General features: G+C 46.1%; 4 protein-coding genes and 1 pseudogene across 6 annotated transcripts in view; 2 read left to right on the plus strand and 3 right to left on the minus strand.

Moving 5' to 3' along the window:
- The first annotated feature begins 40,094 nt into the window (after positions 1-40,094).
- Positions 40,095-88,176, plus strand: Ticrr (TOPBP1 interacting checkpoint and replication regulator). Of its 2 annotated transcripts, none has more exons than XM_045145998.1 (22): positions 40,095-40,757; positions 50,391-50,670; positions 51,897-52,135; positions 54,515-54,749; positions 58,264-58,393; positions 58,843-58,982; positions 61,418-61,636; positions 65,001-65,152; positions 66,421-66,521; positions 67,011-67,104; positions 67,190-67,269; positions 67,441-67,680; positions 68,192-68,288; positions 69,257-69,314; positions 73,117-73,275; positions 79,291-79,381; positions 80,524-80,585; positions 81,940-82,074; positions 83,580-83,737; positions 84,675-86,811; positions 86,929-87,054; positions 87,792-88,176. In XM_045145998.1, the coding sequence occupies exons 1-22, from the start codon at positions 40,095-40,097 to the stop codon at positions 87,902-87,904; spliced, it is 5,709 nt and encodes a 1,902-aa protein (XP_045001933.1). In that variant the 3' UTR covers positions 87,905-88,176. The 2 variants fall into 2 exon arrangements, with proteins under 2 accessions (XP_045001933.1, XP_045001934.1); XM_045145999.1 differs by having other exon boundaries at positions 61,439-61,636.
- Positions 51,173-51,263, plus strand: LOC123459930 (annotated as a pseudogene).
- Positions 88,177-88,634: 458 nt separating the features above from the next.
- Kif7 (kinesin family member 7) lies at positions 88,635-109,551 on the minus strand. Its single transcript, XM_045145834.1, has 19 exons — positions 109,491-109,551; positions 107,120-107,471; positions 104,676-104,876; positions 103,938-104,331; positions 103,086-103,620; positions 102,350-102,466; positions 101,598-101,825; positions 100,427-100,560; positions 100,015-100,130; positions 99,733-99,885; positions 96,733-96,935; positions 94,643-94,840; positions 94,102-94,227; positions 93,744-93,920; positions 92,254-92,469; positions 91,366-91,572; positions 90,549-90,747; positions 90,304-90,450; positions 88,635-89,471 (listed from the first exon to the last, which is right to left on the minus strand). The coding sequence occupies exons 2-19, from the start codon at positions 107,445-107,447 to the stop codon at positions 89,101-89,103; spliced, it is 4,050 nt and encodes a 1,349-aa protein (XP_045001769.1). The 5' UTR covers positions 107,448-107,471; positions 109,491-109,551; the 3' UTR covers positions 88,635-89,100.
- Positions 109,552-122,266: 12,715 nt separating this feature from the next.
- Positions 122,267-139,137, minus strand: Plin1 (perilipin 1). Its single transcript, XM_045146197.1, has 9 exons — positions 139,029-139,137; positions 138,328-138,386; positions 135,175-135,379; positions 133,436-133,518; positions 131,170-131,434; positions 130,663-130,835; positions 124,515-124,709; positions 123,143-123,388; positions 122,267-122,928 (listed from the first exon to the last, which is right to left on the minus strand). The coding sequence occupies exons 2-9, from the start codon at positions 138,370-138,372 to the stop codon at positions 122,569-122,571; spliced, it is 1,572 nt and encodes a 523-aa protein (XP_045002132.1). The 5' UTR covers positions 138,373-138,386; positions 139,029-139,137; the 3' UTR covers positions 122,267-122,568.
- Positions 139,138-141,412: 2,275 nt separating this feature from the next.
- Positions 141,413-142,317, minus strand: part of Pex11a (peroxisomal biogenesis factor 11 alpha) — a 10,288-nt gene continuing 9,383 nt past the window's right edge. For both annotated transcript variants that reach the window (XM_045145598.1, XM_045145597.1), the window contains one exon: positions 141,413-142,317. This exon is cut by the window's right edge and continues 1,099 nt beyond it. The gene's annotated coding sequence lies outside the window, so the exon portion shown is untranslated.

Below are 142,317 nucleotides of genomic sequence, written 5' to 3' on the forward strand. Positions count from 1 at the left end.
CTCTATCTGTCTTTCTCTCTGTGTCTGTCGCTCTCAAATAAAAAAAATAAAAATAAATAAATAAATAAATAAATAAATAAATAAATAAATAAATAAATTTATTTATGCAAGCAGAGAGAGAGAGAAAATGGGTGCACCAGGGCCTCCAGCTGCTGTAAATGAACTCCAGCTGCATCTGGGTTTATGTGGGAACTGGGGACTCAAACCTGGGTTGTTAGGCTTTGCATGCAAATGCCTTAACCACTGAGCCATCTCTCCAGTCCCAAGAGGGTAACTTTTGGGTTGATCCTCATATTCCACCTCATTTGAGACAGGGTCTCTCATTGTTCATGGCTCCATTTGCAAAGGTCTAGGAGATTCTCCTGTCTGTCTCCTTCCTCCCTTCTCTCTGTAGGCACACTTTTCTCATGTAGTCTAGGCTGGCCTTGAACTCCACATGCAGCCAAAGATGACTTTGAACTCTGGATCCTCCTGCTTCTACTTCCTGTGAGTTGGGATTACAGGTGGGCACCATCGCACCTGAAGTCATGAGTTCTCTTTCTGAATAAATGAATGAGGGATTTCACTAATCAGGGCATGAGCAGAGCACTCACTACACACACAGATCAGTACTAGACCCGAACACCTGTACAAAGATCCTCCCCCACAAAGAGGAAGCACAGATTTTCCAGAAGTTAACGCAGAACAAGCATATTCCTGGGCAGGTAAGATGGTTAAGTGGTTAAAGGCACTTGCTTGCAAAGCCTGCTGGCCCAGGTTCAATTCCCCAATTCCCATATAAAAGCCAGATGCAAAAAGAGACACATGCATTTGGAGTTCATTTGAAGTGGCAAGAGGCCCTGGTGTATTCACTCCTATGTTGATAGATTGATATAAAAAAAAAAAAAAAGCATTTTCCCTGTAATTTTAGGGTGGGCTTCATGGAAGAGATAAACTTTGCTGTGGGGTTAGGAGGTAGACCTTTTTCTTTCTCTGCCCTCCACCTTTTCTTGTCTGAAGCACGTCCTGACAGATGATTCCAGGCCTCCCTTCCTAACCCCATCTCCAGCCATCATCTGCAGGATGGCACTGTGAGCTCATCCTTTGTGACTAGGATTTAAGAAATTTATTGTTCAAGTCCGTCAGGCTGGTAGTGCTTTCCCAGAGAAACCAGCCTAAGCTGTGGATTACTTGATGTGCAGGGAGGGCTGCTGAGGCCAGGAAGAGTCCTTTCCCTCAGGGAGGTGCAGGGTGGAGCACCATACAGACAAGAGGGAGGCTGCAGTTAGGGGACAAAGGCAGTCTGTCTTTCTTCAAGGTATAGTCATGCTGGGTGAGTGGAGCAGGACCAGTCACCTCGGTGGCTCTTCCCCCTTGGCAGGTCACCATCGTCACTCTTACATCTTTGGCGAAGGTCCCACAAGAAGCCTCAGGTTGTGCAAGAGCACTTAGCCAGGACCAGATGTTACTGAGCTGTCCGACAGCATCGCCACTGGTCATACTGTACAAGAGCCTCCTCTCATTTACTCCACCTGCTAAGGACCACTGTCACGCACAACTCCAAGAAGTCTGTGAGGCAGAGGCCATGGTAGGAGTCCCAGCTCTGCCACACGATGAGTGACCTCGGGCAAGGAGCAGAGCCTCTTGTCCCATCCATGTAAGTGTAGCAGTAGTAGCAGAGATCATTTCTGGTGCACACAAGGTTTTTGAGAACTCAGAGGTTGGCCGTACGTATTTTTTTTTAAATTTTTATTTATTTGAGAGCGACAGACACAGAGAGAAAGACAGATAGAGGAAGAGAGAGAATGGGCACGCCAGGGCCTCCAGCCACTGCAAACGAACTCCAGACGCGTGCGCCCCCTTGTGCATCTGGCTAACGTGGGACCTGGGGAACCGAGCCTCGAACCGGGGTCCTTAGGCTTCACAGGCAAGTGCTTAACCGCTAAGCCATCTCTCCAGCCCGGCCATACGTATTTGAGGAAGCAATAGCTCTGATCATGTACAACTAGAAATGGATGGGGAAGCCACTGCAAATTGAGATGCGTGTTGGTTTGCAAATTGAGACGTGTTTTGGATACAAGTGGAGGTGACTTCTATGATGACGGACAGTGAGCTTCTGGTGCTCTGAAAAGTCTGCAAAGGTGTATGGGCTCTGAAAATCCAACCCTGTGGCCTTGGAACCACAGGGCAGAGACAAGGGCAGGGGCTGGGGAGCAGCTCTGGCCTTGTCCTTGTAGCCTCTTGAGGCCGCAGACAGTATCCTCTACCCACGTGCTTTGTTCCAGCGTAGGTGGCCAGTGGAGAGGAGAGAGTACGGGCCTCCGTGGTGTTCTCTGCTCTGCAGCCATGTGTGGGATCAAAGGTAGGACCAGCAGTGGGAAGCGGAGCGCATGCTCCTGGACGGCTGTTCAGAGAAAGGCGCAGCAACCGCTGGTCGAAGCGCGTGCTCTGGGTCCATCAAGCCCAAGCTGCAAACACTGACTGAGGAATGCTCTACAACGCAAGTGGCCTGGATCGCTAAAAACCTGTAGATGGGGCTGGAAAGATGGCTTAGCAGTTAAGGCACTTGCCAGCAAAGCCAAAGGACTCAGGTTCAACTCCCCAGGACCCACGTAAGCCAGATGCACAAGCAGGAGCATGCATCTGGAGTTCGTCTACAGTGGCTGGAGGTCCTGGCGTGCCCATTCTTTCTCTCTCTCTACCTGCTTATTTCTGTATCTCTCTCTCAAGTAAATAAATAAAAATAAAAGATAAACCTGTAAATGTCATGGACCAAAGACAGAAGGGAATCATCCTTCAAGGTTAAGGAGACAGAGAGGTACTTAAACCGGTTGATTGATCCTTCATGGGCCTAGGGTCAAAGCAGAAGGCTACAGAAGTGCTATTGGAACAACGAGAGAAGACCAAATAACAATATGTTAGATGATGGGATTGATAAATGTGAAATTTCTCAAGTGTCAGTGTACTGTGTAGTCACAAGAGCTAAAGGATCCACCAACATTGGGATAAACAGAAAGAGTGAATGAACACAATGTGATATACCCATGTTAATGGAATATTACTCCTTAAAACTGAATGAAATTCTGACATATGCTACAACACAGATGAACCTTGAAGACGTTATGTACAGTTAAGTAAGCAATCACAGAAGGACAAACAGGGTATCTATGAATCCATTGTATGAGGTACCTAGACTCATCACATGGAGCCAGAAGGCATAATTAGTGTTTGCTAGGGGCTGGGAGAGTAGGTGAAAGGGAGCTATTACTTGGGATGGACAGAGTCTCACTTTCACAAGATGCAAAAGTTCTGGAGCTGGATGGTGGTAATGATTTAGAAAAAGCCAAATGAGGTTGTGTGAGCATCTGTAAATACCGGTGTACCTATAGCAAGCCGGGAGGCGAAATCAGAATTCCCCAGAAGCTTGAGTGCCAACTAGCCTGGCAAACACAGCAGGGAACAAGGAGAAAAGTGAGAACCAACACCTGAGGTTGTGCATTGACTTCCACACGCATGCTGTGGCACACTCATGCCTGAACTCACACCCCTACTTGTTACAATTAAAAAAAAAACCTCAGGGCTGGAGAGATGGCTTAGCGGTTAAGCGCTTGCCTGTGAAGCCTAAGTACCCCGGTTCGAGGCTCGGTTCCCCAGGTCCCACGTTAGCCAGATGCACAAGGGGGCGCACGCGTCTGGAGTTTGTTTGCAGAGGCTGGAAGCCCTGGCGCGCCCATTCTCTCTCTCTCCCTCTATCTGTCTTTCTCTCTGTGTCTGTCGCTCTCAAATAAATAAATAATTAATTAAGAAAAAACAAAAAAAACCCTCAGGCTGGAGAGATGGCTTAGCATTTAAGATGCTTGCCTGCAAGTCCTAAGGACACCCTTCAGGTACCATGTAAGCCAGACACACAAGGTGATGCAAGCATGCAAGGTTGTACATGTGTACAAGGCAGTACACATGTCTGGAGTTCAATTGCAGTGTCTGGAGGCTCTGGCATGCCAATTCTCTCTCTCTCTCTCTGTCTCTCATTCTCATAAAAAAAAAAAAAAGCAGTCTGTTGGGCTTGCCTCAAAATAAATAAAACCTCAAAAGGAAAACACGATGAGAACATGCCCCAGCATTAAGGTTAATAGGAGGAGTGGGAGAGGTGGGGAATTCAGTGATGGGTGAGAAGCTAAGGAACAGAAGTGGGAGGGAATTGCACTGTGCTCCTTATAGTATTTTTTTCAATGACTATATTGCCTAGTCCAACATTGAAAACACAGTTAAGTTTAAAATAGTTCTTCCTGGCATCAAGCCAAATTATCTGCCCTACAACCGTGTAGAACAGGCTGTAAGTGCCTTTAGCACTTTAGTGAAACATTCTCTTCCCACCCAGCTTCCTTCTCAGCTCATTCTTTTTCTCACACGGGTGGCCATAGGTGGGGTGTCTGAGTCAGAGGGACGTCTGGTGACCACTGTGGTTTGAGAACATCCAGCATTTACCTCTCCTTACCCCTGTACACAATATCCAAAAATGAGCCTGCTCTCCATTATCAAGCTCCCACCAAGAGTGGACTACAAGAGGGCCGACACCTATTAAATTCTCTCTAAAATAACAACGGGTATCCATGTATCTTGCACAGACCTCACTCTCCACTGGAGAATTTGCTTCTCTTTTTCAGATGGATGCAGAACCTGGGGAGAGAGAATCAGCCTATCACACCCCGCCTGGGCACCAGCTGAAGCCATAGAGTAAGTGGGGTAATGAGCAAGAGCTGCTTTCTCAGTGAACCTGGTGTCAGCACAAAGGTGAAGGAGACAGACACAGAGACACTCAACTCCTACCAAACCAGGTATCCAGAGACACAGAGACTCCCAAGAACTTCATCACTGAAATGGACCTAAAATGAACCCAACATGGTTCAAGGAAATTCGTGGAAGAGGGGGTGGAAAGATGGTTAGAGCCATAAATTGGGTCATTATGCACAGAGACATTGTCTCTCCCCCATAACTGAAGGCCACTCCACAATGCAACACCCACAATCCACCCACAATCCACAGGGGGGAATGACAAGGAGAAGGCTAACAATGGTACCATCATGGCTATATACACACTATATACATAACTAATAAAAAATTAATAATAAAAAAAAAGAATGACCTTGAGCTAGGTGTGGTAGTGCAAGCCTTTAATGCCAGCACTCCGGAGGCAGAGGTAGGAGGATTGCTGTGAGTTCAAGGCCACCCTGAGACTACGTAGTTAATTCCAGGTCAGCCTGGGCCAGAGTGAGACCCTACCTCAAAACAAACAAACAAACAACAAAAAAAAGAATGACCTTGAAATTGGGCATGATGCCGCACACCTTTAATCTCGGCAGAGATAGGATGACCATGAGTCCAAGGCCAGCATGGAACTGTAGAGTGAGTTCCAGGTCAGCCTGAGCTAGAGTGAGGTCGGGGGGTGAGGGGAAATGACTGTGAATTCCTAATCTTCTTGCTTCTACCTCCTAAGTGCTGGGATTACAAGTATGTGCCACAATGCTTGCTTGCTTATCTTGCCCCACAGAAAATTGTATATTCATAACAATGTACAGAACGGGATAAAAGTCTTACCAAAGGACAGAGCCTTTCCATATGCCACCCAGTGCAGCTAAGATTCTGTAAATCAGAGGCAATTATTCCCATGTCAAAAAAGGATAGCGAGCTGGAGAGATAGCTTAGTGATTAAGGCACCTGCCTGCAAACTGCAAAGCCAAAGGAGCAAGGTTCAATTCCCCAGGACCCAAATAAGCCAGATATACAAGATGGCACATGTCTGGAGTTTGTTTGCGGAGGCTAGAGGCCCTGGCATGACCATTCTCTCCCTCTCCCTCCCCTACTCTCATAAATAAGTAAATATTAAAAAAATTTTTTTTAAGATATCAGGGGCTCAGGAGATGGTTCAAGTGCTTATTTGCAAAAGCCTGCTGGCCCAGTTTGGTCCAGGTTCAAGTCACTAGTACCTATGTAAAGCCAGATGCACATGCATCTGGAGTGTGTTTTCAGCTGAAAAAGGGCCTGACATGTCCTCTCTCTCTCCCTCTCTCTCTCTTCTAGCAAATAAATAAAATATTAAAAAGAAAATAGACCAGGCATAGTGGCTCACACCTTTAATTCCAGCACTTGGGAGGCAGAGGTAGGAGGATCACCATGAGTTCAAGGCCACCCTGAGAATACATAGTGAATTCCAGGTCAGCCTGAGCTAGAGTGAGACCCTACCTCAAAAACGCAATGAATGAATGAATGAATGAATGAACGAATAAATAAATAAATAAATAAATAAATAAATAAATAAATAAATAAATAAAAGATGATGCCAGAGTTCACAAGAAACATTTATTTGAGGGTTACACTGCAGCAGAGCCAATGTTTTCTCTGCTGAACTAAAACACCCAAAAGCAAGACAGAAGGATTGAGAGTGAGGGAGGAGCTCAGCCTTGCTAGGGTTAAGTCAGTGGGAGATCTATATGACCGTTTCAAAGGGGCTGGGGTGTCTATATTGCTTCATGCTGTGTGCTAGTCAAATGAAAGGGGGAACATGGAGCCTGTGAAGCTGAGCAACGAAGAGTTTTCATAGAAGCTTCAGGTGACAAGAGAATGGCAGAGAGGAAGCTTGGAAGCTTCATGTTTGCAAATCACTTCCTTCGATGACACAGTGAGGACCTGAGTTGCCCTTCAGGTAATGTCAAGATGATGAGCTTCAGAAACACTCCACGTACCTTGTCCCTAATCCAGTAAGACTGACGCCATCATCCCTCGTGATAGATGGAGAAAGCCACAGGGGATTAAGTTGTTAGTCCCAAACTGTACTCAAGTAGGAAGTAAAAAGTTGGCTGCAGTAGGGTTGGGGAGGAGAGATGATTAGACAAGTATTGAGTCTCTGATGGCTGGGAGACACAAATGGCATACAGAGGTAGGGGTGGAGGAGAGCTGACATAACGTGGAGAGTCCCTAGAGGATGGTGAGTCAAAGATGCTATGGAAGGGGCTGGAGAGATGGCTTAGCGGTTAACCACTTGCCTGTGAAGCCTAAGGACCCCGGTTCGAGGCTCGGTTCCCCAGGTCCCACATTAGCCAGATGCACAAGGGGGCGCACGTGTCTGGAGTTCATTTGCAGAAGCTGGAAACCCTGGCACGCCCATTCTCTCTCTCTCCCTCTACCTGTCTTTCTCTCTGTGTCTGTCGCTCTCAAATAAATAAATAAATAATTAAAAAAATATATTTAAAAAAAAGATGCTATGGAAGGAGCAATGTCATGCTGGGGAGGTAGCTGAATCAGTCAAGTGCTTGCCATTCAACCACAGGGACCTATGTTCAATCCAGTGCCTATGTAAAATGCCAAGCATGGCTGTGTGTGTGCCTGTAATCACAGCACTGGGGAGACAGAGAAGAAGGGAGAATCCCGGGAGCTTGCTGTCCACCCAGTCTAGTCTCAACAGTGAGCTCCAGGCCAATGAGAGACCTTGTCTCAAAAGAGCTGGATGGCCGGGCATGGTGGTGCACGCCTTTAATCCCAGCACTCGGGAGGCAGAGGTAGGAGGATTGCTGTGAGTTCGAGGCCACCCTGAGACTCCATAGTGAATTCCAGGTCAGCCTGAGCCAGTGTGAGACCCTACCTTGAAAAACCAAGAAAAAAAAAAAAAAGAGCTGGATGGTGGGGCTGGAGAGATGGCTTAGCAGTTAAGGCGCTTGCCTACGAAGCCTAAGGACCCAGGTTCTATTCTCCAGGTCCCACGTAAGCCAGATGTACATGGTGGTGCGTGTGTGTGTGTGTGTGTGTGTGTGTGTGTGTGTGTGTGTGTGAAGTTAGTTTGCAGTGGCTAGAGGCCCTGGCACACCCATTCATTCTCTCTGTCTCCCCCTCTCTCTGTCTCTAATAAATAAATAAAGGTAAATCTTTCTTTCTTCTTTTTTTTTTTAAGCGAGACCCAGATGTGGCGGCACACGCCTTTAATTCCAGCACTCGGGAGGCAGAGGTAGGAGGATCGCCATGAGTTCAAGGCCACCCTGAGACTACATAGCGAATTCCAGGTCAGCCTGGGCTAGAGTGAGACCCTACCTCGAAAAACCAGATAAATAAATCAATAAATAGTAAAATAAATAGATAAATAAATAAAATAAAATAAAAAAGAGAGTGAGAGGTGGTTGGTGTACCTGAGGATCGCACTCAAAAGTCCTCTGGACTCCACATGCATGTTTACAAAACAGGCATGGGCACCCAGTCACACCCGAATGAGTGCAGATACACACATGCACCCACACCACACACACCAACATCCACAAAGGATCAATGTTTTCAACAGCCTATGGGGGTTCTCACTGGCAACACCCACTGAACCAAAACCGTGATCACTGGAATATGGGGCAAGCCTGTAGGGGGGTGGGGGGGTGGAGACAGAACCATCAGGGTTGACATCTCACATCCATTCATTCCCCAACTAGGATGGGCTGTTTGGCCTGACTCTTCAAGTCAGATATAAAGCTACTGTCACCAGAGAGAAATGGCACATGCCCTAGTCCTCTGGCTTGTCAGCAGCAGAATGAGATAAGCCCCTGGCCCAGCTCTTTCAGTCACCTTCTTGTACCCTGGGATGCACGTGGGCTTCAGCAAGGACAGCCCATTCCCTGCATCGCCCAAACTGGATGGAGAAGGAGTACTATTAATAATTACACCACGATAGCAGGTCCACACAGGACTGCCGTGGGCAAATGGGACATAGAGTCAACCTAGCATGACAGCTAGCTGCCATCCACCTACTTTCCAGGAAAGCTGCTTTGTCGCCACATGACTTAAGAGAACTTAGAACTCCTTATCACCCTCCACACCTGGCAAGGAGCCAGAGAATGGGACAGCCCCCAAGGGTCCCACTCCCCCAAACTGGCTGTTCCATAGCTGGCTTCTGTCGACCCCTCGGGGACTGTGTAGACATAAACAGAGGTCCCATTTGTCCTGTCCCCACCTATCTGAGGACAAGTGCCCTGCTAAGCCTAGCACAGCTCCAGTTCTGAGTGCTTCTCACTGGCGACACCCACTGAACCGAAACTGTGGTCACTGGAATATGGGGCAAGTGGAAAAGGGAATTGTATTTCCTGGCCTGAAAGCCAGATTATTGCAGAAGTGTCTGGAATGTGGCCTGGGTCCAGTCCTCCTCCCTAACATCCATGCACTGAGTCCAAGAGTCTTGAGACTCTTGGTTTTCATGTGGGAAGAAGGGACTGTGAGGGATCCTCCAAAGGAGAAGTGGAATGTTTTGAGGGGCATGGGACGTACTGCTGGATACTCTCAACAGATCATCATCCCATGTCCCTGACTGAGCAAGAGCTTCCACATCCATGTCACTCCCCATAAGGACTCTGGGTGGGCTTGCCCCTGTGCTTTGATTGGGCCAGTGACACATTAGCAAAAAAAAACCCTAAAAGCTCCACGTGCATTGGATTGGACTTGACTGCTGGAAAAACTTCAGCCAAGAGAAGCAGCTCAGGCCACACCAACTTCCAGACCTGGGAGTGAGGCCATGATAGATCAACCAGCCCCAGCCATACCACAGGTTGGTGGCAGCCACATAGATGGATCCAAAGGAATCAGACAACTGAGCCCAGCCCAAATCACAAGCCCACCTATGATGAGCAAATAACACAGTCATTGTTCGAAGTCCCTGAATTTTGGGAGGTGTGGTGGTTTGATTCGGGTGTCCCTCATAACTTTTGGTGTTCCGAATGCTGGATTCCCAACTGATGGAAATTTGGAATTAAAGCCTCCCGGAGATGGTGTGTTGTTGGGGGCTGGCTTATGGGTGTTATAGCCACCTTCCTCTTGCCAGTGTTGGGCACACTCTCCTGTTGCTGTTGTCTACCTGATGTTGCCCAGGAGGTGATGTCCACCTTCTGCTCGTGCCATCGTTTACCCCTGCCATCGTGGAGCTTCCCCTAGAGTCTATAAACCAAAATAACTCCCCCCCTTTCTTTTTCCTCATAAGCTGCTCTTGGTCGGGTGATTTCTGCCAGCAATGTGAACCTGACTGCAACAGGAGGTTTGTGACAAGCAATAGATAGGTGACACACTGGCTTAATGTCTCTATTAGGCTGGAAAGAGGTCTCATGGAGGCCTTTGAGCTGTCACTTTGAATCCATGAATGAGTGAGCTAACCTGGCTGTGACTAAAGCCTGTCAGTTTCTGCTCCCCACCCTGCTCTCTGACAAGATACTCCCCCAGTGGGGATTAAGAATAGGACATCTCGCCGGGCGTGGTGGCGCATGCCTTTAATCCCAGCACTTGGGAGGGAGGCAGAGGTAGGAGGATCACAGAGAGTTCGAGGCCACCCTGAGACTACATAGTGAATTCTAGGTCAGCCTGGGCTAGAGTGAGACCCTACCTCAAAAAAAAAAAAAAAAAGAATAGGACTAGGCCAGTCTATGCTGTCCAGTGCACAGTGATGAGTTGATCCAGACAGATGGACACTTAGAGCAACAAATGAGGTCCTGCTCTGGAGCCTCCAGAAAAAGCACCGTCCCACTCAGTGACTTTAGCCCAGCGAGACCCATGAACTTCACCCCTCTGGAGCGCTAGGGTTAGCACAAATCTGTACCGTGCCACAGTTAGTGGTGATGCCTTAAAGCAGCCGCAGGAAGCACCCAGGACCATCCCAGGGCTACTAAGTGGGAAAGTCTGCAGGCAGGGCCCAGCCCTTCAGAGCACTTGGAGACACTACAGACTGGGAATCACTGCTCTCTGTGTGACCCTCAGTGTAGACTCATGTGGGGTGTTTCTCTAGCCCACCAACATCCAGGTACATGCGCAGAAGTCCTGATTTAATTGGTCTAGAGGATGCAGGCACCTCATTTGCAAAGCTTCATCAGATTCCAGTGCAGCCCCCAAATGGAAAATGCGGGGTTTTCCCCTCATCCCGTTCCTTCCTTTCTTACACAGAAGGTGGGTCCTCTTGGTCTCTCTCTCCCTCCTAGCTGAGTAGTCAGTGGTGGGCTCCTTCCTAAAGGATAGCAGTGGATGAGTTTGCTAAGATTTCTTTTTTATTTTTCAGTACAAGGATTGAACCTAGAGCCTCCTGCATGCTGATTTATCATTAACCTACAGCCACAGCCCTTTTTCATGGTGATTGTTATCTGCTATTTGAAGGAGGGTCTCACTCTAGCCTAGGCTGATCTGGACTCACTCTGTAGCCCAGGGTGGCCTTAAACTCACAGTGGTCTTCCTATCTCAGCCTCCAGAGTGCGGGGATTAAGGGAGTGAGCTACCATGCGCAGTTTATTTTTCTATTTTTGAGACAGAGTCCTACTACATTGCCCAGACTGGACTAGACCTTACTCTGCAGCCTAGGTAGACCTTGAACTGAGAACCTCAAGTTTTACTCTCCTGAACAGCTGGGAATACAGGCCTGTGCCACCAGCCGTGGCTAGTATTTCTACTTAAAACAAGAAATGGCATATATAAACCTGGGCATGGTGGCACGTGCCTTTAGTTCCAGCACAGACTGAGGTAGGAGGACCATTGTGAGTTCAAGGTTAACCGAGGGCTACAGAGCAGGCTAGAGTGACACCTTACCTTGAAAACACCCCCCTACAAATTCATATGTAACATATAGTCATATAATTATGCATAATTATATAAAGTATGCTATATAACATATAGCATATAAATACTATGCTTATAATTTATATTTTGTACATCATATCTACAATTGACACATACATGTTCACTGGTCACAGATCTATCACTCTGCTGCTGCAGGACAAAGTCACCCACTGCTAGATAGATCTTGGTGAGTATCTACTTCTGCCACATCCCTTCCAGAGGGGAAAACTGAGGCCCAGGAAGAGGAAGTGACTAGTCCAAAGCTATGGGGTACAGCCCAGAGCCTAGAAGGAAGTCCAGATCTTTTGGGGTCACACCCTTTGTCCTCACCTCCAGGATATGCTCTGGTTCTGCATGCTGTAATGCAAAGTTAAGAGCTCCCAGCAAGAACCTGGCTCTTTAAGCACCTCCCCCCAACCCCACATGCAACTCACCTTCCTTCCTAAGTTACCAGGCAGACAGCAGAGGGCCCGTGTTGTAGGAAAGGAACCCTCTTGAGGTGACCTTGAGCTGGGGCCCTGTTGGCGAGAGAGGTTCTGATGGCTCCAAGATAAGGCGAGATCTGCGGGCCAGAGGCAGCCAGCTGAGACTATCGCATCTAGAAAGCAGCCTGTGAGTCCCACCTGCCCTGGGCAGGCACGGGTCAGAGAGAAGAGGGCAGAAGGTAGGGACTGGGGAGGACGGTGGAGGCGTGACCCGTGGCGGGCAGTCAGGAAATGTCTAGCAGTCTTTGGATTCATAAGGATTCTGCCACTTTGACCACTGTGACCTGGATAGAGCCTTTTGGAGCCAGCTTCCCATCTAGTAAAATATGGATAAGAATACTGAGGGCTGGAGGGATGGCTTAGTGGTTAAAGCGTTTGTTTGCCTGCAAAGCCAAAGGGCCCAGGTTCTATTCCCCAGGACCCACATTAGCCAGATGCACAAGGGGGCGCTCACTTCTGGAGTTCATTTACAGTGGTTGGAAGCCCTGAAACACCATTCTCTCTCTCTCCCTCTTTCTCTGTCAAATAAATAAAAATAAAATATTTTTAGGGGGGGAGGGAGTTAACATGGGATATATTTTTGTAATCATGGAAAATGCTAATAAAAATTTGAAAAAAAATATTTTTAATAAAAGAATACTGAGGGGCTAGAGTGTGGCTTAGTGGTTAAGGTGCTTGCCTGTAAAGCCTAGGAACCTAGGTTCTATTCCCCAGGACCCATGTAAGCCAGATACACAAGGAGGCTCATGTGTCTGGATTTCGTTTGCAGTGACTAGAAGCCCTGGCATGCCCGTTCTCTCTATCTGCCTCTTTCTCTTTCCCTCTTAAATAAATGAATAAATAAAATACTATTTTAATTTTTAAAAAAAGTGGGTGTGGTGGCGCACACCTTTAATCCCAGCACTTGAGAGGAAGAGGTAGGAGGATCACAGTGAGTTCAAGGCCACCCTGAGACTACATCGTGAATTCCAGGTCAGCCTGGGCTACAGTGAGACCCTACCTCAAAAAAAAAAAGACTACTTAGTTCTAGTGAGAAGACTGATTCACAAATGGAACTGGGGATACCTACAGGAAAAGACAGAAACACTAGGAGGGGTACACTGTAGACACTCAGTCCCAACTCTGCTCCCCCAAACCCCTTCTTCTGGAACATAGGTCACAGCCTGGTAAGAGCATGTTACTGGGTGAGAACTCCTTAAAACAGGCCTGGCCAGTGAAAGCTTCCAAATGTCACTTGGTTTCCTATTTTATTTGCTCTTCGTGCCTGTCCTCCCACAAGGGACTCTGTTGTACTCCAAGCTCAGGGTTAGGGCCTAGAAGGTTACCACACTCACAAAGAAACAAGACCCGGAGTGAGGGGATTTCCTCAAAATATGAAGAAAACTGGAAAAGTCAAAATGAATATCTTGTTAAATGTATAACCAAACATGCTTTTATCTCAGCTTTATTAATTGTATTCAGAAACATTTATTAACCTTTGAGAGCAACTTACAGGTTAGATTTTTCTTATTCTTCCAACATTTAAATAATTTAAGTAACTTGCAAACAAATTATGTCAATTGCAAAGTTATAAAAATTTAAGCTGATCTAGAGTGAAACCTTATCTCGAAAAACAAAACAAAAAAAATTTAGAGTTGAAAAAAACCTTAGATCTGTGTGATAGCTATGACATTTAAGGAAATAAATGGGAACAATGTCCTCCTTGGGTTTCACCTCTACAGCAAAGGGACCAGAAAAGGTACATGGCCTGTTTCAACTATCTAGGTTGAAACTGGCTGGCAAATCCCATCATCTTTTTGTTGTTATTATTGTTTTCAAGATAGGATTTCACACTAGCCCAGTCTGACCTGGAATTTAGTATGTAGTCTCAGGGCGGCCTCAAACTCGCTGAGTGAGTGCTGGGATTAAAGGCATGAGCCACCACACCCATCTGTTGTTGTTTTATAAATATTTTAATTTTATTCATTTGCTATCTGAGAGAGGGAAAGAGAGAATGAGATGAGAGAGAGAGAGAGAGAGAGATGGGGCTGGGTACACCAGGACCTCCTGCCGCTGCAAACAAACGCTAGGCAAACACACCACTTTATGCATCTGGCTTTATGTGGGTACTAGGAAATTGAACTCAGGCCATAAGGTTTTCCAAGCAAGTGCATTTAACAGCCAAGCCATATCTCTAGCCCTGGTCTGTTTTTTAAAGGCAGGATCTCACTCTAGCCCAGGCTTATCTGGAACCCACTCTGTAGCCCCAAACTGGCCTCAAACCTTCAGGATTCCTCCTACCTCAGCCTCTAGAGTGTTTGGGACTAATGGCATGCTCTACTATGCCCAGCATCTTCTCTTTTTAATTTTAACATTGCTTTACTCAAGAAATGTAGTTGGGGGCTGGAGAAGTGGCTTAGCGGTTAGGCACTTGCCTGTGAAGCCTAAGGACCCCGGTTAGAGGCTCATTTCCCCGGGACCCACATTAGCCAGATGCACAAGGGGATGCACGCATCTGGAGTTTGTTTGCAGTGGCTGGTGGCCCTGGTGCACCCATATTCTCTCTCTCTCTCTCTCTCTCTCTCTCTCTCTCTGCCTCTTTCTCTCTGCCTGTCGCTCTCAAATAAGTAAATAAAACTAAACAAACAACAAAAAAATTAGGCCGGGCGTGGTGGCACACGCCTTTAATCCCAGCAGTTGGGAGGCAGAGGTAAGAGGATCACTATGAGTTCAAGGCCACCCTGAGACTCCATAGTGAATTCCAGGTCAGCCTGGGCTTGAGTGAGACCCTACCTTGAAAAACCACAAAAATAAAATAAAATAAAATAATAAAAAGAAATGTAGTTGGGAGCTGGTGAGATGTCTTAGCTGTTAAGGCACTTGCCTGCAAAGCCTAAGGACCAAGGTTCAATTTTCCAGGTCCCATGTAAGCCAGATACACATGGTAGCACATACATCTGGAATTCATTTGCACTGGCTAGAGGCCCTGGCACTCCCATTTCTCTGTCTCTCCTCTCTCTGATAAAAAAAAAAAAAAAATTAAGCAGAAGAAAAAAATTTTTTTTTTTAAATTTTTATTAACATTTTCCATGATTATAAAATATATCCCATGGTAATTCCCTCCCTCCCCACCCCCACACTTTCCTGTTTGAAATTCCATTCTCAATCATATTACCTCCCCATTACAATCATTGTAATTACATATATACAATATCAACCTATTAAGTATCCTCCTCCCTTCCTTTCTCCACCCTTTATGTCTCCTTTTCAACTTACTGGCCTCTGCTACTAAGTATTTTCATTCTCACACAGAAGCCCAGTCATCTGTAGCTAGGATCCCCATATGAGGGAGAACATGTGGCGCTTGGCTTTCTGGGCCTGGGTTACCTGACTTAGTATAATACTTTCCAGGTCCATCCATTTTTCTGCAAATTTCATAACTTCATTTTTCTTTACCGCTGAGTAGAACTCCATTGTATAAATGTACCACATCTTCATTATCCACTCATCTGTTGAGGGACATCTAGGCTGGTTCCATTTCCCAGCTATTATAAATTGAGCAGCAATAAACATGGTTGAGCATGTACTTCTAAGGAAATGAGATGAGTCCTTTGGATATATGCCTAGGAGTGCTATAGCTGGGTCATATGGTAGATCAATCTCTAGCTGCTTTAGGAACCTCCACACTGTTTTCCACAATGGCTGGACCAGATTGCATTCCCACCAGCAGTGCAGAAGGGTTCCTTTTTTTCCACATCCCCGCCAACATTTATGATCATTTGTTTTCATGATGGTGGCCAATCTGACAGGAGTGAGATGGAATCTCAATGTAGTTTTAATCTGCATTTCCCTGATGACTAGTGACGTAGAACATTTTTTTAGGTGCTTATATGCCATTCGTATTTCTTCCTTTGAGAACTCTCTATTTAGCTCCTTAGCCCATTTTTTGATTGGCCTGTTTGATTCCTTATTAGTTAACTTTTTGAGTTCTTTGTATATCCTAGATATTAATCCTCTATCAGATATATAGCTAGCGAAGATTTTTTCCCATTCTGTAGGTTGCCTTTTTGCTTTTTTCACTGTGTCCTTTGCGGTGCAAAATCTTTGTAATTTCATTAGGTCCCAGTGGTTAATCTGTGGTTTTATTGCCTGAGCAATTGGGGTTGTATTCAGAAAGTCTTTGCCAAGACCAATATGTTGAAGGGTTTCCCCTACTTTTTCCTCTAGCAGTTTCAAAGTTTCCGGTCTGATGTTAAGGTCTTTAATCCATTTGGACTTAATTCTTGTGCATGGCGAGAGAGAAGAATCTATTTTCATCCTTCTGCAGATATTTATCCAGTTTTCAAAACACCATTTGCTGAAGAGGCTGTCTCTTCTCCAATGAGTATTTTTGGCATTTTTATCGAATATCAGGTGGCTATAGCTACTTGGGCTTACATCTGGGTCCTCTATTCTGTTCCACTGATCTACATGTCTGTTTTTGTGCCAGTACCATGCTGTTTTTGTTACTATGGCTCTGTAGTATAGGTTAAAATCAGGTATGGTGATACCACCAGCCTCTTTTTTGTTGCTCAGTATTATTTTAGATATTCGAGGTTTTTTGTGATTCCAAATGAATTTTTGGATTGTTTTTTCTATTTCCATGAAGAAAGCCTTTGGAATTTTGATAGGGATTGCATTAAATGTGTAGATTGCTTTAGGTAAGATTGCCATTTTCACGATATTGATTCTTCCAAGCCAGGAACAAGGGATGTTTCTCCACTTTCTAGTGTCTTCTGCAATTTCTCGCTTGAGTGTCTTAAAGTTCTCATTGTATAGATTCTTTACTTCCTTAGTTAGGTTTATTCCAAGGTATTTTATTTTTTTTGATGCAATTGTGAATGGGAGTGATTCTCTGATTTCATCCTCTGTGTGTTTGTTGTTAGCATATACGAAGGCTACTGATTTCTGTGTATTTATTTTGTATCCTGCTACATTGCTGTAGGTTTTGATCAGCTCTAACAGCTTGCTAGTAGAGTCTTTAGGGTCCTTTATGTATAGAATCATGTCATCTGCAAATAATGATAACTTGATTTCTTCCTTTCCAATTTGTATCCCTTTTATGTGTGTCTCTTGCCTTATTGCTATGGCTAAGACTTCCAAAACTATATTAAATAGAAGTGGAGACAGTGGACACCCTTGTCTTGTTCCTGATTTTAGTGGAAAAGCTTCCAGTTTTTCCCCATTTAGTAATATGTTGGCTGTAGGCTTGTCATAAATAGCCTTTATTATATTGAGATATGTTCCTTCTATTCCCAGTCTCTGTAGGACTTTTATCATGAAGGGATGTTGGATTTTGTCAAATGCTTTCTCTGCATCTAATGAGATGATCATGTGATTTTTGTCCTTCAACCCATTTATGTAATGTATTACATTTATAGATTTGCGTATGTTGAACCATCCCTGCATCTCTGGGATAAAGCCTACTTGGTCAGGGTGAATGATCTTTTTGATATACTCTTGTATTCTGTTTGCCAATATTTTGTTGAGAATTTTTGCATCTATGTTCATGAGGGAAATTGGTCTGTAATTTTCTTTTTTTGTTCTATTTTTGCCTGGTTTTGGTATCAGGGTGATGCTGGCCTCATAGAAGGAGTTTGGTAGGATTCCTTCTTTTTCTATTTCCTGGAAAAGCTTAAGAAGCAATGGTGTTAGCTCTTCATTAAAAGTCTGGTAAAATTCAGCAGTGAATCCATCCGGGCCTGGGCTTTTTTTAGTTGGGAGATTATTGATAACTGCTCGGATCTCCATGTTTGTTATAGGTCTATTTAAGTGATTAATCTCATTTTGATTTAATTTAGGTAGGTCATATAGATCAAGGAAATCATCCATTTCTTTCAGATTTTCATACTTTGTGGAGTATATGCTTTTATAGTATGTCCCTATAATTTTTTGAATTTCTCTGGAATCTGTTGTGATGTTACCTTGTTCATCTCTGATTTTATTAATTTGTGTCTCTTCTCTCTTTCTTTTGGTCAGATTTGCTAAGGGTTTATCAATCTTGTTTATCCTTTCAAAGAACCAACTCTTTGTTTCATTAATTCTTTGGAATGTTTTTTTTTTGTTTCTATTTCATTAATTTCTGCCCTAATCTTTATTATTTCTTCCCGTCTACTGATTTTTGGTTTGCCTTGTTCTTCTTTTTCCAAGGCTTTAAGGTGAAGCATTAGGTCGTTTACTTGTGACCTTTCTAATTTTTTAATATAGGTCTTTTAATTGGGGCATTGAGGCTGTTGATATTAAGAGATATTATTGAAAGGTGTGTATTTATGTTTGCCATTTTGTGTGTGTGTGTGTGTGGTTCTGGTTCTACCTGTGCTCTCTTGTGTTAACTTGTATTTGAGTATTGCTTGTTTTTTCTAGGTTCCTTATATGTATGCTTTTCCTTTTCTTCAGCATGGAGGATTCTATCAAGTATTTTCTGTAGAGCTGGTTTTGTCTTCAAATACTCCTTTAACCTGATTTTGTCATGGAATGTCCATATTTCTCTGTCTATTTGAATGGATAGCTTTGCAGGATAAAGTAACCTTGGTTGACAGATGATATCTTTCAGAACTTGGAATATATCACTCCAAGCCCTTCTGGCTTTAAGTTTGTGTTGAATAATCTGCTGTAATCCTGATGGGCTTGCTTTTGTAGGTAACTTGATTTTTCTCTCTAACTGCTTTCAATATTTTCTCTTTGGTGTGTGTATTTGGAAGTTTGATTATAATATGGCGAGGAGAGGTTCTTTCCAGGTTTTGTCTGGCTGGGGTTCTAAAGGCTTCCTGTATCTGCATTGGCACCTCTTTCCCAATTTGGGGGAAATTTTCTTCTATGATTTTGTTGAACACGCCTACTATGCCTTTGGAGTGGAATTCTTCTCCTTCTTATGCCCTGAATTCTTATATTGGATCTTTTCATAGTGTCCCAAATATCTTGAAATTCCCACTCATACTTTTCTATAAGTTTGTCTTTCTCTTTGTTGGCCTGTATTAGATCTGCCACCTGGTCTTCTAGCTTAGATATTCTGTCCTCTCCCTCATCCGTCCTACTGGTGAGATTTTCTACAGAGTTTTTTATTTCATTAACTGTGTTCTTCATTGCTAGTAATTCTGACTGGTTTTTATTATTTCTATTTCCCTATTTATGTCTTGTATTGCCTTCTTTATTTCATTAAATTGGTGTCCTGCGTCTTCTTTGATTCCTTTGATTTCCTCTTTGATTTCTTCTTTGATTCTTTTGATTTGTTCTCTGACCTCTTTGAACATATTTATAATCATTCTTTTGAACTCTTTCTCAGGCATTTCCCCTAACTCGTTCTCACTGGAGGACATTTCGGATGCATTAATACTTTTAGGTGGATTTATTTCATCTTGCTTTTTAGTGTTTCTTGTATTATAATGTATATATTTTTGCATCTTGGATTAAGTTAATGCTTGGATTTTCTAGCTAGCTGGGTATTCTTAGCTGTATCAATTGATTTGATGTAATATATTTTCAGGGTAGGAGCTTAAGGTGTTAGGTGTGGCTCTTAAGACTCTCAGAGTATCTACAAAGATGTTCCTAGGGGTTGAGTTTCCCTGCTATGGGAGTATTCAAGCAGGCTGAGTGGAATAAAATACAGGTAGATTCTAAAATTTAACTAAACACTGTACACATTCAATCAAAAACAGCCCCAAATATGTATGCAAGAGTAGTTATTATAATGACCAGATCCTCTATCAACAAAGAGGTTAAGATTTCTGGTCTGTTGAGGGATCCAAGTCAGCTTGCGACCAAGTGAGACTCTTCCCTGGTGTAATCCCAGTTACCTTGGATGATTTTGGTCTCAGTCAAGTTGCTGGCTGGGTCACTGGGCTGCTGTTCTGATTTCTGGAGCTGGGCACTGGCTTTTCCTACTGGGAAAACCGAGCCTGGCAAGTGTGGCCCTGCAGATCCGCACTCCTGCTGCTGGAACTGCTGCTGCTAAAGCTGCCGCTGCTGTGTCTGTTGCCACTGCTGCTGCCTCTGCTGCTGCTGTAGCTGCCACTGCTGGAGCCAGCACTGCTGCCGAAGCTGCTGCTGCTGGGTCCACTGCCGCTGTTGCCACTGAAGCTGCTGCTGCGGGATCTGCCACTGCTGCCACTCCTGGGTCTGCTGCTGCTGCCGCGACTGGAGCTGCTACTGCTGGGGCCACTGTTACCGGTGCCAGAGCCACTGATGTTGCTGCCGAACTCTGCTCCTGCTTGGGTCACGCTGTCGGCTCAAGCTGGCGTGGCCAGGTCCCAGGACGCTGCTCTGTTGGCTGGAGCTGGGCTCAGGCGGTGGGGGAGGGGAGGGAGCCGCAGCGGCTCCGGTTCTCTCGCTGCTCCACGTGTTCTTCTACCTCACGGGGCGCTCTCCCCTCAGTTTCCCGAGTTGCGGAGAGCGCGGTGTGAGGGGAAGCGCCCGCACCTGGCTTTTCCTGCAGCCGGAGCCCAGTCTGGACGCTTTCTGTTGCGCTGAGGTTGGCGGAGCTGCTGGGGCTGCTTTTGCCGGCCTGTGCGGGTTCTTGATGCTCTGGATCTCTCCTACTTCTCCGCTGCCGCTTCAATTTCCTATACACCTCACTTTTTAGTAAAAGTGTGTATTTTGCTGAGTTTTTTTGGTCTTTCCCCCCCCCCAGGCTGCTTTGGCGTGGTACCTACGCCGCCATCTTAACCAGAAGTCTAAATTTTATTTATTAATATGTATATCCCAGGCTCTCTTGCTTCCATTAAAGAATGCACATAATTCACTTTTAGTAGAGAATCTTCTCTTTTCAGATGGCAATGACCTTTGGACGACTCAGAAGGTATCACAGTGCTGGAAAGAAGTGACTGGAGTACTGAGTAATATCTCGATCACAAGGCTCAGGATCTAATGTGGAAGAGGTGGCGGAAAGATTGAAAAAATTTTTTAAAAATGTACTTAGGCAGCACATAGTGGCACATGCTTTTAATCCTAGCACTTGTGAGACTGAGGTAGGAGGATCACTGTGAGTTCAAGGTCAGCCTGAGATTACATAGTAAATTCCAGGTCAGCCTGGGCTAGAGTGAGACCCTACCTCAAAAAACCAAAAGGAAGGCTGGGCATGGTGGCACACACCTTTAATCCCTGCACTTGGGAGGCAGAGGCAGGAAGATCACCAAGAGTTCACGGCCACCCTGAGACCCTGAGACTACTGGAATAGTGAAGTCCAGGTCAGCCTGAGCTGAGCTAGTGTGAGACCCTACCTCAGAAAACAAACAAAAAAAAAAAAAAAAAAAAAAGAAAGAAAGAAAAAGAAAAAGAAAGAAATGTAGCTGGGCTGGAGAGAAGATGGCTTAGCAGTTAAGGCACTTACCTGAGAAGCCTAAGGATCCAGGTTTGATTCCCCAGTACCCACATAAGCCAGATGTACAAGGTGGCACATGCATCTGGAGTTTGTTTGCAGTGGTTAGAGGCCCTGGTGTGCCTGTTCTCACTCTCTCTATCTGACCCCCCTCTCTCAAATAAATAAAAGAATAAATAAATAGGATATGTAGGTGTCATTCGTTGAGACAGGCTTTCTCACTGAACCGAGAACTCAGTGATTCAGTTAGACTAGCTAGCCAGCAATCCCTAGGGACTCTCCTGCCTCTGCCACCCTTACACTGCACACGGCCACGCCCAGCTTTGACAGGGGTGCTGAGAGTCCAAACTTGGTCCTCATGCATGTGCAGCAAGCGCTTTACCCACTGAGTGCCTTCCCAGCCCCGCCCCCCTAAATTTTCATTATGTTATTCTTTGTCTCTTTTCCTATGTGTAAAAAAAGTCTTGACAGGGCTGGAGGAATGGCTTAGTGGCTAAGGTGTTTGCCTGCAAAGCCAAAGGACTCAAGTTTTTTCCCCAGGACCCATGTTAGCCAGATGCACAAGGGGGTGCACATGTCTGGAGTTCATTTGCAGTGACTGGAGGCCCTGGCGTGCCCATTCTCTCTCTCTGTCTCTCCCTGTCAAATAAAAAATAAAAATAAAATACATATTTTAAAAGTTTTGACAAAATTTAAAAGTATGAAAAAAAAATTTTAAAGTATGGGGGCTGTAGAGATGGCTCAGCAGTTAAGGTACATTCTTGCAAATCCTGATAGCCTGGGTTCAATTACCCAGTACCCACATAGAGCCAGATGCCCAAAGTGGCACATGCATCTTGAGTTTGTTTGCAGGGGTAGAAGGCCCTGGTGCACCCATTCTCTCTCTCTGTGTTTCTGTTTCTCTCTTTCTCTCCCTCCCTCCCTCTCTCTGCTTGCAAATAAATATTTTTTAAACAAAATTGTAAAGTATGTTTTTAAGTAAGGAGAGAAAAATGCCCTCAAATAATTTCAAATTACTTTATGTCAAATTTACATTTCATGTGAAATGGGAGTATTATCGTATGTTCCATGTAATGCACAGTAAGGCTTCCAAAAGTAAGAGTCCTCCATACCCCTGCACCCCTCACTTGGCATCTTAATGTGTTCTAGATACTGTAACACATACACCTGACTCTGGGATTAAAGGTATGCACCACCACGCCCGGCTGACTGTGGTGTTTGCTATAGTGGTGGAGCAGGCTAAGATCAGACCCAGCTGCTTAGTGGTCAACCAATGATGATGACCAAATGAATGGATCAATTTTTGTGGATGGCTATTTTGCTCAAACCAATCAGCACTTTAGAAAGCAACCAGAAAGAGACACCATCATTATCATCATGATAATAGTTTTATTATGATTGCTATTCATACCCAAGCCAAGGCTACTGGTAACATTCACAAAATGAAAACATAACAAGATGTTCAGAACAATGGAACCGCCCAAACTTCACTCCCTCTATCAAAACATGTCTCATCAGAAGACAGCAAGTGGAACAACTGGTGTTGTCCACTCACCTGCTGCACGTAGTGGCACGGTGAGGGTGAGTCTACATTCTTGAGAACAGGTGTAATTAATAAATGAATCCTGGCCCCTAAAGTTTAGTCAAGCCCCTTGTATCCAGGAGTCCATGGAAAACATGCATGTGCATGAGCCTACTAATATGAAACTAAATGCTGTATAAAGTGTTAGACAGAGGGCTGGAGAGATGGCTTAGCAGTTAAGCGCTTGCCTGTGAAGCCTGAGGACCCTGGTTCGAGGCTCGATTCCCCAGGACCCACGTTAGCCAGATGCACAAGGGGGCGCACGTGTCTGGAGTTTGCCTGCAGTGGCTGGAGGCCCTGGCACACCCATTCATTCTCTCTCTCTCTCTCTCTCTCTCTGCCTCTTTCTCTCTGTGTCTGTCATTCTCAAATAAATAAATGAAAAACAAAAAAAAAATTTTTTTTAAAGTATTAGACAGAGTGGGTGAGGGAGGTGGCTCCGTAGGTAAAGTTCTTACCACGTAAGCACAAAGACCTGAGTTCGGATTCCTAGCATGAAAGCCATGCGTGGTGACACATCCGTAACCCCAGGGCTGGGAGGCAGAGACAGGAGGATCCCAGAGGCTTGCTGGCTAGCTAGTTTTGCCAAACTGGGAAGCTCCAGGATAACTGAGACCTTGTCTCAATAAATAAGATGGAGGGCAGAGGAGATGGCACTTGCTGCTAGGTATGGTGGGGCATATCTTTAATCCCAGCACTGGAGAGGCTGAGGTAGGAGAATCACTGTGAGTTTCAGGCCAGTTTGGGCTACAGAATGAGTTCCAAGTCAACCTAGGCTAGAGTGAGAACCTACCTAAAAAAAAATCTTAGGGGGCTGGAGAGATGGCTTAGCGGTTAAGCGCTTGCCTGTGAAGCCTAAGGACTCCGGTTCAAGGCTCGGTTCCCCAGGTCCCACGTTAGCCAGATGCACAAGGGGGCGCACGCGTCTGGAGTTCGTTTGCAGAGGCTGGAAGCCCTGGCGCGCCCATTCTCTCTCTCTGCCTCTATCTGTCTTTCTCCCTGTGTCTGTCGCTCTCAAATAAATAAATAAAAAATGAACAAAAAAAAATATTAAAAAAAAATCTTAGGGCTGGAGATATGACTTAGTGGTTAAGCACTTGCCTGTGAAGCCTAAGGACCCCGGTTCAAGGCTCGATTCCCCAGGATCCATGTTAGCCAGATGTGCAAGTGGGCACCCGCATCTGGAGTTCGTTTGCAGTGGCTGGAGGTCCTGGCGCACCCATTCTCTCTGTCTCTCTCTATCTGCCTCTTTCTCTCTCTGTCGTTCTCAAATAAATAAATAAAAATAAAAACAAAAAAATTTTAATCTGAAAAAAATTATTTATTTTACTTATGAGAGAGAGAGAATTGGCGCACCAGGGCCTCAAGCCACTGCAATTGAACTCCACACATGCGTCATCTTGTGCACATGCATGACCTTATGCACATGTGTCACCTTGTGCATCTGGTTTACATGGGTTCTGGGGAGCCAAACCTGGGTCCTTAGACATCATAGGCAAGTGCCTTAACTGCTAAGCCATCTCTCCAGCCCTGGAAAAAAAAAAAATTAAAGGCACTTGCTTAAGCCTACTGGCCCAGGTTTGATTCCCTGGTATCCATGTAAAGTTACAAGCACAAAGTACTGTATGTGTCTGGAGTTTGCTTGCAGTTCCAAAAGGCCCTGACATGCTATTCTCTACCTCTGTTTCAAATAAACAAAAATATTTTTTAAAAAAATTTTAAAAGGTGGAGAATGACTGGAGAAGATACCTGACATCAACCTATGGCCTCACATGCATGTACACACATGTGCACGTGCACCTGTATACACACACACACACATGCCCACATACTTGAACATGCACACTACACCCACATAAACATGCAATGAGGGTTTTTTTTGAGTATGTGTAATGTGTGATGTGGCATGTGATATGTGTGGAGGGACTAATCACATGTGTGTGCAAATACATATACCCCCCCCATACATGAATGGGAAACAAAGAACTTCAGGTGTCCTCCTCTATTGCTCACGTGTGTATTTCTTTAAGAAGGAAAGGAGGGGCCAGGCGTGGTGGTGCACACTTTTAATCCCAGGTAGAGGTAGGAGGATTGCTGTGAGTTCAAAGCCACCCTGAGACTCCATAGGGAATTCCAGGTCAGTCTGGACTAGAGGGAGACCCTACGGGGGAAAAAAAAAAAAAAAAAGGAAAGGAGGGGCTGGAGAGATGGCTTAGTGATTAAGGCGCTTGCCTGCGAAGCCAAAGGACTCAAGTTTTACTCCCTAGGACCCACGTAAGCCAGGTGCACAAGGTGGCACATGCATCTGGAGTTCATTTGCAGCAGCTTAAGGCCCTGGCACATCCATTCTCTCTATATTTTCCCCTTTCTCTCTCTCAAAAAAATAACCTTTTTTTTTTTTTTTTTTTAAGGAAGAAAAAGAACCTCTCCCTTAACTCAGAGCTGTTTTCTCAGTCTCTGCTCTGTTCCCACAAGATAGGGTTACAAGAGTGCATGGTCAAGCTCAACTTTTTTTTTTTTTTTTTTTTTTGAGGTAGGGTCTCACTCTAGGCCAGGCTAACCTGAAATTCACTCTGTAGCCTAGCCTGGCCTTGAACTCCCAGCAATCCTCCTACATCTGCTTCCTTAGTGCTGGAATTAAAGGTGTACCCCACCACAGCCAGCACACTCAACTTTTTAACATGAGTGCTAGGGAATCAAACTTGGGCAGCCTCAGGCCCTGTCAGGTCCTCATACTTAAGGGGCAAGTTCTCTTACCCACTGAGCCATCTTCCCAGCCCCTAAAATGTTTATTCAAAGTATTAAACAAGTATCTTTTTTTTGGTTGTTTAAAATATTTTTATTGTTTTTCTGTTTTCTTGATTTCTGTTCAGATTTTTCTTTTCTTTTTTTAATTTTTTTGTTGCTTATTTATTTGAGAACAACAGATAGAGAAAGAGGCAGAGAGAGAAAGGGGGGGGGGCAGGGGGAGAGAATGGGCGCGCTAGGGCCTCCAGCCACTGCAAACGAACTCCAGATGTGTATCTGGCTAACGTGGGTCCTGGGGAAACGAGCCTCGAACCTGGTTCCTTAGACTTCACAGGTAAGCACTTAACCACTAAGCCATCTCTCCAGCCCTCTTTTCTTTTTTTTTTTTAAAGGTTTACTGATGTTTAATTATTTTTTTAAATTTTATTTATTTATTTATTTGAGAGCAACAGACACAGAGAGAAAGACAGATAGAGGGAGAGAGAAAGAATGGGCGCGCCAGGGCTTCCAGCCTCTGCAAAGAACTCCAGACGCGTGCGCCCCCTTGTGCATCTGGCTAACGTGGGACCTGGGGAACCGAGCCTCGAACCGGGGTCCTTAGGCTTCACAGGCAAGCACGTAACCGCTAAGCCATCTCTCCAGCCCATGATGTTTAATTATTTACTTATGAAAGAGAAAGAGAGAGGAGGGCAGATAGAAAGAGGATGGGCATGCCAGGGCCTCCAGCCACTGCAAACAAACTCCAAACACATGCATCACCTTGTGCATCTGGGGAATCAAACCTGGGTCCTTTGGCTTTGCAGGCAAGCACCTTAACCACTAAGCCATCTCTCTGGCCCTTATTTTCATTTTTTATTGTTTTACTTTTGGTTCTTCAAGGTAGGATCTCACTCTAGCACAGGCTAGAATTCACAATGTAGTCTTGGGGTGACCTCAAACTCATGGCACTCTTCCTACTTCTGCCTCCCAAGTTCTTGTTTAAAGGTGTGAGCCACCCCCATCCCTGCTACATATTTCTTTGTAGATTTATAACTGACCTGACACAAAAGTGAATTATCCTGGGCTGGAGAGATGGCTTAGCAGTTAAGGCATTTGCCTGCAAAGCCAAAGGACCTCAGTTCGATTCTCCAGTACCCATGTAAGCCAGATGCACAAGGTGGCTCATGTGTCTGGAGTTCCTTTGCAGTGGATGGTGGCCCTGGCATGCCCATTCTCTCTCTCTCTCTCTCTCTCTCTCTCTCTGTCTGCCTCTCGCCTTCTCAAATAAATAAATAAAATTGTTTTAAAAAGTGAGTTATCCATGAGCTGGGCATGGTGGCACATGCCTTTAATCCCAGCACTGGGAGGCAGAGGTAGGAGGATCGCTGTGAGTTCGAGGCTACCCTGAGACTCCATAGTGAATTCCAGGTCAGCCTGGGCTAGAGTGAGACCCTACCTCAAAAAACCAAAAAAAAAAAAAAAAAAAAAAAGTGAGTTATCCAGACCTCAAAACCATGGGCAGCCAGACATGGTGGTACATGCCTTTAATCCCAGCACTTAGGAAGATTCATCTAAGTTTGAGGCCAGCCTGAGACTATAGTGAATTCTGGGGTCAGGCTCGAGTGAGAACCTACCTCAAAAAAAAAAAAAAAAAAAAAAAGAAAAAGAGGACTGGAGATATGGCTTAGTGGTTAAGCACTTGCCTGTGAAGCCTAAGGACCCCGGCTCGAGGCTCGATTCCCCAGGTCCCACGTTAGCCAGATGCACAAGGGGGCACACGAGTCTGGAGTTCGTTTGCAGTGGCTGGTGGCCCTGGCGCGCCCATTCTCTCTCTCTCTCTCTGCCTCTTTCTCTCTCTGTTGTTCTCAAATAAATAAATTAAAATTAAAATTAAAAAAAACAAAAGCAAACAAACATACAAAGAAAAAACACACACCCCAAAGATGAAGTAAAGTACACAACTTTAAGTGTAAACCTTTAGTTCTTTTCCATGCAGATTTGTGCACGTGTGAGAAGGTGTCCACTTTGAGTAGTGATTGTACTTCAGAGAGCTGGACCACTATTTTGTGAGTTGTTTATCATTGACTGTAGTCCCCTCCCCCCAAAAAAGCCTTGTGAAAACGTTATACCCAATGTAACAGAAGAGTAACATAAAATAAAATTACATTTTATAAAATTAAAAAACAAATCACCCCAAACCTAGAATACCCTAATGTTGTTTTGTTTAGTTTTGAGGCAAGGTTTCACTATAGCCAAAACTAACCCAGAACTCACAGTATAGACCAGACTGGCCTTGAACTCATGCTGATCCTCCTACCTCTGCCTCCTAAGTGCAGGGATTATGGCCATCACCCCCCGATTTTTAATTTTTTGTTGTTTTAATTTTTAATTTATTTATTTGAGCACAACAGACAGAGAAAGAGGCAGAGGGAGAGAGACAGAATGGGGCGCCAGCCACTGCAAACGAAACTCCAGACACGTTCACCCCCTTGTACATCTGGCTAACGTGGGTCCTGGGAAATTGAGCCTCGAACCAGGGTCCTTAGGCATCACAGGCAAGCACTTAACCACTAAGGAAGTACTGCAAAAAAAAAAAAAAAAAAAAAAACTCCAGTGAGGGTTTGGTTTGAAAACTAGTAATATAATTTTATACTTATAGTAAGGGAGCATGCCTAATTGCCCACCCAGGATTCATTTTCACCTTCTTCCTTACTAACAGAAGCCCAGTTGTCTTAAAGGTAACAGCGTAGCCAGCTAAATATTTTCCCAAACCCCCCTGCACCTAGAGATGGCCATGTGACATAGTTCAGCCAAACAACTACCTACTAGAAACTTCTAGAACAGGTTTTGCTTTTCTAATACAGTTGCCACCACTACTTCTAACCACCTATGAGGAAAAAGCAAGCACAAACAAGAGGCTGGACTTGAAGCAGTCACTTTGACACCTTCCAGGAAATGAAGTCAAATGCCCCTGGAAGAGAAAGATCCCTGTCTCCCCCTCAGAGAAAGACAAGAGCCTGAGCATTGAGGACATCATAGCAATGCATTTTCCACCCTGGGCCACCTTTCTGCACACTTCTTAGGCCAGGGAAAAAAATGATCGCCAGTAGGGAAAAGCCTGCTAACATTCAGTGGTGTCATGCTGGGCGATTTCATAAGTGTAGGAAACTCGGCCAAGATTCTTGGCAATGTCAGCGTGATGAGAAGGGCACAAAGGCTGGTTAGGTGGGTAAGGCAAGGGTGAAAAGGAAGGAGGGTGGGGCCCAGGGTGGAGATGAAGGCAGCCTTGAGGCATTCCCACTGGTTTACTACCTGGAAGAACTTCCCTAAGCACTCTTTTCTTATATATATATGTTTATTTTCATTTATTTATTTGAGAGCGACAGGTACACATACAGAGAGAGAAAGAGAGAGAATGAATGGGCGCGCTAGGGCCTCCAGCCACTGCAAATGAACTCCAGACGCATGCGCACCCTTGTGCATCTGGCTAACGTGGGACCTGGGGAACCGAGCCTTGAACCGGGGTCCTTAGGCTTCACAGGCAAGCGCTTATCTGCTAAGCCATCTCTCCAGCCCCAGTCTTTTCTTTTGAAGCATGCTAATGTGGAATCACTTACTGGTATGTAAAATTACATTTTTTTGTTAAATTTATTCTTAACTATTTTCAGAGGTGTTTTATTTATTTATTTGAGAGAGAGAGAGCGAGAATGGGCACACCAGAGCCTTCAGCCACTGCTAACGAACTCCAGATGTATGGGTCCCCTTGTGCATCTGGCTTACATGGGTCCTGGAGAATCCAGCCGTGGTCCTTTGGCTTCGCAGGCAAGTGCTTTCATGACTAAGCCATTTCTCTAGCTCCAGAGGTGTTTTGTGTTAGTGTAAATTGTACGGTCCTTTAAATATCACTTTTTAATTATTGGCTGCTAAAAAATATATAGGGAGCCTTGCATGGTGGCAGATGCCTTTAATCCCAGCACTCGGGAGGCAGAGGTAGGAGGATCACCATGAGTTCAAGGCCATTCTGAGACTACATAGTGAATTCCAGGTCAGCCTGGGCTAGAGTGAGACCCTACCATGAAAAACATATATATATATGGTGTGTGTGTTAGGTATGCGCCTTTAATCCCAGCAGTTGGGAAGCAGAAGTAGGAGGAGTGCCTTGAGTCCAAGGCCAGTCTGGGACTACAGAGTAAGTTTTAGGTCAGCCTGGGCTAAAGTGAGACCCTATTTTGAAAAAAAACCGATTGAGATGTGGCCATTTCTCTCCTCCTTTATCTTTTTTTTTCTCTCTCTCAGCTTGCAAATGAAGTATTTAAAAATGTTTTTGGGGGGCTGGAGAGATGGCTTAGCAGTTAAGCGCTTGCCTGTTAAGCCTAAAGACCTGGGTTTGAGGCTTGATTCCCCAGGACCCACATTAGCCAGATGCACAAGGGGGCGCACGCGTCTGGAGTTCATTTGCAGTGGCTGGAGGCCCTGGCTTGCCCATTCTCTCTCTCTCTCTCTCTCTCTCTCTGCCTCTTTCTCTCTCTCTGTCACTCTTAAATAAATAAAAATGAACAACAAAAAAATTAAAAAAAATTTTTTTTGGTGTGTGTGCATATTCATGTGTGTGAGTTTGGTCACATGTAGCAAATGCTCTGGCACACATGTGGAGTTCAGAGGATAACTTTTGGAGTCGGTTCTCACCTGCTTGGTTTGAGGCAGGGTCTCTTCTTATTTTCCACTGCTGCATTCACCAGGGTAGCTGGTCCTCAAGCTTCCGGAATATTCTTATGTCTCGCCTCCCTTCTTGCCGTCACCAATGTGCTAGGATTACAGAAGCCCACCATAGCTTCCAGCTTTCTACCTAAGGGTTTGGGGATCCAAAATAAGGAATTCACACTTGCCCAACAAGTGTTTTATTTACTTACTATTCCCAGCTCCTCAAAAAATATATATATTTTTTTGAGTCAAGGTCTTTGTAGTTCAGGCTAGCCTTAAGTTTACCATCCTTCTACCTCAGCCTCCCCAGTACTGGGACTAAAGGAGAACAGCACCACACTTGTACCACCCCTGACAAGTGTTAAGTAGATATACCCCAGGTAGGTAATTCTCCTCCCCAAGGGCTTTAAATTTTTTTTAATTTAATTTTATTTCAGAGAGAAAGAGAGATAGGGCATGTCAGGGCCTTCAACTGCTGCAAATGAAATCTGGCTTATATAGGTCCTAGGGAATTGAACCTGAGTCCTTTGGCTTCACAGGCAAACACCTTAACCTCTAAGCCATCTTTAGCCAAGGGCTTTTTTTTTTTTTTTTTTTTTTTAATGAGAGAGAATGCATGTGTGTACTTGAGAGAAAGAAAGAAAGACAGGGAGGGGGGGAATATTGGCGTGCCAGGGCCTCCAGTCACTGTAATCGAACTCCAGACACATGTGCCACCTTGTGTACTTGCATCACCTTCTGTGTCTGGCTTATGTGGGATCTGGAGAGTTGAATATGTGTCCTTAGGTTTTGCAGGCAAGCACCTGACCTGCTGAGCCATCTCTCCAGCCCCCTCCAAGAGCTTTTTGTGTTCTTTTTTCATTAACTACTTCCATGATTATATAAAATATCCCATGGTAATACCCTCCCTCCCCCGCCCCCTGCTTTTTGTGTTCTTATCACACTGCCCCATTGGATGACAGACATGCTGGGACCTCTGACCAGAGAATGTACCCTTTGCTGGGCCATTACCTGGGTCTCTCAGCCCAGGTGCCTGCAATCTAAATAGCAAACTCAGATGCGCACGCCAGCTGTGTTGCTGGGAATTGGTTCATCAGTCCTAATGTGGGATGCAGAACTGTAAAAATGCCTCCTGAGTGAGGGCAAAATGTAGCAGCCCAGTCTCACACGCATCTCTAAATATCCCTGGAAAGGAGAGAGAATCCCATTTTATGGACCAAGGGGCATCTGGAAAGGGTGAGAGGAGAGGCATTTCTGTCAACTCTTGAGAATCCATTCCTAATCCCCTGGGTTGGTTGTTTTGAGCCTGGGATAAGACAAAGTCTCCTCTACAAGCTGGTCAGCCACAGCCTTCAATTGTTCTGGAAGCCTCTTCTGAGCTTTGTACCAGCCAAGCTTGACATGCTGTCTGAGCTAGATAGTTCCTTCCCTCCCCTCCCCTGAGCACCACACCAGGCCACCAGATTTGTTCAGCTCTTCTCTAGGCTCTGGCCATGGTTCCTTTAGGGAAGGTTACAATTCTGCCTGCCCTCCAACTGTCTTGGTTCTCCATTCTTTCCCACCCCTGTACCCAGGATCTTACCCCTTCCTTGAGCCTCTACAAGCCCTTTCCTCCAATGCAAGCCTTATCCCTCATGGGTAGAGCCAGAGGCTGATGGACATCAGGTTGGGGCTGGAGGTCCAGGCTGTTTGCAAGAGTTCGCTCTTCTAAGAATTTCAGCTCTGAGCCTGGCGTGATGGCGCACACCTTTAATCCCAGCACTCGGGAGGCAGAGGTAGGAGGATTGCCATGAGTTCAAGGCCACCACTGCCACAAACAAAGGCTTCCCTCAGAGACCAGGTAACACTGCAGTACTGAGAAACTCAGGCTGTGTGGATGCTAGGACAAATGGCTGTTGTTGAGGTGAACGCCCCAGAAGACCTATCCCATACTAAGCAGGACCCACGATGGACACATATTCTTTGTCTGCCTGTGACAGTTCTCTGACTTAAGATCTCAGGCTCCCTGCCCACCAGAAGCTTGACTCTCCAGACAGCTGGGCTGCTTCTTCAAAGGAGAAGCAGCACATTTTCATTCCTGTCACCTTCATATAGTCTTTTTGTTTTTGTTTTCCAAGTTAGGGTTTCGCTCTAGCCAGCCTGACCTGGAATACACTATATAGTCTTAGGGTAACCTCGAACTCATGGCCACCCTCCTACCTCTGCCTCCCCAATGCTGGGATTAAAGGCATACACCATCATGCCCAGTTTATATAGTCTTAAAATGAGACAGAATGTTCTCAGGAGCCTAGACTCCACCTCACCAGAGTTAGGTTAGAGCTTGTGCGGGGTGGGGCCAGCTTTGGACACTTAAAGTTCTCTTGCATCTCTTAATAAGTAAACAGAGTCAAGAACTACTATTCTAACCCAATCTCATCGTAGAGATAAAAACACTTATCTAGGCTTCATGCTTAGAAGGACCCTGGACTTGGTTGAGTAGTCTGATGGTGCCATACTGAAATTGTTAACTTTTATTTGCTACTGTTATTTTTGAAATTTATTTATTTGTAAGCAGAGGGACACACACACACACACACACACACACACAGACTGGGTGTGCCAGGGCCTCTAGCCTCTGCAATGGAACTCTAGATATGTGTACCCACTCGTCACTTTGTGCATCTGGCTTTACATGCGTACCGGGCGCTTAATCCCCATCATTAGGCTTTACAGACAGCGTCTTAACCACTGAGCCATCTCTCCAGCCCCTACTGTGGGAATTTTTGAGACAGAGTCTCACTGTGTAATCAAGGCTGTCCTCAAACTTGCAGCAATCCTCCTGCCTCAGCCTTCCAGGTGCTACCAGGATTGAAATCATTGTTGTTGTTCTTTTTTGGAGGAATTGGTTTTTATTTATCTAGGGGCTTGATTTTTATTTTATTTAATTAATGTACTTATTTTGTTTTGTTTGGATATACGGTCTTACTGTGTAGCCCAGGCTGACTTGGACTCACAAGGATCCTCTTAGCTTCCCAGGCTCAGCCTTCAATTACAGGTGTGGACCACCAGACCAAGCTAAACTCCTTAATTTTTGAAAGAAGTGTCCTAGTTTTCTTATTTTATTTTTAATTTTTTGTTATTTTTATTTATTTGAGAGGGATAGAGAGAGAAAGAGGCAGATAGAGGGAGAGAGAATGGGCACACCAGGGCCTCCAGCCACTGCAAACAAACTCCAGATACATGCGCCCCCTTGTGCATCTGGCTAACATGGGTCCTGGGGAATTGAGCCTCGAACCGGGGTTCTTAGGCTTCACAGGGAAGCGCTTAACCGCTAAGCCATCTCTCCAGCCCACATTTAACTTTTCACGGGTGATGGAGCTGGTCCTGGCCACAGACCACTCAGCCCTTAAAGGCAGAGTACATTATATTCTCATTAAGGAGAAGTGGGGACACGCCAGGACTCAGAGGCTTGCTGGGTATGAAGTAGAGGGGTGCTGCCCAGTCAGTATTTGCAGCCAGGGCCTCCAGGTCCCCAGAGCACTGCATGCCCATTCTACTAGAGGGAGGCGGTGGCCTCGCATTTCTTGGGAGAAGCAGCCACTAGAATCATCCAGGTCTTTAGTGTACTCTCTTCCTGGCTGAGAGGTCTGCTGAGCCTCGGTTTCCACATTTGTAACAGAAAGGAAATAACACCTGCCTTTCAGAATTACAGTGAGAAATGCCCATAATTGTGACTGTCCCACTAGGTGTTAGAAATACCTGACTTCTCTTTATTATGGGGAGAAAAAGGAGTGCCATGTCTCCAAAGGAGACTCAAGTGTTCCGTAATGTTTGGAGAAAGTTTTATGCTGAATGTTGCTTCTGCTGCCCTCTGGTGGTGGATTATAGTATCTGCATGAATGTCTACAGAGAAATACATGCTTAAAATTCTAATTTCAAAAATTAAAGTAAACCCGGCATGGTGGCATACGCCTTTAATCCCAGCACTGGGGAGGTAGAGGTAGGAAGATCACCGTGAGTTCAAGACCACCCTGAGATTACATAGTGAATTCTAGGTCAGCCTGAGTTAGAGTGAGACCCTATCTCAAAAAACCAAAATAAATAAATAAAATAATAATAAAGTATTCTGCTAGGCACTATGGATATAAAGACAAAGTTTCTGCCTGCTATGGCTTGAATACGAGATGTCTCCCACATACTCGTGTGTAACCACTATTTTGGGAAGTAGAACCTTTGGGGTGGGAGGTATGGCTGGCCAGGATGAATGTTTGAGGGTGGGACCCTGTGGGGTATGTTTGGCCTGCTTCCTGACCAAGCTCTCTGCTTCCTGATCCACTGAGACATGGGCAAGTTGTAGCACAACTCATGCGTACCAATAGATGAAGCTGCGCCAGCAACCACGCTCCCCTGCTGGGATGGACTGGACCTTCTGACCACGATCCCTCCCTGCTGGGATGGACTGGACCTTCTGACCACGAACCTTCCCTGCTGTGATGGACTGGACCTTCTGATCATGACCCTTCCCTGCTGTGATGGACTGGACCTTCTGACCATGACCCTTCCCTGCTGGGATGGCCTGGACCTTCTGACCATGACCCTTCCCTGCTGGGATGGACTGGACCTTCTGACCACGAACCTTCCCTGTTGTGATGGACTGGACCTTCTGATCATGACCCTTCCCTGCTGTGATGGACTGGACCTTCTGATCATGACCCTTCCCTGCTGTGATGGACTGGACCTTCTGACCACGACCCTTCCCTGCTGTGATGGACTGGACCTTCTGACCACGACCCTTCCCTGCTGTGATGGACTGGACCTTCTGACCATGACCCTTCCCTGCTGTGATGGCCTGGACCTTCTGACCATGAGCCTTCCCTGCTGGGATGGACTGGACCTTCTGGGCACGACCCTTCCCTGCTGTGATGGACTGGACCTTCTGACCACCAACCTTCCCTGATGTGATGGACTGGACCTTCTGACTACTAACCTCCCCAGCTGGGATGAATTGGACCTTCTGACCATGATCCTTCCCTGCTGGGATGTACTGGACTTTTTGACCACGAACCTCCCTGGCTGGGATGGACTGGACCTTCTGACCACGAACCTCCCTGGCTGGGATGGACTGGACCTTCTGACCATGAGCCAGAATAAAGCCTTCTTCATGTAAGTTACTGTTGCTTCTGTCAAGTATCTAGCCACAGTGAAGTGAAAAGCCTTTGTAATGTTCTCTTAGAAGTCAAATTAGAAACTGAGACAAACTCTCAAGGGGAGTCTTGAAATCCAATGTTATTTTGAAGGAGAAACATGAGAAAGATAGTTTTTGTTTTTGTTTTTGTTTTTTTTTAGGTAGAGTCTCACACCAGCCCAGGCTGTCCTGGAATTTACTACATAGTCTGAGGGTGATCCTTCTCACTCTGCCTCTGGAGTGCTGGGATTAAAGGAGTGTGTCACCACGCCTGGCCTAAGATAGCTTTTTATATGCAGTCAGCCAGGGACAAAGGCCTGCCCTGGCAGTACTAGGACCCATGTCTGATCCAGTGTCATCCAAGAAGGCTGAAAGCCACACTCCCCAACAAAAACTTCCCACTTCTTCCTCAGCTCAGCACACCCATGTGGGCTGGCCTCCTCCTGAATCAGCCCCTTGAGTCCATGAACCAATCTTCCTTACACACCTGAGTCTGATAACAATGTTCACTAAATGGATGTCTGATCCATATGAAGGAGCTTAGCCACAGTAGTTTTGCCTGTGGTGTGTAAGTCTGTCTCTGCTCTGGGAAGGGTGAGGGTACTTCCTTCTGCCTGTGTATTTTCCTGTATGCCTCTTACATGTATTTTGCTTTGGGATGCTTTCTTACTTTATCACATGTATGATTCTTCTTTGCTCTCTGCGTCCATCACTATTTCTTTTTTTGTTTGTTTGTTTTTCAAGTTAGGGTCTCACTCTAGCTCTGGATGACCTGGAATTCCCTATGTACTCTCAGGGTGGCCTCGAACTCAAGGCGACCCTCCACCACACTTGGCTCCTTCACTATTTCTTAATTCTCTCTATTGTTTTATGTCAAGCAGACCTTTTGGTTCTTCTGCTTTGCCTTCCCTTCCGTGTGTGTTTGTGTAGGAGGGTGTCTCCTCCAGAGCCCTTTTAGCCCAGGAGATTTTTCTGTGGTAGAGATTCTCACAGTCTCCCCTCTCCCTTTCCAGATGGTCAAGGAGTGTTCTCTCAATTGAGTCTTTCAGCTAGCCTCCTCCCTGGATCTTAATCCCCTCCCTACAACAAACCTCAGGATTCATAATTTACTCTTCTCAGAGTCTGTTTTATCAATTCTGTGCTAAAATCAGATAAAGACCCAAAAGTTGGTGTTCACAGGCCCTCTCTGAACCCCAAAATCTTGCATCTTAATGTTATGATAAAAATAATGCTGGGTTGGAGAGATGGCTTAGCAGTTAAGGCATTTGCCTGCAAAGCTGAAGGATCCTGGTTTGATTCTTCAGGTCCCCACGTAAGCCAGATACACAAGAAGGCACATGCATCTGGAGTTCGTTTACAGTGGCTGAAGGCCATGGCATGCCTATTCTCTCTCTCCCTCTCTCTCTCTCTGCCTCTTTCTTTGAATCAAATAAATAAATAAATATATATTTTTTAAAAATGTTCCTAGGGGGCTGGAGAGATGGCTTAGCGGTTAAGAGCTTGCCTGTGAAGCCTAAGGACCCTGGTTCGAGGCTCGGTTCCCCAGGTCCCACGTTAGCCAGATGCACAAGGGGGCACACGTGTCTGGAGTTCGTTTGCAGAAGCTGGAAGCCCTGGAGCGCCCATTCTCTCTCTCTCCCTCTATCTGTCTTTCTCTCTGTGTCTGTCGCTCTCAAATAAATAAATAAAAAATTAAAAAAAAATGCTCCTAGAGGCTGGGGAAATGTTTAAAGTGTTGAAAGGTGCTTGCTCCACAAGGCTGCAAACCTGACTTTGATTCTCAATACCCACATAAAGCCAGATGCAAAGTGGTGCACACATCTATAATCCCAACATACCTATGGCAGTGAGAGGCAGAGTCAGAAAAATCCCAAAGCTCACAGGTTAGCTAGACTGGCCTTACGAGAGGCAAATGCACCAACAGAGACCCTGTTTCAAAGAAAGTTGGAGGAAAGGACCAACATTGTAAGGTTGTTATCTGGCTTCCACACATGTGCTGTGGCATGCACATGTTCATACACACACAGTAAAAATGAAAGAAAAGGCCGGGCGTGGTGGCACATGTCTTTAATACCAGCACTTGGGAGGCATAAGTAGGAGGATCGCCATGAGTTCAGGGCCACCCTGAGACTACAGAGTGAATTATTCCAGGTCAGCCTGAGCTACAGTGAGACCCTACCTCGAAGAAAAAAAGAAAAGAAAAGAAAGAAAAAATGGCTCCTGACTTCCAGCTCCAGACAAAAAGGAGAAGATGCCTTGAATGCCTGTTCCCTCTACTGTCAATCTAAAACTCCTATATGTTCTATAGATAAACAAAAATATTGAAAGCCTGCCGAAACCAAGACTGGACAGAGACCTTGGGCCTAATAGAATAACCTGGCAACAAGTTACTTGGGTTTTGTTTTGCCTCATATATCCCAAATGGATCCAGAGAAACTGACAACCTAACACAGACAAACAAAAGCCTGTTCTGTCTAGCCAAGGGACAAGTTAGCAACTTTTTAAAATAGTTTATTTATTTACCTATTTAAAGAGAGAGAATGGGTACTTCAGGTTCTCTAGCCCTTGCAAACAGACTCCAAATGCACGCACCACCTTGTGCAGCTGGCTTACATGGGTCCTGGGGAATTGAACCTGGGTCCTTTGGCTTTGCAAGCAACTGCCTTAACCACAAAGCCATCTCTTCAGCCCCACAAGTTAACAACTTTTAGATACTAATCATTCTAGTCAAAGTAGAAGTCCTGGACTGGGGTAGCTGGCTCAGTCAATAAGGTGCATACCACCCAGGCATGAGGACCTGAGTTTGGATCCCACAGCCCCACATAAATGCCCGACATGGTGGCATGCACATGTAATTCTAGCACTAGGACGAGAGAAACAGGAGAATCCCTGGGACAAACTGGCTACTAAATTAGCTGAACCTGTGAGCTCTGGGTTCAGTGAGAGACTATCTTAATACATAAGGTGGGAAGTGATTGAGGAAGACACTTGACATCTACTTCTGGCCTCCATGTACACACACAGACACTCTCACACACATGTCCACATACATACACAGATGCAAGTCCCCCCTCCCACATACACAAACTTAAAAATAAAATGGAAGTCCACAGAAAAAAATAGTGAAAAAGCCAAGTGGGAACCTAGACATCTACCCTCACCTGGCTGTAATGAGGCAGTCTGGTCTCTGACCAGGGTAGTATGAGAAGGCCATGTGGAAAGCTAGTACTCTCATTCCTATCTAGTGGTCATGTGGCCAACTGAGAAGCTCAGACTTCCACATCTTTTACAAGATAAAGACATCTTTCCCTTGCCTGCTGGAACAGTGACACAGGAAGCCAGTGAGGCAGGACCTCCAAGGCAGGGTCTCCCTGTAGCCCAGGCTGACCTGGGAATTCACTCTGTACTTCCAGGCTGGCCTCGAACTCGTGATCCTTCTACCTCTGCCTCTTAAGTGTGGTATTAAAGGTGTGCAGCACCTTGCCCAGCTATACTGCTTCTATTTTTTCTAATCATGTTCAACTTTCCACTTAGGACCCAGAGTGCTCTTTTTCCAAACACAAACCAAGAGCTGGAGAGATAGCTCAGCAGTTCAAAGTGTTTATTTGCAAAGCCAGCCAGTCTGGGTTTGATTCTCCAGTACTCATGTCAAGCCAAATGCAAAAAGTGGCACATGTGTCTGGCATTTATTTGCAACAGCAAGAGGCCCTAGTGCATACACACACAAGTAAAAATTAAAAAGAAAAACAATACAAATCGTATCATATCCCTTCCATCCTCAAAATCCTACACTGGCTTGTTATCCTTCTCAGCAGAATATCCAAGGCCCTTCCTGCTCATGACGCCTTGCTCTGTAGCCCAGGCTGTCCTCGAACTCGTGTTCCTAGCCTGCCGAGTACTGGGATTACAAATATTTTAATTTTTAATTAGTTTAACTTTACAGAAAAATTAAAGCCTTCACCGTTTTCTGTTCCCTAAAAGCTTAAGAATGGTTTTAAACCAGATTAATTCAAACTATCCCAAATTCCCTTCCCCACACCAAGTTTTCACGATTTTAGTAAACATCCCCAGTCTCCTGGCAGTGCACTCGTACGCTTGCGCACGGTCGCCCAAACACCAGCCTCTGCATCAGTCCTCCGGAGCTTCTAGACACTCCCCCGAAGTACCGCCTCTTTAAATTTTAAAACGAAGCCTCAGGCCAATGAGTGCTCAGCTCCTCCAAGCGTCCCGCCCACAGCCACATCCTTCACCAATCACGCTGAGGCTTTCCACATGGCCCTTCCAATCAGCGTCAAAGATGGATGTGCATACGTACTAGACGTAAGGCAAACGGGCCAATAAGCGCGGACCTTTGGGAGCTAGCTCCGCCAATAGCAGCAGCTGTGGGAGAGCGCGGGAGCTTTAGTAGGGCTCCTCGGGGAAAGCGGTGAATGGCGCTGGTTCTCTGAAGCGAGCACCGAGGCAAGGGCAGCGCCGTCTCCGGGGTGGAGCCGCTCGGCGGCGGCGGCGACCACCATGGCGTGCTGTCACAAGGTCATGCTTCTGGTGGACACGGCGGGCGGCGCCGCTCGCCACAGCCCGGTGCGGCTGGTGGCCCTGCGCCTCCTCACTTACCTGAGTTGTCGGTTCGGCCTGGCCCGGCTCCACTGGGCCTTCAAGTTCTTTGACTCGCAGGGGGCGCGGAGCCGGCCGTCCCGCGTGTCTGACTTCCGAGAACTGGGGACCCGCTCGTGGGAGGACTTCGAGGAAGAGCTGGAGGTCAGGCTCGGCGACGGCCCTCGCGGCGCCCACCTGCCCGGCCCGGCTCCCAGGGCCACCCACACGCACGGCGCCCTCATGGAGACCCTGCTAGACTACCAGTGGGACCGGCCCGAGATCACCTCGCCCACCAAGCCGATCCTGCGCAGCAGCGGGAGGAGACTGCTGGACGCCGAGAGCGAGGCCCGCGAGGCCGAGGCGGCGCTCGGGGGCTTCGGGAACACCATCTTCCTCCTGGCGCCCTGTCCGCACTCGCAGCGGGAGCTGCTGCAGTTCGTGTCCGGGTGCCAGGCCCAGGCTCAGCGCGGGGTGCTCACTCCCAAACAGGTGACCGAGAAGCTCCTGCCCAAGAGAGTCCAGGAGGTCATGATCGCCCGAAATATCACCCTGTACTGGGTGGACTCCACCGAGTGGTCTAAGGTAAGGTGGTGGCACTCTTCACATCTGGCGCACCGTGCCCTGCCCACTAGAACTTGGCATCCTCCGCCGAGCAGCTGTAGACCCAAAAAGAACTGAGCGGGATCCCTGTGTCCCTTCCGAAAGAAAGGCCTGCCGCCACAGAGAGGGGCAGTTTTCACCCCGCCCCCCCAAAAAGTTTGCTCCTGGATGCCCACTAAATAAAAGTTTGGGTGCTGCGTGCCGTTTCACACTTTATTTTCCTACGCACCACATATGTTCCAGCAGACGTAATCTAGCCGTGACTGTTTTGTCTTGTGCGGCACGGTCAGCCTGGAAACTGTAGTCCTTCCCCCTCCAAGCCAGTCAAAATCTTTCTTAACCTTTAAGGCCTTGCCCAAATGGCATTTAGGCAGTTCAGCCTCCGAACTTCCATGCTGCCCTCCCCACCTCCTCTGGCACTTACCCTTTCTCCATTGTTCCAGTCGTTCACACCTGTCACTTTCCATCTAATCGAAATACTTTGATGGAGGCCCACTGGAGGCTGAGGCAGAGGGAAGTACCATGAGTTTGAGGCCAGTAAGACTACCTAGTAAGATAAGAAAGATCTCAAGGCTGGTACCAGATCTTACAGATTTTTGTGTACCCCACAGTGGGTATTCAGTAATTATTTGTGAACTAAATGAATCTGTTCTTACAAACTTAATCTTAAATGGCTAACTTGGATTCCCCCCCCACCCCAAGGTAGGTTCTCACTCTAGCCCAGGCTGACCTGAAATTCTTACCTCTGCCTCCTAAGTGCTGGGATTAAAGGTGTGCTCCACCATGCCCAGCTTAACCTGGGTTTTTGTTGAGGCAGTGAAACCCCTTGCTCCTCTTAAGTACTCTATATGTGTATTTGTTTATTTGCTGTGAAATAGGGTCTTATGTAATCCAGGCTGGCCTTACTATGTAGCTGAGGATAACCAGCAGTGGTGCACAGTGCTGTCTGCCAACCAGAACTTGGCAACCTCTGTGTTTTTTTATCCTTATTATTTTCTTCACATTACATCATTTAGCTAACACGTATTCATTCATAAGCCATCTGGATAAATATATAATGGTTTAAATGGAGTTTACCTTTTAGTGTGAAAATATAGTAAGCAGATGAAGAAATAAGTGATAGAACTTCAAATCATGCTGTGAATTAGACAAGCTGGGGAGGGGATGCAGGTTAGGCAGGGGAATGAGAGGCAGGTGGCTGTTGTATATTGGGTGGTACTGGGGAAGGCCCTTTCGAGCAAGAATTGAACCATGAAAGAGAAGGAATGTGAAGCTGGGAAAGAACATTCCAGGAATAGAGAAGACCAGGTGTAAGAATGTGAGTTAGAAATGAGCTTAGTTTTAGAAAGAAAGGAACCAGGACCACTGAGTCCTAGTGAGCTATGGAGAGAACAGAAGTCAGAAAGAAGAGGCCAACCCTTAGGTCAAGTCTTCAGTGTAGATTGCATTCTAATCTATGAGAAGGTTTTGGAAGGTGGGTTAAACAGGCAAAAGATGTGCTTTGAGCTGAAGAGATGGCTCAGCAGTTTGCCTGCAAAGCCTAATGACCCCATTACCCACATAAAGCCAGATGCACAGTGGCACATGTATCTGGAGTTCCTTGCAGTAGCTAGAGGCCCTGGCACCAGCCCATTCTTCCTGTTTCTCTCTCTCTCTCTGCTTGCAAATAAATAAAAATTTTAAAAAGCATAAAGTTTTATTAAAAAAAAGATGTGCTTCCACTTATACATATCACTAAATCAGGAGTAGGTTAAGTTACAACATTCAGATGGAAAATCAACAGACACCTTTTTTTTCTTTTCTTTGTGTTTTAGGTTTTGTTTTTTTTTAAAATATTATTTATTTATTTGACAGAGAGAGAGAAGGTGCACCCCCTTGTACATCTGGCTTACTTGGCTAATAGGGAATTGAACCTAGGTCCTTAGGCTTCACAGGCAAATGCCTTAATGGCTAAGCCATCTCTCCAGCTCAACAGGCACCTTTAACAGAAATGTTTATTTTATTTGAGAAAGAAAGAAGCAGATAGAATGGGTGCTCTAGGGCCTTCAGGCACTGCAAACAAACTTGGGACGTATGCGCCACCTTGTGCATCTGGCTTATGTGGGTCCTGGAGAATTGAACCTGGCTCCTTTGGCTTTGCAGGCAACTGCTTTAACTGCTAAACCTTCTCTCCAGCCCACTTCCGCCCCCCCCTCCCCCCGGAAGGGTCTCCCTCTATCTCAGGCTGGCCTAGAATTCACTTTAGTCACTATGACTTTGGTGGCCCCAAGTTTACAGCTATCCTCCTACCTCTGCCTCCCAAGTGATGGGATTAAAAGTATACACCACCATGCCTGGCTCCAACAGGCACTTTTTTTTAAAAAATATATTTATTTATTTATTTGATGAGAGAGAGAGAATGGGCGTGCCAGGGCCTCCAGCCACTGCAAACGAACTCCAGGTGCGTGCACTCCCTTGTGCATCTGGCTATCATGTATCCTACGGAATTGAACCTGGGTCCTTTGGCTTTGCAGGCAAGCGCATTAATTAACTGCCCCTCCAGCCCTCCAACAGGCACTTTTAAAACCAGTAATGATATAGTGTGTTAATATTTCCATTGTAAGCTGGACATGGGGCAGATGCCTAGAATCCCAGCATTCAGGAGGTAGAGGCAGAGGATTAGGTTCAAGGTCATCCTTGGCTATATACTTTGGAAGTTCCAGGGCCATCCTGGGAAACATGATACCCTGTCTCAAAAAAAAAAAGTTGTTGTTGTTGTTTTAAGTTAAAATTAGTGTACTTTCTTTTAAGAACTCCCCAAAGGATTGGCAAATTCAAAAAGAAAGCAACAGTGGTTTGTCATGAAAAGGAATTGGCAAAAAGTGTTTCAGGGGATGGATAGATAAAATGAAGGCCTAGAAATCAAGTGTTAGACTCAGTATATGATACATAAGTGCTTGATTTCTTGGTTTGGGATTTTTGTTTGTTTGTGTGTTTATGGTTTTTTGAAGTCAGGTCTCTCTCTAGCTGAGGCTGACCTGGAATTCACTCTGTATTCTCAGGTGGCCTCAAACTCATGGCAATCCTCCTATCTCTGCCTCCTGAGTGCTGGGATTAAAGGTATGTGCCACCACACCAGGCGGGATTTTTTTTTTTTTTTTCAAATTTGAGACAGGATCTCATGAAGCACAGGTTGGCTTGGAACTCACTATGTAACCAAGGATGAAATTGAATTTCTGATCCTCCTTCCTCCAATAAACATGCACCACCATATCCAGTTTATGCCATGCTGGGAATTGTGCTTACTAGGCAAGAACCCTGAGCTACATATACCCAGCTAGGCTTGTGGTCAGTGATATCAAATCTTATCAAAGTCTTCTGAAATTGTACTATTATTATGTCCAGTACTGGCTAGAAAGAAAGCTTAGCGAATGGGGCTTGGAGAAAATATTTTCTTTTTAAAAAATATTTATTTACGAGAGAGAGAGAGGGAAAAATATGGCACTCCAGGGCCTCTAGCCACTGCAAATGAACTCCAGATGCATTCCTGGTGCATCTGATCGTATGTGGGTACTGGGAAATTGAAACTGGTCCTTTGGCTTTGCTAGCAAGCACCCTAATAGCTAAGCCATCTCTCCAGCCCTTCTTTTGGGGATGGCAATAAAATAAGTAGGCTGAAACTAGAAGGAAAAAAAAAAAAGCCAGGCAGGGTGGCCCATGCCATTAGTCCCAGCACTTGGGAGGCTGAATTTAGGCCAGCCTTGAGCTACAGAGTGAGTTTCCAGCTTAGCCTGGGCTAGAGTGAGAACCTGCTTTGCTGGGGGGCTGGGTGGGGCGGTGGCGGGGGGGGGGGGGGGGGGGGGGGGGATAAAGTAGGCTGACAGACTTTTGAAAGATCCACCCCAGCCCAGGACTGACCTATCACTATTTGAGGGGGGAGAGTCTTCTCTGAGGCTTTCCGTCTCACAACATCTGTTTCCTCCTCTTACAGGAAATGTCCTTCAAATAATGTTAAGCTTTTCTGGAATATTTTTCTACTGACCTCAGTCTTTCCCTGCTCCATATCCTCTGCTCAGCCCCACCATAGAGGCTAAAGGAAGACTTAGGTAGGCTCCAGCCTTAGGGAGCTCTCCTGGCAGGAAGACCTGAGAGAAACATAACCTAGAATCATACTGGGACAGAGAAACGCAAACACACAAAACATGTCCAAATATGGAATAGAATGAATGGGAGATCCCTGACACATTTTCTGCTTTACTCATCACATATTTATGGCACAACTTCTAGGTATATGCTAGGGGCTAGTTTGCTTTAAGGAACGAAAGAAATGTGTGTCTGCTGTCTTTTTTTAAAAAAATCTTATTTTATTTTTTCTCATTTTTAAAAAATATTTTTATTTATTTATTTATTTATTTATTTATTTATTTATTTGAGAGCGACAGGCACAGAGAGAAAGACAGATAGAGGGAGAGAGAGAATGGGCGCGCCAGGGCTTCCAGCCTCTGCAAACGAACTCCAGACCCCTTGTGCATCTGGCTAACGTGGGACTTGGGGAACCGAGCCTGGAACTGGGGTCCTTAGGCTTCACAGGCAAGCGCTTAACCTCTAAGCCATCTCTCCAGCCCTTTTTTCTCAATTTTTAAAAAAACATTTTCCATGATTATAAAAAGTATCCCATGGTAATACCCTCCCTCCCCCCTCTTTCCCCTTTGAAATTCCATTCTCCATCATATCCTTGTGTCTGCTGTCTTGAAGCTTACTGTCCAGTGGATATTTATAACTACAAATTTATAACTACCACTAGGGTACACCTGTCACTCTAATATACATAACAATTTAAAATGTATATATGCTTTAAAAATTATGTCCATATAGAGCTGGAGAGATGGCTCAGTGGTTAAAGACATTTGGTTGCAAAACCTCACAACTCAGGTTGAACTCCTCAGTGCCCATGTAAAGCCAGATATACCAAGTGGCATTATGCATCTGGAGTTCCTTTGAAGCAGCAGGAAGCCCCAACATGTCCATACACAGTCTCTCTCAAATAAATAAAAATGTTTTTTAAAAATTATGTGCATATATTACTTTTTTTATTTTTGGTTTTTCAAGGTTGGTCCCACTTTAGCTCAGGCTGACCTGGAATTCCCTATGTAGTCTCAGGGTGGCCTCAAACTCACAGTGATCTTCCTACCTCTGCCTTCTGAGTGCTCAACACCTTTTTTCTATCCCTTTGGCAGGAAAAAAACTAGGATCTGTAGCTTCAACTAGTTTGCTGTTTTTTTCCCATAGTAGTGAGCCATATGGATGGTAACAGTAAATACTCATTGATTATTCAGCTCTTTCCATATTGGTATCTGAACTGAAGCAAAGTTTCAGATTACTTTTTGTGTGTGAGAAATAGGATCCTCTCTTTAACATACCCCAGGCTACCCTTGGAATCACAATCCTGCCTCTGATGTGAATGCAGGGGTATAATATCACACTTAGCTTCTCTTTTTAAAAAAAAATATTTTTATTTAGGGCTGGAGAGATGGCTTAGCAGTTAAGGTGCTTGGCAAAGCCTAAGGACCCATGTTCGACTCTCTAAGTCCCACATAAGCCAGACACACAAGGTAATGCAAGCACACAAGGTCACACATGTGCACAAGGTGGTGTGTTTGTCTGGAGTTTAGTTGTAGTGGTTGGAGGCCATGACATGCCAGTTCTCTCTCTCTCTCTCTCATAACTTTTTTTTTTTTTTGGTTTTTTGAGGTAGGGTCTCACGCTAGTCTAGGCTGACCTGTAATTCACTCTGTATTCTCAGGATGGCCTTGAACTCACAGCGATCCTGTTACCTCTGCCTCCTTAGTGCTGGGATTAAAGGCATGCGCCACCACACCTGGCTTCTCATAAAATTTTTTTAAAGGTGTTATTTATTTATTTGAGAGAGAGAGAGAGAATAAGTACACCAGAACTTCCAGGCACTGCAAACAAATTCCAGACACATGTGTCCCATTGTACATCTGGCTTATGTGGGTTCTGGGGAATCAAACCTGGGTCCTTTGGTTTTGCACACAAATGCCTTAACTGCTGTGCCACCTCTCCAGCCCCCAGCTTCTCTTTTTATGTTATTTTGTATGTATGTGTATGTTATACATCGGTGTATGCATATACATACATGCAAAGGCCAGAGGTTGATATGTTGAGTGTCTTCCTCTCTACTTTGTATTATTTATTTATTTATTTATTTATTTGGGAGACAAAGTGGATGACAGTGAGTATGGACACACCAGGCATCAGGGCCTCTTGGGCTGCAAATGAACTCCAGACAGATGAACACATGTACCACTTTGTGTATCTGGCTTTATGTGGATGCTGGGGAATTGCACCGGGGCCATCAGGCATTGCAAGCAAATGCCTTTGGCCACTGAGCCAACTCTCCAGCCCTTCACCTTGTTATTTGAGACAGGGTCTCGCTGAACCCTGTGCAGGGGTCATAGGCGTGTGCCTCCATACCTGGCTTTTTTGAGGGTGTTAGGATCTGAAGTCAGGCTCTCATGCTTGTCTCCTCCTCCTCACTTATTTATTGCTGTTTTGAAGTAGGGTCTCGTTGTAGCCCAGGCTGACCTAGAATTCACTATGTAGTCTCAGGCTGGCCTTGAATTCACAGCGATCGTCCTACCTCTGCTTCCCGAGTACTGGGATTAAAGGTATATGCCATCACACCTGGCTTCAATAGCAATGCATGGTTTATAGTTATTAACCATACTCTAGGGTGTTACTCTCCTTCATATTCCCATAGTGACAGTGTAATGTTACATCGTGAGGTTGTTAGTTTGTTATTACTTTTTTCTTCCTCCAGTTTTGAAGATCCCAGAACAGTGTCTTGTCATTATCTGTCACATAGAGGTCACACAAGCTTGTTGAGAGAATGTTGGCTGAAGTTCAGTATTCTGTGTGTGAAGGAAAAAGGCTAGGTTTTCTTTTTTCCTTTTTCTTCTTTTTTTGAGGCAAGCCCAACAGATTGGCCTTTTTTTTTTTTTTTCTTATGCTGGCTGTTGGGGGTGGGAGGGTGAAAGGGATAGAGAATTGGTACACCTGAGCCTCCAGTCACCGCAATCGACCTCCACACGCATGCACCACCTTGTGTGCCTGCATCTGGCTTACACAGGACCTGGAGAGTGAAGCATGGGTCTTAAGGCTTCCCAGGCAAGCAAGTGCCTTAACCACTAAGTCATCTCTCCAGCCCGAGGCTAGCTTTTTGTTTTGTTTTTTAAATTTTTTTAAAATGTTTTTGGTTTTGTTTTTTGTTTGTTTGTTTTTTTGTTTTTTCAAGGTAGGGTCTCACTGTAGCCCAGGCTGACCTGGGATTCGCTTTGGAGTCTCAGGGTGGCCTCGAACTCACGCAATCCTCCTACCTCTGCCTCCCGAGTGCTGGGATTAAAGGCATGCGCCACCACGCCCGGCTTGTTTTTGTTTTTTTTTTTCAAGGTGGGGGTTCTACTGTATCCCAGGCTGACCTGGAACCTGGAATTCACTACATAGTCTCAGGCTGACCTCAAACTCACGGTGATCCTCCTACCTCTGCCTCCGGAGTGCTGGAATTAAAGGTGGGTGCCACCATGCCCAGCAAGGCTAGGTTTATTTTTTAATTTTTATTTATTTATTTATTTGAGAGTGACAGAGAGAGAGTGGGTGCACCAGGGCCTCCAGCCACTGCAAACGAGCTCCAAATGCATGTGCCACCTTGTGCATCTGGCTTATGTGGGTACTGGGGAATCGAGCCTTGAACAGGGGTCCTTAAGCTTCACAGGCAAGTGCTTAACCACTAAGCCATCTCTCTAGCCCAAAGCTAGGTTTTTAAATAAATATTTTAAGGCCAGGCGTGGTACACGCCTCTAATCTTAGCACTCGGGAGGCAGAGGTAGGAGGATCACTAAGTTCGAGGCCATTCTGAGACTACGTAGTAAATTCCAGGTCAGCCTGGGCTAGAGTAAGACCCTATCTCAAAAAACAAAAACAAAAATTTATTTATTTATTAGCAAGAAAGAGAGAATGGGCATGCCAGGGCCTCTAGCCACTGCAAACAAACTCCAGATGCATATGCCACTTGGTGCATCTGACTTTAAGTGGGTATTGGGGAGTTGAACCCAGGTTGTTAGACAGAGAAAAACCTCCGAACATTTGTATTTAAAGAGCCAAGTGATTAGGCCTGGAGAGATGGCTCATTGGTTATAGGCACTTGCTTGCAAAGGCTGATAGCCTAGATTCAATTCCCCAGTACCCACATAAAGCCAGATACACAATGTGTGGCACGTACATCTGAAGTTAATTTGCAGTGGGAAGAAGCCCTGGCTCCACCATAGTGAATCTCTCTCCCTCTAGAAAAAAACAAAAACAGTAAAAAATTAAGATGAAGTGTGTGATTTGGAAAAATATGGAATGGTTCGATTCACAGAGGAAAGGTCAGAGGCAGGGGTAAGATTGGACATGATGGTGCACACCTATAATCCCAGAATTTGGGATGTTGAAGCAGGAGCATCTCAAGTTTGAGGCCACCTTTGGCCTTGAAGAAGCCAAACTAAAACAAACATAAGTAGTTCAATTGGATCTGGTAGTAGAGGTTTGCAGTTTTAGCTGTTCTGGGGCTGAACTTCAGCTCAAGGCCTGTTTGGTCTGTGAAGTAGTTTAAGCAAGGCCAACCCCAGGCAACTTTGTGAGACTTCATCTCAAAATGAAAAACAGTAAAAGGAGGGCTGGGGCTGTAGCTCAGTAGAGTATTTACCTAGCATGCTTACGACCCTCTTCAATCGCCAGTGCCACATACACACGAAAAAGTTTGCTAAGAGATGATGACAACTTCAATTGGAGCATTGAAAATAAATTAGAAAAAAAGACCTTTTGGTTCTTAGGCCTTTTGTTGTTGTTGTTTTTCAAGGTAGGGTCTCACTCTAGCTCAGGCTGACCTGGAATTCACAATGTGGTCTCAGGGTGGCCTTGAACTCACAGCAGTCCTCCTACCTTTGCCTCTCAAGTGCTGGGATTAAAGGTGTGCGCCACCACGCCCTCTTAGGCCTTTTTTTTTTTTTTTTTTTTAACACAAGGTAAAATAATCCAGGCTGGCCTTGAGTCTCAGCAATTCTGCCTTAGATTCCTGAGTGCTGTGACTATAGGTATGTATCACCATGCCTGGTTTTTATTCCTTCTGAAAGTTTATAAATTTTTATGATTTATACCCAGTGATTTTTTTATTTGTTTTGAAGTAGGATCTTGTTCTAGCCCAGGCTGACCTGGAATTCACTATGTAGTCTCAGGGTGGCCTCACACTCTCAGTGATCCTCCAACCTCTGCCACTCAAGAATTAAAGGCATGTGCACCATTCCTGCTTTATACCCAATGATTTTTACTTCTATTCTTTGACAGAAAATATAAATGTGTATTTTAACAAAGTGAATGTTTTCCTGAACACAAAATATAGAAATGATGTTCTTGGGCTATATAGTAATAGATGCTAGCTACAATTGTGTTTCGTTCAACAAGTATATTAATTGTGTCATTTGATCCTTTAATGTTGGTGTCAACTTGCTCCTAATTTTCTGTTTATTCATGAGTGCCTAGTTTATACTAACCTGACCTTCTTTGTCATATCCATTTTAGTTGTGGGAATCCCCAGACCACATTGGATACTGGACAGTTTGTGAACTGCTCCGTCTCGGAGGAGGCACTGTATTGCCAGCTGAAACTTTCAGCCGGGGTTTTCCCAAGGCTGAAGAAACAATGCTGGGGAATGAAGGCAAGCTGTTAGATGAACCTCGCCTTTCCCCTTGGATCCCCGCTCTGCCAACTGATGCAGCTTTAAACTGTTTGCTTTATAATTCTCCTGAGTATGATGCCTCATTTCCACGGATAGAAGGAACGTTATTCCTCCCTAGTAAAGGTAAGCAAGTAATTTTGTGTGTGTGTGTGTGTGTGTGGTGGTGTTTTTCTAGTAGGGTTTCGCTCTAGCCCAGGCTGACCTGGAATTCACTATGTAGTCTCAAGGTGACCTTGAACTCATAGCAATCCTCCTATCTCTACCTCCCGACAGGCACAAACATGCCTGGCTAACTTTTAGAGATTTGAGTGTGGGCCCCACCCTAGTCCAGGCTAACCTGGAACTGACTAACCCAGTCTGGTTCTGGCCTTGAATTCATGGTGATCCTTCTTTCTCAGCCTCTCAAGTACTGGAAATTATAGTTGTGAACCACTATGCCTGGCTAGCAAATAACTTAAACAAAAAAATCTTAAAGCTGGGTGTGGTGGTGCATACCTTTAAGGGAGGCAGAGGTAGGAGGATCGCCATGAGTTCAAGGCTACTCTGAGACTACATAATGAATTCCAGATCAGCCTGGACTACAATGAGACCCTACCTTGAGGGAAAAAAAAAAAATCTTAGTTACCTGTAGCCAGTTAAGCTGACTGGGTTCCTTTCCTCACAGGGGCCAGGTGTGTAATGGCTGCGAACAGCAGCCTCCTTGGTTGGAGTCAGTTCCTCATTGCTAGTAAAAAGCACCTGATCAAGAGCAGCTTGTGGGAGGAAAGGGTTTATTTTGGTTTACAGACTCAAGGGCATGCTCCATGATGACAGGGGAAATGATGGTCCTTCTTTCTCTTTTCTTTTGAGGTAGAGTCCAGGCTGACCTGGAATTCCTATGTAGTCTTCTGGGTGGCCTCCAACTCATGGCAATCCTCTTATCTCTGCCTCCCGAGTGCTGGGCTTAAAGGCGTGTGCCACCACGTCTGGTTCTTTTTTTCTAAGACGGATCTCACTGTGTCGCCAGATTAGCATGGAATTCTGTCTTCTCACCTCAGCCTCCTAGCTAGGTACTGGGATTATGGGTGTATATCACCATGCCTAGCAGGGAGTCTTTTAAGTAGTTGCTAGAGTACATATTTCTAACTCACATGAGAAGTTCTGATGCCACATCCATTTGTATGCAGTTTTTCCCATAAAGCCAAATGAACTTGGGCTAATAGCTTGCAGACAATAGAATATAAGGGTTGAAATATGAACTAAGTAAAGATACACAAAACTACAACAGGGAAACTGATTTTTTTCCTCCTTTCTTTGAAATCTGTGTTTAGAAACTCTCAGATATTTTAATATTCTTTTATTTCTAACAGATAAAGAGATTCAAGAAACATGGACAATCTCCCTAGAACCCTTAGCCATGCATCAGAGACATTTTCAGAAGCCAGTCAGAATTTTTCTGAAAGGCTCTGTGGCCCAGTGGTCTCTCCCAGTGAGTGGCACTTTAGGCACTGACAGCTGGATGCTACAAAGTCCAGAGGAGCACAAGTCAATTCAAAGGCTATCATTTCAACAGCTAGTAAGCAGGCTAACTGCTGAAGAGTTACATCTGGTAGGTGTCCTCCACATATTTAGTGATTGTTCTCTAATAGCACACTGAAATGAGAAACATTCTTATAAAGTGTCAAGGATTGCCTAGCCTAATATAGTCTTGGTAAAATTAATGATGTTTTGCAAATACTGTTTGCACTGTAGTATCATAAGAACAATGCTCATTAATGAAGAAACTATTTGTAAAATTGCATGCACCTTGAATCTAATTAGGCTAAATAATTTGAGTTTACACAGATGAAAAGGTAGTTGGCCAAATGGAATGGTTGTATTAGACTGAAGTGATGGGTGATTGCTCATTATTTGTTAAATATTTTACTATTTAATTTTAACGTGAGTGCTTAAGAAAGAACTACATTAGGGCTGGAGAGATGGCTTAGCAGTTAAGGCACTTGCCTGCAAAGCCTAAGGACCCAGCATTAATCTCCAGTACCCCGCATAAGCCAGATGTATAAGGTGGCACATACATCTGGAATTCGTTTGCAGTGGCTAGGGGCCCTGATGTGTCTGTTCTTCCTCTTTCTCTTTCTGCCTGTCTCTGTCAGAATAAATAAAGATTTAAAAACTTTTTTTAATAAAAAAAGAACTACACTATAAAATTAAATGTAGTAATACTACAGTAGTTACTCAGATTTAGAAATGTCTTATGCGAAGGAACACAAGCCCAGATTTGACTTAAAAGTGATAGTTATTTTAAGTTTCCAGCAAATTCCTTGTTTTCTTTGCATTTGTAATATAGGAAGCATCTTTCTTCTGGATCCTGTGGCCAGAGAGCCTAGAAAAATATTCTAGATACTGTCTCTACACAGGTGCTGTTCTAAGAGTTGCACACTCTGATCAAAAGAATACTACATTGTTTAATTATTATTTTTTTAAATGTTAATTTTTTTATTAATTAGTTTTGTCTTCAGCAAATACAGTCAATTTGATACCATTATTAGGCTCATCCATTACGTATCCCCTCCCCTTGGCCCCTCCTTGTTGAAGTATATGGGTCATGCATTCTGGAGTGAGCCCACAGTTATGGGTAGGATAAATGTCTGCATATCATGACCCAACATGTGGCTCTGACATTCTTTCCGCCCCCTCTTCCGCAAAATTTCCCTGAGCCATGTTGGGTTCATTTTTGGTCTGCTTCAGTGATGATCTGCTGGGGGCCTCTGAGTCTCTGGATCTCTGATTTGGTAGGAGTTGATTTTTCTCTGTGTTGATCTCCTTCACCCTTGTGCTGGTACCCAGTTCACCAAGAAAACAGCACCCTTGCTTGTTTCACCAATTGTTCTTAGTTTCAGCCGGGCCCTTTTGAGGTATGATGGGTGGCTCTCTCCTTAGGAGCTACATCTATCTGAAAAGAGAAGCACATTCTCCAACGGAGAGGGAGTTAGCACCAGACAAATGAGATAACAGAAAAATGTTAATTTTTTTTGTTTGTTTTTTCCTCAATTTCTGTTAACATTTTCCATGATTATAAAAAAAGTCCCATGGTAATAACCTCCCTCCCCCTCCCCACTTTCCCCTTTGAAATTCCATTCTCTATCATATCCCCTCCCCACCTCAATCATTCTCTGTATCTGCTGCTCTTTTTTCTTTCTCTCTCTCTCAAATAAATACATAAAATATATTTTGTTTTGTTTTATTTTTAAAAGCATTCACTACCCTGGAAACATGGATCAGTGGTTAAGGTGCTTACCTGCAAAGCCTAACAACCTGGGTCCAATTTCCCAATACCCATATAAAGTTAGATGTACAAAGTGGTGCATGCATTTGGAGTTTGTTTGCAGTGCCTAGGGACCCTGGTGTGCCCATTCTCTGTATCTTATTGTGCTCGCTCATGCGCTTCCTCCCTCCCTCTTTCCCTCCCTCCCTCCCTCACTCCCTCGCTCTCTCAATCTGCTTACAAATAAATAATTAATACAGTTTTTTTTTTTTTCTTTTTCGAGGTAGGGTCTCACTCTAGCCCAGGCTGACCTGGAATTCACTCTGTAGTCTCAGGGTGGCCTTGAACTCTCAGTGATCCTCCTACCTCTGCCTCCCAAGTACTAAGATTAAAGGCATGTACCACCTCGCCCAGCATTAATACAAATTTTTTTGAAGGCATGCACCACCATGCCTGGCTTTAGGAATGATAATGTAGTTATGAGGATGCAGTGAGTATATAAGTATGTAGGAAGCTGTGATTGCTAAGACAGCACATACACTGAAGTTGGGATGATAAAGAAAACGTAACTACATAGTAAATACTCCTGGCATCATAAGGTTTTTCTTATTACTTGAAACTTAAAAGACTCTAGGATTAGCAAATTCTCTGCTTCTAATAGCCAACTATTATTGTTTTACTAGGCTATGTTTTTGGCATCAACTAAGTAGAATCTCTTTGTAGGTTGCCAGTGTGGACCCTGGTGAGGACTGGCCCACCATCACTGGGGTCATTTCCCCTCTCTCTGCTAATGCTATGATACTCACTGTGCTCTACAACAAAGAGACTGAGTTTCAACGACATTTTCTGCAAACAGTTGTGCCTGAAGGTCCCCAGGATACAGCTTCCTTTTTCTCAGGTGTTGTGGATGATGTACTAAGCCAGATTCATAATTCATTTGAAGATCCTCCATCTTCTGGTAAGCTTTCAAGCCAGTAAGTAAAATAGTCGGGTGGTTTGCAGTCTATTTCTGCATCACATTTTAAAAAATTTTTTTGTTTATTTTTCTTTATACTTATTTGAGAGTGACAGACTGAGAGAGAGAGAAAGAGGCAGACAGAGAATGAATGGGTGCAACAATGCCTTCCGCCATTGCAAATAAACTCCAGATGTATGTGCCACCATGTGCATCTGGCTTACATGGGTCCTGGGGAATTGAGCCTTGAACCAGGGTCCTTGGGCTTCATAGGTAAGCACTTAACTGCTAAGCCATCTCTCTAGCCCCATCACAACATTTTTAATCATGCACTTAGTAGAACCCTAGGATGTTGTAAGATAGATAAAAGCAAGTTGCAGTGGAATTTAAATCACTATCTATAGAAATTGAATCAGGGCCTGGGGATATAGCTCAGTTAGTAGAGCTCTTGCTTAGGATACATGAAGCCTGAGTTGGATTCCCCAGCACTGCATAAACCAGGCATGATGGTACACACCTGCAATCCCAGCCCTTGGGAGGGAGGAGGGTCAGGAGTTCAAGGTCATTGTTGGCTACATAGCAAGTTGGAAATTAGCCTGGGATGTATGAGACTGTCCCAACAAAAAAAAAAAAAAAGTAAAGAAAAAGGAATAAAGGAAGAAGTTGAAACTGTTATAAGAAGGTTGAAGACTATAAAACCAGTTTGAAATTAATCATTAGGTGAAGTCTAGCTTTTAATATATTGAGTAAAGATAGCATGTGTGTGTGAGAGAGACATAAAAGCAAAAGGATGGGACTGAAGGGGAGGAAAAGGTTGAAATGGGAGGGGAGAGGGATAGCTACAGTGTAATGGGGAAGAAAGACTTCTCTCATAGAGTATCTATATACATACAGACCTGTGACATGAAGGCAGTTGGAGACCATTTGGGAGTAGGAAGGAGACAAGCTAGAGGCAGGTAGTGGGGACAGGTTAGAGTGGAAGGATAAACGAGTAAGGTACGATGATATACATTAAAAATGTCATAATAAAAAAGCAAAGAAATATAATGAAACCTATTTTATATGCTAACATTCTTAACGATTTTACAAGATAGTACATATAAAACTATAGTGATTCACTAAGGACCCAAGTTTGATTTTCCAGTACCCATGTAAAGTCAGATGCACAAAGTGGCGCGTGCATCTGGAGTCCATTTACAGTGGCTGGATCCCTGGCGTGTCCAGTCTCTCTGTCACTCTTCCATCTCTCTCTGCTTGCAAATTAATAAATAAAAACATTTTTTTGTGAAGAGAAAAAAAAAAAAAAACTATAGTGATTCTACCTTACAATTTACTTGCTTTATTACTAAGATGATACAAACCTTAATTATTCTAGGTAGATTTAAATATAATCAACTTGCTCCTCCTTACTTTCAGTCATTTATTCAGCAAATATACTGAGGGTCTGCTTTATATCAGGCACTATTGCACTCAGATTCATGTTGCTGGCAGAAATCACCCAACCAAGAGCAGCTTGTGGGGAAAAAGGTTTATTTTGGCTTATAGACTCAAGGGGAAGCTTCACAATGGCAGGGGAAAGCGATGGCATGAGCAGAGGTTGGACATCACCCCCTGGCCAACATAAGGTAGACAACAGGAAGAGGTGAGTGTGCCAAACACTGGTAAGGGGAAACTGGCTAAAATAACCATAAGCCCACCCCCAACAGTACATCGTCTCCAGGAGATGTTAATTCCCAAATCTCCATCAGCTGGGAACCCAGCATCCAGAACACCTAAGTTTATAGGGGACACCTGAATCAAACCACCACAGGCACTATTGTAGGCACAGGAAATACATTAGAGAACAATATGGACAAGTGCTGCTCTTTATGCAATGTATTTAGTCAGGGAAGATAAATGAATGAGGAAAATCATGTAGTTCATTTGAAAGACAAGTGCTATAGTATTAAGGTAGGAAGTAGGAATTTTGATGTTGGGGTGGAAAGGGTACAATTTTTTGTGTTTATTTATTTGAGAGTGACAGACAGAGAGAAAGAGGCAAAGAGAAAGAGAGAGAGAGAATGGGCATGCCAGGGCCTCCAGCCAGTGCCAGCAAACTTCAGATGTATGTGCCACCTTGTGCATCTGGCTTATGTGGGTCCTGGAGAATCGAGCCTCAAATTGGCATCCTTAAGCTTCACAGGCAAGCACTTAACCGCTAAGCTATCTCTCCAGGCCCCAATTGTTGTGTTTTTTGTTTTTTTGTTTTGTTTTTTTTTTTTTCAATGTATAGCTCAGGCTGGCGTTGAACCCCAATCCTCCTCCTGTCTCTTCAGCAGTTTCCTCCCAGCAGTTCTCCAACAAAAGGGCAGATAAATAAAGATAGATAAATAGTGATAAATAGGATAGATGGATTTTAGGGAACCAGCATTGTTGGAGCAAATGTACTAACTGGAGAATATGTTCTTTACACTTCTAAACCTTTGCTGGGCTTTATCTGATTTTTTTTTTTTTTTTTTTTGGTCGAACAGCAACCCTAATCAAAATTGTGGGTCAATTAACAACAACAACAACAAAAAAAAAAAAAAAAAACTGTAGCTGGGGCTAGTTCATGCCTTTAATTCCAGCACCTGGGAGGCAGAGGATCCCTTAGATCATGGGCCCTGTAAAACTGCATAGTGAATTCCAGTCAGCCTGGAAGAAGAAAAGAGATGGCTTTAATTTTAGAATACTGTCAAAGAAAATTTAGGGGAAAAAAAAATTTAGATTGTTTTACCAGTGTTCATTGCTTAGCCTGGTCCATAGTTTCTTGGAGGATATAAGTGAGTGTGCTGACTTACTGTCCAGTCTTGCCACTGAACTCCATCCCAATGAGGTCCTCATACATCATTGCCTAGCCCAGATAAGTACTCACCATGAAGCTTTGCTTGTCTACTTAGAATTAATATGTCCTAAGAGTTGCATATACTAATATATAGGAGGAGACTCTCATATAGGTGTACCTTTATAACACTGGAAAGCCCTTTCAAAATTGGCATTGTGTTTTGTTTAGCTCTTCTCAGTAAAAGGTTCCACCTAGAACTTGATAATCTCAATATGAGCTTGGATACAATTCAAGTGTTTGGGGTTTTTCCTGCAAGATTCTGGGTTACATAACATTTCTTTGTCTGAGGTCTTAGAAGGATCTCTCAGAATTACTGAATTCACTCAAATTTTCACTAGTGTTCCAACCAGCAGTTTGCACAGCAACACAGTGCCACATGTTACTATTTGAGATTTATCTACTTGGTGCAGCACAGTTGTTCAACCGCAGTTTGAGGCTGTTCCTATAACACTGTATTCTTCATTCTTGTACTAAAAGCCACTTTTTAAAAAGGGGACTACATTTCTAAGAATAGAGAAAAGTAACATTTCAGAAATAAGACAAAGGGAGTTGTTGCTAGGAGTAAGAGCCCAAAACACTTCAAATTGTGTTGGTTTGGTGCAGAAGAACCAATGTTGTTAATGCCTGCTTGTCTGTCCTTGTGCTCCTTTATAGTTCCCCCCGTTCCAGAGTGGGCCCAACAGGAGCTTGGCCGCACCATTCCCTGGAGTCCTGCTGTTGTGGAAAAGTGGTTTCCTTTCTCTAATATTAGTGGTGCCAGTTCACATTTGATGGAATCATTTTGGTAAAACTTTTTTACATCTACGTGTATTGATTATTAAGATCAGGGCTGGAGAGATAGCTGAGGAGTTGAGGCACTTGCCCTTAGAGCCTAATGACCCAAGTTCTATTCCCCAGTACTCATGAAAGCCAGATGCACAATGGCGCATGTATCTGCCGTTCATTTGCAGTGGCTGGAGCCCCTGATGCGCCCATTTAATCGCAGCCTCCCAAGTGCTGGGATTAAAGGCTTCCGCCACAATGCCCAGCTCTAATTATTTTTGATGAGAGTCATAGATATTTTGAGGCAGTGTCTTGCTATAACCCCAGGCTTGTCTGGAACTCACTATGTAGCCCATGCTGACCTAAAGCTATAGTAATCCTGAGTGCTGGTGGGAGCCACTATGTCTGTTTATTTTTAATGCATTTGGGAAATTAGAAGTTGGCTTTATACTAGATATCTTTACATTACAGGTTACTACAGGCTGCCTCAGCTAATAAGGAAGAGTCCTCTAAAACTGAAAGTGAATTAACATGTTGCCTTTCTGAGCTCTACCAGAGAAAATCTCATGAGGAATCTGCTGTACCTAATAGAGAAGAAAGCCGAAAGAAACGTATGCACATGGAAATGCTTTTTAACTAGTTTCTAAGCTATCTTTTTATCTTTTATGAACGTATGTGTGTGTTCTTATGAGTGTGACCATTTGCTTGCCATAGTGCATTTGTGGAGGTCAGAGGGCAATCTTAGGTGTCATCCTTACAATCCATCTTATTTGAGGCAGAGTTTCTCGTTTGCCGTTGGATACACCAGGCTAGCTGGTCTGAGAGCTTTTAGGAATTCTCTGTCATTGCCTTCCATCTCACTGTGGATATACTGGGATTGTAGGCACGTGCTATTGAATTGAATTTTATGTGGGTTCTAGGGATCCAAACTCGGGTCATCACACTTGTATAACAAATGCTGTTACCCACTGAACCATCTCCCCAGTTCAGAAAGGCTGGTTCTTAAAAGTAGGTTTTTAAATTTTTTTATTTTTTGAGACTTTACATTATACTTTTAAAAACAATTTTATTTATTTGAGAGAGAGAGAATGGGCATGCCAGGTTCTTCAGCCACTGCGAGCAAACTCCAGAAGCATGCGCCACCTTGTGCATCTGGCTTACGTGGGCCCTGGGGAATTGAACCTTGGTCCTTCGGCTTTGCAGGCAAGTGCCTTAACCACTAAGCCATCCCTCCAGCCCAAGACTACATTTTATTTATTTATTTTTTTTAAAGTATAATTTATTTATTTATTTATTTGAGAGGTAGAAAGAGGCAGAGAGAGAGAGAGAGAGGGAGAGAGAATGGGTGCACCAGGGCCTCCAGCCACTGCAAACGAATTCCAGATGTATGCGCCTCCTTGTGTATCTGGCTTATGTGAGACCTGGAGAGTCGAACTGGGGTCCTCTGACTTTGCAGGCAAGTGCCTTAACCACTAAACCATCTCTCCGGCCCATATTTATTTATTTATTTTTATTCTTTGGTTTTTCAAGGTAGGATCTCACTCTAGCCCAGGTTAACCTGGAGTTCACTCTAGTTCCAGAGAGGCCTCAAACACACAAATGCTGGGATTAAAGTTGTGCTTCACCATACCTGGCTGAGACTTTACATTTTAAGATTGTTGTTCCCTGAACAAAAATCCCTGAAATAAATCAGATTTAACACATAATTTATCCTGATATGGAAGGTGCAGTTAGCATTTCTGGTCAGGCCTATATACCAGGTTTATTAGGCGGGTACTGACCTGGTGTCAGCCCAGTTACCTTTTGGGATGATTTTGGTCTCAGTTTTGCTGCGCTCCTGCTTGGGTCCCTCTTTGGTGTGCTGTGGGTTCAAGTAGGCGAGGCCAGCTCACTGGTTCGCTGCTCTGTTCGCCAGGAGCTGGGCACTGGCAGTGGGGGAGGGGAGGCAACTGATGCTGCTCTAGTTCTCTTGCTGGTCCACATGTTCTTTAACCTCATGATTTGCTCCTCCATTGCTCACTGCCATTCTCCCTTCACGTTTCTTGAGTTTGCAGGGAGCTCCGGTGTGAGTGGAAGCTCTCCGCACCTGGCTTTTCCTGCGGCTCAAGCCGAGCCTGGTGGCTGTGGCCCCACAGACCTGGCAATGCCACTGCTGGAGTTGCTTCTGCCGGCCTGTGCAGGCTCTGGATCTCTCCTACTTCTCCGCTGCCATTTCAATTTCTTATACACCTCATTTTTTAGTAAAAGTGTGTATTTTGCTATTTTTTTTTTCTTTTTCCCCCAGGCTGCTTTTGGTGTGGTTCCGCCATCTTAACCAGAAGTCCCCATCCATTTTATACGTATATATTGTTTTGTTTTCTTGGGGCAGGGTCTCTCTCTAGCCCAGGCTGGCCTGGAATTCACTATGTAGTCTCAGGGTGGCCTCAAACTCACGGTGATCCTCCCAAGTACTAAGATTAAAGGTATGTGCTACCATGCCTGCCTCATCCATATATTTTGACTGATTGTCCTGGCAATAGTTTCCAAGAATAAGTTACTATATTAAAGAATGTGAACACTGCAGTGTTTTTGATGCAGATTGCTAAGTTGTCATTCAGAAGTTTCATTATAATGGTAATATACTTGCCTTTGTACAAGCTCTGAGTTCTATCCCTAGTACTCCAAAAAATAAGTTTCATCATTATTCTTTGGCCATTGGGCGATACCAAATGTGGTGTGTTTGGCATTTGCTTTGTATAAGAAATATTGATATGTTTATTTCCTGAGCAGTGAGTTCGAGAACACCCTGAAATTACATAGTACATTCCAGGTCAGCCTGGACTAGAGCGAGACCCTACCTCGGGAAAATAAAATAAAATAAAAATAAAAAAGAGGTAGCTTTTTGACCCTTACTGTGGGTAGAAAAAAATACAAGAACTGCCTAATTCAGATAATTTCTGAGAGACTATACTTCATCTCAATATTCTTTCATATTATCTAAGTAAAATGGTTTTTGGTTCTACAGAAATGAAAGTTGGCTTTTCTTTGCATGCTGACATTTTAATAGGTGGTATTCCTCGCACTCCAGTGAGACAGAAGATGAACACCATGTCCCGTTCCTTGAAGATGCTGAACGTGGCAAGGCTGAATGTGAAAGCTCAGAAGTTACATCCAGATGGCAGTCCAGACATGGCTGTGGAGAAAGGGCTCCAGAAGACAGCTGGTGGAAGAATGGCAGATAAACTGGAAGACAAAGGAAGAACATTAAGAAGTTCTAAACTTAAAGGTATTTATTCTAGCATTTGGTAGTTTTACTCTTTATTTTTGTTTTTTTGATTTCAAGGTAGGGTCACACTGTAGTCCAGGCTGATCTGGAATTTATGATATAGTCTCAGTCTGGCCTTGAACTCAAGCACTCTCCTACCTCTGCCTTCCGAGTGCTGGGATTAAAGGTGTGTAGCACCACATTCGGCTACTGTTTACTCTTTTACATAATTCATATGTTTAAACTATTCATGTCCCTTAACTACATGCTTGAAAGTATGTTAGGATGAATGCAATAAGCTGAAAGATACCTCATTCTTAGATCTGTGCTCTGTATATAGAGATAAAATTAATGACTCCAGCTAGTTACATACATACATGTATGTTTGTATGTTTATGTGTGTATATGTATGTGTGCATATATATAATAAACTAATAAAACTAATCTGAAACAGCTACTAGCTGAGGAAGCAGCTCAGTTGATAAGAGTGCTTGCCTAGCATGTATACAGCCCTGAGTTGGGTCCCCAGTGCTACATAAACCAAGATGTGGTGGTTCAGGCCAGTAATCCTGGCACTCGGAAGCTGGAGGCGGGATTAAGATCATTGTCAGCGCTGGGCATGGTGGTGCACACCTTTAATCCTAGCGCTCTGGAGGCCAAGATAAGAGGATCACCATGAGTTCGAGGCCACCCTGAGACTATGTAGTGAGTTCTGGGTCAGCCTGAGCTAGAGCAAGACGCTATCTTGAAAACCAAGGGAAAACAAAGCATCTCATTGTCAGCTAAGTAATGAGTTTGAAACCATTCTGAGTTCCCTGAGAGCCTATCTGAAAAATAAGTTGTTTTTTTTAAAAATTTTTATTTATTTATTTGACAGAGAAAGTGGGGGGAGAGAATATGGGCGCACCAGGCCTACAGCCACTGCAAACAAACTCCAGAGGCATGTGTCCCCTTGTGCATCTGGTTAACATGGGTCCTGGGGAATTGAACCTGGGTCCTTTGGCTTGGCAGGCAAACATCTTAACCGCTCAGCCATACCTTCAGCCCAAAATGAGTTTTTTTCAGAATTTGAGTGATGTACAAATGACTTTTACTTTCTCGTTAGAAAATGGTCAGTTTGAGTCAGGTGTGGTATCTTTGATCTCAGCACTCATGAAGCAGAAGTAGGAGCGCTGTGAGTTCAATGCCAGCCTGAGACTATATAGCAAATTCCAGGTCAGTCTGGGCAAGAGTGAGGCCCTCCCTTGAAAAACTAAAAGAAAGACGACAGACAGACAGACAAGAAAGAAAGAAAGAAAGAAAGAAATTGATCAGTCTGAAAACTCTCAAAAAGCCTTGTGAAAGGTCTGAAAATAAAACATCCTACTAACCAAAAGAAAAATAAATAAATCAATGAAATATAAAGTAGACTGGAGAGATGACTTAGTTGGTAAAATGCTTGCCACTCTCTTCAAGACATGTTCTTTCCATGTATTTGATTGCTGTCTGAGTATTTTCTTTTGTGAGATTTCTATTCAGGCCTTAAAAAAAAATCAGGGATGGAGAGACGGCTCAGTGGTTAAAGTGCTTTCCTATAAAGCCAAACAGCCAGGGTTTGATTCCCCATTATTCACAAAGCTAGATGCACAAAGTGGCATATGAGTCTGGAGTTATTTCGCAGTGGCTAGAGGCCCTGCTGTGCCCATTCTCTCTCTGTTTCATGGGCTGTGTCCTGCTTTGTGATGGAATAATGATGGGCCCATTCTTGTGCAGATCTTACACAGATAATCACAGCTGCTGAGAGTTTAAGAGTGTAATGCGGGAAGGGAAGGGCTGGAGAGATGGCTTAGTGGTTAAGGCACTTGCCTGTGAAGCCAGGTTTGATTCCCCAGAACCTATGTAAGCCAGATGCACATGGTGGCCCATACACTAGAGGTCCTGGCATTGCCATTCCTCCACCCAAGTGAATAAATAAACAAATAATTTTAAAACAAAAGAGTGTAATGGGGTAGAGGGACTTACTGTTAAAATGGCAGATTAAGGGCTATGCGAAGAAATCTGGAGAAAAAGGAAGCAAGATAACCTAGAACAAACACTCTTCTACCAAAAAGTGAAAGTGTGGAGGGAATTATTAAACTCAGGGAGACCCCAGCAGAGATGCAGGAATAAGCGAGGAGCTTCCAGCAACCACACAATAAGCAAGGATTGACTCTAGCCAGCGACTACTTGGCAGTACTACTTGCAGGACCCTGTCTGGGAAGTACTTCCATCTGCCAGACTAGCCCCGCCTTAACCAACAGCAGCAGATAACTGGGAAAGGATCAAAAAAACAACAAAAACAAGTGACAGGAGGCAGATGTTCAGGGCAACAGTGACCCTGGCTGTAACCTCCAGGAGATTCTGCTACAACCCATGGGAGGGGTCCTGGGGAGATCCCACTCCAAAGCACTAGGCAATGGCAATGAAAACGAGAGAGAACCAAGGTCCTCCATCAGTACAAGAAAAAATAGCAGACTGCTTAGCAGGAGGAAGTGCATTGCAGAGGAAGTAATAATTTAAATATTAATACTGCTCTTACTGCTTGTTGACAGCCAGCTCCAGGGAAGTGGAAATAGACACTGAGGACATTCAAAACTCATCAAAGCAGAAATCTAGAGGTTATGAGAGAGCTCAACACTAAAATAAACTTACAACACACCCACCAAGGCTCAGGGAACATTTAGGAAGGGGGATAGACAGATTGTAAGAGCTACAGGATGGGAAAACATACCCTAAGGCATTGTCCCCACACTCCACAGAGAATGGTGTATTCATGTCCCCATGGTGAATACCAAAAGCCCCACTGAGGAGAGCCTTTACTGGAAAGGGGGTGGGGAAAGGGGCAGAAAGAGGTTAAATAAATAACCCAAGGGGAATGTGACCAACATGCAGTTTGTTCATAAACTTCATGATTAAAAAAGAAGAAAAAGATATTGTCAGCACTTTGGTTAGTTATGAGTCTGTATAGTAATAGTCTTTCCTAATTCCAGTTTTCTTGCTCTTTCAGATTTTCTACAGATAATTGTGTCATTTATGAACAAAAAAGTTTTTTTTTTTCCCCCTAAATGTGAAATTTATATTATGTATCCTTGTAAAGCCTTAAAATTAATCACTTGTCTCTGTTTTTTCTCAATCTTGGCACTATGGGCATTTTAGAGTAGTTCTTCCTTCTTTGACCGGTACTATGAACTGCAGGATGTTTAACACCATTCCTAGCATTTACATACTACCTACTAATAACCACTGTCACCAGGCATGGCAATCCATATGTGTCTCCTGGGAGGTAAAAATCTCCCCAGTTAATAAACCCTTAAATGATACAGTGAACTGGTCTGAATATGATAATCAAGTTTTCTTTTTTTCACAGATCTTAAAACTGAAGAGGAGCTACTATCTTATATACATGAAAGTTACCGAAAGACTCTGACGGCAGGAGAAGCCACATTGTATTCTTGTGCTCAGAACATGGTTTCAACCATTAAAGCTTTTCTAAAATCAAAAGGCACCAAGGAATTAGAAGTAAGAAAGTCCAGTAATTATTGTCATAGATGTAGTGTTTTGGTGGATTTGGGCATTTCCCATCATATGTGATTCAAAAATAATGAGAAAAAAAAAATAATGAGCAGAAGAGTAAGTGCACAGTTCAGACCTTGGAAGGTAGATGTGGTAAGCTGGTAGTTCAGAAATCAAAGAAATGGAGCAAATGGGTCCCGTCACATGAAAGCACTTTTTTTTTTTTTAAATGAGAGAGAGGGTGAGAGAGAATATTGGTGTGCCAGGGCCTCTTGCACCTTGTGCGCACGCGTCACCTTGTGCCTCTGGTTTACATGGGTTCTGGGAAGTCAAACCTGAGTCCTTAGGCTTGACAGGGAAGCACCTTAACTGCTAAGCCATTTCTCCAGCCCTAAACCAATGGTTTTGAACCTTAACTGCCCTTGAGAAGCACTTAGAACTCTTTTTATTTATTTATTTTTTTCTTTTCACAATTTTTATTAACATTTTCCATGACTATAAAAAATATCCCATGGTAATACCCTCCCTCCCCCCCACACTTTCCCCTTTGAAATTCCATTCTCTATCATATCTCCTCCCCATCTCAATCATTCTACTTATATATATACAATACCAACCTATTAAGTACCCTCCTCCCTTCCTTTCTCTTCCCTTTATATCTCCTTTTTAACTTACTGGCCTCTGCTACTAAGTATTTTCCTTCTCACGCAGAAGCCCAATCATCTGTAGCTAGGATCCACATATGAGGGAGAACATGTTTGTTTGTTTTTTTCTTTTTAAATGCTAATGCCTGTTCTTCCAGACTGACTACCCCCAGGCCTCTTGGTCTTGGGACTTAGGCATCTGTTAGTTTTTAAATCTCCTTACATAACTTACAGACTATGAATGTTGTAAACCACTGTTTGGAACCATCTTTTTATTGCTTTTATTCATGTTCCATGTTAAAAAGAGCTCTTTCTCTATAGCAAACAAAGAAATTATTTATATAGTAGACTCGTCCATCACTGCTTTGTGGAACCTTCTTTTTAACAGTTGAGATTTTCAGATTTGCTGTGTCTATGCTCACTTGCTCACAAATACTTTTTTTCCCTACCACTTTCTCTTTAAGATATAAAAGAAAAATCCTTGTTTCAGTGGGTTTTTTTTTTTCATTCAATTGAAAGAAGAGGGTTGTATATAAAGGATGTACTACTTCTTAGAGCATTAATCAATAGTGAAAGAGACTAGAAATTATAAGTAACTTAGTATTCTCCGATGTCATTTTATATTTTCAGGTAAACTGCCTGAATCATGTGAAAAGTAACCTCTTAAAAACTAGTAAAAGTCTTCGACAGAATCTAGGGAAAAAACTGGATAAAGAAGACAAAGTCAAAGAGTAAGTAACCACTTTGTTTACTTGTACCATTTCTCCAAAACAATACTCTGAGGTCAATTTGAATCTATTTGAAATTGCTGACTACTTGAGCATGCTTTTGTGATGCTCTAAAGGGCAGTTTGAGTCACCTGTTTACCTGCTGAGTACATCAATATTTAGACAAAGCGGTCCGTCCCTCTTCTTTTTTTTTTTTTTTTAATTTTTATTAGCATTTTCCATGATTATAAAAAAAATCCCATGGTAATTCCCTCCCTCCCGTCCCTCTTCTTACTGATCATTCTCTCTTTTTTTTCCTCCCTTTTCAACACCCTTCCCCTTCCCAGCGCTTGAGATTGAATCCAGTGTTTGTGCATACTAGGCCAACACTACTGCTGAGCTACATCCCAGCCCTTTAGTAATTTCTTGTCTAAATAGGTCTGTGCTTCAAAGGGGAGTTTTTAGTTAAGTCACACTCAAAGTAGATGTGACCAAGTATTTTATTCTTCCAAGGTGCCAGCTTCAGGTGTTTCTTCGCCTGGAAATGTGTCTGCAGTGCCCTTCAGTACTGGAAAGTACAGATGAGATGGAGCAGGTAGTGGAGGAGGCAAGTACCCAACTTAGTGCCTTGCGAATTTATTCTGCTTTTTGCTGCCAAGCAGACGCATATAGTAATTTTCTAAAATTTTCAGGTGACAGATCTGCTGCGTATGGTGTGTCTCACCAAGGACTCGGCATACCTCTCAGAGTTTCTGGAGGAGATTTTGAGATTGTAAGTTTGATGGCTTTTAATTCACTTTAACATCGCTTTACCAGGAGCTAGCTAGACATGGTGTTCTTAGAATCATGGGATTGCAAGGACCTTTTCTCATGCTGGGTGAGAAGGGGAATAGAGGAGGTAAAATGGTAACTCTATTCCATATTTAACTAATATGCTCCACAGGTACATTGGCTCCATCCCAACAACAATTGGAAAACTTTATCACAGCCTGGGGTTTTCGATTCCTCAGAAGTTAGCTGATGTCCTTCCTACAGAATTTTTCAGTGATGACTCCATGACACAAGAGAGCAAGTCACCTCTTCGTTCTGTGCCTCTTTCATCATGTGCTCCCAGATCAGTGTTGGGCAGCACTGAATCTGACCAGCTGGAGGAGCTGCGGACCCGATCAGCCAAGAAGAGAAGGTAGCATCCTACCCAAGGCTTCCAAGGAGTTACTTGCACTATAGTTACACTTCATACACAAGGCAGGTTTAAACCACTGTCCTGTTGTTTTTGACCATCTGATGTACGGAATTAATAGTTGCCTTTGTATCTGAATCACAGAAGCCAAATACCAGGAGTCCTTCCAAGTAGCACCTGACACTTTATAGCTCCTTGGAGCTATGTGCTGCGTATTTTACTTTGCAAAGTCCTTCTTTACTGTCCACATGTGGTTTCTAGGAACCTTTTATGAAATAAGATTATGGTTTTAGCTTACTTTTTAATTTTCCCTTGATGCTTTTCATTATTAGCTAGTTCCACTTATAGTAGTTAAGTAGTTACTTTTGGAAATTCTGGACTTGTCATAATTAATGCCAAACCCAAGAAATAAGGTAATTTATATTATTTATTTTAGACTCTATAGTTTCATTCAGTTTAACTACATGTTCTCTCAATCTGGGGTGTCTTGATATATTATTTCTATTTTTTAAAGGAAAAATGCATTAATAAGACATAAAAGCCTTGCAGAGGTTTCACAGAATCTACGGCAAATTGAAGTTCCCAAAGTGTCCAAAAGAGCTGTGAAAAACGTAAGTAAAGTACTCAGACAAGAAATAGCAATGCATTATTCCTGCCAGCTGGTGTTGACACAATAAGGATGAAAGACAGTGTCTCCACTTTTAGGAAATCAACTCTGGAGGGTACAGTATAGAGTGAGCATTCCTTATCTGAAATGCTTAGGAATAGAAGTGTTTCACATTTCAGACTTGTGTGGGTTTTGGAGTATTCACATAGAGTGTTGATACTAAAAACTGGATTTTAGAGCAGATCTGATTTTGGTTTTTGGGATTAGAGATGGCTAACCAGTATTGAACATATATAAAACTAACCAAAGGAATAAGGAAATATAATATACATATATAAAATCCTCCCCTCTCCCGAAGCAGGGTCTTATTCTAGCCTAAGCTGACCTGGAATTAGTTTGGCCTCAAACTCAGGGATCCTCCTACCTCAGACTCCAGAGTGCTGGCATTAAAGGCATGCATGTGCCACCACTCCCAGCAGAAATGTAAATTTAAGAGAGGAACTATTTTACTCAAGAATTATGATAGTTATAGACAATATGAAGAAAACACATAAAAGTTAGGAGGGAATAAATTAATTCAAACTTTTTAATGTAGATAATAAAACTTGTAAAAGAATAAATAAGTTGAAAGATCACTGAAAAATAAGATATAACTATGAAAAGACTCTGATATTCTCTTAGAAAAGTATTTTTCAGTACATTTGACTTCAATAGTGAATTAAAAAAGAAAAAACAAGGGCTAGAAAGATGGCCTAACAGTTAAGGTGCTTGCCTGCAAAGCCAAAGGACCCAGGTTTGATTTCCCAGGATCCATGTAATCCAGATACACAAGGTGGTCCATGTGTCTAGAGGTTGTTTGCAGTGGCTAGAAGCCCTAGTGTGCCCATTCTGTCAAAGGGTTTCAGGTGGAATTTTTTAGTTTTCATTTGAAGTGAATGCCTATTTAGATTTCCTTTGTTCCTCGTTTTTCAGGAGAGTTCACATCCTGCTCCTGTGCAGCCTCCAATCCCTGTGAAGGACACAGGCCAAGGTATGCTTTGGTTTCTCAGAGCACACATTATTTATTAGATTGACAAATTGCTTTGATTGCATGTATTTAAGTGAATGCAACTTTAGGGCTGGAGAGATGGCTTAGTGGTTAAGGCATCTGCCTGCAAAGCCTAAGACCTCATGTTTGAACCTCCAGGTCCCACATAGCCAGACTAAAGTGTGCAATGTTACGCATTGAATCACAAGGGGGCACACACATCTGGAGTTTGTCCAGAGCAGCTGAAGACCCTGGTGCACCCATTCTGCCTCTCTATTAAAAAAAAAAAAAAAAAAATTACAGCCTTTTATTATTATTGCTTAACAAAAATAAAGGCTGGGCATGGTAGTGCACACCTTTAATCCCAGCACTCAGGAGACCAAGGTAGGAAGATCACTGTGAGTTTGAGGCCAGCTTTTAGACTACATAGTGAGTTGCAATCAGCTTGGGCTAGAGTGAGACACTACCTTGAAAAAAAACTAAGAAAAAAAAGAAAAGAAGGAAGGAAGAGAGGGGAAAAAAAGATGAGAAGCAGTACAACTGTTTTATCTGAAAGGAATTTAAACACGACAGCTAAGTTCAGTCTATGATCCCTGCATAGATCTGAAGTTAATTTTAAAGTCTGAAAACTTAATTCTCCAAAGTTCAGGGGAAGTCAGGAACGGAAGGATAAAACAAATATTGATAGTTGGTGAGTTTCAGTAACAGATGTATATTATTACCTTATTTTTCTTAAATTTTCTGTAGCTGTTAATTTTGTTAAAACATTGGAAAATTAAAAATAAGCCAAATTTGAGCCGGGCGTGGTGGCGCACGCCTTTAATCACAGCACTCGGGAGGCAGAGGTAGGAGGATTGCCGAGAGTTCGAGGCCACCCTGAGACTACATAGTGAATTCCAGGTCAGCCTGAGCCAGAGTGAGACCCTACCTCGAGAAACCAAAAAAAAAAAAAAAAAAAAAAAAAAAAGCCAAATTTGGCTTTCATATCATAAGTGAGTTTTACAGCCTAAGTCAAGTAACAGGGACTATTATGATAGAAGAGAGAAACATTTTCTGAACTTTTGATTAATTTAAATGTGCTGCTCATAAATGAATTCACCTATGGTGAATTTTGAGTCACCTCCATCTGCTATTTTGCTTAAAATTAAGGTTACAACCATCTTGGTAGTTTAAAAAAAATTTTTTTTTTAATTTTTGACTTTTATTTATTTACTTGATAGAGAGGCACACAAGGGCCTTCAGCCACTGCAAATGAACTCCAGATGCATGAGCTACCTGTCCATCTGGCTTACATGGGTCCTAGGGTAATTGAACCTGGGTCCTTTGGCTTTGCAGGCAAGTGCCTTAACTGCTAAGCCATCCCTCCAGCTCTCTCAGTAGTTTTGTCAAGTAGTTCTCAACTTTGTAGTTTCTTTCTTTCCCTTTCTCCCTCCCTTCCTTCTTTTCTACAATTTAAATAAAAATTATTCCTTTTCTCTCTCTCTCTCTCTCTCTCTCTCTCTCTCTGTGTGTGTGTGTGTGTGTGTGTGTGTGTGTGTGTGTGTGTGTGTGTGTGTAATATGTACATGCCATGGCACATGTGTGAAAGTCAGAGAATAACTTTGTGATGTTAGTCCTGTTAACAATGTTTGCGGTAAGGTCTCTGCTCACCACTGCATATACCAGCAAGCTTCTGGGATTACAATAACTTAGTACGTCATCCAGATTTATATGCATTCTGGGCTTCCAAATTCACCTCCTCATTCTTAAAAAAACAAGTACTTTTATCCACTAAGTCATTTTCCCATCCCTCAAATTATTTTAGTTTAGTTTTGTTTTTAAATGTTATACTTATTTATTTACCTAATTACTTGAGAGAGAGAAAAAAAAAAAAAAAAGAGACAGAGAGCAAGAATGAGGAAATGAGCAGGCCAGGGCCTCTAGCCAATGCAAATGAACTCCAGACACATGTGCCACCTTGTGCATCTGGCTTACATGGGTACTAGGGAATTGAACCTGGGTCCTGAGGCTTCACAGGCAGGGGCTTTAACTGCTAAGCCATCTCTCCAGCCCTAGTTTTGTTTGTTTTGTTTTGTTTTTGTTTTTGTTTTTCGAGGTATGGTCTCACTGTAGCCCAGTCTGACCTGGAATTCACTATGTAGTTTTAGGGTGGCCTCAAACTCATGTCAATCCCCCCACTTCTGCTTTCCAAGTACTGTGATTAAACGTGTGTACAACCACATCCAGCTATTTTAACTTTTTATTACCATATATTAATTATACAATAATGGGTTTCGTGACATTGTTATACATGTGGTGCCATTTTCATACATGTGTAAAGTGTATTTTGATCATAGTCACCCCTCCCATTGCCCTCTTCTTTCCCTCTTCACTAAGACTCCCTTTCCTCTTCCCAAGTAGTCAACTTCCTACTTGTGTGTTGTGTTTTGATGACCCGCTGAGTTTAATTAAGGTTGTTTACAGTAGTATAACTATTTAGCAGTGGCTATACCAGGGAAGAAAATTTCCCTACCCCCCCTCCCAGTCCCCAGAGATCCTCAGGAAGGGGTAGGCTTTATGAGCTCCTCCTCACTGTGTAGTGGAATGTTGACAGGCTCAAACTTGTGTAGGTCTTGTGCAGGTAATCATAACTACTGAGAGTTCAAGAGTGGAATGGCTGTGTATGCCTGGAAGAAAGCATTCTCTTATACTCTACCCCTTTCTCTGGCTGTGAATGTTCTTTCTGCCACCTCCTCCAGTGTGTTCCTTGAAGCCTTGGAGGGCTGCTATAGATGTTCCAATTATGGGAGAGCTTTCAACAGCCATTTACTCTCAGCACTTTGGCCAGTTATGAGTCTATAGTAAGTGTCTGTGTGTGTGTTTGAAAATAAATAAATAAAACATTTTTGTTTAAAAAAAAAAGAACGGAAGCCAGGTGTGGTGGCGCACACCTTTAATCCCAGCACTCAGGAGGCAGAGGTAGGAGGATCGCCATGAGTTCAAGGCCACCCTGAGGCTACATAGTGAATTCCAGGTCAGCCTGGGCTAGAGTGAGACCCTACCTCAAAAAAAAACAAAAAACAAAACAAAACAAAAACAGGGGGCGGGGTGGCTGGAGAGATAACTCAGTGGTTAAGATATATAAACCCTAAAGACCTGGGTACAATTCCCTAATACTAATTTAAGCCAGATGTACAAGGTGGGCACATGCATCTGGATGTCGTTTGCAGTGGCTAGAGGCCCTGGCGCGCGCGCCATGCTCGCGCTCTCTCTCTCTCTCTCTCTCTCTCTCTCTGTTTGCAAATAAATACTGTTTTGTTTTGTGGGGGTTTTTTGTTTGTTTGTTTGTTTATCGAGATAGGGTTGACTCTAGCTCAGGCTGACCTGGAATTCACTATGTAGTCTCAGGGTGGCTTTGAACTTGTGGCCATCCTGCTATCTCTGCCTCTTAAATGCTGGGATGAAAGGCATGCACCACCACACCTAGCAATAAAGATATTTTAAAAAGAATGAACATCCTGGCATTCATTATGGCTGACTGATTATTCAACCTGGTTACAAAGACAGTTCATAGAGGAATCTGGAACAAGTGATGCAGACAGCTGTATATCCGTAACTCTACCTTGTACAAAATTACATAGAAATTTATTTGGACTCTGTGAGAATAAATAGTTTTGAGGTACCATGGAAATATATTATCTAAGAAGGAAATTTTTGAATAATGTGAATATGGATTAGTTGCCTTAGACATTTCTGTGTTTAGATACCAGCTTTTCAAGTTTATTGATAATGAGTTTTTCTTTCCTCCTCCTCCCCATGCTGTTAGAAGTGACCAAAGTTCGAAGAAATCTCTTCAACCAGGAAATGCTTTCTCCTTCAAAGAGATCACTTAAGCGGGGGCTGCCTAGAAGCCAGTCTGTGTCAGCCATGGAATGTCTACACCAAAAACCTGACTTCAAGAAGACCAAAAGTACTACATTTCATGGTAAATACAAAACAAAGAGTTTATAACAGATTTGCTAATAGAATGTTCCCTTTATTCTTGATTTAGTCATTTGAGTCTTCTTTTTTCTTAATCAGTTTATCTGAGGTTGTCAAGTGTTATGATCTTTTCAAGAAATGTACTTTTGTCCATTGATTTTTTGTTTCTGACCAGAACACATTGGTTTGGTTACCTTGTCTTTAAATTTGATGATTATTCTGCCTGTTCAAATCTGTGGGTGAATCTCCATGTGAATTTTTTGTTACAGCTTTGCTTTTATTTTTTGAAGACAGCATCTCATGTAGCCTGGATGTTACTGATGGTCTTTGGGTGTTTTCAGGTTCTTAGTGTCTTACTCAAAGAATTGAAGAAAGTCACATACAAGGAGTTATGCAGAGAGACAACTTACTAAAAGCCAGGCAATAGTAAAGGTTTGAATAGTCTGCCAAAGGGGTGGTAGGCCACTTGAATGGAGAGTTTTCAAGAGCCTCAGGAAATGATCTGGGACTTCTTATAAGATTTTTAGGGGGGCTGGAGAGATGGCTTAGCGGTTAAGTGCTTGCCTGTGAAGCCTAAGGACCCCGGTTCGAGGCTCGGTTCCCCAGGTCCCACGTTAGCCAGATGCACAAGGGGGTGCACGTGTCTGGAGTTCATTTGCTTTGGCTTCACAGGCAAGCACTTAACCGCTAAGCCATCTCTCCAGCCCATCTTTCTTTATTTTTTAATGAGAGAGAATTGGCACACCAGGACCTCTAGCCAATTCAAGCTCCAGATGCGTGAGTTGCCTTGTATGCATGTGTCTAGCTTACATGGGATCTAGGTTGTTAGGCTTCCAGGCAAGCACCTTAACCCCTAAGCCATCTCTCTAGCCTGATACTTCTGATTTTAATCATGTGTTTGCTCAGCTGTGCATAGGCATGCAATGGTAAATTGGGGTTTTTCCCCTAATAGCTCACTTAGAGGACACAGTCTGCCTTATTGCACATGCTCCCAAAACCAGTCCAGGCTAGATGGCACCCCCTTGCTGTTCCTAATGTGAGTGTCTAAAATATATATCTCAATGAGTATTGGTCATTAAGGGGAAGAGAAAACCAGTTCATTGTTTGGAGTGGAGTGTACATGCAGTTCAGTCCAGGTGGGGGTCCCAGGTTCTCAATAGGTACATTGTTTGGGAGAAGAGTTTCTTGCTCAAGCCAAGCAGTGTCCCAGATGGCTAAACTATTCTCTATGCTGCCTGCCTCACAGGTTGACCATGAACTTGCTATGTAGCCAAGGATGAGCTTGAACTCCTATTCCTCCAGCCTCCACCTCCCGTGTGCTGGAATTACAGATAGACACCAGCATACCTGGTTTTGTGCAATGCTGGGGACCCAACTCAGGACCTTGAGTGTGCTAGGCAAGCACTCTACCAACTGAGCTACATGTCCAGTCTAGCCTATATTTTAACTCCAGAATCTCTTTTGATAATTTCCATTCCTTAACTGATACCCATACATTATATTTCTGGTATGCTTTAATTGTATGTTTGCTATTTATCTGTCTGTCTGTGTTTGAGCAGTCTTGCTTTGGGAATCCAGGCTGATCTTGAGTGAACCTCCTGCCTTAGCCTCCCAAGTGCTACAAGTACTCGGATTGCAGGCATAAGCCACCATAATGCCTGACTTCCTTTTATTTTATTTTACTATAATCAATTAATTTATTTATTTGTAAGCAGAGCTAGAGAGTAAGAATGGGCAATCCAGGGCTCTTGCCACTGCAAACAAACTCCAGATGTATGTGCCACTTTGTACACGTGGCTTTATATGGGTATTGGGGAATTGACGTTCACCACCCCCCCAAGCTGGCAGGCTTTGCACACAGCACCTTTAAGCACTAAACCTTCTCTGTAGCTCCCTGTTATTCTTTCATTCGTGGTTTCATGAGATTATTGAGTGTGTTTGGACAAATTGTTTTAGCAACCCTAACTTGTAATTCCTATGCCTGGGCTTCTTGAGGGCTGGTTTCAACCAAATTCATTTTTCTTGTGAATGGGTCAACTTTCCTATGTCTTTGTATGCTTTGTGATTTTTTTTGTTGTTGTGAACAAGATATTGGATAAATTATAATGTAGTTGTGAAGAAAATCAAATTCTTCAGCCCCTCATGATCTTTGCTTATTGAGAGCTATAGTTGTCCGTATGTGTGTGTGTGTGGAAATGTGTGTGTAGTATATGTGTATGTATGTTGTGTGATGTGATTGCTCATGCACATCTGTGTGAAGGTCAGAAGTTGATATCAGGTGTCCTCCTAAGTTCCTCTCCACCTTATTCTTTTTTTTTTTTTTTTTATTGACAACTTCCACAATTGTAGACAATAACCCATGGTAATTCCCTCCCTCCCCCACTGTCCTTTTTGAAACTCTACTCACCATCATACCCTTTACCTCTCTCAATCAGTCTCTCTTGTTTTGATGTCATGATCTTTTCCTCCTATTATGATGGTCTTGTGTAGGTAGTGTCAGGCACTGCGAAGTCATGGATATCCAGGCCATTTTGTGTCTGGGGAGAACACGTTGTAAGGAGTCCTACCCTTCCTTTGGCTCTTACATTCTTTCCGCCACCTCTTCCGCAAGAGATACTGAGCCTTGGAAGATGTGATAGAGATATTTCAGTGATAAGTACTCCTCTGTCACTTATTCTCAGCACCATGGTGCCTTTTGAATCATCCCAAGGTCACTGCCATCTGAAAAGAGAAGCTTCTCTAACCAAAAGTGAGAGTAGCATTAATATATGGGTATGAATGTTAGAAGAAGTGCTTAACAGGCAATTCAGTGAGCATAGTGTATATATTTAGCCAGATACCAGCAGGCGTTACGCCACTAGGGCTCATGACTTCTTCCCCTGTTGTAGGTTTTCAGTGTCAGGCATGTATTCCCTCCCGTGTAGCAGGCCTCTAGTCCAATTAGAGAGTGGTTGGTTTCCCACATAACAGACATGCTACCATTGCACCCATTGGCATCTGGTCTATAAGGAGGAAGTTTTCAGCTCAGCTACAGCAGGATTTATCAGTGGCCTTGTAGCCCAAGCATTTCACCTTATTTTTGAGATAGGATTTTCTCACTGAACCTAGAACTCTCTGTTTTGACTATATTAACTAGCCAGTGAGCCATAGGATTCACCTACCTCTGCCTTCCCAGCACTAGGATTACAGATATGAACCACCAAACCCAGCATTTCACATGGGATCCACACTGAGGTCTCACTTTACCCACTCAGCCATCTCCTTAGCTCCCATTTGTGTTTTTTCCAAAGTATTTTTTTCTTCGCTGTATGTGGTTATTGAAGTTCTTCTTTTATCTTCTGTGCCTGTGATTTAACCAAGATTTCCTTATATGTCTAGCTTCAAAAAGGAGTAGACAAAAGGTATCCCTGTCCTTTAAGTCCCTACTGCAGCCTGAGAGGGCCAAAATTAAGTGTCTGAAGCATTCCCACAGGAATTCCCCAAGTGGCTAAAACATATGATCCCAAGTTTTGCAAGGACAAGGGTGTCACTGTCTGTCCTAGCACAAACAAGCTATCCTTGGGTTTAGAGCTGCTATTCCTGTAGCTGGGCTAAGAAAAGGGTTCATGCACATCATTCTTAACTGAAGATCAGTCTCTCATCATCAAATGCTTCCCTGTTGGCAATGTGTCCAGGCAGGTTCCAGAGTAGGTGATTCCTCTTTTTCTAGCTTACTAGCTTCGGTGGAGCTTTCTTTCCCACCTTTCTACATGACTTTTTCCCCTGGGCATTACAGTTAATGTCTTAACTTAGAATAGCTGAAATTGGCAGCAACTTGAGTTTTACAAAAACTTTGCTCCTGTATACTTCTGTTTCCTATCCTATGTGCTGTATTGGCACAGATTTTTTTTTTTTTGTAATATTATAAAGAAAAGAGGTTTATTTAGTTTATTTTGGCCCAAGGTTAAGGGTTCTCATCTGGTGATGGCCACCTTGCCTGCAGAGTTCCAAGGTGGGCTAGGGCATTACAGGGTGAGAGGAAAAAAATATCAATGTAGGCTTGTAATTTTTTTTTGTCCAGTCTTCTTAATTATAGAGTAAAAAGTCACAAACAAAAAAGCTTTTATACTGTGTTATTTGCTTACTTAGTTACTTTCACCAGTGCTCTTGAGTTCTTCATGTGGTGTTGATTTCACTTGTTGCAGTTTTTTTAAAAAATATTTATTTGCAAGGGGAGAGAAAGAAGAAAAAAAATGGCAACGCCAGGGCCTCTTGCTGCTGCTGCAAATGAACCTTAGACACGTGCATCACCTTGTGAATCTGGCTTTATGTGGGTACTGGGTAATCAATCAAACCCAAGGTTGTCAGGCTTTGCAAGCATGCATCTTAACCACTGAACCATCTCTCTAGCCCTGTTGTAGTTTTGTTGAGGCAGGGTCTCATTCTCACAAAGACTGTCCTGGAACTCATTCTGTAGCCCAGGCTGGCTTTGAACTCAAAGCAATTCTACATCAGCCTCCTGAATTCTGGGATTAAAAGCATGCACTACCACACTCAGCTGGATTTGCAGTATTTTAGTGCCCTTTCATGTCAGCCTACAGGACTATGGAGTATAGATCTGCTAGTAGCAAATTATATTCTGTTGGTTTGTTTTGTTTAAATCTGGGAGTGTGCTAATTTATTTCTCCTTCAATTTTTTTTGAAGGATTTTCTTTTATTTTTTTTAAATTTGTTCATTTTTATTTATTTGAGAGTGACAGAGACAGAAGGAGGCAGATGGAGAGAGAGAGAGAATGGGCGCACCAGGGTTTCCAGACACTGCAAACAAACTCCTTACGCGCGCACCCCCTTGTGCATCTGGCTAACGTGGGACCTGGGGAACTGAGCCTCGAACCGGGGTCCTTAAGGCTTTTCTTAATTCAAAGATTAGTCTTTATTTTCTTTCTTTTATTAAGATCTTAAAAATAATGGTGATAGTAGACGGTATATTTAAATGTCAGTGAATGATATAAATATGCCTGACCCACTAGTACATTCTTTTTTTAAAAAAAACCTTTTTTTCTTTTTTCTCAATTTTTATTAACATTTTTCATGATTATAAAAAATATCCCATGGTAATACCCTCCCTACCCCCCTTCAATTTTGAGTGATTTGTTGGGTATAGAATTCTTCCCCAAATGTTATCACTACTTCAGGCAGTTGTGATATGTAACAATTTTAGCAAATACTCTTTTTTGTTGTTGTTTTGTTTTTGAGGTAGGGTCTCACTCTATCCCAGGGTGGCCTCGAACTCACAGTGATCCACCTACCTCTGCCTCCCAAGTGCTGGGATTAAAGACATGCGCCACCATGCCTGGTTTAGCAAATACTCTTGAGGAAAAGGTGGTTTGCTTGGGTGAGTTTGGAGTCAGTCCATATCAAGACAAACCTTATCAGTGGAGTTCCCTGGAAACTTTTGGTAAATAATGGCAGTTTTCTGAGAGCAAGGCTTAAGAGCTCTTACTCCTTTCTGCCATACCCAGGGGCTTCTGGGCTATTGTGTTTTAAGACAACCACAGGGCTGGGGAGAGGGTGCAGGGACTAGAGCAGGCTCACTGTATTTTCTCAGATCCGATCTTTTTTTCTTTTTTATCTATGGGGGGGGGCACACCACAGTCTCTAGCCACTGCAAGCAAGCACCAGATCCATGACCACTTTGCATCTCACTTTACATGGGTACTGGAGCCCTGTTTACACATATTTTTATTAAATTTAATCATATTAAGATCTACCAACTGGGGTTAGTCCTAACAAGTGAGCACTTTGCATTTTCTATGGATTGCTTATTAAGGAAATAATTGTACAATATTTTACATTGGTTTATGTCATTTTTGAATCTCAGGTAGTGCTGATAAGCTATTCTATTCTGCTGAATCCTTTAAGTACAGAATTTAGCTTAGATGTATAGATTCACTCTAGCTACATGTGAGTTCACACTTTCCTTTTACCTTATTGCGGAAAGTTAGCAAAATATATGACTGAAGCTGTTTTTGTGTTTTAGGTTATCACAAACTGCTGACTAAGCATGTGGCCGAGACCCCAGTCCACAAGCAAATCTCCAGGAGGCTGCTCCAAAGACAAATCAAGGGCAGGTAGGTGGCAGCCTCATCCAGACCTCTTCCAACATCCGGGCTACTTTTATTAACAATCTCATGGAAGCTGTATGTCTTTCCTTGACTGTCTTGACATAAAACTTAAGCATACTGCTTATAACCACAGAAAGCTGTATTTGTAGTGGCAGTGGAAAATGCAGAATGTATTCTTTTCTTTCTTTTTTTCTTTAATTTGTGTGTGTGTGTGTGTGCGCGCGTGCACGCACACGTGTGCACACGCATGTATGTATACATGCATGTCCGGGTTTCTTGCTAATGCAAAAGAACTCTAGAAGCATGTGTTACTTTGCATCCAGATTTATGTGGGTGTTGGGGAGTCAAAGCAGGGCCAGCCCCAGAAGGTACTCTTATCTGGCCTCTTTCACTCTGCATAATGATTTTGAAATTTTCCCATGTTCCTTGATTCTTTTCCTTTTATTGATGAATAGCATTCTATTTGGTGGATATTCTATATTTACCTGTTGGCATAGGGGGTGGGGGAGTTTTTTTTCTTTTTGCTGCCAGGTGAGGCTGAGCTTGGCCTTTACTGGTGGAGGTGGGCCTGGGGCTGTGGGGTTTCCCCTACTGACTACTTGGACTTGGATCACTACTGTCTGAGAGTATTCTGTCTTGCCCATCCCTGATTCTTTTGCTTAAGAAAGTTGTCTTTCTCTCAAGTAATTTTTGTTTTGTTTTGTTTGCTTTTTCAAGGTAGGGTCTTACCCTAGTCCAGGCTGACCTGGAGCTCATTGTGGAGCCCCAGGCTGGCCTCAGACTCATGGCAGTCCTCCTACCTCTGCCCTCTTAGTGCTGGTATAAAGGGCTGGAGAGATAGCTTAGAGATTAAGGTGCTTGCCCGCAAAGCCAAAGGACCCAGATTTGATTCCCCAAGGCCCATTTAAAGCCAGATGCACATAGTGGTGCATGTGTCCTTTACAATGGCTAGAGACCCTGGCTTAGTGGTGGTACATGTAATTAGTATAAACAAGACCCTTGGTTCAATCCCCAGCATACACAAGAAAGTAATCATGTATAAGAGTACCCACCAACCCTAACATTGTCAACTGTGACCTTTGTGAACTTGTTACTGTCTTTGACATGTCAATTCTGAGTGCTGTTTAATCCCTGTGCTGATCTCCCAGATCCTCTGATCCTGGTCCTGATATTCATGTGGTTGAAGAGTCCCCGGTAAAAGGCGAGGGCGGTGAGTATTACCTACTTTCCTTTGCCTGCCACCTTGTTTTTATGGAAACCTGCATTTGTCACTGTGTATATTCTCAGATAGTTTACAGAAATTGTGATGGCCTAGGTCTACAGTATAGCTCACTATTTATTAATGCCAATGTCCACTTATACAGAATTTATTGAGAGAATTTCTGGAGAAGAAATGTTTTTACATAACAGAAATGGCACTCAGTATGAAAATTAAACTACCATACTATAAGTCCTATGGCTTATTTTTTAAAATATGTAATTAATAAGTTTTCAAAAGCTTCCTTTTTTCATTGTTTAAGTAATGTATGATACAGAAAAATTAGATTGTCAGGAGAAGATATTTTATATTGCCACATTGTTTTCATACTATTTCTATACATGTAATTTACATATATGAAACATGTTTTTTAATATAAGAAGTCACACTAGGGCTGGGGAAATGGCTTAGTGGTTAAGGTATTTGCCTGTGAAGCCTCAGGACCCACGTGTGCCAGATGCACAAGGGGGCACATACGTTTGCAGTGACTGGAGGCCTGTTGCGCCCATTCTCTCTCTCAAATAAAATATGTTTTTTCAAAAGTCACACTATATATACCTTTTTTATTTCCATCCTATATCATACTTGAAGGTTAGTTTATGAGACTTGTGGAAGTAACAGCCCACTAGTGGTCAGTGGTTTCAAGCACCACGGCTAGACTATGTATCAATCCCCTTGTAGCTTTTTTTTTTTTTTTAAGAAGGCCAGCTTAGCATTAGCATTCATTGCTTTTTTAAAAAAAAAAATGATTTATTTGCAAGCAGAGAGAGAAAGAATGGGTGTATTAGGACCTCTAGCCACTGCAAACAAACTCCAGATGCATGCACTACTTTGTGCATCTGCCTTTACATGGGTACTGGGGAATCCAACCTGAATCCTTAGGCTTAGCAGGCACCTTAACTGTTAAGCCATCTTTCCAGTCCCTCTTGTAACTTTTTTAAAAAAGATTTTATTTATGTATTTATTTATTTATGAGAAAGGTAAGGGGAGAGGCAGAGGCAGAGAGAATGAGTGTTCCAGGGCCACTGCAAATGATCTCCAGATGCACATGCCATCTGGCTTACGTGGGTAATGGAGAATTGAACCTAGGTCTTTAGGCTTCCTGGGCAAGTGCCTTAACCACTAACCATTGTCTCTAATCCCCCCTTGTAGCTTTTTGAGAAACATTTCAAATGTCTCTTAAAGCCACTGTCAAATTTCCATCTTATGTGTGGTATTATTTAAATTTTGCCAGCTTCCAGCAACATGAGGGAAATGGTAAGTCTATAGTTCTTACTATTTACTAGCTATGGTTCTGGCTTTGCAGAAATAATTTTGAGACGAAGTCCTCGAATCAAGCAATTGTCATTTAGCAGAACAAAGTCTGGTTCCTTCTATTCTGTATCTCAGCCAAAGTCTCGGAGTGTTCAAAGAGTCCATTTGTTCCAGGAGATGAAGTCAGGTAACATGGGCCCATCTATCTTCACTAATGATTTGTTGGAAGTGTTTTTTTAGGGAAAAAAGCATGCAATTCGATATTTTCCTGATATTGGAAAGGTAACCTACGTCAACCCTTGAATTTCTACAGGCAGCCATCTTTACTATTGTTACATTCACTCCTATACATGTATATCCCAAGTAGAGGGTGGGGCTGTCTGCTCTATGTTCTTCATTCTTTTATCTATCAGTAACTTGGCTACACATGTTTTAATATTTATACTTTAAAAATATACATACAGCCAGGCATGATGGCATACACCCTTAACCCCAGCAGTCAGGAGGCAGAGGTAGCAGGATCACCATGAGTTCAAGGCCACCCTAGGCTAGAGTAAGACCCTACCTTAAAAAAGAAGCTGAAGGCCCTGGCGTGCCCATTCTCTCTCTCTTTTTCTCTCTGCCTCTTTCTCTCTGTCACTCTCAAATAAATAAATAAAAATATTTTTTAAAAAAAGGAAGTTTTATGTATGTATGTATGAAATTACTTCAGTTGCCTTAATTTCCTAACATAGGACCAGTTGCCTTAATTTCCTAACATAGGACCTAAGACTAATTTGCAGTTTCATTAAAATCCAGAGAGAAACCAGGCATGGTGGCTCATGCCTTTAATCCCAGCATTTGGGAGGCAGGGGTAGAAAGATCACCAAGAATTTGAGGCTACCCTGAGACTACATAGTGAATTCCAGGACAGCCTGAGCTAGAGTGAGACCCTACCTAAAAAAAAAAAAATCCAACACACAAAAACCAAGAAGGCAGCAATCATTGGAGTTATATACAAAATTAGGTAGAATTTTCCCTTACAGTTGTTTAAGTCTAAAACATTATTGTCAAGCCAGGCATGATGGTGCATGCCTTAAGCCCAGCATTCAGTAGGCTATGGTAGGATCACTGTGAGTTCAAAGCCAGCCTAGGCTATAAAGTGAATGCTAGGTCAGCCTGTGCCTAGAGTAAGACCCTGCCTCAAAAAAATCCAAAATAGGGCCAGGTGTGGTGGTGTACACCTTTAATCCCAGCATTCAGGAGGCAGAGGCAGGAGGATCACCATGCGCTCAATGCCACCCTGAGACTGCATAGTGAGTTCCAGGTTAACCTGAGCTAGAGTGAGACCCTACCTCATTAAAAAAAAAATCCAAAATAGAGGCTGGAGAGATGTCTTAGCAGTTAAGGTATTTGCCTGCAAAGCCAAAGGACCTCGATTCAACTCTCCAGGACCCACATAAGCCAGATGCACAAAGTGACAAATGAATCTGGAATTAGTTTGCAATGGCTAGAGGCCCTGGTGTGCCCATTTCCTCTCTTTCTCCCTCTTTCTCTCAAACAAATAAATAAAATATATTTAAAAATCCAAAATAAATGAAGAAATAAAACATTATTGTCTTCTTCTATAGACTAGCTGTTTTATCAGTTTTGGGAGAGCACATCTTGAGGAAGAATTAAATGTTGTTTTGTTTTGTTTTGTTTTACTTACAGACCAAAGAGAAAATTCACCAGTCCAAAGTATTCAGTCTCCCAAGAGGCTTCTTTTTGGGGCAGTATCTGTGATGTCCAGCCCCTCAGAGAAGGCTTCAGCCCGAACTAGAAGACCCTCGAGAAACACACTAGATTCTGAGATGCCTACAGATTGCCAGGTATAGGATTTTTATAATATTTAGAGTGTTACAGTCCCAAAACATAGAATATGGCCAAGAAACCAAGTGCGTGGCAGGGAAGATTAAAGAGTTCTGGAATGGCTGGCGTGAGCCACCTGAGTGGGTTCTAGCAACATCAGACTGCACACTGTTATCCACACAGCTGCTGATTTTCACATTTCAGCCTTTGCTTGCATTGTTTTCTGTGCCTAAGGTCCCCTGTCCCTACTTCTCCAGGCTCTATAGATGCCTATTTTCCAACACTTGACTCACCAGCCATTCCTCCTTGTCCCCTAGTTGGGTTACACTGGCTCCTTTGTGCTCCTTGCATGTCCCTGTCATGCTAAACGTGAAACAACAGCTAGATTGGTCTAGTAACATTATAGAAAGATAAGTGTTTGACATTCTTACTTTCTTGGAGTTTTTAGCTAGAAGGAAGGAAATGTTTAGTTGACTACTGACCTCTTAGACATTGTTACTATTTGTATATTCCATGCCCCCCCCCCCCCACACACACACACTGCCTAGCATTTAGGAGCAATTTAACAAGCCCAGGTTAAATGGGGCTCAGAAGGCATGGTGGCTACCATGGGCTGCTTCAGGCAAAGATCATAAATAGCTGTTTTGTTTGAAGAGACAGGAAAACTATTAGGTACTTGTGAGTGGTAGAATGATACAATTAGAGGCAGTGTCTGGTTTGGCCATAGTATGCTAGTTATTGACATTGTTCTTAGATCAACGATTATCTACTGTGCTTGGTCCTAGAAAAGGTGAACTGGTAAAAGCTGACTCATCGTTGTGTAAGGGAAATGGGTCACTATTCCAGGTTTCCAACTTAAGATTCCTTTGGCTGACTTTATATCTGTTTTCTTTTTCAGTTGTAGAGAATATGGATTATAATATTGAAGCAATGAAATAAACATTTTTTCTTTTTCAGACGCCCAAGAAGAGTTACCAGAAATCTCCAAGCTTTTTTAACACTACACCAAGAAGGCTTCCTCGTACACCACAGACCCCACTATACACTCCAGAAAGGCAGCAAAACTCCCCTGTAGAAATGACAGTAGCAGAGCAGGCCATTTCTAAGGCATCCTTAGAAAACTCCTCACACGGCTGTGGCTCACCACTGGCATCACAAGTCACTCCTCAGAAGGGAACCTCCCCAACAAGAGATAGGTCCTCTCTTCTGGCCACAAAAATTCTTAGAACACCCAAGCGGTCAGGTGCATGTCCACCTGGGTTTTTATCAAACAGTGCACAGCAACCAGCAGTGAATTCTAGTCCAGAACATCCCTATTGTCCAGCATCCCCAGTTCCCTTGACTTCCCAGCCCAAGAATGAGTGTCTGAGCCCCAGATACTCCTTTAGAACACCTCCAAGGGCAATAGCCAACACGGGCACACCTGAGCATCAGAAATGCAGACAGCCCCATCACAGGGCTTGTCAGGTACAAGAACCAGCACAGAAACTAAAGCATAAAGCTGTCAAAATCCCAAAGAAACCAGAAGATACAATTACAGCTTTCCCCCCATCTGTTTCTCCAAAGAAACAATTTACCTCTCCTACATGTAATGTCATGAGCCCACTCAGAAAATCTTTGTCAATGTCCCCTCCCCCTAGAGAAATGGATTGGAAAGAGCTCCAGAGGTCACCAAGAATAGATTTATCTGTCTCCTGTTCTTTTCCCTCAACTCCACCCAAAAACCTACAAGGAGCTACCTCTAACCTCATGCCCCCTCCCCCACCATCTAAACTTGGGAGACATTGTACTAAAACTTCAAGTCCTCAACAAGTTTTCCTAGAGTGCCAGCCTGGCCCCTCTGATGTTCCTGAACTCTCCACAGCTACCAGCGCAACTGCCCTTGCAGGCCCTAGAGAGGGTCAGAAGGAAGAGAGCCTGTCTCAGTCTCCTAAAGAACAGAGTTACCTGGGCCCTGGTTTGAGGAGTCACTGGCAAGAATCCCCTCCTTTGCTCATTGTAGATGACGCTGAGTACCTCACTCTGCCTGATGAAGCCAAACACGCTGGCCTTGAGAGCCATAGGGGCAAAAGTGACAGCTTGCCAGAGGAAGGTGAGGGGCCAAGGACAGCACTTGCTGATGAGCCCCCCGCTGTGTCTGGCCCTGGGCTCCCTTCAGCAGCATCTTCTGTGTTGAGCTCCCCTGAACGGCCGTCCTATGCCCTTTGCTACACTACAGACAGGAGGCCACACCAGGCTGCGGCACAGCAAGAGAACCTGCAAGCTTTGCAGACCCCTGGCAGCCCTCTGGCCTATGAGGTCGAGCTGGAGATGCAAGCTTCTGGACTTCCGCAGCTGTGGATTAAAAAGGTGGATCCTGGCACTCTTTTGGAAGCTGAGGCCCTTGGAAATGTGAACCCTCTAGCGGAGGATGGTTCCCTCCCTACCCTAAGCATGGCCAGAAGCACTAGGGCCTCTGGTAAAGCTGAGCACACCTATCTGTCACCCCCCTGCCTCCGCCCTGCTCACAGCACTCCTGGCAAGAGTGGGGGGCAAACCTATATCTGCCAGTCCTGTACCCCTTCCCACTGCCCCTCCAATACCCCATCTCCATTTCAAGCAGATGTTGGAGTTCCTTGGACACCATCCCCAAAACAGAATGGGAAGACCACTCCTGATACCATCAAAGATTGGCCCCGCAAGAAAAGGGCAGTGGACTGCAGCACTGGGCCCTCTGCTGGGAGGTGTGAGGCCAGCATGGACCTCTCTGGGGCCTTGTTGCTTGAGCCTGAGCCTGAGGGGAAGGAGCAAAGCCCTGAACCTGGCCTCCACAAGGCTCCTATCTTGGAAGACTTTGAGCTGGAAGGTGTATGTCAACTGCCAGACCAGTCACCTCCAAGGACCAGTGTATCTAAGGCTGAGGAGGCAGCCTGGGGACATTTTGGGTTGGGCTCCAGGAAGAGAGTCCTGTCTGCCAAAGAAGCTGAGTATAGAGCAAAGAGGGTCTGTGACCCCCCGAGTGAAGACTCCGAAGCCAGCAAGCATGAAGAAGAGTGCCCATGTTGGAGTGTGCCGCCACTTCCCTCTGTCGGGGATGATGAGGTGTTTGTTTCTGGTGAGTTTGAAACCCTGTGCCCTGTTGCTTCTGTCAAGCACAGTGGTGAGGGGGCATTTGGAGCTTGGGGTGACCTAGGGCCCTGTGGGCCCTGCTTACCTTGTGGCATCTCCTTAGGGTCCACCCCACCTCCCAGCTGTGCTGTACGGAACTGCCTGTCTGCCAGTGGTCTGCAGGCCCTGACCCAGTCTCCTCTGCTGTTCCAGGGAAGGACGCCATCCTCTAAGTGCAAGGACACCCGAGGTAATCTGCCTGCTAACGTGTTAGACATGAACCAGGGTCAGGCTGTCCTGTGGGTGACTTGCAGAATTCGCGTGAAGTGCAGAATCTGGGGAGATGGTTTTGAGTCTGCAGCATCCATGTGTCCTTCCTAGAAAAGTTCCATAGTAGAACTTGTACCTGAACAGAAACCCCTACAAAATCCAACCAAATGCATTCGGTTTTGAAGATGGTGGGACACTGCTGGTCAGTGATACGAGGCTCTGGACAGAGAAGTGTGTTGGGCAGCAGGAATGGCAGGTGGTGTGTTCAGAGCCAGCCCTTTCCTGGCAGTGGGTTATGCTCATGTTCCCTTTTTGGTGCACGTTCAGCACCAAAAAGTATTGACCCTAGGGCTCTCCTTTCTGAGGCCATTCTGTAAAAGCACAGGATTTGGTCTGCCCATGGCACTGGTTAGAAAAATTTCAGGTGGGGGATCCTCAGAAACTCTATCAGTCATGCAAAATAGCTTAAAACCCACAAATCTAAGACCTAACAAGATTATAGAAACAATATGTGGGAGTCCAAACACCTGCATTCTCACAGTGCTTACTGCTGTCAGTAAATCACTTTTAAGGGTGGAGGGCCTTTTAATAAGTGTGGGTAACATGCCTGCAGATGGAAAAGCCTCCCTCAGTGCTGTTTTCCTAAGACCACCTTCAACACTGTGGCTAGAGCCTGCTATCTTCGGTCAGTTCTGTCACTTCTGTGTCTTTTCCTAGATGAGGATGCAGATGTATTTCCCTCCACTGCTGGAGAGTCTCCTTTCAGCCAAAACATCACCCGGAGACGGCCCTTCAGCAGATCTTACACACGGAAGAAGCTGATGAGCTAGTCCAGGTGGAATGCAGCCAAAGGACTCAGAACTGCAAGCCCTACCCAGCCCGGCCAGATTTCCTGTATTCCCAGAGAGAAGTGCTTCCGAGTGGCTCCCAGATGCTTACCATCAAAGAAATCCAGCCATGTTCCCAGAGCAAGAGTGGTCAGGGGTTCAATGTCATCCTTAGCGCCACAGCAAATTTGAGGACAGCCTGGGCAATTATAGGGATCTGGCCCCAGGCTTCTTTTCAGTGTTGAAATTCCCACTAAAATGCCTCATGGTTTTCAGGTTTCTGTCACGGACTCCATCTGCCACCAAATAAGTCCTTACTGGGGAGGCCAAGCATGGGATGGGCGGCAGTGTAGTGGTGCTATGTAGTGCAGCAGTCCAGACCCCAAGCAAGGCCTCATCCGGGGCCCTGAGACCATGAAACATGAAAGCATCTCTGGAAGTCGGATGTGGTGGTGCACTCGGGAAGCAGAGGTAGGAGGATCACTGTGAGTTTAAAGCCAGCCTGAGACTACAAAGTTAATTGCAGGTCAGCCTGGGCCAGAGTGAGACCCTACCTCAAAAAACCAAAAAAAAAAAAAAAAAAAGAAAAGAAAACATCATCTCTGGCTATTTAGTGTTCAGTGCTTTGCTGCTTAATATTCCCTCTAAAAGGTTCTGCCACCTCCTACCAGCACTCAGTTGGGGACCAGCCTTCACAGGAGTCCTTGGGGCACACTGGAGATGTAAACCATAATGACAATATTCCTTTTTATTATGAAACATGGTACTTTTAAAAGTTCTAAAAATGTGTCAGTAATTTTTCCAGTTCCCCTATCTACGTAAGACCACTGAAGCTATGACCCTGTTGCCACTAACCACTTAGTGACAAGCCTTGACTAAAACCCAGAACTGTGGGAACACAGGCGTAAATACTGTCCCACAATATAAAAACTGGCGATCGAGCGCTACAACTTAGAGTAAATTTGCATTTTTTAAAAGAATACTAGGGGTATCGCTCAGTGGCAGAGAATGTACGTAACCTTGTGCAAGGCCCTGGGTTCTGTCCTCAGTACTACTGAGGAAAACGTCCAATTCTTTTTGGCTATGGCCCAAAGTTGTTGGCTCCAGCTGAAACAGAGATAAGGCTCTGGACTTGGGTAGTGAGGCACAGGCTGTCCTTCACAGAAGTCGCTGCCTTCTGCAGGGTCTGTGCCAAGAGCCTACAGGGGGTTTTTCCGGACATCAATCATCCCTGGGCTGGCTCTTCTGGGCTCCCACCGAGCCTTTGGCAAGGGCCCAAAGTTCCATGGTAGACCCAAGTCACCCACAGGTAGCACCCGCCCTACCAGGGGTTCAGCTGTCTCCCGGGTCTTCAGCTCCTCAGAAGAGCACTGCTCCTCACTGCACAAGCTGGACCGTTTCCACGTCAGGGGCAGTGGAGCATGGACCAAGTCCCGTGTCTCATCCCGGGCACGGGGGACCCCCTCCAGCAGGGAAGACTGCCAAAGAGGCTCAGGAGCTGCTGGGTGAAGCCCATCTTCATTTCCAGGGCCTTGTCTGTTATCCACACAGAGGCCCCTTCTCTCACCACCTGCCATGGAGAATAGTGTGTTCATGTCAGATTTAGAGGGGGACACTCCTAAAACCTAGCTTCCCAATTGACCAGGACCATAAGCAATGGAGAAATAAGCCTTTAAGTAGAAGTGCAAGCAAGACAGCATAGCATGATGATTCATTCCTATAACTGCATCACTAGAGAGAGAGAAGCCAAAGGATCAACAGCTCAAGGTCATCCTCCCAGCCTGGGCTACAGGAGACTATCTCAAAACAACATAAAATATATGTTTGAGAGGCTGGGCGTGGTGGCGCACGCCTTTAATCCCAGCACTTGGGAGGCAGAGGTGGGAGGATCACCATGAGTTTGAGGCCACCCTGAGACTACATAGTTAATTCCAGATCAGCCTGGACCAGAATGAGACCCCACTTCGGAAAACCAAAAAAAAATATATATATATATATATATGTGTGTGTGTGTGTGTTTGGACTGGGAGGTATGACTCAATGGTAAAGTGCTTACTTAACACTTGCAAAGCCCTGGGTTCCATTTCCATAACACAAAAAAAGGGAGGGTCGGGAGAGATGGCTTAGCAGCTACAGCACTTGCCTGCAAAGCCTAAGAACCCAGGTTCAATTCCCCAGTACCCTCGTAAGCCAGATGCACAAGGTGGTGCATGAGCAGTGGCTGAAGGCCCTGGAGTGCCCATTCTCTGTACCCTATCTGCCTCCCCCTTGTTCTCTATCTCAAATAAATGATTAAAACAATGACAAAAAAAAAAAAAAAGCCCAAGCTAGGGTGTTTCCCCCAATGGGACCATGTCTATAACTGCCCAGCAGGGCAGGCCTAAGGTGGGTGCTGCAGTTACCCCGGCTCTGGCCCGCAGCATTTCCCAAACCAAGCTTCTGTTTCAGCTCCTGGTTTATCCACATGTAACGGCCCAGTTCCTTCTCCAGAGCTTGAATCCGGACTTCATACTGTCTCTTGCTGTCTGCTAACCCCTCACCAAGGGTATCTGGTGTGGAAAAGCAGAGGAAGAGGTGAGGGTCTGCGGGTAGGCAGCACCTCAGCCTGGGGCGTCAGGCGCCGCAGCCCCCCAGCCCAGCAGCTCACCTCGACCCTGCTGGAGGAGCAGCTGCACGTTCTGCTCGTGTTCCTTCTGCTGCAGGGTCAGCTGGCGGTCCATCTCCAGCCGCTGCCGCTCCAGAGCCACCTCCAGCCAGTACACCAGCCGCTGCTGCTCCTCCAGCTGCATCTCCAGCTCCGAGAAGGCGATCTGCTGCTGGTGTTGCTCCTCTCGCAGCGTCACCACCTGTCCAGAGATAAGCCAGCCTCAGCCTTGGCATGAGAGCCTTTCCCCAGGGAATCCGTAGCTGGTTGCTAAACCCAGTGCCATGGCAAGCGTCATCAGGTGTCACTGGGGTTTTTCCTGCCTCACACCTTAGCAGTGTTCTAGATAGCAATCGGGACTGGCTCTCCAGATGGAACTTAATGTCACCCCTGCCACAAACCCTGTCCCAGCCTCATGCTACTGAGCTTCAGGGCAGAGCCTCGAGCTACAGAACGGCACCCAAGCCAGGATTTCTCAGTCTCAACACCATGCATTTGGCCGGGGGGCCTGTCTGCGTCATAAGACATTTAGCAGCATTCCTGGCCTCTACCCCTACCAGGATGACAACCCAAAGCATCTCAATATGTCCCTAGGAGCAAAATTATCCCCTCTTGAGACCCACTAATGTGCACCAGGCCCACCCTGATGGTTAATTGACTGGAAGAGGGAGGAGAATGGCTTGGCTTCACTAGGTGAGCCGTGCAGAACTGGAGACTGGAGGTAGCCCTGACCCTGTCCCCCTTCTCTGGGTTAGCGTTGCCAGCAGACCTCTCTCCCACACAAGCTACAGGAGGCAGGTATTTGAGGCTGGTACCTTACCTTATCAAAATACTTGCAGAGCAGGGCTCTGGTCTCTGAGGATGAGAGGTAGCTGAGCTTAGCCATGAGGTTCATCTCGCACTGGGACAGCAAGGAGGCTGAAGCCCGCAGCACCCGCTGGCGGCACGTGATGGCCTCGTTCTTGTATTCGATGGCGGCGTCCAGGGCCTCAATGGCTTCATCCAGCTGGAACAGTGTCCTTTCCTCCTGTGGGAACAGAGGCAAGCATGGAGGAGTGGGATCAGGTTTCCTAGACAATAAAGATCTAGGCACATAGACAAAGGCCAACACAGACGATGTCCCCTCAGCCGAAAATGGGCTGAACACATCAAGAGAAAAGTGTCCCTGCTTGGGGATACTTTAGTCACAGTCCAACCCAGCATGAAGGTGGCACTGCTATGAAGCTGTGTTCTCAAGTGCCAACCTTCTTAAGTGCACTGTACTTGGGGAGTACAAGACCCCAGGAGACCAGAAGGCAGGGCTGGGACTGCCTAAGGCCCCAGAGGCTGCAGTAAGTTTAGCAGTGCAGGGTTTCTCTACTCAAGAGAAGTGGGCATATGTGGCCCACCAGGCATTTAAGCACATTCCCAACACTTGACCCCATACAGTGAGATACGTGAGCACTTGTCCTAACGCAGCCCAGAACCGGTCTCGGTTCTGCTGGGATAGAGCTGAGAAGTTTAACGAGGCCCAGGCCATGTTTATCGAGAGTTGAAGATAAGGGCTGGGCCCGTCCCATCCAACCTTTTAGATCCTAACACACACAGGTCACCTATGTTCTCAAGCAGCAAGGCCAACACTGAGAACCGGGGTGGGCTGAGGAACGCAGATGGACAGGTGGACAAGGGAGCAGAGGGCTGGTGCAGAAGTGGACATCCTCAGACATACCTCGGGTGACAGCAGGCTGCCCTGCCTCAGCTTGCTGTCAATCTCCAGACGCTGTTTCAGCAGAGAGTCCTTCTCCTGGCGCAGGGTGTCAATCTCCCCGCGGATCTGCTGCTGGTTCTGGGCACTGCCCTGCCGCAGCTGGCCGCTCTTCTCGGACAGCTCCTTCTCCAGGTGTTCCAAGCGGCTGGACACGCGCACTATGTCTTCATTTAGGGCCTGGGGCAGCATCCCCAGTGATTAGGGAAAGAGAGGCAAGGACCTAGCCTAGTCACTGCATGCTAAGGACAGGGGTCCTGCTCTCCCCAACCCTACAATCCAGATGTGTACTCAGAGGGGCCAAAGGACCAGAGCATCTATGAGGAAGATGGCCCAGATAAGGAGCCATACAAAGGAGGGTGGAGACCCATGGTAAGAAGGGACAAGGACAGAGCTGACATAGGGAGGCTGTTGTGAGGATCTGACTGGACAGTGTGATGGGACTATGGGAAATTCCAGATTCAGCAGGCCCTTCCAGGAGCCTGGTGTGGGAGGAAGTAAGGGGAGTTAAGGATCACCCAGTGACCATTGTGCCTCTCCGTCCTCTGTGTGTTCTGTGATGGCAAGGACAGGAGTCCTGGCCTCTGAATGTCTGCAGCGATTCAGCCAATCTGACACATGCACCCGGCCTGGAACAGGCTGTAGGCGAGGGTGTAACATATTCCCACTAATTCTCCTGGCCAAGTTCTGGTCTCATCTGACAGGAGAGCAAACTGCCTTGGCAGCTAAGCTTCCTGTTTAAGAGAAAGGAATGATGACAGGTGCCGACAGGCTCAACTGCCTCCAGAGCTGGTGGAAGTGCTTTTAAGTTGGCCATGCCACTTCCTTCACCTGCTCCTCCTCGGCTTTTTGGTTTTCTAAAAGTATTTTTATTTATTTATTTGCAAGCAGAGAGAGAGAGAGAGAATGGTTGCACCAGGGCCTCCAGCCACTGCCAATAAACTCCAAATGCATGTGTCCCTTTGTGCATCTGGCTTTATGTGGGTAATGGGGAACTGAACTAGGGTCTTTAGGATTCGTGGGCAAGTACCTTAAATGCTGAGCCATCTCTCAAACCCTCCGTTTGTTTGGCCTACATATGCCTCAGTAGATGGTATAAAAGGTGGCCTTAGGGATGGGTACTGGTGTCTCACACTTTAGTTCCTGTGCCACGAACAGCTTAAGAGCCCTGGAGTCATTGGGGAGCCACAGAATATGGTCCAGAGGACAGAGCCTCCCCTGCTGGAACTTACTTGGCACGAATACCCCTCTGGCCAGGCGTGGTGGCGCACACCTTTAATGCCAGCACTCGGGAGGCAGAGGTAGGAGGATCACCGTGAGTTCGAGGCCACCCTGAGACTCCATAGTGAATTCCAGGTCAGCCTGGGCTAGAGTGAGACCCTACCTCGAAAAACAAAAAACAAAAGCCCCTCTAAAGACCCTTACCTAGTCGACCTTGCTGGGCAGGGTCTCACCTGACTGGACCGCAGGCGCTTGCTCTCCAGCCCCGTCTTCTCCTGCATCAGCGCCTCCTTCTTCGCCAGGATAACCTCCCGTTTGTGCAGCTCGTCCCCCAGCTCCTCCAGCGCCCGCCGCTGCCGCAGCACCTTCTCCATTTCCTGGTCCAACCACTTCTTCTGCTCCTCAATCTTCTAAGGAGAGTGGAGAGGCGAGGAGGGAGCTCAGCCTCAACCTCTGACTGTATGTGGGGAAGGAACACCACCCAAGGTCCAGTGGGGAGAACGGTGGACCCAGCAGCAGATGGGAACCCTGATGACGAGCAGGGTCACCCAGCTGCGAAGCTCATGGGGACAGGGCTGGGCCCAGCTCCACCTGCTGCTGCTCCAAGCTGATCACAGAGCCGTTGCTGCCGCTGCGCCTCTTTCTTTGGAAGGCCGCGATCTCTTCTGTCTTGATCTTCAGGATCTTCTGCTGCTGCTCGTGCCTCAGTTCCAGCTCCTGCGGAGGGGCCAGGGAGGAGGTGTGTGCCGGGGAAGGAAGGGGAGGAAGTGTGGCAGGAATGGGGATGTGGTGGGAACAGAGAGGAAATATGGTATGGAAGGGGAGGAAGTGTTGTTGGAAAAGAGAGGAGGAAGTGGGGTGATGAGGAGGAAAAGTGTGGGAGGGAGGTGGTAGAAGACCCAGTGAGGAGGGTTGGAACCGGCTGGGTGGGCAGTGCCATGAAGGGTGCCATGTCCTAAGACGACCTCACAGCCCCCGTGGCCTTGACTCTCCCACACGCTCCTGATTTTCAGAGGGAAAACCACTGGGCCGACCCGCTTTCTAAGATGACCGGGTCATGAGTGACAGGACCAGGACAGATCCTGCTTGGTCCCCTGGCCCAGACAGGAGCCCCGCCAGCCCAAATCCTGACCTTGACGCGGTGTTGTCGCTTGTTCATCTCGGTCTCGAGGCGCCGCTTCTGCTCAGTCTCTTCGCGGAGGCGTTTCTGCAGCTGCCCCTGCTGCTGCCGCATGAGCTGCACGTTCCTCTCCAGCTCCTGCAGCCGCTTCTCGCTCTGCGCTGACAGTGACGCTAGTCTTTCCGTCGCTTGCTTCTTCTCCTTCAGCACCTGCAGCCCACACACTATCAGCTGGGCCATGTACAGGGCTACAGGGAGCCTGGTGTTCACACTAAGAGCAGCAACAGTAGCTGCTACGATGACAGTGACCATGCATCTGCTGCTATGCCACGTGCTCTGTGAATATTTTTCAAATGCCTCTTATTTATTTATTCATTTATTGGAGAGAGAGAGAAAGAAAAGAGGCAGGTAGAATGGGTGCGTCAGGGCCTCCAGCCACTGCAAAGGAACTCCGGATGCATGTGCCACCTTGTGCATCTGTCTTATGTGGGTACTGGGGCATCGAACCTGGATCCTTAGGCTTTGCAGGCTAGTGCCTTAACTGCTAAGCCATCTCTTCAGCCCTCTTTGAATGTTAAATAATCTAACAAGCCTACGAAAAAGTATGACTACTGTTACCCTTACTTTACAGATTAGGAAACTAAGGCACAGAGATGCTAGGGGAACTTGGCCAAGAACCCACAGCTGGTAAGTAGCAGAGCTGGGTTTCAAACCCAGACAGTCATGTTCCAAAGCTCATATTCTCAACCACTCCACTGGATTATCTCTTGACCCTAGCTGAGAAAGGAAGAAAAGAATGAGGGGTGGGTGGGTGGATAGATGGTGAAATAGGCGGAACCATATGAGGGTAAAAACTAGGATAGAACTGGGCATGGTGGCACACGCCTTTAATCCCACCACTTCAGAGGCTGAGGTAGGGGATCGGCCGCAAGTTCAAGGCCAGCCTGAGACTAAATAGTGAATTCCAGGTCAGCCTGAGCTAGAGTGAAACCCTGCCTCAAAACAAAAACTAGGATAGACAGTATTACAGGTGGAATCGTGACCCCCTCCCTCATACTCAGAATGTGGTTGTATTTGGAGATGGGGCCTTTTAAATGAGGTCACTAGGGTTAAAAGAGGTCATCAGGGTGGGCCCTAACCCAGTCTAACCAGCATCCACATAAGAAAGGGAGGAGAACCAGGATCGCAGGTGCAGAGGGACGGCAGACAAACGTTACACAGGAAGAAGACAGCTCTTCATAAGCCAAGGAGAGAGGCCTTGGGAGAAGCCAGACTGTGGAAGTTTTGAGCCGGGACTTCTAACCTTCAGAAGCCAGAGAACTGAAGTTCTGCTGGGTCGGCTCCTTGCCACCTGCAGAACTCTGTTATAGCACCACTGGCAAAGTCATGTACACTGACAACACATGAAGTGATAAAAGGGAATGGAACGGTGGGCATGCATATAGGTAAACAACCACCTGATAGAAGCTAACCGAGGGTTTGGAAATGGCACTCAGTGGTAAGCATTTGCCTACCATGTCCAAGGCCCTGAGTTCTAGCCCCAGAACCACCCTCCTCACCCCCCGCCAAAAAAAAGCTTAAACTGATGAACTGATGATGGGTTAGACAAGTAGTGAGACGGAAGGTAAGAGGAAGGTGAACTGGAGCTGGGCGTGGTGGCACATGCCTTTAATCCCAGCACTGGGGAGGCAGAGGTAGGAGGATCACCATGAGTTCGAGGCCACCCTGAGACTACATAGTGAATTCCAGGTCAGCCTGGACCAGACTGAGACCCTACCTCAAAAAACCAAAAAGAAAAAAGAAAGGTGAACTGGGAGGGTGGGCTGCATGTTGCAAATTTCATTAAATGCCCACCTTCACCCTCAACTGATGTCCTGTGTGGTCTGCAGTCAGGCCTGCCTCTCAGCCTCTTCTGGGTGGAGAGCTGAGCTGAACCCGGCTCCTCGACAATACCAACCTCTCCCTGGAGGCCACGAGGAATGTGCCCTGCCAGCCAGTGGCTGGAAGGAAAGACCTGAACACACACAGGATCCACAACCCATGTGTCCTGGTCCTAGGGATCCCAACCCGGGCAGGGGTGGCCAGACGGTCCCATCACTCACCTGCACCTGACTCTGGGCCACAGCCACCCTCTTGCGGAACTCCTGGAGCCTGGACCGCTCGCTGGGGTCCTGGGGCTCCCTGCCCTCCAGCTCCCGCAGCTGCTGCTGTCCTTCGCTCAGTTCCGCCCTCACACGCTCGGCCTCCTGCTCCAGCTCCCGGATGCGCTGACTGTGCTGGCGGTTCAAGGCCTGGGCTGCCTTCCCTGGAAGAAAGTGGGGCCACACTGCACAGGTAGACCTCTCCCGGATGAAAGCCACCTGTTCCTCTCCTTGGAAGTTTGGTTTTCCAGGTCCTATCATCCTGGAACAGCTGCATGGGGTTCACCAGGACTTCCCCCCACCTTCTTTCCTTAATTCATGCACTATTGTTTACATTTATTTGTATTTATTTGAGAAAGACAGAAAAAGAGGCAGAGACAGAGAGAGTAGATGTGTCAGGGCCTCCAGCCACTGCAAAGGAACTCCACACACATGCACCACATTGTGCATCTGGCTTACATGGGTTCTAGGGAATTGAACCTGGGTCCTTTGGCTTTGCAGGCAAGCACCTTAACCACTAAGCCATCTTTACACCCTTCCATTTATTTATTTTTTTTTTTAAGAGAGATATTTAATACCAGCACTCAGAGGCAGAGGCAGAAGGATCACCAGGAGTTCAAGGCCATCCTGAGACTACATAGTGAATTCCAGGTCAGCCTGGGCTAGAATGAGACCCTACCTCAGAAAACAAACAAAAACAAGGTTTGTTTTTCTTTTTAATTTTTATTTGAGAGAGAAAAAGGCAAATATATATAGAGAGAATGGGTGCACCAGGGCCTCTAGCCACTGCAAATAAACCCAAGGTACCAGCTAGTGCATCTGGCTTACGTGGGTACTGGGGAATTGAACCTCTGTCATTAGGCTTCATAGGCAAGCATCTTAACCACTAAGCCATCTCTCCAGCCCCTCCATTCACATTTTTTAAAAATTTATTTATTTATTTATTTTCAAGCAGTGAGAGAGATAGAAGAGAGGCAGACAGAGAGAGAATGGGCATGCCAGGGTCTCTAGCCACTGCAAACGAACTTCAGACGCATGTACCCCTTGTGCATCTGGCTTATGTGGTTCCTGGGGAATTGAACCTGGATCCTTTGGCTTTGCAGGCAAACGCCTTAACCACTAAGTCATCTCTCCAGCCCCTACACTCACTTTTAAACAAACCTCACCCACAGTAGTAACCCCAATTAGCTAGTTTTAGCTTCATCCTAATGCATGAATATATGTAAATCAATATATAACTTGAGCCTATGTATAGAAAAGCCTTTAGACCTATCATGTTAAATGCTATTGTAAGACACTAAATAAACTCTAGCAGGATTACTGAAAAGCTGAGAGAAGGGAGATTTTTGGAAACCTACTAAACCAACTAAGCATATACACGGACCAAGTTTGGAGGTAACTCAAGCCAACCGGCTCTAAAGACACTGTTGAATCACCAAGAGAAGTGCCCAGGCCCTGAGAAATAAGAAGATACGAACTTTCTAGAATGCAGAGGGCCTGGGGTTCTACCTCCAGCACTGCAAAAATAAATATATATGATGCTGGGCGTGGTGGCATACGCCTCTAATCACAGTACTGGGGAGACAGAGGTAGGAAGATCACCATGAGTTCAAGGCCACCCTGAGACTACACAGTGAATTCCAGATCGGCCTAAGCTAGAGTGAGACCCTACCTCAAAAATCAAAAAAAAAGAAAGAAAGAAAGAAAGAAAAAATAATAATATATATGACAAGCCAGGTGTCATGGTATGTCTATAATCACAGAACCTGGGAAGTAGAGGCAGGAGGATCAGGAGTTCAAGGCCATCCTGGGCTATATAGCAAACGCAAAGTTATTCTGAGCTACATATATATATCCCTGGCTCAAACAAGTGAGCAAACAAACAAACAAACAGAAGACAAGAAAACAGCAAGGACATGAGGTTTGTTAGCTGTGCTAATAGCATTACGGTCAGGGAGGGAAAGATCCAAGTTTTAAGACTGGTAACTAGAAGTAGAAAGATGAAAGGTCATGGTGTCTGGGATTTGCGTTAAAATATATGAGCAAAGAAAATCCAGAGAGGAGAGGCTCTCCCTGACCGCTAAGTTTGGACAGAGGGTCTCTGGAGTCCACAGTACTAGTCTTTCTTTCTGACTGTCCCTTTGAAAATTTGCAAAATGAAGCCGGGCATGGTGGCACACGCCTTTCATCCCAGCACTTAGAAGGCAGAGGTAGGAAGAGGATCGCTATGAGTTTGAGGACAGCCTGAGACAACATAGTGAATTCCAGGTCAGCCTGAGCTACTGTGAGATCTACCTCGAAAAACCAAAAAGAAAATTTGCAAAGTGAATCTTCAGTAAGTTTCCAATGACTAAGGGAGTTCAGAGGTAGCTCCTTCACTCATATTATAAGTAGCAGATGTGACACAATCTGGAGACACTGAGTCCTTAACCACACTCACTGAGTATGCCCAGCACCTTGCCTCAAATATAACGGGTAAATGAGTGCTGCTCAAAAAAAAAAAAAGAAGGAAAGAAAGAAAAGAAAAAAAAAGAACTGAGTGTGGTGGCACATGCCTTTAATCCCAGAACTACTGTGAGTTCAAGGCCACCCTGAGACTACATAGTGAATTCCAGGTCAGCATGGGCTGCAGTGAGACCCTGCCTTGGAAAACCAAATAATTAAATAAATAAAAAGTATGTCAGTCTCAAAAAAAAAAGTGCTGCTCACTAAGAGCTGTACTAAACTTCATCTGAATTAACTCATTTCTTCCTCACAACCATCCTACGAAACTGGCACAAGAAATATCTCCATTTTAGGCACAAAGGGTCTGCTACTTGCTAAAGGTCACACTGCTAGAGGAGGCTGACCTGGGTTCCAGACATCAGCTTTGTGGCCCCTGCTGACCCCTCCCTAAGCAGGATAGAAGTAACAGGCAGGCAATTGCCCCAGGGAGGAGCCCATGCAAATGCCACCACTCACCTGTGCGGACCAGCTCCCCAATGAGTTCCTCCTTCATGCGGATGTTGATGGCCAGTTCTCGAATTTTCTGCTGGGCCTGGGCCAGTCTCCACTCAGAGGCCATGGCAGCCCGGGCCTTGCGGTTCTGAACCCCAGCCTTATTGCCACCAATCTCTGTAATGGGCACATAGTCAAGGCACCACCCCGACTGAAAGTGGGGGAGACAGGAGTGGAGCGGAAGGGCACCCAGGCTGAGGGGTGAAGGAAGGAAAGAAGGTCCTCTTCGCACCCCACCCAACTTACTTGGGGGTCCTGGGATGGCAGCAGCTGGCTCTTCCAGGCCAGGCTCTGGGGCCTTTGTGTCAGGTGGGCTCCCTGAGTGCATACCCCGCTGCTGGCTCCAATTGCTGATTCCATTTCTGAAAGGCAGAAGCAGGACTGCAGACCACTCCCAGCCCAGAAAACTCTCAGGATTGGAGGAAGAGAAGTTTCTAAGCTTTCCAGTTCCCTGGACCAGTGCGAGCCCAGGATAGAAGGACAGAATCCAGAGGCTACCAGCAAAGTTCAGAAGGTTCCAGGCATCTGGGGCACCAATAGCCACTTTGGAATGGAGTACCAGGAAGCCTGGTTACCCCATTTCAGTTACTCTGCTGTAACCTTTCAGATCACAGCCCACAGTCCCAGGAGGGCTGGCAAAGCACTGGGTTCCACTCACCTGCGTAGATGCAAGGCCCTCCTGGGTGGCTCCTCTTCCTCTTCATCCTCCTCTGATGAAGCTGAAAAGTCACCTCCCAGCCTGTCCACCTCAGCAGGCACCTCAGCTCCAGCCTCCCTACCATTCGTTACCTGCTGTGGGAGCATCAGAGGTTCAGAAGAGGAATGCCTGCAGGGTGTCCCCCAAGAGCTGTTTCCAACCAGAGTCTGTTCTTGAAGTGGGCCTGCCCCGCACGGCCCCCTCACCTCTCTCTCCTTCAGAACAGCCTCAGCTTCAAGATCTAGCAAGGGACACCTTGGGGGTATTTTCACTGTCAAGCTGGAACCTGAGTAAGCTTCTTCTTAGGCGATGGCCTGTCCTTTCTAGGAGGCAACTCAGGTGCACCCAAGTCCTTTCACTAAACACCTCTGCAAAGTGATGGCTGCACCACACATTTCTGCCCAGCCCATCCCAAGTCCTCTGGGATCTGAAGAGCTGAGTTGATCCAGAGCTCTGAGGGAGGGTGAGAGTTCACTTTGTCCAAAAGCCCCCACGTGGCAGAACCAGAGGCAGAGGAAGCCTCAGGGAAGATGGATCTGGCCTCGTGTAACAGTGAGCTCGCAAAGGCACCCAAAAACAGACGGAGTGTGCGCTGTCTCCAGGGGTGTGCAAACTTCCTATTTTGGTCATCTCTAATCTCCTTACTCCAAGCACTCCCTAGTAGCCCTCAGAAATGCCCACTGGCCCTAGACCCTTCTGAAAGGCCCCACGGTCATCTTGGCCCTTCTTCTAGGGACAGCTTGAACAGGTATCTTTTTTTTTTTAAATTTTTTTTGTTTGTTTTTTATTTTTATTTATTTGAGAGTGACAGAAAGAGAGAGAGAGAGAGGCACATAGAGAGAGAATGGGCGCGCCAGGGCCTCCAGCCACTGCAAACAAACTCCAGATGCGTGCACCACCTTGTGCATCTGGCTAACGTGGGACCTGGGAAACCAAGCCTCGAACCGGGGTCCTTAGGCTTCACAGGCAAGCACTTAACCGCTAAGCCATCTCTCCAGCCCTTGAACAGGTATCTTGTATCTCACAGCTGATGCCATGGAAACATAGATGAGAGTCAAGTGCCCTGGTCTTGCCCTCACCCCTACCCCACTCCTGGCCAGCCAGCAGACACCCAGGCTCACCACCTCCTAACCTGGTTCCACGGCTCAGAGCCAGTTTCATCTCCCGCAAGGCAGGCTGAAGGCACCATGGCCAGCACATGAGTGTGGGCACCCCCCAGGGGGGCTGTGTGAGGCCGAGGCACAAAGGACCCGGGAGGCAGGCCCTGCAAGAGCCCAGGAGCCCCCCAACCGGGCCGGGCCAGCTCTAGCCGCAGCCGCAGTTCCACCATCTCCTCCTGCTGCTCCCGAAGTCGGTCACTCTGCAAGACAACATCCAGGTGCCAATGGAGACTTGGATGGCAGGGGCAAGGACACTTGCTGACAGCCTAAGTGCAGAAAACTGGAGAACAGATCTAAGAATACCCAACCTTCTGTGATAAAACAGGAAATTCAAGTACCCCTGAAACCTTCTCCCCCACTCTGTCCCTCCCTGTCTTCCAGAAGCACACTGCCCTGGGTTCAGACTCAACCCTCATTACATCCTCACCACGCCAGGGCGCCACTCCCAACCTCGGCCACCAGAGGGCGCCAAGCACAATGCTGACCTGGTCAGCAACTTCGTTTATGCCCACCTTTCAAAGTCACCCATGCAAAGTAGCCTGACTTGGTACACACCCTCTCATTGTTCTGTTCCTCATCCCCACACTTCTGTTCAGGCTATGCACCATACATCTGCTCTCCATTCCCACTCTAGCTAACGCCCTCCCATCCTGGGAAACAGCTCAGACTTCCCCCCTCCCTCCTCCAGGAAGTCTTCCTGCCATGCCAACGGGGTGGCCCCTACCTGCAGTTTGTACTGCTCCATTGCATCTTCCAGTGCTGCCAAGAAGTCTCGGTTCTCTTCCTCCAGACGGGCCACCTGGCTTTGCAGGTTCAGCAGCTGCTGTGCCCCCTCATCTTCCTACGGGACACGGAGAAAGGCTTTAGGGGCAGGGTCTAGCCAGGCCCCAGAACACTTCAACCGTTTCTCTGCCCTGCCAACTGCTTGCCTAAACCTTGCTCCCATTCGGTGCCAAAGTCTGCCTTGCAATGCAAGAACACTCCCAACCTCACCTGGCCTTGGGTCCTCTCTGCAAGCCACTGGGCCATCTCCTGCCGTTATTAGTAACGTTCTCCTTTTTTATTTATTATTAATTTTAGTTTTCAGTCAGGTTCTCATTATATAGCACAGGCTGGCCTAGAACTCATGATCCTCTTGCCTCCACCTCTGGAGTGCAAGGATTACAAGGTGTGGCCACCACTCCCAGAAATCATTTTTTAAAATTAATATTACTATTATTAGGGACAACTTGGCCTTGCCAGCGTGCTAGGCACTTGATACGCTTTCCGCCCTTACATCGTCCCTATTTTACAGACGGAGCCCCAGAGACTCCGTGAAGTTTAAGAAAGTGGCCTCGGTTATCAGAACTGACTCAGGATCCCCAGTGTGCTCTGCTAACGAGAGGCAGGGAGATGATATAGCTAGCGGGCGGAGGACCCTCTTTCCCCGACCCCCGTCCCGGAGCCCACCCCAGGGCCACCTTTCTCCCGCCGGTGCCCTGCGCCGCCTGGTCCTCAGCCGAGGCGCTCTCGATGCCGCTGTCAGGTCCCGAGGCGGAGCTCAGGGCGCTGCGCTCGCCCTCGACCGCGCACAGCCAGTCGCGCACCTTGCGCGCCGCGGCCCCGGGCAGCCCGGGCTCGGCCTGCAGCTCGCGCAGGAGGCTGTAGGCGGCGCTGGTGCGGGCCCGGCAGCGAGCGCAGTCGGAGCCCGGGCGGGCGGCGGCGGCGGCGGCCGTGGTGGCCGAGCCGGCCTGGGGCCCCGGAGCGCGCCGGCCCCGGTGGATGATGCGCGTCTCGGAGCGGTGCCGTGGAGGTCCCCGCGCACCGGCCGCCGCCGTCTCCTCCGGCGGGCGCTCGGCCTCGGGCCTCCAGTTGACCGTGGCGCGGTTGCGGATGTTCTGCGCGCGGCTGGCATAGTTGAGGGTGTTGAGGGTCTCATCGAAGTCGGAGGAAGAGGGGCTGACGCAGGCGATCATCACGGTCTTGGCGTTCCCTCCCAGCGAGTCCTTGAGGATCCTGCGAGGGCGAGGAGCTTCAGGACCTCGGCTCCTGAGTGCAGCTGTGGGTGGTGGCCCCAGACAGACGGACGGACAGACAGACAGACAGACAGACAGACACACACACACACACACACACACACACACACACAGGCTAGACACATACACATGCACACAGACCAGACACACACACAGAGGCCAGACATACACATCCAGGCCAGACACACACACATACCCAGGCCAGACACACACAAACACACACACATACACACACACACACACACACACACACACACACACACACACACACGAGGCCAGAGAAGCCCACTAGCTCACCGGGTGATCTTGGAGTCGCGGTAAGGGATGTGGCTGCCTCGTCTCTGGGGATCCCCCAAGGCGCTGATGACATTGCCCAGCGCCAGCAGGCTGCTGTTAATCTGGATGCTCTCCTTGAGTCGCTCGCCCGTGCTGCCCGTCTTGAGGACTCTCTCGGAGCCCGCCAGGTCCACGAAGTGGAACTTGGAGACCAGCAGCTGGCTGCCCGAGGGTCGGGGCAGGCGGCTGGGCGCCCGGCCCCGCTGCTCCAGGGTCACAGTGAAGACGGTGTGGGAGCGGCTGGAGAGGCGGTTGAGGTGCGTGGCACCGGTGTGCCGGGCCGCGTTGCCCATCTCCAGGAGGCTAAGCACCTCATCCAGGCCCTCCACGTCCACTTCCTTCACACCACACAGCACTGTGGGTACAAAAGACTGTGAGCCACCCTGCTCCAGGCAGGAACTGACCAGCCAGAAGGCAAACAGAGCAGGCAGAGCTCACCACCAGCTCGTCCTCACCCAACGTGCCTTCCTGGTGCCCAAGGGTCCAACTCCTGCTGCTCTGGGCTGGGGAAGCCCGCTGCCTTACACCCAACCACAATGCTTCTCACTCTGAACACAAGTCACAAGTTAAACTGCATTTTCTGGACACAGGGAACAAGCAAAGCTTATCCAGGGTCTGGGTTTCCTTTGAGGAGGGCACCCCCCTCCTCAGAACAGGTTAAACCTGGGGCCCAGACCCGTTTGTAGTAAGATTTCTCACCAACATTCCCACGATCATCTTCCCTAAGCTGAATGTCGCGGCTGGCAGTGCCCACTTCCAGCAGGTCTCTGAACTCCTCCTTGTATACTTCCAGATAGGACACATGCACCAGACAGTCCAGCAGGTCGTTCTCATCGATGAGCTTGAAGGCCTCGGCCATGGCCCTGGGGATGACGCCCTGCTCGTCCTCATGCAGGGAGGCTGGGGACACAGCACAGCATTTCCAGCCACTATGTCTCCAGCTGGTCCTGGCCCCGGGGTGGCAGCCCCCTCCCCCAACTGGCAGCTAGAGTATGGGGCTCTAGCATGGCAAAGACAGTGGCAGAGGCCAAACAGGGAGGAGCAGCCTGATCTGGGCAATGCTCCCAGATGGTTAGGCAGAATTAGGGAATTCAAGAGTAGGAAAGAACCTCTCATGCTTTAATCAACCCCTTTCATGAAGTATTCTCTCCCATCCCCAACAGATTGTCAGATACCCCTGGCTTGATTACTGCCTAGACAGGGAATTCATTACCACAGTCCATGCTGGAGAGATGGCTTAACAGTTAAGGTGCTTGCCTGCAAAGCCAAAGGACCCAGGTTCTATGCCCTAGGACCCAGGTAAGCCAGATGCACAAGAGGATGCATGTGTCTAGAGTTTGCAGTGGCCAAAGGCCCTGGCATGCCCATTCTCTCCCTCTCTCTCTCTCTCTAATAAATAAATAAAACATTTCAAAAAAAAATTTAGAGGGAGGGCATTTCCTTGGAATATTGTTTACAATCATGGAAATTGTTAATAAAAAAATAAATTAATTTTAAAAAATTTAGGGCTGGAGAGATGGCTTAGTGGTTAAGTGCTTGCATGTGAAGCCTAAGGACCCCAGTTCGAGGCTCATTTCCCCAGGATCCACGTTAGCCAGATGCACAAGGGGGCACATGCACCTGGAATTTGTCTGCAGTGGCTGGAGGCCCTGGCATGCCCATTCTCTCCCTCTCCCTCTCCCTCTCTTTCTCTCTCTGCCTCTTTCTCTCTGTCTGTCACTCTCAAATAAATAAATTTAAAAAAACATTTTTTAAAAGACCTCCTCAATTTATTCCAAGAACACAATCAGAGAATCCTAGTAATTCTACCAGTGAGCTACATATTACAACGTGTTATTAAGAAAATAAAACAGAAGCCAGACGTGGTGGCGCACGCCTTTAATCCCAGCACTCGGGAGACAGAAGTGGGAGGATTGCTGTGAGTTCGAGGCCACCCTGAGACTACAGTTAATTCCTGGTCAGCCTGGACCAGAGTGGGACCCTACCTCAAAAACTAACTAAATAAATAAATAAAACAGGCTAGAAAAGAATGGGTATAATTTCTTTTTTGAGCATAAAGAGAACTTGCATGCTCAGAGTAAATGATGTCTCACAGGCAATTATCAAATGTTACTTTGTACATGTGTTTTTCTGGATTTTCCTAATTTTCTACAACAAACAAGTATGCTTTTGTAATGGCTATGGTCTGTTTATATCACCCCATAATTCATGTGTTGATGGGCTGGACAGATGGCTCAGACGTTTAAAGCGCTTGCCTACAAAGCCTAAGGATCCAGGTTTGATTCCCCAGTTCCCACGTAAAGCCAGATGCACAAAGTGGTGCATGTGTCTGGAGTTTGTTTGCACTGGCAGGAAACCCTGGCAGGCCCATACTCATTCTCTCTGTTGGACCCTCCCCCTCTCCGATGAATAATGAATAAAACACCCTCCAAAAATTCATGTGTTGAAACCCTTCCCCTTAGTGTGTTAGCCTGGACTATGTAGTGAGTTCCAGACCATCCTGAAATACAACGAGACCCTGCCTCAAAGACAAACAAATGAACACAAAAGTCCCAAGAGAGGCTCTTCCCCTTTTATCACCGTGTAGGATTAGATGGAGGCTATCTATTGCCCTCAGTTCTATTGCTACCTTAATCTTGGACTTCCCAGCCTCTAAGATGGTGAGAAAGAAATTTCTGTTTATAACCTGCCTGGTCTATGGTGTTATGATATACCAACCCTAATGCCCTAAAATAGTAATTAAGATAAAAACAGATCATGTCACTTAAAAAGGAGCAAGCAGCTCCTTCCACTAGAATTGTCTGGGAGGGTCTTCTTGGGACAAAGACGCTAGTCTCAATGGCTCTGACTAGAACACAGATTCCTAGGCCTTAGTAGCATCCTGACATGCCAACCTTCCCCAGCCTCCTTCTGCTGAGATCCCAAAACCAGGAAGCATGGCCCATCTTGTCTTGACTCGAGAAATCCCCTCACTCCCAAGATCGCTTCTTTCCTGCCTTGCACACCCTGCTGACATGGCTGGTCAGAGCTTTCTGGGAAACCTGCGCTCCCTCCCCTTCAACAGGGAGGGAGGGGCGTAAAAATTAAGGAAGATCTTGAGGCCCCTCAACGTGGGAAGAGGGTCATGAGCCGGGGTCACTCACCCACACTGGCCTCTCCCATAGTGTACGTCTTCCCGGAGCCTGTCTGACCATAGGCAAAGACAGTGGCATTGAAGCCCTCAAAGAAAGCCTCAAGGAGGGGCTGCACGCAGGCCTGGTACACCGCCTCCTGTCCCGTGTCTTCCGCCAGCACCACATGGAAGCCAAAGTGGCGGTCACGCCCCAAGGTGACTCGGCCATGCTCGGGCTCCACTTGCAGACAGCTCTGATGCCCGTGCAACAGCTCCTTGGGCAGCAGTGGGCGAACTCGAAGAGCCACCCTCACGGGGGCCTCCTCTGCTCCAGGCAGTCTCTGGGCCTCTAGCCCCATGTTGAGGAAGGGCTGCTTGGGTATCTGTGGGGGGGAAAAAGAAACGGCCCCTGCCATCGGCAACTGTACTCCTGGGGCTGGACTCACCTAACACAGGATCAGGAGCCAAGCCCCACAGTTCTTGACCTTGGAGGGACAAAGTTCAGACCTGACCAAACGGGGGCCCACCTGCTGCACAACTACCACAGTTTTACGGGAACACCTCATGACTCACACCGCCGCCCCTGACTGCTCCACTTGATGGCCAGACACCCTACTCCAGCTGCCCCCTTCCCTTGTGGCCTCACCTAGAACCACACATGGACGCAGCACCACACTACACCGGAGGGCTCCTGTCCCTAACAACCACTGGCTTCCCACAGCCTCTGTCCTTGCCCATCACTGAAATTGCCCACCACCTGCCCCATCTGTTTCAACCCCCCCCCCCAACAGATCCTTCAGACCAAATTCCCACCACCAAGTGCGATCAACTCCATCTCCTAAACGTCACCATCGCCTACCGTTCGCCATCCTGTGGCCAGAGCCACAGGCAACCTGGTGAAATGAGTTTTGCCTGTCTTTCTCCCCATTTCAGTAGCCCAGCTCCCTCCAACTAGCAGCCAGGAACAGCTTTCAAAAACTGCAAATGTGGGCTGGAGAGATGGCTTAGTGGTTAAGGCGTTTGCCTGCAAAGCCAAAGGACCCAGGTTCCATTCCCCAGGACCCATGTTAGCCAGATGCACAAGGGGGCGCATGCCTCTGGAGTTAATTTGTAGTGGCTGGATGCCTTGGCGTGCCCATTCTCTCTCTTTCTCTGTCAAATAAATAATTTTTTAAAATTTGCGAACGCATTTGTAACACTCTCCTCTCCCCAGTTTACACTCCACCACTACCACCAAAAATTAAAAACAAAAACATTTAAAACAGGCCCTTGGGGCTGGGAAGATGGCTCAGTTGGTAGCACACTTCCTGTTCACGCAGTCATGAGAGCCTGCGTTTGGATTCCCAGCATTCCCATAAATGCTAGGGAGTGGGGGCGCTTCTATAATCCTAAATGCTGGGGAGGTGGAGAAGGGTGGATCCCTGGGGGCAAGCTCACTAGCTAGACCAGCTGAACCTGTGAGCTGTGGTTTCAATGAGACACCCTGTCCGATAAGGAAAGTGGAGAGCAACTGAGAAAGACCCCTGACATTGACCTCTGGCTTCCACATGCATGTGCCCAGTCACACGTTCCCACACACATACGAACATGCATACAACATACATATGCATACCACGTACACATGGAAAAGTAAAAGAGGCTGCCCATTTGGCTCACTTCCTGGACCCCACTCCCTTCTTCAGCCCAGCAATTTCATCCTTCCACACTTAGTCTGGGCCCACTGTCTTCAAAAAGTTAAGAAAGCAGTTCTGCTCTGCGCTAGCCCGGGCCACCACCACCACCACAGAGAGCCCCGTGGCCAGCCTCCATCAGCCACTGACCACACGGATACACTGGCCGGGTTCACCTTCTAGACTGGGAGCTGAAAGGCCAGGACCCTCTTTGTTTCTTTGAATTGTATCACCAGCGCCCAGCACAAGGTCCAGCACTACCCAGTAGGCAGCGCTGATCATGCAAGCCCCAATTCCGCAGTTCTACCCCTGCGCCCAGCACTTATGTTGGCATCCACTGTCTAGCCTCTCTGCAAGCTCATTCATTCGGTCCCTGCGGGTGCCCGCTCCTGGGCACACAGCGGTAACTGCCTGGCAAAGCTGCAGGTTCTCCGGGCAGCCGGTCCTCCGCCCCCGCCCCAGTAGCCTCTGGAGCCGCCTGTGGTCTGGGCTTCTCCACCCCCTGATCGCTGCAAAATGCTAGGCGCCCCCAAGGGGTCCTGACAACTCCGTGGGCGCGATCGGGCCCTCCCGAAAGTTTGTAGAAGTGGTAACAACCGTACACCCCGATCCTTTGCAGCCTCGGCGCCGGCTCCTTCAGGCCAGGCCCGCTGCGGGAAGGCGCCCGGCCACCGCCGAGCCGGGATGGGGACCGCTCCGACGCCTCCCCGTGCGCCCCCGCCGGGCACCCACCTGCTCGGGCGAGGGGCGCAGTCCCTGGCCGTGCAGCCCGGCTCCGCGACCCGGCACGGCGCGCTCCGATGCCGTCATCGGGACCCCCGCCCCCCCAAACATCCCTCCCTTCTCTCGCAACTCCGCCCGCCGGGCAATCGGAGGGGGCGGAGGCGCGGGCCCGGGCGGCGCCAGGGAGTCCGCCCGCAGACTCGGCTGGGCGGGGTCGGAGCCGCCGGGGCCCGGGCGGGCCTGGGGAAAGCTGTCTGCGCGAGGTAGGCCATCAAGGGTGCCAATACAGTCTCCCGGGGATGCTGTTCTAACGCCCGGCGTTAACTAAATACTTCCTCAATTCTAAGACTAGTTTTCTCACACTTCAGGGATTCTGAAATGGAATCGCATCTTGCGATCGGTAGGAAAGGAAGCGTGTCAGCGGGGGAAGAGGCACAGGGGTGTCCACGGGCATTCAGGGACCTCTGGAGGGTTGTTTCCATTGGGAACACTACTTGACTTTTTAAATTTTTATTTTAATTTATTTATTGAGAGAGAGAGACAGAGACAGAGAATGGGCCCTAGCCACTGCAGACAAACTCCAGATACATGTGCAAACTTGTGCATCTGGTGTGAGTACTGGGGAATCGGACCTAGGTCCTTAAGCTTTTCAGGCAAGCGCCTTAACCGCTAGGTCATATCTCCATACTTGATTTTTGTTAAAAATATATATATATATATTAGACAGGTGTGGTGTATCTGTCTTTAAGCCCAGCACTGGGGAGGATGAAGTGGGAGGATCACTGTGAGCTGGAGGCCAGTCTGGGCAGCAGAGTGAGTTCTAGGTCAGTTTAGGACTAGAGTGAAATTTTTTTTTCTTTTCAAATTTTTATTAACAACTTCCATAATTATCAAAAATATCCCATGGTAATGCCCTCCCTCCCCCGACTTTCCCCTTTGAAATTCCATTCTCCATCATATCCCCTCCCCATCTCAATCAGTCTCTCTTTTATTTTGATGTCATGCTCTTTTCCTCCTCTTATGATGGTCTTGTGTAGGTAGTGTCAGGCACTGTGAGCTCTTGGATATCCAGGCCATTTTGTGTCTGGGAGGAGCACATTGTAAGGAGTCCTACCCTTTCTTTTGGCTCTTACATTCTTTCTGCCACCTCTTCCGCATTAGACCCTGAGCCTTAGGTGTGATAGAGATATTGCAGTACTGAGCACTCCTGTCACTTCTTTGGAGTGAAATTTTTTTTTTTAATTTTTATTTATTTATTTATTTATTTGAGAGTGACAGACACAGAGAGAAAGACAGATAGAGGGAGAGAGAGAGAATGGGCGCGCCAGGGCTTCCAGCCTCTGCAAACGAACTCCAGACGCGTGCGCCCCCTTGTGCATCTGGCTAACGTGGGACCTGGGGAACCGAGCCTCGAACCGGGGTCCTTAGGCTTCACAGGCAAGCGCTTAACCGCTAAGCCATCTCTCCAGCCCTGGAGTGAAATTTTTTTATTGACAGTTGTCGTAATAGTACAGACTGTATTTTGATCATAATTTCCTCTCTCATTCCCCTTCCCCATACCCCTTCTACTGAGCCCCTTCTTCTTTCCAACTAACTCCTTATCTGTTAACGCCTTTTTCTCCCTCCCCACCGCCCATGTCAGAATGTGGATGGGTCCAGCACTGTGCAGGTAATTAGCAGTGGCTGTGAGGTTATGAATGCAACCGTCAGGTCATGTCTGGAAGTGCATGGTTGAATTCTAACCAAAATCTAGAAACAACACCAGGCGTGGTAGCACATATCTTTAATCCTAGCACTGGGGAGGCAGAGGCAGAAGGATCATTGTGAGTTCGAGGCCAGCCTGAGACTACATCGTGAATTCCAGGTTATCCTGGGCTACAGTGAGACCCCCCACCTCAAAAAAAAAAAAAAAAGCTGGAAACAGTGGGTCATGGAGGTATACACCATCTGTAATCCCAGCACTTGACACAGGAGGCTGAGTCAGGAGGACTGCAGTGAGTTCCAGGCCATCCTGAGCTGTACAGTGAGAACCTGCCTCAAAACAAAAGGTCTGGGGCTGGAGAGATGGCTTCGTGGTTAAGGAACTTACCTACAAAACCTAAGGATCCAGGTTCAATTCCCCAGGACCCATGTAAAGCCAAATGCACAAAGTGGTGCATGCAACTGGAATTCATTTGCAGCAGCTGGATGCCCTGGCATGCTCATTCTGTCTGTGTCTTCTCTCCCTCTCTCTCTCTCTCTCTCTATCTCTCTATCTGTTTGCAAAAATAAATAAATAAATAAATGGAAACAGGGCGGGCAGAGTAGCTTACTGGTAGAGCAGTGGTCTAGCATGTGGGGGCCCCTGGCTTCCATCCCAAGTACTATAACCAACCATCACCACTTCTGGAAACATATTTATCATTGAAAACAGCCCTAGAGAAACCGATATAGTCTAATATAATAGCAAAATTTAATTTACTATGTATACAGAAGATTGCCTGTTATAGACAGGCAGTGTATGTAAAGGCTGTAGGAATGGCCCACCCTCTCCAGATACATCTGTATTAGGAAATCCTCAAGAAACAGTAACCACAGCTTGAAACGACAGGAAAAATAAGGTCATGTTAAGCTGGGAAACTGAACAAAGGACAGAAGAGGAGTCCCAGGCAGGTTGACTCAGGGATCACAGTACCAAGGGTCTGCTCTTCCACCTCTCCTCTCTGCTGTCACCCTCAGATACCAAACACACAGAGGAAGAAAAGAATACCATGTGGTGTGGAGTGGTCTGTGAATTAAGAGGCTTTTCTATTACCTGGCCAAGTGTTCAACCTGAGCTCCTCACTGGCAAAGTGACTGGCTTGCAGGGCTCTTGAGACAGCATGGATAAGGAGAACTCATCCACAGCCAATCCTAGAATTTTCAAATGGAAGCAGGTAGCCAGCTGATTCGTGTATCCTGAAGGACCATCATTAAAGCACCAAGCAACCGTCTGTTAGAAGGGCTGACGTCCACAGTGTATAATTCAATTGGGAGAAACTGAAGATCCAAGCATTTGGGAAATGGTGATGCAGCAGGAGTGTTCTCTGATGTGCCAAAAATTACACTTGGTCTCAAATATTCTAAATTAGTTGGGGGACTGAGCAGGAATGGCACAAAGCAGCCTGTCACCACTTTGACCCAAAAGACTTTTTGACTCTGAGTATAAAGAAGTAAGCACTAAAACCTGGATCTTTATGTGATAACAAAAAGGTGACAATAGGGCTGGAGAGATGGCTTAGCAGTTAAGCGCTTGCCTGTGAAGCCTAAGGACCCTGGTTCGAGGCTCGGTTCCCCAGGTCCCACGTTAGCCAGATGCACAAGGGGGCACATGTGTCTGGAGTTCGTTTGCAGAGGCTGGAAGCCCTGGCGCGCCCATTCTCTCTCTCTCCCTCTATCTGTCTTTCTCTCTGTGTCTGTCGCTCTCAAAATAAAATAAATTTAAAAAAAAAAAAGGTGACAATAATTGATGAAACATCACATTTCAAAGGCATTGTGATTATAATTATAATAATTATAGTAATTAGTAATTAAATTGCAGAGAAGGTAAATTTAAACAGTATATTTTAAAGAAAATTTGATAGGGTTAAGAGTTCAGTTAGGAGCTGGGGAGATGACTTAACTGTTATGGCACTTGCCTGTGAAGTCTAAGGACCCAGGTTCAGTTCCCCAGGACCCATGTAAGCTAGATGCACAAGGTGGTGCATGCACTTGGAGTTTGTTTGCAGTAGCTAGAGGCCCTTCAGTCTCTCTCTCTCTCTCTCTCTCTCTTTCTCTCTCTCTCTCTCTCTCTCTCTCTCTCTCTCCTTGCAAATAAATAAATAAAACATTTTTTAAAGAAAAACAAAGAGTTCACTTAGAAATAGCAATTCAAGTTCATAACTTCTCCTAGCCCTTAGCAGTGAGTTGGTAATGTGTTCATGTCATGTCTATCAGCAGTATTCACATGGAACAATCTAGCATGCATAGACAGTGTCCACATCTCAGTCTTTACCACTATTCCCAATTGAAAGTAGCTGTATCTATATCTGACATCAAGTACTGAAATAATTTGTTATGGTCAGAGCATTTAGAAGCTGCTGGGTATGGTGGTGCATGCCAGTTATCCCAGCCCTAAGAAGGTGGAGAGAGGAAAATCAGGAGAGTTCAAGGCCAGCTGCAGCTGCATAGAAAGGAAGGGAGGAGGATACTTAATAGGTTGATATTGTATATATGTAATTACAATGATTGTAATGGGGAGGTAATATGATGGAGAATGGAATTTCAAATGGGAAAGTGTGGGGGTGGGGAGGGAGGGAATTACCATGGGATATATTTTATAATCATGGAAAATGTTAATAAAAATTAAAAAAAAAAAAAAGAAGGTGGAGAGAGAAAATCAGGAGAGTTCAAGGCCAGCTGCAGCTGCATAGAAAGTTTGAGGGCAGGCTGGGTTACAAGCAGCCCTGTCAAAATAAGGAAGAAAGTGAGAAGGAAGGAAGGAAGTGGGGAGAGAAGGAGGGAGAGAGGGAAGGAGGAAAAGAAAGAAGAGAGGAGGGAAAGAAATGGGAGACAATTTAGATGCTTTTAAAACTGTTATAGAGCCAGGTGTAGTGGCACATATCTTTAATCCCAGCATTTAGGAGGCAGAGGTAGGAGGATGGCTGTGAGTTCAAGGCCAGCCTGAGACTACATAGGGAATTACAGGTCAGCCTGGACCAGAATGAGACCCTACCTCAAAAAAAAAAAAAAAAAAAAGTGCTGGAGAGATTGCTTAATCATTAAGGCACTTGCCTGCAAAGCCAAAGGACCCAGGTTCAATCCTCAGGACCCATGTAAGCCAGTTGCACAAGAGGTGCATGCATCTGGATTTTGTTTGCAGCAGCTGAGGGCCCTGGTGCACCCATTCTCTCTCTCTTTCTGCCTCTTTCTCTCTCTCAAATAAATAAAAAATATAATAAACAAAAAAGAAACCATGAAGACAGTGAAAGATATGCTGAAGACAGATACACGTGACATGTATAGCTGATAAATGCTTAATGTCCAGAAAATGTAAAGTGCTTTTAAATATTTTTTATTTATTTATTTTTTATTTCTTTATTTGAGAGTGACAGAGAGAGAGGGAAAGAGACAGATAGAAAGGGAATGGGCGTGCCAGGGCTTCCAGCCACTGCAAATGAACTCCAGATGCGTGCGCCCCCTTGTGCATCTGGCTAACGTGGGTCCTGGGGAATCGAGCCTCAAACCGGGGTCCTTAGGCTTCACAGGCAAGCGCTTAACCGCTAAGCCATCTCTCCAGCCCTAAATATTTTTATTTATTTATTTGACACAGACAGACACAGAGAGAAAGAAGCAATAGATAGAGTGAGAATGGGTGTGCCAGGGCCTTCAGCCACTGCAAACAAACTCCAGACACATGCGCCCCCTTGTGCATCTGGCTTACATGGGTTCTGGGGAATCTAACCTTGAACCAACGTCCTTAGGCTTCACACGCAAGCATTTAACCACAAACCATCTCTTCAGCCCCTTGTAAAATACTTTTAAAAATCAACAAAGAGCTGACAGAAAGCTGCAAGAAGACATTCTACATGTAGTTCAATGGGAGAAAGAGATACCACCAGTGAAGAAACTCAACAGTAGACACTGCAAGCCTTATAATTGGCCAGCCAACCCAAATGAGCCAATGGGTGCAATAGTGGCACGTCTGTCATGGTGGAAACCAACTGTCCTCCAATTGGACTGGAGGCCCTCTCCATGGGGGTGGGGGGGACACATCCCTGATACTGAAAACTTAAAACAGGGGTAGTCATGAGCCCTCAGGGTGTAACATCTGCTAATGTCTGGAAGAATGTATATACTATGCTTATCAAACTGCCCAGTAAGCACTTCTCTTAATATTAATACCCTTATATTAATGCTACTCTCACTTTTGGTAGAGAATCTTCTCTTTTTAGATGGCAGTCACCTTGGGATGACTCAGAAGGTATCATAGTGCTGGAAAGAAGTGACTGGAGTACTGAGTAACATCTCGATCACACCTTCCAAGGCTCAGGGTCTACTGCGGAAGAGGTGGCAGAAAGAATGTAAGAGCTAAAGAAAGGGTAGGACTCCTTACAACGTACTCCCTCCAGACATAAAATGGCCTAGATATCCATGACCTCACAGTGCCTGACACTACCTACACAAGACCATCATAAGAGGAAGAAAAGATCATGACATCAAAATAAAAGAGAGACTGATTGAGATGGGGAGGGGATATGATGGAGAACGGAATTTCAAAGGGGAAAGTGAGGGGGGAGGGAGGGTATTACCATGGGATATTTTTTATACTCATGGAAAATGTTAATAAAAATTGAGAAAAAAAATCAACAAAGAAGCTGGGCATGGTGGTGCATGCCTTTAATCGCAGCACTCGGGAGGCAGAGGTAGGAGGATCAGGCTACCTTGAGACTACATAATGAATTCCAGGTCAGCCTGGGCCACAGTGAGACCCTACCTCAAGAAAAAAAAAAAGAAAAGGAAAGAAAGAAAGAAAAATCAATAAAGAAAATAAGTTACCAATAGAAAAGTCCTCAAATTTTTGACAAATACTTCACAAAAGAAAATACAAATGTTTAATAAGTAGAATAGGTTATATCATGTATATATATATTTTTTAATTTTTTATTTATTTATTTGAGAGCGACAGACACAGAGAGAAAGACAGATAGAGGGAGAGAGAGAATGGGCACGCCAGGGCTTCCAGCCTCTGCAAACAAACTCCAGATGCGTGCGCCCCCTTGTGCATCTGGCTAATGTGGGACCTGGGGAACCGAGCCTCGAACCGGGGTCCTTAGGCTTCACAGGCAAGCGCTTAACCGCTAAACCATCTCTCCAGCTCATCATGTATATTTTTGTCCAGTGCTGTGGCTGGAACCCCAGTCATTGTACATGCTAGGCTCTATCACTCTATCACTGAGTTATAGTCTCACCCAAATAAACAGCAATGTTCAACATCATCACTAATCAGAGATTTCAATGGATACTAAGATACCATTTTATGCCCGTCAGATTTACAAAAGGTAAAATTAGACATTAAATGTTGGTCTGGATGTTGAGTAAAAAGATTCACAATATCCACTTGGAAGAATATTTGCCAATATCTTCTCAATGATGTTCATAAATGTTCCTCAAGCTGGGCATGGTGGTGCACACCTATAATCCCAGCACCCCAGAGGCAAAGGTAGGAGATCACCATGAGTTCAAGGCCACCCTGAGACTACATAGTGAATTCCAGGTTACCCTGGGCTAGAGTGAAACCCTACCTCGCAAAACCAAAAATAAATAAGTAACTATTCCTCAAGAATCTCTGACAAAATGTTCATTGCTACAAAGTCTGTCATAGTAAAAATATGGAGCCGGGCGTGGTGGTGCACACCTTTAATCTCAGCACTTGGGAGGCAAAGGTAGGAGGATCGCGATGAGTTCAAGGCCACCCTGAGATTACATAGTCAATTCCAGGTCAGCCTGGGCTAGAGTGAGACCCTACCTCAAAATACACACACACATATTACTCAAATGTCTGTAGCAGAAATCACAGGCTGCCCCTTACTCCTAGGACCCACTTCCCCTCCTCTTAGGACCTCATTTTTTTGAGGTATGCCCAACAGAGTGGCCTTTTTGATGGGGCCTCCAGCCACTGTAATCAAGCTCCGGAGGCATACACCACCTTGCCTGCATGTGCAACCTTGCACGCTTGCGTGACCTTGTGCAGCTGGCTTATGTGGAATCTGGAGAGTCAAGCATGGGTCCCTAGCCTTTGCAGGCAAGCACCTTAACTGTTAATCTATCTCTCCAGCCCTGTGAGACCCCTGATTTTTTATACCGTCGGTAGCTACTCCAAATTTCTCTTCACATGGGAAGCCACATGATAGTTTTGTTCTGTGGTTGTGAGTAGCAGTGGCTGAGTTGGAGGTGCTTTGAAGAAATAGAAGGGATGGAATAGTCCTCCAGAGAGGGACTCTGAGCACCCCAGTGTGAACTGGAGGTCTTCTATAGGTCCTGACATACTAGACCCTGTGTGTGGATGTCCTTCACATCCACCTGACCAAGAAAACTCATCAACAAGGTGATGTCTCCCAGAAGAGAGACAAGTGTCCCATGCCATCAAGCGTAGTGCCAAGGAAGCCAGTTACAGGAGCTACGTCATCCTTGTGTCTGGCCAAAATGTATCTTACACACCCAGCCAATGCCCAAGGCTACGTGAGGGAGGCAGACCTGACCAGCAGTCCTGAGGCCTGTGTAGCCCTGACCAGACCCCAGTTCTCAGAGGTGGGTGGGGGACAGTTTCTGAGTCCCTAAAGAACTGTGGAGATGTGGACAGCTGAGAGTGTGGTTTCTAAAGGCTCAGGAAGAAAGCAGCCTGGGTTGTAGGAAGCCCAGGATGGGGGCACTTCTCTCTGCACAGCCAGGTCTGATACTGCTCTTCCAGCAGTTGCCCAAGAACCCAGCCAGAAATAGGATGGGCTCTGTCTTTACAGCCCTGTCATATCAGCTTCCAAGGGCCTTTTTGTTTTGTTTTGTTTGTTTGTTTTTGAGGCAGGGTCTCACTCTAGCTCAGGCTGACCTGGAACTCACGATATAGTCTCAGGGTGACCTCGAACTCACGGCGATCTTCCTACCTCTGCCTCCCGAGTGCTGGGATTAAAGGCGTGCGCCACCACACCTGGCAGGCCCTTCTTTTTAAAGTAGTTTATTGGGCCAGGTGTGGTGGCGCACGCCTTTAATCCCAGCACTCGGGAGGCAGAGGTGGAAGGATCACTGTGAGTTCGAGGCCACCCTGAGGCTACATCATGAGTTCCAGGTACGAAAAGAAAACTAATAAATTAAATTAAAAAAAAATAGTTTATTGGGGTCTGGAAAGATAGCTTAGCAGCAAGGTCTCAGATTCAACTCCCCAGGACCAACATAAGCCAGATGCACAAGGTGGCACATGCATCTGAAGTTCATTTGCAGCAGCTGGAGGCCCTGATATACCCATTCTTTCTCTCTCTCTCTCTGTCTCTCTTTCTCTAGCTAGCTATCTTCCTCTTTCTTTCTCTCTCTCTCTCAAATAAATAAATACTTTATTTATTTATTTATTTATGAGAGAGAGAAAGAGGCAAATAGAGGGGGAGAATGGGCATACCAAGGCCTCTAGCTACTGCAAACAAACTTCAGACACATTTGCCATCGTGTGTATTTGGCTTTACATGGATACTAGGGAATCAAACACTGGTCCTTAGGCTCTGCAGGCAAGTAGATTAACTACTAAGCCATCTCTCCAGCCCCTAAGGGCACCCTCTTGCCAATCTGCAACTACATTTGGGAAATTGCTGGGCGTTGTGTCCAAGAGAGGGCACTGGACATGTTCACACATGTGTCCACCACCCACTTCCTGGCCTCAGTTCTTGGCATCTTCAAACTCCATAGGGATGAAGTTGCTACTCACTACACTGTATATCTGCCAGTCCCTGGCATCAGCTTCAGAGAGCTGTGTTCTCTCGTGAGCAAGGCCACAGAAGCCAAGGTGGCACTCATGGGTTTGAAGGGTTCCTGTAGGGGATAGGTGCATATATGGATGTTTAAAAGACAGCTGTGTCATAATGGTTGATATATATTTTTTAGCTACAGATGAAAATGACTGAAATATAAATGAGTTTTTTAAAAAATATTTTATTTATTTATTTATTTGAGAGAGCAGGAAAGAGACGGAGAAAGAGGCAGATAGAGAGAAAGACAATGGCATGACAGGGCCTCCAACCACTGCAATTGAACTCCAGACACATGCGCCACCTTGTGCATCTGGCCAACATGGGTCCTGGGAAATTGAACCTGGGTCCTTAGGCTTTGTAAGCAAATGCCTTAACCGCTAAGCCATCTCTCTAGCCCCTAAATGAGTTTGTTTTCTTTTTCGAATTAGGGTCTCACTCTAGCTCAGGCTGACCTGGAATTCACTAGGGAGCCTCAGGGTAGCCTCGCACTCATGGGGATCCTCTTACCTCTGCCTCCCGAGGGCTGGGATTAAAGGCGTGCACCACCACGCCCAGCTTCTAAATGAGTTTTTTGGAAAGCTACTTGGCATCAATATTTTAAATGACACATTTCACCAAAAATGTCTTTTTTATAATGTTTTTATTTACTTATTTGAAAGAGAGAGAAGCAGATAGAAAAAGAACATGTGCGCCAGGGCCTCCAGTGGCTGCAACAAACTCCAGACACATGTCACCTTTTGCTTCTGGTTTACGTGGGTCCTGGGGAATTGAACTTGGGTCCTTTGGCTTTGCAGGCAAGTATCTTAACCACTAAGCCATCTCTTCAGCCCAGCATCATGTCTTTTTTAAATAATATTTTCATTTGTAAGCAGAGAGAGAGAGAGAAAGAATACGTGTGTATGGGCTTCCCGCCACAACAAAAGAACTCCACATACATTACCACTTTGTGCATCTGGCTTCATGTGGGTACTGAGGGATCAAACCCAGACTGAAAAACTTTGCAAGCAAGTTCCTTAAGTGCTGAGCCTACTCTCCAGCCCCTCCCCAGAATGTCTTGTTTTTGTTTTTCGAGGTAGGGTCTCACTCTGGTCCAGGCTGACCTGGAATTAACTCTGTAGTCTCAGGGTGGCCTTGAACTCACGGCGATCCTCCTACCTCTGCCTCCCGAGTGCTGGGATTAAAGGCGTGCGCCACCACGCCTGGCAACCCAGCATGTCTTAATGTCATTGTTACAAATTACAATTTGTCCATAGACATATCCTCACATATACGAAGACCCTATGAGTGGATGGGCGCGGGAGTGGGAGAGGGATGGGGGTCAAAGCCAGGGCTCTGTACACAATAAGCAAAAGTTCTTCCACTGAGCGGAGCTACATCCTTAGTCCTGTGTAAGGCATTCTGTCAACAGCAGCAAAACACTGGAAACAACCTAAAAATTTATCATGGGGGGGGGTGGAGAGATGGCTTAGTGGTTAAGGTGCTTGCCTACCTAGGCTAAGGACTATCCAGGTGCCACATAAGCCAGATGCACAGTGACACAAACATGTAAGGTCACACATGTACACAAGAGGGCACATGCATCTGGAGTTCAAGTGCAGTGGATGGAGGCCCTGGCACACCAATTCTCTCTTTCTTCCTCACTCTTGCATAAAAAACAGTAGTTGGTTGGGCTTACCTCAAAAAAATCATTGGGGAGCTAGTTATAACAAATATGGCATACCCATATTGTGAACTACTTGCCACTAAAAAGAGAAAGTATAGCTGGGCATGGTGGCGCACACCAGCCCCTGGGAGGCAGAGGTAGGAGGATCGCTGAGAGTTCAAGGCGAACCTGAGACTACGTCATGAGTTCCAGGTCAGTCTGAGCTAGAGTGAGACCCTACCTCGAAAAACCAAGAGGGGGGGGGGATGGAGGGAGGAAGGGAGAGAATATGTAAATCAGGTTTAGGGTTCATATGCATGTGTTTGCATATGGGTAGCCTATCACTGGAAGGCTCCATGAGAAACTACACCAGGGTTTTCATAAGAGAAATCTGATGAATCCAGACACATACACTTTTGCAATGAATGTTTGAATTTTAAAATTTTATTTATGTATTTACTAGATTGACCAAATATGAGCATTTCCAGAAATAGAATTTGGAATGAATAGTTGCTACAGAGTCAGTATATATGATATATAATATACACAGTATTGAGCAAAAGGTTATCATTGTTGTCCCTGGCATCTGGGGTGCCAGCATTCAAAAGAGTGACTATATGGTGGTAGGCAGGAATGATACCAGGTAAATGTGGTTGTGAGCAAATGGTAGTGCTATAGAGGATGGGCCTGGCACATCACCTGTGGAGAGGGGTCTGCAAAAAGTAGAGCGATTATTTTAAATAGACATATAAGGACTTTTGCACCTGACTGTTGTCCCTTCAAAGCAGTGTGCCTCCGCACACTAGATGATCAGATGCTCTTTAAGCTCAGGACTAAGAATACATGGAGAATTCCTGACAAGCAGAGTAAGCTGGTCCACATCTGTAATCCTAGCACGGAGAAGGGCAGCTTGGGCTATGTAGAGAGACCTTTTCCAAAGAAAGAAAGATGATGGCCTGGGATGTAGCTCAGCTAGTACAGTGCTTGCCCAGCATGCACAAGGTTTGATCCTCAGCACTGCATTAGTGTGACGGCCCCAAGCCTGTAATTCCAGGAGTTGGGGGATGAAGGCAAAAGAAGTTCAAGGTCATCCTCAGCTACACAGCAAGCTACATAAGACCCTGTCTCAAAAAAGAGGGCAGGTGGCTGTGGTAGTACACGCCTTCAATCTCAGCACTCTGAGAAAGAAAAGGAGGGGGGAGGAGGGAGGAAGGAGAGAGAGAAAGAAAGAAAGGGGGAAGGAGAGAGAGAGAGAGAGAGAGAGAGAGAGAGAGAGAGACTGTCAAGTGATCCATATTTTTTTTTGGCAACAAATATTTATCCACAGAAAAAGGATCTAAATTTTGGAACCTAAATTCGGTTAAAGAAGTGTGAGATTAAAAAAAAAAAAAAAAAAGAAGAAGTGCGAGATTAAGTTCAGCAATTACTCTTTTAGTAAAAGACAAGCCATGAGCTGGAGAGATGGTTTAGCGGCTAAGGTGCTTGCCAGAGAAGCATGAGGACCCATGTTTGACTCTCCAGGTCCCACATAGGCCAAATGTACAAGGTGACGCAAGTGTATAAGGTGGCACATGCGCACAAGGTGGTGCACATCTGGAGTTTGATTACAGTGGCTGAAGGCCCTGTGTGTGGATTCTCTCTCTCTTCCTCTCATTAAAAAATAAAGGTGGGGGGGGGGGGCAGTTTGTTGGGCTTGCCTTAAAAGAAAAGCCATAAAATCAAAGTGGTCCGCTGCTCTGGTGTCCCTTAAAAACTGGCTCTGAGGCCAAGCCCCAAAAGGATGCTTTAAATGCGTGCCTCACAGCACCGCGGGGGTAAAGGTGGGCCTCCCAAGGGGGTCGCTCTGCAAGAGCAGCCCACTCGGACGCGGGGCTTGTGTTTCTTCGGGGAGAAACCTGCCGGGGCCCGTGGGGGGGTGGGGGAGGGTGGTCGCCGCTCAGCTCTTCTTGCGCAGCTGGTTATACTGCACGCGGCCCAGGATGGGCTCCATGACGCTGGGCCGGAAGAAGCTGTCGCTGACCCTGCGCTTTGGCTTCTCGCGGGGCATGGCCAGGAAGCCCGGACGCGTGGCGTTCGCCTCGGCCTTGTCGTCCAGGCCCGGGCAGGAGGGCGCGCTGAGACCCCGGGTGCTGCGCAGGCTGCCCCGGGGCGGGCCCTGGCGCGGCGCGGGCTCGGCGCTGGTGGGCGGTGCCGCAGAGCCCTTGCGCTCCGAGTCCCGGCGCTCGGTCTCGGCCGACGGCGGGTTGTCGATGTCACGGAATTCGCTCTCGGGTTCCATCAGCGACAGCCTGGGGAGCTGAGGGCACAGCGACCAAGTTAGGATGCCTGCTTGGACCTCGTCCAAATGAATGGGATGTGAGATGCAGGAGAGAGGCCAAAGACCAGGGCCCCGGGCATCTCGACTTCGGACTAAACAGGACCTTGATGAAGGAAGGTCTCCAGAGAGCCCTTCAGTCAGATCTGCCCCAGCACCCCGTGGAAAAGGAAGGTTGCCCTGGGGTGGAACTCACCGGAACGTAATGTACCACTGTGTCCACCACATTGTCAGTAACACCCTTCAGGGCGTCCGATAGGGACATAGCCCTCCCTTTGGTGGAGGAGGAAGCCGGGGCTGATGTGAGGTGCAGTATCCTTCCTGCTGTGCCCAGCACCGCCGCAGGTGCCCATGTCACTGCCGAGATGGTGGTCTGGATGGTCTTTTGTAGAGTGTGTGCCACACTGCCCAGGAGACCTTGTGGACTAGGCAGGGCCGTTACCTAGAGGCCAGAGAACCATCAGCCCCTCCGGCAACAACTTCCAGGACCCTTCCTCTTCCCCCCCACTAGTCCTGGAGCTAGAGGGGAAAGCATGTGGACACCACATTGAAAAGTCTTTAGGCCTGGGCTGGAGAGAGGGCTTAGTGGTTAAGGCGCTTGCCTGAAAAGCCACAGGACTTCATATCGATTCCCCAGGACCCACGTAAGCCAGATGCACAAGGGGGCCCACGCGTCTGGAGTTCGTTTTCAGTGGCTGGAAGCCCTGGCGCGCCCATTCTCTTTCTCTCTCTCTCTCCCTTTTTCTCTCTCTCAAATAAATAAATAATTTTAAAGAGTTTTAAAAAAAATCTTTAGGGGCTGGAGAGATGGCTTAGCGGTTAAGCGCTTGCCTGTGAAGCCTAAGGACCCCGGTTCGAGGCTCGGTTCCCCAGGTCCCACGTTAGCCAGATGCACAAGGGGGCGCACGCGTCTGAAGTTCGTTTGCAGAGGCTGGAAGCCCTGGCGCGCCCATTCTCTCTCTCTCCCTCTACCTGTCTTTCTCTCTGTGTCTGTCGCTCTCAAATAAATAAATAAATAGTTTAAAAAAAAAATCTTTAGGCCTGGGCTGGTCATTAGCTGTGTGGCCTTGGGCAAGTTACTTCCTTTCTCTGAACCCGTTTTTTCATCTGCAAAATGATGCAACGGGACTAAAGAGATGGCTCAATGGTTAAGGTGCTTGCCAGCAAAGCCAAGACCAAGGTTCCATTCCCCAGTACCTAAGTACAGCCAGATCCACAAGGTGGCACGTGCATCTGGAGTTCCTTTGCAGTAGCTAGAGGCCCTGATGTACCCATTCTCTCTCTCTCTCTCTCTCTCTCTCTCTCTCTCTCACACATACACACACACACACACACACACACAATCTATCTGCCTCTTTCTTTCAAAATAAATAAATAATTTTTTTAAATGATGCACCAACTCCTGCCCTACTTCATGTGGTGCACTGGCGTTCGCTGAGAATGACATGGAAATACTTCGTCTGGGGGGTTTGGGATTGGGCTGGGGACAGAGACCCTTACTCCACTTGTGCCTCTGCTTCTCACCCCACTGTGAGCTGTGAAGTCTGGGACTCCCCCGTCCCCATCACCTGAGGGCTGAGAGTGCTCTCCTCAGCATCTGATTCCTCCTCTTCCTCCGTCTCCTCTCCTTCAGTGTCTGTGTGGTCGTTGTGGTCTTCCTCCTGGGCAGCTGCCAGGTTGTGCAGCCAGGGAACCCGGACCTCACTCTGCCTCCGGGACACCACCTGCATGGCTACTGATGTGCCCCACTGGGCCAGGCTGCTCTGGAGGGGATGACAAGAGACAGGTGGCTAAGCAACTCTGCTGGAGGCCAGCAGCCCCTAGCCATGGGGTTGGGACCAGGAAGAGGTGGTGAGCAGGGCCTGCCTGGCCCCACAGAGGTTTCTTAGAACATTATTGAGTGACAACATATTGCTCAAGGGCACACATCTTTAGCATAGAGGTCTGTGAATGTTTGTAAGCACATTCCTGAGTAACTGTAGCAGATCAAGATAGAGACCATTTCAACATCCCAGAAGGACCTTGCCAGCCATGTCTCCTCAGTCCATAGTGTCCAAAGAGAGTCCACAGTTTAGACTGCTATCGCCATGCAGTCATTTTGGCTTTTATTCTTTTTAGTGCTGGGATGGAACCCAGGGCCCTTGCCCTACTAAGCATACACTTTCCCACCGAGCTCTGCCCTTAGCCTCTTATTTATTATTCTTATTTATTTATTTGAGAGAGAGAGAACCAAAGAGAGAGAGAGGGAGAGAAGAAGACAGAGATGGAGAGAATGGGCATGCCAGGGCCTCTAGCCAGTACAAACAAACTCCAGACGCATGCACCACCTTGTGCATCTGGCTTTTGTGGGTACTGGGGAATAGAGTCCTCAGGCTTCACAGGCAAGTGTCTTACACTCTAAGCCATCTCCCCAGCCCTGTGCCTATTTTTCAACTCATTTGTGTATGTATATATATGTGTGTGTGTGTGGTGTGCATGATAGGTGTGTATGTGGGTAATGTGTGCACACATGGAGGTCAGAGAACCTCTGGGTATTTCTCCTCTTCTTCCAAATTCTTTTGAGACAGGATCTTTCGGTTTTTTTTTAATTACTATTTTAAAATATTATATTTATTTATTTGAGAGAGAAAGAGGGAGGGAGAGAATGGGCCTGCCAGGGCCACAGCAAATGAACTCCACATACATGCACCACCTTGTACATCTGGCTTACATAGGCACTGGAGAATCAAACCTGATTCCTTAGAATTTGCAGGCAAGCGCCTTAATCACTAAGCCATCTCTCCAGGCCCTCTCTTGTTTTTACTGTTGCTGCTTGAAAGCTTCCAGATTCCCCTGCCTCTGCCTCTCATTGCTATAGGCATACTGGGATTGTTCATGCACGCACCACTTTGCATATGACTTTGCTGGGGTGCTGAGGAGGATCAAACTCAGTAAGCAAACATCTTTAACTGCTGAACCATCGAGCCATCTCCCCAGTCCTAGTTTTGAAGTTCATTTGAATGGATCACACAGTGAGTCTCCATTCATGAACATCTGTCATCCAGCATTGTAGTGTGACAGTCACCTTTTCTGATACATGTGGAAGTGCTTCTGTTTCATTTCCATGTGATGTTCCCTTGTGTGAACTCACTATCAGTTACCCATTTTACTGTCAGGGTGGAATGCTTTTGTTTCTGTTTTGTTTGTTTGTTTGTTTTTGTTTTTGTTTTTCAAGGTAGTCTCACTCTAGTCCAGGCTGAGCTGGAATTCATTATGTAGTCTCCCGGTGGTCTTGAACTCACAGCAATCCTCATACCACTGCCTCCCCAGTGCTGGGATTAAAGGCATGTACCACCACACCCAGCTTCTGTTATTATTATTTTTTTTTTTGACGGAGGAATTGACAGAGGGTATCATTATGAAACTGCAGATAACCTGGAACTCACTTATAGACCAAGCTGCCCTTGAACTTGTAGCAATCCTGGCTGATGGTTACAGGCGTGAGCCACCATGCCCAGCTCAGCTTTGCTTTCTATACTTGGCTAATGATGAGGCTGACACAGACATTTTTTTTTTTTTTTTTGGACCCAGGCCTTGCTGTGTTGCCAGGACAATTTCTAACTAGTCATCCTCCTGCCTCAGCATCTTGAGTGTTGGGATTACAGATGTGCATCACCTCATCAAGCTTGAAATGAACATCTTTTAAGTATCATTTAGGGGCTAAAGATATGGTTTAGTTGGTGGAGCGCTTGCTTACTTAGCACACCCAAAGCCCTGGATGCCATCCCCAGCACCACATAAAACCAAGCTCAGTCATGACTATAATCCCAGCATTCAGGAGGAAGAGGCAAGAGGATGAGAAATTCAAGGTCACCCTCAGCTACATAGTGAGTTCCATGTCACTATGAGCTGGAATATGAGAATATGGGCTATATGAGACCCTGTCTCAAAAAAGAATGTCATATGGGGGCTGGAGAGATGGCTCAGTGGTTAAGGCGCTTGCCTGCAATGCCTAATGACCAGGGTACAATTCCCCATTACCCACATAAAACCAGATGCACAAAGTGGTGCATACATCTGGAGTTTGTTTGCAGTGGCTAGCCCTGGAACACCCACTCTCTCTCTCTTGCAAATAATAAATAAAATATTTTTTAAAAGAATGTCAGAGCTGGAGAAATGGCTCGGTGGTTAAGGCACTTGCCTGCAAAGCCTAAGGACCCATGTTTGACTCCCCAGGTCCCGTGTAAGCCAGATGCACAAGGTGGCACATGTGTAAGGTCACACATGTGCACAAGGTGACATAGGCATCTGGAGTTCAATTACAGTGGTTGGAGGCCCTGGCATGCCAATTCTCTCCCACACCCCATCTCCCATTAAAAAAAGCCAGTCTGTTGGGCTTGCCTTTAAAAAAAGAATATCACATGAGAGACAGAAGTGGTCATTTTACAAGCAGGACATCCTTACTTGATAGTGTGAATGGCACACCTGAGTTTTGACCCATGCCAGGCTGGGCCAGGGTAAATGTATCAGTTTCAGCCTTCATTGGTAAATGACCCTCAGTGTAGGGGATGGAGGGAGACTACTCCTACTGTACCCCCGATGGGGCAACAGCACCTGGCACACAGAGAGTTATCACTCACCCAGTTGAGTGAGTCAGGCCTGACAGTGCTTTTAAAAGTACCACTTGGGGCTGGAGAGATGGCTTAGTGGTTAAGCACTTGCCTGTGAAGCCTAAGGACCCCGGTTCGAGGCTCGGTTCCCCAGGTCCCACGTTAGCCAGATGCACAAGGGGGCGCATGCGTCTGGAGTTCGTTTGCAGAGGCTGGAAGCCCTGGCGCGCCCATTCTCTCTCTCTCCCTCTATCTGTCTTTCTCTCTGTGTCTGTCGCTCTCAAATAAATAAATAAATAAATTTTTTAAAAAGTACCACTTAAGGGCTGAAGAGATGGCTTAGCAGTTAAGGCACTTGCCTGCGAAGTCTAAGAATGCGTGCTTGAATCTCCAGGTCCCATGTAGCCAGATGCAAAGTGATGCAAGCATGCAATGTCACACACGTGCATGACAGTGTGTACGCATCTGGAATTGGTTCACAGTGGCTGAAGGGCCCTGGCACACCCATGCTCTCTCTCTTTCTTTCTCTCTTTCTCTCTTTCTCTCTTTCTCTCTCTCTCCTCTCCTTGTTTCTCTCTCTCTCAAAAAATAAAAATAAATAAAAGTATCACTGAAGCCAGGCATGGTGGCACACACCTCTAACCCCAGCATTCAGGAGGCTGAGGCAGTAGGCTAACTATAAGTCTAAGTTGAACTTGGTCTACATAGCAAATTCCCAGGGTCCATAGCAAAATCCTCTCTCAAAAAAAAAAGATGGAGAGGGCTGGAGGGATGGCTTAGCGGTTAAGGTGTTTGCCTGCAAAGCCAAAGGACCCAGGTACTATTCCCCAGGACCCAAATTAACCACATGCACAATGGGGTACATGCATCTGGAGTTCGTTTGCTGGGGCTTGAAGCCCTGGCCCACCCATCCTCAATCTCTCTCTCTGTCCCCCTTTCTCTGTCAAATAAATAAATTAATTAAATTAAAATTTTTAAAAAAGATGGAGAGAAAAATTCCACTCATATGCAGGCTTGGTGGCACATAACTATAATCCCAGCACTTGGAAGGCTGAAGTAGGACTGCCACAAATTCAGGTCCAGCCTGGGCTACAGAATGAAACCTTATCACAAAATAATAAAATAAATATTATTATTATTAAAATATAAATTAAAAAATAAATAAAAGATCAAGTAAAATTACCACTCACAAGATGATTGAGAAGTAGTCATTTTTTGCTGACTTTTCCTTTATTTATTTACTTATTTTTCAGTGCTGGAGCATGTGACATCATACATTTTAGGCAGGCACTCTGCCACTGCTCCAGCCCCAGACCAAATTCCATCTTCATGCTTTCATGTTGCTTTTTGTTTTCTAAGATAGAGTTTCACCATGTAGCCCTGACTGGTCAGGAACTCACTGTGTAGACCACACTGGTCCCAAACTTAACAATACTTCTACTCTGCTTCTGCCTCCCAAGTGCTGAGATTACAGGTGTGTATTAAATGTTGCTTCAATTTCCCTTTTTTTCCCCTTTCATTTCTTTTTCTTTTTCTTTTTGGCTTTTTGAGGGAGACTGACCTGGAATTCACTGTGTAGTATCAGGGTGGCCTTGAACTCACAGCAATCTTCCTACCTCAGCCTCCCAAGTGCTGGGATTAAATGAATGTGCCACCATGCCTGGCTCTTAGTTTGTTTCTGTTTTTCAATATTTTTATTTTTATTTATTTGACAGAGAGAAAGAGGGAGAGAGAGACAGAATGGGTGTGCCAGGGCCTCCAGCCACTGCAAACGAACTCCAGACACTTGTGCCACCTTATGCATCTGGCTAACATGGGTCCTAGGGAATTGAACCTGAGTCCTTTGGCTTTGCAGGCAAATGCCTTAACTGCTAAGCCATCCCTCCAGCCCTGTTTTCTTTTTTTAATTTTATTTGTAAAGATTTTCATTTAATTATTAGAGTCAGAGAGAGGGATGGGAAGGAGTCAGAGAGAGTGAGAATGGGCACTCCAGGGCATCTAGCCACTGCAAATGAACTCCAGATGCATGTGCCACCATGTGCATCTGCCTTACCTGGGACCTGGAGAATCAAACCTGGGTCCTTAGGCTTCACAGGCAAGTGCCTTAACTGCTAAGCCATTTTTCCAGCCCTTGTTTTTTTTGGTTTTTTTTTTTAGTATTTTATTTATTTCTTTATTTGAGAGTGAAAGAAAGAGGGGGAGGGAGAGAGAGAATGGGTGCACCAGGGCCTCTAGCCACCGCAAACGAACTCCAGATGCATGCTGCACCATGTGCGTCTGGCTTTACATGGGTACTGGGAAATCAACCTTGGGACCTTAGGCTTTTCAGGTAAGTGCCTTAACTGATAACTCATCTCGCCAGCCCTTAGTTTCTTATTAAAGTTCTTTAGACCGGGTGTGGTGGCACACACCTTTAATCCTGCATTTGGAAGGGAGGCAGAGGCAGGAGGATTGGTGGAGTTTGAGGCCACCCTGAGACTACATAGTGAATCTCAGGTCAGCCTGGGCTACAGTGAAATTCTGTCTCGAAAAGCCAAAAAATTACAAGAACAAAGAAAGGGAAATGTCCCTAAGAGAGAAAATAGAACCCTGCTTAGTTGTGCTAAGCTGCATGGGGAAGCAGCTTGACCTCCGTGTGGTCAGGACAGAGATCAGAAGCCGCTCGAAGGGACTTCAGAGACCTGCAAGCAGCCAGGGAAGAGCGCTAGCTACACTCTCTCACCACGGGACAGGTTTTGTGATTTACTCGTTTAAGGACAATGACTGACAATGACACTCCTCACTGCATGGATAGCGGATGAGAGGCGTCCTCACTCCCACACTGGTGGGAGGCCCATAGCAAGAGTCCTACTTGGAGTGGGGATGAAGGCTGAGGATATTAAGGAGACTCAGATAGAGAATGGGGGGTGGGGAGGCAGAAATAAGTAGTGGGCAGGAGCATTCTAGCAAAGGTAGCTTGATGCTCAACTCATGTTCTGTCCTTTCCCCCTGTGGCCTGGACAACTAGACCACCACATCTCTAAAGACCCCTGTCCTTAGACCCAAAGTCCCAGGCTAGCTTGGAAGAAAGAATGTCACGTGACAGGAGGACTGCGGAGTAGGATCAGGCAGAGCTCAGGAAACTCACCAGGGGTGCCACCCCCGGGATCCACATGGCCAGGGCATGGCCCTGCTTCAGTGCCCAGGCTGTGGTCTGCATGGTCTGTTGAGAGAGGGTGTTGGCCAGGGTCCCGACCCTGCTCAGGAGACTCGGCTTGGCTTTGGGAACCTTCTGGGCCCTCTGGCGTCCAGGAGCAGGGGCTGGGTAAAGATTTGAAGATAACAAAGGAAAAACAGATTAGAGAGGGCTTGGGGACACTGGACTGTGCCCTGAGATGAGGCCAGCAGTCATCTTACTTCCATCACAAACTCGCTGGCCATGTGCCAATTCACTGCCACTTCTTACAGCCGGGATGCGGGGACTAAAGGTTATGGGTCCTTCTGAAGGTCTCAGGGTGTGTATGGGGAGGCCAGGGCAGGTTCTTCCCTATCCCAGAGCAGAGCCGAGAAGCAAGTCCTGCAGCCTCCCACTGATCCCTGGGTGCTGAGCTCCAGCTGGCTCCCAGAGTAGCAAGCCAGACTCAATGACACATACCTGGCTCCTCCTTAGCCTGCGGGACAAGGAGCTCAACAACCTTCTCAATGCTGCCCAGGGCCAGGTCGGCTCCTCCAGAGGCCAGTCGCCCAACTCGGGTGTTGGCAGCATACTCCATAGTGTCTTTGGCCACCCCCCAGGCAAGCTCGCAGCCAGCCAGAGTGGTCCCCAGAACCTTCTCTGAAGTGTTTGTGATGGGCACGCTGATGCTATTCCTGGCGCTGCGAAGGCGGGTAGAGATGGTTCCCTTCAGCTCAGAAGCGATCTGGGGGGATGTTTGGGGGACAGTCAGCACTAGGTGTTTCCGTTGCAGGCCTTAGGAGGGCCACCCTCTCAGAGCCTTAGGACCTGAACCCAGCCCCCTGGAGGTCATTGTCTAAAGGCCCACAGACTAGGCATAGTGACACATCTGTCTTGCCAGCACTCAGGAGGCTGAGGCAGGAAGATTGCCATGAGTCTTACACCAGCCTGAGTTACATAATGAGATCCAACCTATCCTGGACTATAAGGTGAAACTTGGTCTCACAAAAAAACAAACAAACAAACAAACAAAAAAAAAAAACCCTACCAGACATGGTGGTTAATCCTAGCACTTGGGAGGTAGAGGTAGGAGGATCACCATGAGTTTAAGGGCACCCTGAGACTACATAGTGAATTCCAGGTCAGCCTGGGCTAGAGCAAGACCCTACCTCAGAAAACAAACAAACAAACTAAACTAAATAAGGGGCTAGGGAGATGTCTTAACACTTAATAGTGCTTAAAGTCAAACATGCCCACCTAACTTCAATTCCACAACACTCATGTGAACAGCTGAGCAAGGCCACACAGGTCTATAACTCCAGTCCTGCAGTAGGAAGAAACTGGAGAATCACTGGGCTCCTGCTGACTTGAAAAAAAAAATGCCAGGCATGGTGGCACATGCCTTTAATCCCAGCATTCAGGAGGCAGAGGTAGGAGGACTGCTGTGAGTTCAAAGCCATCCTGAGAATACAGAGTGAATTCCAGGTCAGCCTGAGCTAGAGTGGGACCCTACTTCAAAAAACCAAACCAAAACAAAACAAAACAAAAAACCTGTGAAAATGGCAGCTCTGGGTCAAATGAGAGACTCTGTCTCAAGGAAATGGGGATAAGTGAAGGGCCCGATGTTCTCCTCTGGCCTCTGCACATGTATGCACACAGGATATGTGCATCTGCACACACACATCACATACTCTGCACACACAATGCTCCAACCCCAAAAACAAACAAACAAATCAAAGAGGCCTAGGGGACTGGTAGGAATATGTAGGAAAGGGCTCCTCCCTCTCTGGGCCAGCCACGGATCTTCTGGTTTCTTCACAACATGTCACTACTGCTGAGGTCCTGCTCAGCCTGCCAAGACAGCCCCAAAGCCTCCCCATCCTGTTACCCTGGCTCACACAAAGCACCCCCCTTCCAAATCCATGTGCTGAATTCTGCTCACCTGCCCCTCTGCATTTATACAGGTGGATAGATGTTGGATACAGAGATTGATACAAGCTCTGCACTCGAATAATTTGTCTTCTCCTTCACTTTCGTCTGGGAGCACCTTTGTGACAAAGGCATGTTGCCCTTTTATCTAGACACTGTGGGGTGCTGGGAGTGAAGACTACTGGGAAGTGAAGAGCCAGACAGGTCTGCTTGCATATGGTCTTGACTTTGGGCTATGTGTTCTTATCTGTACAATGTGAGTAACAAGGATTAACTGAGAGGTTCCATGAAGCCCATGTATGGCCACTGGCAAAGGCTGGGCTCAGGGAAGGTTGGTGGCTTGGATAGGTGGTTGGTTCCTGAAATAGACAGGTCTAAACAAGCTTATCCCTACAAGGCGCATAACATAGGTCTTATCAGAGCCATCATAGGATAACTATATGGCCAGGGAAAGTTCAGTCTCACAGTCTGTAAATGGTCTGATCTCAAGGACATGAGAGTATGATGCTGACATCTTAATGAATGTGGCCCCAAATCTCAGGCAGCTGTTGCCACCAAGTGGTCCAGTTCAGGGCCACGGAGCCTCGGATCCCAGGGCTCAGATATCAGGAGGCTTTGCAAAGAGCACACAGCCTGTAGTCCCAGATACTCTGCTTCCGCCTGGCTCCATAGGAGAGGAAGAGGGGCCTCCAGCAACCTAGGAGGACCCTCACCCCACGAACACAGATGCATAGTCATGGCATCTGCTCCTCTTTTTCCTGAGAGGAGGCCACATTGGAATGTGATGAGCACTAGGGGACAGGAAGGGAGGACTCACCTTTTCTGGAGGGTATTGGAGGGCCGGGATCTTTTCCTCCAAGTGGTCCAGGCCTCTGCAGGCCAGCTCATTGGCAGCCGTGACTGGAAGGGAAAGGCTGTGTTGGGGTGAGCCCTGCCCTGTCCTTGAGGAGCTATCAGTAGTGTCTGCTCCAAAGCAAATACCTTAATGTGCCGGGCGTGGTGGCACACATCTTTAACCCCAGCACTTGGGAGGCAGAGGTAGGAGGATCACTGTGAGTTCAAGGCCTCCCTGAGACTATCAAGTGAATTCCAGGCCAGCCTGGGCTAGAGCAAGATCCTACTTCAAAAAAGAAAGAAAATACCTTAAGGTCTGTGGATCCCCATGCTGCCTAGCAGGCACGTGGACCCAAGGCCCTTCGCTAGATTTAGCTCCCATCTGTTTGTGACTGCCTGAGACTGGGGCCCATTTTCAGGTCAGGGAGACCTGCACGCAAAGTACTGCACCTCTGTCTGCATAGCATGTGGCTTCAGCAAGGCCCACCTCTGGACCTTAGCCTCTGCTTTTGTGAAATACGGACATGTGGCGCCTACATGAATCCGCTACATGGATCACCACTGCACACTGTTCTCTCCCTCGTCCTCCCTGTCTCCCTGATAAGGACTGGGAAAGGGAATGAAGAAGAGGGAGAACGCGGGTGTGGGTGGGTGTCAGGTGGCAGCAGGACCAAGCCGAGGTCTGCTTAGTCCTGAGGATGACAAACTCCCAGTAGGAGACAGAGCAACACCATGCTGTTCCTTGCCCTGGCTTTTTAACCTCCAGATGGTTGAACGTTGAAGGGAGTCACAGGGGAGAGAAAAGAGTTGCTTGGGGGGCCGGGGGGGCAAGCCACAGAGAATGCAGATGCTCCAAGGGGACATGGGCTCTGTGGTCGTGGTCATGGATGGAGGCCACAGTTTTAAAGAATGTTTATAGATATTCTTTCACCTTTCTTTAAAGTAGCAGACAACCCAGATGACAGCTACTGGATGACTGGGCAGGAAAGGAGCAAGTACTTAAGGGCTTTGCAGAAATGCTCACATACCCACAATTTTCTATTTGGATGGTAGAAGGAGTTAGACTTCTTGTAACTGTTGGGGTTCCCCTCATCCCAGTCAAGAGGTGTGGCTTGGTGACCATATTTTCAGATGGGGTAAAACGATAGACACAGGGCAAGCCTGGGCAGGGTCACAGGGACCCTTGTCTTCCCCTGCGGGGGCACTGGCCAGTAGCTCTCTGCTGCCCCTGCCTGTCAGGAGCTGGTATCATCATCAGCTGGGCAGGTTAACTTTCCCTCTCCTTCGGTGCCCTTCAGCTGTCCTGCCAGCCCTGGAGCTGGCTGCCCCTGCCTCTGCGCCAGACTCTGCTGGTTCTAGCTGTGACTGACTTTGCTGGGTTTGGAGCTAGGGTGGGTGTCTGGTCTGCCACCTCCACCACTGTCACCACTGCCCACATAGATCTGCTCATCTTCCTTGCCCCCTGCAAATTATTGGTCCATCTTTGCCAGCCTAGGACATCCTAGGCTGGGCCATCGCTGAGGCGTGTATACATGCAAAGGGATCTGTATCTAAGCCTCTGCAGCTACAGACGAGAAGAGAGGAGATGAGATACAGGCAGCAAGAGGGCGGGGGCAGTCAGGCAGATGGACAAGCAAGTTAGCAGATGATCAGACAGAATGGCAGGTGGGTAGTGAGTGTCAGTGGAAAGGTGGGCAGCTGCCAAGTGCCATGAGGACTCACACTGCGTGGACAGTCTGCGGACCACCGGCTCCATGCTCCAGGCAGCCAGGTTGCTGGCGCTCTGCATTCCCTTCTCGTAGGCATTGCACACAGAGGCTACCAGGGGATGGGCTTCCTTGGTGCTGGTGTAGGTCTTCTGGAAGCACTCACAGGTGCCGCTTACCACGGGTAGCTGCAGGACTCGCTGCAGCACATTCTCCTGCTCCTGTCAGCAAGGGAGCATGCTTGAGTTATCCTCTGCCTACTAGGAAGGTGACCCCAGGGTCATAGTCTATCGGTTAGGCTAGCCAGAGCCCAAGTGAACTGACAGGAGCCAAGGTCAGAGCTTTCTCTGAATGCCCCAGTCATGGGAGCACCGGGGAACCCACAGGGAAAATGAGAGCCAGTCTGCCATGCCTTTCTGATTACCACCTAGAGCTCCTGAGGTGATCTGTGTTCTCCAAGGACCAGGCCAAACGCAATCCTATTCCTGGCTGGTAGGGAGCAAGTGGCTGACATTTCTATCTGGAAGTCTCAGTCCACTGCAAACTTCTGGCTTCACTGAAACATTGTCCTGATCCTTCTGAGACCCTGCCTCCTTGTCTGTGGATCCTGGACCACTGCCAAATATGTTCACCTTCCCTCCCACAACCCCCTCTGCCACCTGGAATGCCACTCTCTCACCATCACTTCCTCTGTGGGGCATTTGGTTGTTGCTGTTTTGAGATAGGGCCTCATGTAGCTCAGACTGGCCTCAGGTTCACTATGTGTCTAAAGATGCCCTGATTCTCCCGCTTTCATCTCCCGAGAGCTGGGCTTGGAGTTGTGCACCATCATGCCTGGCTTCCGCCTCTCCTTCATGGCTGTGCCTGGCTCTGAGTGGTCTCTACATCTACCACACCATGCTGTGATAATGTGTGTTCTTGTCCTCTTTCCCAGTAGAATGTCATCTCTATTTCCCCAGGGCCCAGCTGAAAGCCAGAAACGTTAGCTGGAGACTTATAAGTCACAGTCAGGGCTGCATCTTGTGGAATGTATTAGTTTAGATCTGTCCACCCAGAATCTTGGCCCCAAAGGTCTCACAGACAGACTCCTTCCCAGAATGTCTCTGTTAGACTTATGTCTGGATGTCTTCTTGGGTAGGAATGCTCCCTTCACATGGTGCCCTGGACCTTTTGTCGGACAGCTTTCTCAGCCGAATCCTCCCCTCCCCCAACCTCTGGAACAGCCCAGGGCAAATCTACTTCACCATATGTAGGGTGGCCTTTCATATATTTCACCATCCCTGTCTCCCTGTAGAATCACTTCTCCATAGGATATTGTTCCAGTGCCTAGCTTAGCTTAGAAATGGTTTGCATCATGGTCTAGTGACCCTCTCTTCTGGACATGTTACAGTCAAGCCTGGTCTTTCTTAAACTAACACTCAGACTTGAAGCAGGAGCTGTAGGTGAGTGTGAACCCATGACGTGCAGTGGTACCATTGCTTCTTCAGGGGTGCTGAGCACCTATTAAAGCCTTTCACTTTGGCAGCACTCACGTAGTTAACTTTAGGAAATGGAAAGAGCCAGGTGTGGTGGTACACACCTTTAATCCCAGCACTCAGGAGGCAGAGGTAGGAGGATCACCATGAGTTCAAGGCCAGCCTGGGACTATAGAGTGAGTTGATTTCCAGGTCAGCCTGGGCTAGAGTGAGACTCTACCTTGAAAGAAAACAACAACAACAAAAAATGTAACACGGACTGGAGAGATGTCTTAATGGTTAAGGTGTTTACAGGCAAAGCCAAAGGACCCCAGTTCAACTCTCCATGACCCACATAAGCACAAGGGGGTGCATGTATCTGGAGTTTGTTTGCAGGGGCTGGAGGCCCTGGTGTGCCCATTCTTTCTCTTTGTCTCTCTGCCTTTTTCTTTCTCAAATAAGTAAATAAAAATAAAGTTTTGGTTCTTTTTTAATGTAACATGAACAAACTCTCCAGGTCTGATTTGTCTGCTCTAATGGCAGGGTTCTGCCCTGGGTGGGAGGAACTGGCCCATTCTTCCTGCAGGAAGCTGAGCCATCGAGGGATCCTCATGGTCACTGGGCATATCAGGCCACAGTATGCTGGTTTTCCATGTAGCAGTGGAGTTGGCTTATCAGAATAAGTAAAGGATATTTGTGTGTAGGAAACATCTTCTTTATTTTGGACAGCACCTTCAAGGATTGTTTCAGACAAAGCTGAAGGAGAAAGGGATGCAAGGAAAGGGAGAAATCACCTTCACTTGGGAAAGCTCAACAATTCTTGTGATCATTCCACAACTCTGTGTGGGTTATGACTTAGTACAAAGCAAACTGGTAGTCCCTAGTACAAAGGCTAGATGAAGCCTAACTTGGGAGAAGATGGGTATTGTATAGGATCACACATCTTACATTTCACTATCTGAACTACACCTGAATCAGAGGCTTTGCAAAGGCATAAAGTATACTTAAAAGTATCAGAATCTCTCCAAGTCACAAGGAAAACCAGATCAGAGAAATCAGAGATAAATGCTGAACAGAGATAAATACAGAACATACATGGCAGCATAGGCTGTGCACCAAGGAGCCACCAGTCACAGGATGAATGAAGGTGTCAGCCACAGAATATATTGGCTGTGCATGGAATATGCATTCCACTTGGGTGGTAAGCAGAAAGCAAACTTTTGCCTCCATTTCTCCTCAGCTCCCCATCCAGTATTTCTGTCCTTTGCTCCAAGGAACTTAGTTTCCTTCTCCTTCCTTCCTTCCAACTTGAGAGTGACAGACGGAGAGAAAAAGAGGCAGAGAGAGAGAATGGGAACAACAGGGCCTCCAGCCACTGCAAGCGAACTCTAGATGCATGCGCCACCTTGTGCACCTGGCTTACGTGGGTCCTGGGGAATCTAGCCTTGAACCGGGATCCTTAGGCTTCACAGGCAAGTGCTTAACCGCTAAGCCATCTCTCCAGCCCCAGGAACTTAGTTTTTGATAGACATCTTTTCTTTTCCTCAGCTCCTCCAAAAGCCCCCCTGCCAAGTTCAGTGAATGTAGGAATTTATGTGTCATAGTCAGTGAACTACCATTTTAATCTAGACATATCTTGTTCCACATCCCCAGACTCTCCCTCTCTGCTTTTTCCTCTCTCCTTAGCTGTCCATTGCTGAGTTCGGGTTACTTACAGGGAGGTCTCCATCCAGCAGGGTTGGGTCCTTGTTCACTGCCATCGTCGCTCTTCACACTGTAAAGCAGAGTCCCTGGTCCATCAGAAACCCTCACTCAGGCTTGAACTCTATAGGGTCCTTCCCTGTCCTCTTGACTACCCACCAGGCCTGGGCTGCCCGAGAGCTCAGCTGCTCTAGCAGATGACACTAGGTTGGAGAGCTGAATGTCACATAAAAGGCCACTCCTTAGAGTCCCAAAGCAATGAGTTGCTCCACAGCCTTCTGCTCAAGACTGAAGTTTCTTATAAGGATTCAAGATAAGAAATGAAAAATGCAGGTAACCATGAGATAAAAGGTTTTAGATAAAGCCCAACTAAGGTTCTTAGATTATGGTCCCAAAGAGACTAAAACAATGAGTTTCAAGTGTAGTTTATTTCTTCATGATTAATTGCTCCTTTTCTAAACAAACATCCCATCCCTTTATACTAAGCTGGGTAAATAGTCACCAAAAACCTAGCTGTGCTTCTGGAAAAGCTAGGGGCCCCAGAATAGCTACTCTAAACTCCTGGTCTTTCATCCCAAATCATTCCCTCAGTGTTTTTTCCTGTAGGTCTCTTCATCCCCAGGAAAATTCCCAAGAGGCCTGTTCCCTCAGCTCCTTTCCTTAAGCACTCATAAGCAAGCCAGGTAAAGTGGACACCCCGGGACCCCACACTCACTGCAGCTGACGGCCGGCCGCCTCAGTCTCAGAGAGCCCGGGCTGCAGAGCGTCTCCTCAACAGAAACACTTCCAGCCACTCCAGGGGAGTCTTGGGCAATGTTCCTCAGGCCTCCCAGCTGGAGGAGGGCAGAGAGGAAGAGAAAGCTGGGCCAGTCAGTTGTCATGGTTATTTGACCCAGAGTCCCTTGGGCTTATCCTAACTTCTATCCAGACATTTACCCAACAAAGAGGGAGGTGGACCATAGAACTAAAGGAAGGCCAGGCCCAGAAGAGTTCCTATGCCAGTTCCATAGTATTTGTGGTCTTCAACTGACAAAAACAGATTTCCATGAAGATACTGGGATAGATGTCATTAAATGCCTAACCTGTAAAGTTCCATATAACTCCATAATCTTCAGTCCATTTCCCCAGAGGGTTCCACAGGAGCTTTCAACACAGTTCTCCTAGTGTTATTTGCTAGCAAAGGCAAATTTTGAACAGTTTGCTGTGAACTTATGTGGACACAGGAGGGTTCAGCCTTTGACTGCGGAGGTAACTCTCAAAGAAGACAAGGCAGAACTGGGAATCAAGTCCTTTCAAACTCTGTAAATTCCTAGAGTTCAAGAAAACATTGAAGATAGGACTCAGATTCAAGCCCAAGTTCTAGGTTCTGATTTCAAAGACAATGAAGCATGATAGTGTAAGGCAGAGTCTTCAGACTGTCTAGGAAGGGCCAATTTATTAAAATGGGTAAGAGAGGGCTGGGAAGATGGCTTAGCAGTTGAAGGCACTTGTTTGCCTAGTCTATCAGCCTGAGTTTAATTCCCAAGCCAATCATGCATGGCTCAAGCATCTGGTGTGTGTTTATAGCAGCAGCAAGAGGCCTTGGCATGCCCATACATGCACATCCAAGTAAGTAAATACAACTTAAAAAATGGATAAAAGTTGGGGTGGTGATGCACATCTTTAATCCCAGCCCTTGGGAGGCTGAGGTAGGAGGATCACTCTAAGTTCAAGACCACCCTGACTACATAGTGAATTCCAGGTCAGCCTGGACTAGAACAAGACCCTACCTTGAAAAAACAAACAAAAAAAATGGATAAGAGCATTAGTGTTCCTTGATGTCACAAACAATAGGATCAAGAGAGGTTGGGATCTGAGTTTGGATGCCCAACACCCCACATGAAAGCTGGGCATACGTCTGCATCTGTAATCCCAGAAATGGAGAGGGGGAGGCAAGGGGAACCTCTAGAATGTGCTGGGTAGCTAGCAAATTGGTGTGAAGTCAGTGAGCTCCAGGTTTGGTAAACCTGCTAATAAGGTGGAGAGCAATTGAGGAAGACACTTGACCCCAGTCTCTGGTCCCTAAATGCACCATGTGCACCAGGACACCTAAGTGTGCCCATACCTGTATGAGCATACACATTTATACATCTTCCTGTGGTATAATAGGGCAGGGACTGAAAAATCAGAAAAGGAGGGACTAAGAAATATGTGATACATGTCACACTTATCAGTCCACACTGGGCTCTTAAGATATGACTGTCCTGGAGGGGAAGGAGTGTACAAAGCAGTGGCCTCTGTCCTCACTTAGATGATCTGGGAGGCTGTACTGGACAGCAACCCAGGCTAAAGGGCAGCCTGCCTTCTCCAGAGAAGGCTTTTTGCCAGGGAGGGTATAGGGCTTGGTGCCTGAAAGCTCTGCTGACAAAGCTGGTCCTTTGGCTACTTTAGCTGGGATTCTAGAATGTGGGCGAAAGGTGAGAAGTGAAAGGGCTAGGCAAGCTGCCAGGGAAGGAGGAAATGCCAGCAGCAGAGGCATTGAGCCTGGAGCTCTGTCTTTTCCTTTTACACTGCTTCCTCTCACCACCACATGGAGAGCAGAGATCTGACCATCCTGCTCACAGGTGGGTCCCCCAAACCAAGACTAGCACCCAAACATTTGTTGAATACTCAACAATGTTCAGTTGGAATGTGTGGGTGTGTGCCCCTATAAAGGGCTTTTTTAGTTTGTGGAATTCCTCAGGAATATGGAGGCACGGGGTGGGGTTAGTTGGAAAGAACAAGCATGCATAAGAGCTTCATACACACTCTAGAGGACTGGCACTTCCCCACACCACCTGCCCTAACCTGAAGAGGCCAAGAAATACCAAAATGCCCCTGAACTTTAGACAGACCTCTCCCCAGGCACACACCAGCCAGCCAGCTGGTGCCAGGCTGCTGTGGAGCACCTCAGCAGGGCAGCCGTCGGATAGCTCTAGGAGGGAAGTTCTCAACTCAGAGCCTTCCTGAGGCAGTCTCCCTGTGTCCTCCTATCCTGCAGCTGCCAGCCAGCGCTCCCCATCGGCTGCTGGACTGCCTTCCTTAATTCTCCAATCCCAAACACATCCACAGATACATCGGTCAATTTTGTTTACAAATTTATTGGACATAATCTGTTTAGTACAAATAGTTGTTTAAACTTATTTCTTTGCCCTAGCAGCTTTCATTTCTCTTAAAAAATACCTGAAAATGTTTTCTCAAGTCACATACTTTGATCACTTTATAAACACAGAGAAACAAGGACCTGAGTCTACCTTTCAAGTCTTCATCACTTTTATGGGAAATAATTATTCAGTGCATATTTCTCATTTCCATTCAGACAGATGATACGGCCTCACTGGTGGTGCCGACACTGGTCTACCTGATAGCACCCTGTATCCCTAGTTAACTCCCCTCAAACTAAAGGAGGTCAAAAGAAAAACCCACACCTGAGATGGAAAGTAAAAAGAAAAGTTAATGCCACTGACTCTTTAACATCTCATGTCCTTGTAACTGGCCATGACTGCTCTTTTCCACCTGTCCAAGTCACCCTATAAGCAAGTCTCAGAGAACTGTGACCTTCCTACATTCACAGCAGATAGGAAACATTTAGCTGCATACATTTTAATGAAAAATAATGTGAAATTTCTCAAACTTTCATGTAATGTTAAATCAATTAGATATCTCTAGATTGTTTTAGTTTTTGTAGACTATATAATCCACTGTCAAAAGTTCCTAGTCATGAAGGTAAGAGGCAAAAGGCAGATGACTCTGGAGCCTGGCATTCTATTGAAGGCCACAGATGCCACAGAAAATGCCCTGGGAAGGAAATCAGAATGAGTCTCTGATCTCACTGTTGTTTGCTTTCCAGTGTCAATGTCCATATCTGTCAAGTCTACCTACATAATAGGCACTGCTGTGACCTTCCACCTACTTTTTCCTCGGTTCTCTCCTACTTCACTTTGCTTACTCACTGCGTTACAGAGAGACTTCTCCCCATAGACACA

Source organism: Jaculus jaculus, chromosome 3 (genome assembly GCF_020740685.1).
Source record: "Jaculus jaculus isolate mJacJac1 chromosome 3, mJacJac1.mat.Y.cur, whole genome shotgun sequence".
NCBI classification, from domain to species: Eukaryota; Metazoa; Chordata; class Mammalia; order Rodentia; family Dipodidae; genus Jaculus; species Jaculus jaculus.

Coding starts and splice junctions, on each gene's coding strand:
- Kif7 (XM_045145834.1), bottom strand. CDS start 107,447: ATGGGGCTAGAGGCCCAGAGACTGCCTGGAGCAGAGGAGGCCCCCGTG. Junction 100,561..101,597: donor GCTCTGAGCCGTGGAACCAG/GTTAGGAGGTGG, acceptor ATGCTCCCACAG/CAGGTAACGAATGGTAGGGA. Junction 89,472..90,303: donor TGCTGCGGGCCAGAGCCGGG/GTAACTGCAGCA, acceptor TCTCCATGGCAG/GTGGTGAGAGAAGGGGCCTC.
- Ticrr (XM_045145998.1), top strand. CDS start 40,095: ATGGCGTGCTGTCACAAGGTCATGCTTCTGGTGGACACGGCGGGCGGC. Junction 66,522..67,010: donor AAAGAAGACAAAGTCAAAGA/GTAAGTAACCAC, acceptor TATTCTTCCAAG/GTGCCAGCTTCAGGTGTTTC. Junction 82,075..83,579: donor GTTCCAGGAGATGAAGTCAG/GTAACATGGGCC, acceptor TTTTACTTACAG/ACCAAAGAGAAAATTCACCA.
- Plin1 (XM_045146197.1), bottom strand. CDS start 138,372: ATGGCAGTGAACAAGGACCCAACCCTGCTGGATGGAGACCTCCCT. Junction 135,380..138,327: donor TGCTGGATGGAGACCTCCCT/GTAAGTAACCCG, acceptor CCTTGCTGACAG/GAGCAGGAGAATGTGCTGCA. Junction 131,435..133,435: donor TCCAATACCCTCCAGAAAAG/GTGAGTCCTCCC, acceptor ACATCCCCCCAG/ATCGCTTCTGAGCTGAAGGG.